Raw genomic sequence first — 113,982 nt, forward strand, 5'->3', positions numbered from 1 at the left:
AGTGGCTACTGCCAACCAACTATACGGTTTACTTGACTCCAGCTAATGGATGGCAGGCCAGAAACCAAACAAGCAGTGTTGATCTCGTGTTCAGATGGCTAGATTGTTGCACTGAGATATTTGTAGTGTACATCAGAGATTCCCAAAGTTTTTCTCTGACTAATGTAAGAGCAGCAACTCAGCGGGTTGGGCGGCATCTCTGCCGAACATGAATAAGTGACATTTCGGGTCAGAATCCTCCTTCAGACGTGAAGCGTCACCTATCCATGTTCTCCAGAAATGCTTCCTGACTGGCTGAGATACACTAACCAGCATGTAAAGTTCCTCTTCATTACCAGAGGATGTGTAGTGGCCACTAACTGCAGCTCAAATCTATAATGATATTGTGGGACTTCATTTGGCTTGTTGTCCTGACAATTACTTTATACTTTTTTGCTGGCTCTTTGTGACAATTAACACATTACTGCTTCACCAATTATTTAAAAATAAACTTGGAAAATTTAGTTGGCCTATATATCAACAATGAGAAGACTGTGTATTCGCAGGCATTTAGTGAGGACAGAATTAGAGTTAGGGATGCATTGAGCCTGTAAATACTTTACCAGGTCTCGTTAATTCTGTGGATGGCGAGTAGGTCAAATTCATAAGGAAGATGAGTGGTTCAGCAAGATAGCTTATTCCCCTCACCAATTTTAAACTTTGGAAAACTTGTGAACTTGTGTCTATCCATAAGAACAGTTTTTTTTTCCCTTTAGTTTAACGCATTGTCCTTGTTCCATGTGGATTGTTTCAGAGAAACCGTCAGTCGTTTTGGAACAATGGAGGCTTTGCATTTGAGTATTAATTTGAGTCGTGTTACCTCACAAACTCCCAGTGGTCCTATGGATCAGAAATTTGACTGCTATGGTTGATTATTTCTTCTGAAATTTTGAAAGTGACCAAAATTTTAATTGTTTTGACTAAGCATTGTTATGTTGGATGTCATTTACCTAAAACCATGGATGTGTTTTCTTCTCCAGAGATGCTGCCTGACCTGACATTTTATATCCTACTGATGGTCTTGCCCAACTACATTTCCCAGGCCACATTATGTCCTGGCCTTCATTTTCTAATTTAAAAAATTCTCTCTCTGACCGCCCTCATTTTCGGTCGCCTCCTCCACGGAGAGGCGACTTTCTCGATGCCGCCTCCCTCGTGGCCTAACGCCAAGGATTGGTGCCAGCCTTTCCCGGGGACGTGGCCCGGAGCCTCAGCGGCGGGCGCAGCGTGGGACTTTTCATCGCGGAGCGGGCGAGCCCTCGCCGGGGGTCAGCAGAGGGGAGTGTTCCGATCGCTGGCCCGCAGACTGTTACATCCTGAAGTCTGCGGAGCCTGGGATCCCTCGTTGGGGATCCAGGAGGAGATGAGCTCCGACCGCCGGCCCGCGGCCAACAGCTTGAAGCCGCGGCGGGGACTTACCATCCGGAGTGGGATCCCTCGTCGGGGATCCCTGGAGAAGAGCTCCGACCACCGGCCTACGTCATGTTCAAGCCGCAGTCTCCGCTAGGGAAACACCGATTCGGGACTTACCTTGCCTGTACATCTGGCCGCCCGCAGTGGTGACTGCGGTTTATGGTCCTGACCACGGGGAATAATGGAGGAGGACTGACTGAACTTGTGCCTTCCACCACAGTGATGAAGGCTGTGGTGGATGTTTTGTGTTTTTTCGTTTTAATTGTGTATTGTGGTTATTTTTTTATTGTACCGCTGCTGGCAAGTTCATTTCACTGCACTTCATTGTATATGTGATGAATAAATCTGACTTTGACTACTACCTTTTTAATAATCTGCTGCTGCGCTTCAATTCAGACTCTTCCCCTATTTTCATCACTGTTGAATTTACTTGCTAAACCTCTCTTGCCTTCATCTTAGAAGATGCACCATACGATGCCACTGTGGATCATTTCTTTTACTGATATCATCTGAATTAAATGCAGACAATGCTGTACTCAACTGATCAGACTATGGATCAATGGAGCGAGTACACTTATATTCTAGGGTAAATCTTCATTAAAAGAGTAACTTGAAACCTGGAATCCTTAGTTTTTACATTTCAATTTTTATGTCAGATTTCTGACCTCAATATATGTTAAAAAAAAATGTTGCTTTCCAAAATATTAAATCCTTTGGTGTCAAATAGTTTGATAACACTGTCATGAAGTTCCTTGTGTTTTATTATGAAAATATGAATTGGCCAGCCAAACATTTATATTGTGCCGTTCATTTTGGTGTGTTTCTATACTGTTAGTACAACAGCATCGGTGTGGTACAAAAAGTGGTGGCGTGGCAAAATCATGTGGTGGGTGAATTTGTCCTGAGGGATAAAGATGGGATGGAAGGATTCCATCCTTCAAATAGTAAGCTGGAACGTACAGAAGGGCTCTCCTTTCAAATATGATTTACTTATCAACACATTCTCCAAAATGTCTCTACAAAGGCTAGGTTTGGTCTGATTGATTGCAGGGGTAGGGAGAAAGAACGCTGAGAGAGGAGGGACAGGACAAGGCATGGCAGATCCTGTTTCTTAGGTTAATTATCCCCACTGTTGATGAGTGGTAGAATCTGGGGAGCTGATGGAATGGGGTTAATGTAGAGTTAAGAGGATGTGGGTGTTTGATGATGGGCAAGCACAGTGGTAGAGTAATGCCCCGTCCCACTTGGGAAACCTCTGAAGACTTTGCGCCCCACCCAAGGTTTCCGTGCGGCTCCCGGAGGTTTTTGTCAGTCTCCCTACCTGCAACCTCTGGGAACTGCACGGAAACCTCGGGTGGGGCGCAAAGTCTCCAGAGGTTTCCGTTCAGGTTTCCTAAGTGGGACAGGGGCATTATTGCCTTACAATGCCAGAGACCTGGGTATGATTTTGACTACGGATGCTGTCTGTTTGTTTGCCCTGTGACCACATGGGTTTTATCTGGGTGCTCATGTTTCCCATCATACTCCAAAGATGTCCAGGTTTGTAGGTTAATTGGCTTCTATAAATTGTGTAGGATAATGCTAGTAGACAGGGTGATCGCTGGTGGGCAGAAGAGCCTGTTGCCATGCTGTTCTCTCTAAAGTATCATAAAGGACATTTCCCACCCCGGACACTCCCTGTTTGAACTGTTGCCGTCAGGCAGACGGTACAGATCTACAAGGACAAGGACGAACAGACTAAAAAACAGTTTTTACCCCACTGCTATAAAAGCACTAAATGTAGCCGCCAAGGAACGCAGGGGCGATACAGACTAAGGGACTGTGGTACACTGTGAAATCGACAGAAGGATGGAGGGTTGGGTGTTTATGCGTGCTATTTTCGTGATATTTATTTTAGTTGTTTATCTTTTAATATTTTACCTTGTATGTATCGTTAGCTTTTAGAAATGTTTGAATGGTGCACTGACTGGCTGACATTTTTAAATTTCGTTGTACATGGTTCATGTTACAATGACAATAAAGAAACTATTCTACTATTCTAACATCTCTGGTGAAGGGTGTGATCTTACAGCCTCAGACTCTGATATAAGAATATTGTGAATTTTGCTGCATCTGATTGTAGTCTGACATTGAGGTCATCCCATTTCATAACTGCGTTATGTTTACACATAACGAGCATAATCCTGAATGCTACCTTTTTTTGCATCAAACATGCTTTTGTATCAGTGCATAAACTACCACTTGCCTTACTGAAGGGCAAGCAGCAATGATGGCACAGCTTTTTGATTTGAGTTTTACACAAGGATGAACAGAAGACTTAATAACATTACAAGGGCAGCTAATGCTTTAGCTCCATTTAACTTTAGCCCTTGAGGCAGACTGCGTGGTTATTTCTTTCTAAGGTTTGATCCTGCTATCCTTTGCTGAGCAAATAGTAGGACATAGATAAAACATTCCTAATTTAAATCCTGTAATGTGATTCCAATTCCAGAAGTAGATTGGACAGATCTTTTCAAAAAGTTGTATTTGAACAAATTATCGCATAGTCTATTTTTAATTTGTAAAATTTATCATAGCAGAGATAAAAACAAGATAAAAACATCTTTTATATTGAAGCAGTGACTGAAGTGGTTAACAACATTGCATTCTAATCACTACAACTATCTTCCCACTTTCTCCTTAAGTTCCACTCTTGCTTAATAATCAAAACTAAATCATTTAGTACTGCCACTTAGCTTAATCTTTCTTCCATTGCATTATTAGCATTGAGAGCCATTGGGGCAAGGCAATAGTTCAAGCCTTGGAAAGTTTTTAAATTTTAACAGGCTCTAGAAAATCTTTTTTGTGTTAACTTTAATCAAAAGTTTAGTATTTTTAATTTCTACTATGCTTCTAGGTAATTAACAGTTAATAAAACGACTTTAAGATCTTGTACATAAAGATGCTGTTTAATGTTAATTACATGCACATCATTAATTACCCAGAAGGTTTAATGAAATGAAGTGGCAAGAAAATAATTAACAAGTATGTAGTAATATAGTCAATCTAAAATTGAGGATCACTTGGAATCCAAGATGCATGAAAATGAGCAGGGTCAGTCACCACTACCAACAGCGCTGTTGCCATTATTTTTTGCAGTGCTTATCCGTTTTCTTATGCTTATGCTTATGTTTTTCTTTATCTTTATGCTGTAAGAATAAAAAGACATGTTTTGTTATACCCTGATCCTTCAGTTTTAGATAACATTCGAGAGCTCCCAGTGCTCCCTCAATTTCCAAAGTTCCTTTTGGTTCATATTGAAACTGCTACTACAGTATACCCATTTATAAGTGGCTTTCCTGGTTTGGAAAATAACTGCTTAACCTTAAATGATTTTGTCATTAGCCCAAGTGTATCGTTGCATTCGATCCAGATCAGTGGAATCAAAAAATCACATCATTCCAATATGCAGAATCTTTTTAAGTACTGACTTCACACAGGGATTTTAAGAGACTAAACCCAACATGCCATTGTATAGTTAATAGTCTAGCATTATTATTATTCCATATTTATTACCACTGCTCAATGGAGTAATAATAGCTGCTTCTCTTGCTCCATTTTAGCATTTATACAAACATACGAGTCCCAAGGCATGAGATTAAGAACCAAATGGGTTTGTTTTGAAAGATAAAAAATATACATCGGCAGATTATTATTCAATGAGATCGAAAAGAGCTGCTGACCTTTTACATGAATTAAGTAATGTGCAGCATGAATGTAGGAAGGCAAGCAGTATGCTGTCCTTTTATTGCAATATAAATGGAATATCCAAATAAAAATATGTCATAGTACAATTACATAGGACCTTGGTAAAGGTCTGGTCTCCCTAGAAGAAGGGTCAACTAGCTGTGTGTTAGATGGCAAACTTGTTACAAAATGAGATTAAGACAATTTTAAAGAGTGGGAACAGATTTAATGAGACCCTGATGGGCAACTTTTTCACTTGCGTGGTGGGAATATGGAATGAGCTGCCAGAGGAGATTGTTAAAGCAGGTACAATAACACTTGGACGGGTGCAAAGACAGGAATGATTTAGAAGGATACTGAGCAAATTTAGATTGGGCATCTTGGTTGGCATGGACAAGTTGGACCATGGGGCGGTTTCCATGCTTCATGACCAGAGTTTCAATGATCAAATCTGAGCCCTACCGTGTGATGCTTCCCTTTCCCTTCATCGGAGCTGCTGCCCGAGCTGCTGGAGCTGCTTGAGCTGCTGGAGCTCGAGTCATCGCTCTGTAAACAAAGTAGATAATTTCGTTATAGTTTCACATAACACATAGGTGAACTAGCTAATTGGGTATACAACAATGGTTTTGCTTGATAGTTTAGAGATACAGCTGAGAAACCCTCCAGTGATACCCGCACATTAACACTATCCAACACTGAAGATCTCGGAGAAAATCCACACGGGTCACGGAGAGAACGTGCAAACTCCGTACAGACAGCACCTGTAGTCGGAATCGAACCCGGGTCTCCAGCTCTGCAAGGCAGCAACTCTACCACTACGCCGCCGTGACTGCCCGTGGTGGTAAAAAAATTCAGACAGAAGTCTGTTTAGCAGTATGCCTCGGGTAAGTGCTTGTCAATTATAATCAACAATTTGGATGAGAATGTACAAGGCAGGGTTAGTAAGTTTGCAGGTGACCTAAAATAAGTGATACTGTGTCGACTTCATACTTCTTCCTTTACTTCCCCTCGTGAGATTTAGTGGCGAAAAAAAATGACAGCAAGATCTTAATCAGCTGGGTACGTTGGCTAAGAAATGGCATAAAGTGTATAGATATATCTGACGTGTTGCATTTTGGAAAGTCAAACCAGGGAGGGACTTTCACAATTAACAGTCGGACCCATGGAAGTGTTGCTGCACTGAGGGACTGAAAATAACAGTCTATCACAGGTGCTATCACAGGTAGTGCTATCACAGGTAAATAAGTGTTATCACAGGTAGATTAGGGTAGCATAGAAGGATTTTACATGCTGGCCGTCATCAGTAAGAATGGTATAGGAGTTGAAATGCCGTGGTCAGTTTTGGTCACCCTGCCATTGGAACGATGTAATTAATCTTGAAAGAGTGCACTAAATATTTGAGGATGTTGCTGGACTAGAGGGACCGAGATAGAAATAGGTCTTTATTTCATTATTTAATGGAGTGTAGGAAAGTGATGGTGATGTTTAGAGGTGTACGAGTCGTGAGGGGCACAGATAGGGTAGATGCGTAGTCTTTTCTGCAGGGCAGGGGGAAATTGAGAACTAGAAGGCATATGGTTTAAGGTGAGACGGAAGATATTTATTTGAAACCAGAGGGGCAACCTTTTCACATAGTACATGAAAAGCTGCCACAGGAAGTGGTTGATGTAACACATTTCAAAGGACATTTGGATATGAATGGTTGAGAAGAAAATGGATCAAATGTGGGCACAAGGAATAAGCCCAAATGGGCAGCGAAGCGTAAATTAGTTGGGCTAAACGCATATGCTTGAGAACAGAGCAGTAGACCCGCTTCAGATGCCAATGCATCACAAGAAGCATTAATCTGATGCGCTGATGGACTGAATGGCAATTTAGGCCAGGGATAGGAATTGTGATGTCACACGCCTGACAATAGTGGAAATCCTCACCATTTCACACTGACTGTTAAAAGGACAAGGGGTCACAGTTTAAGGATAAGGGGGAAATCTTTTAGGACTGAGATGAGAAAAACAATTTTTACACAGAGAGAGTGGAATTCTCTGCCACAGAATGTAATTGAGGCCACAGTTCATTGGCTATATTTAAGAGGGAGTTAGATGTGGCTAAAGGAATCAGGGGGTATGGAGAGAAGGAACAGGATACTGAGTTGGATGATCAGCCATGATCATATTGAATGGCGAATGGTGCAGGTTCGAAAGGCCTACTCCTGCACCTATTTTCTATGTTTCTATGACCTAATGTGGGGCAACCTTTTCCGCAGGCGGGTGTGTGGAACAAGCTGCCAGAGGAGGTGGTTGAGACGGGTACTATAACAAGATTGAAATATGAAGACATATGGACAGGTACATGGATAGGCAAGGTTTGGAGGAATATGGACCACATGCGGGACCAGTGTAGATGGGGCATCTTGGTCAGCATGTATAAGTTGGGCCAAAGGGCCAGTTTCTGTGCTGTATGACCCTATGAATTGAAAGTAAAAGCAGAACAGTAACCATTTGAATTATGCACTCACCTTTTTATCACATGATTTCTTGTCCTTCTTGTGATCCTTCTTATCCTTTTTTGCCTTTTCGCACTTCAATTTCTTCTCTTTGATTTGATTGCAAAAGAAAATAAAAATCAGAATATGGTTGAATTATTCGAAAGTACAGGAGCCAGCTAATTAGGTATGCAGACCAGTCTGAATTGTAACATAACCATATAACAATTACAGGACGGAAACAGGCCATCTCGGCCCTACAAGTCCATGCCGAACAATTTTTTTTTTTTTCCCCTTAGTCCCACCTGCCTGCACTCATACCATAACCCTCCATTCCCTTCTCATCCATATGCCTATCCAATTTATTTTTAAATGATACCAATGAACCTGCCTCCACCACTTCCACTGGGAGCTCATTCCACACCGCCACCACTCTCTGCGTAAAGAAGTTCCCCCTCATATTACCCCTAAACCTCTGTCCCTTAATTCTGAAGTCATGTCCTCTTGTTTGAATCTTCCCTATTCTCAAAGGGAAAAGCTTGTCCACATCAACTCTGTCTATCCCTCTCATCATTTTAAAGACCTCTATCAGGTCCCCCCTTAACCTTCTGCGCTCCAGAGGATAAAGACCTAACTTATTCAACCTATCTCTGTAACTTAGTTGTTGAAACCCAGGCAACATTCTAGTAAATCTCCTCTGTACTCTCTCTATTTTGTTAACATGGCAGGCCGAGGAATTCAAAATTGGTTATTTATACAAATAGCAATCAGGAAGTTAACAGATTCTCCATATTCTAAGACATGGGAGCAGAATTAGACCATTTGATCCACCATACATAAAAAAATATATATACACAAGTACTAGCCTCAAACAGAAGTGACGCTTGAACAGTATCTAATCAGAGTGGGGCAAGTTTCATTTTACGCTGAGCAAGATTTTCTTTCTCGATTTAATTCCAAAAAGACACAGACGCTGGAATTTTGAGCAAAAAAACACAAAAGTGCTCGCATCTGAAGCAAGATCCTAACCCGAAACGTCATCCATTTGTTGTGTCTGTTTATACTGCCTAACCTGCCGAGTTCGTTCAGCACTTTGTGTTTTGCTTTGTAATTCCAATCCTGTTGTGATATCTGTGCAGGTTCCCAAACTGCCACTCCTTCTTGAACTCATGCATTTTTCAGCAGGGTGTGTGTGAATAATTGTGGTCTTTGGATTTTCAAAGAGAGGAGAATGTGACCAGAAAGTGCAACAGGTGCAAGAATATTATCCGAATCCAACTAGTTTGTTGAATCACCTTGCTTCATCACCATTTCTGTTCTGTCGACTATGGGACATCACTCATTATATCCGCCAAATGATTAACCTGCATTCCTGTTTATTCAGAGCACAAAGCCTCAATTGCAACCTTTTTTTTTCCCCCTCGGGTCTTTGCCCGTTTTTACTGCACATTCCCACCCTTCCTCCCACCTACCTCTCTTCTCTCCCACCACTACTCCCATTGGGGAAAACCTGCAGTTTCTTTGCCTCAGTCATCTGGCATTCTCGCGACCTCCTTATCAGCAACAAACCGCCTCCTCCACCCTCGTCAAACCTCACGCCCAGTTTGGTCAGCAGAGTCAACAAGCTTCCCATCGAACTTGGCATTCCCACTATTCCCCCTGCAAGCCACTCTCTGCATTACATAGAAACATAGACATGGAAAATAGGTGCAGGAGGAGGCCATTCGGCCCTTCGAGCCAGCACCACCATTCATTGCGATCATGGCTGATCGTCCCCAATCAATAACCCGTGCCTATAGAAACATAGAATAAACCTACTAACACATATACACATATAGAAACATTTCCCTTTAGACTGTTCCACAACTCAGCAACAAGGCCCCGATCAGTGATGGATACAATGGATGTCACTGCATTTATTGTGGACACAGAACATGTGCCCACTTTGGCTGTGTTCGCTGTCTCAACCATTCGATACCTAAGTGTGCGTCACTCATCTGTCTTCCCCCCCCCCCCCCCCCCCCCTTAACCGTTGTGGGCAATTTGCTCATTCAGTCATTAGAAATTTGTCTCCAATTTCTTGCTAGGATTTCTAACGAGCTTCTCGCTGGCATGGAGCCATCAAGCAGACAAATGGCAAACGCATGGGCAGCTCAACAGTAGAGTTGCTGCCTTACAGCGCTCGAAACCTGGGTTCGATCCTGACTACGGGTGCTTCTCTGTACAGAGTTTGTACATTCTCCCCCAGCAACCTGCGTGCATTTTCTCTGGATGTTCCAGTTTCCTCCCACATTCCAAAGACATACATGTTAGGAGGTTAATTAGTAGGGACACGGCAAACAATTCAAGATGTTCTCAAAATCTCCATGAAATTGGATAGGGTGGTGGGCATGGACATTAATACCAGAATACTTGGGAGTCGGTGAGCCCCAAAGGGGCCGAAGGGCCTGTTTCTGTGCAGTGTCTGCTTATGGCACAGTGTAATATCCTCACCGACCCCAAGTATTCTGGCCCATGGTAATGCAAGTGGATGATGGAGAACTTGGAGGTCATGCATCAAGATACACGCGTAGACTCTACATAACCAGCAGAAGGAACGCACCACTTCACAAACGAGCCTCCCCAAATCAACCATCACCCGCCCCACCTCCGCTACAAAAAGTTGATCTCATCGGCCATCTCAGAACCTGCAGAACCAGAACGGAAACAGGTTTTCTTCATCCCCTCGGGAACTACCAAGTTGGCAACTACGCTTGTTATGGCTTCCAGTTAGCCAAGAATACAAATGGTTAGTCATTAATTTGTTACATGTACCGAGGTGGAGTGAAAAGCTTTCGTTGAGGGCTAACCAGTTAGCAGAAAGACAATGCATGGTTACAATTGAAGACGTGCAGGTATGTAGGTTAATTGGCTTGGTAAATGTAAAAATAAAATATCCCTTAGGACAAAAGTTGTCCCTTAGTGGGTATGGGATATGTTAATGTGCGGGGATCGCTGGTCGGCGTGGGCCAAAAGGGTCTGTTTCCGCGCTGTATCTCTAAACTAAACTAAAAAAACTATCCACAATGTCAAGACGCATGAGAAAGGGAATATCGTTAAAAACATTTAGTGCAAGATAAAGTCATTAATGTTCGATCAAAGTTAAAACAGGGTCTCCAATGAGGAAGATAGTAGTTCAGGTTGTAGGTAGGATGGTTCAGTTAACTGATAACAGCTGGGAAGAAATTGTCCCTGAATCTGGAGGTGTGCTTAGCTGCCCAACCTACAAGACCCCAATGGCAGACCAGAGTTATCTTGAACTCAACGGCTGTGAAGGCTGCAACTAATATATCAGCTCCAATTGTCTTGGTTCCGTTGCCATCGGAATAAGTCGATTGGTTTGTGAAGGACTGTGTGCTTCTTGGAGTGCAACATCAAGTACACATTAAACAAACACCCGCACAGGCATCTTCGTTCTGTGAGCAGCATAGCTGTGTAGCAATGTTCCCATTGTCATCAGCCCGTCCTCCAGTACATGGCTAAGTGTGATCCATTTTACAGCAAAGATACCAATTACTTCTAACCACAAATTACACTGCAAAATAGAGTGGAGCTTTATTTTATAATCTGTCATTAAAATGAAAGGAACAAATAGCAGCTGGATTCATTCCAGATTTGTACTCCCTGTTTAAAAGGTATTTTGAACAAAGTTTTCAACTAGTTATTGGTGGTGAGAAATATTATTATTTTTTAAAACAAGGTGCCTTTGTAGGTTCCTTAATATTTCTTGAAACTAAAACGTAAAATTAATAATGCTTGTTTTGTCAACAAAATATACCAAGGGATAGAACACAAAACAGATCATCACATGAACAGGCCCGTGCCGAACATGATTTCATGTTAAATTAATTCCCTCTGCCTGCACACAATCCATTTCATTCCACTCCCTGCATATCCATGTACCTATCTAAAAAGCCTCTTAAATGCCACTATCACATACATCTGCCTCCACCAATTCCCCACTCTATACTCTAATGACTCTAAAATTCCCAATCACCATCTCATATTGAAGGTCTCTAGTTCCAACCTCAATGTAAAATTTTCTATCAAAGCTGGCATCATTTAAAGGGTTTAAGAAGGAACTGCAGATGCTGGAAAATCGAAGGTGCACAAAAATGCTGGAGAAACTCAGCGGGTGCAGCAGCATCTATGGAGCGAAAGAAATAGGCAATGTTTCGGGCCGAAACCCTTCTTCAGACCGCATTTAAAGGGCATTTATTAGCTAGCCCTCCCCCTCTCATCTTCTTTGCTCAATATAATTCACTGATAGTATTTTAGGACGAGGTCAATTCTACCTCTGGGTAAATAAATGCAGCAGCTATACTCTGCCCTCAGGCACCTCCCCAGCTCTGAATCATTGGCCAACATCAGCTCATTTACAGTTAAGTAAAGTTTTTTCCCCCCAACTTGCGGATCGGAAATAAAAACAGAAATAGCAGGAAACATTCAGCACGTCCGGCAGCATCTGCGGAAAGAGAAACCGCATGCATGCTTTAGATAGAGACCCCCCCCCCCCCCCTCCAATACAGGAAAAGAGGGGGAAATATTATTGTGTAGAAGGTGGGGAGGGATGGGAACATCCTCTGCAGAGAAGGGCTGGGGCATTGCTGAGATTCCTTATGCCACCATTTTAATTCCTCATGCCACCATTTTAATTCACCACCCCACCATTTTAATTCACCACCCCACCATTTTAATTCACCACCCTGCCATTTTAATTCACCACCCCACCATTTTAATTCACCACCCCGCCATTTTAATTCACCACCCCGCCATTTTAATTCACCACCCCGCCATTTTAATTCACCACCCTGCTCCCACTTCAACCTTTCTCTCAGTAGACTCCTGCAATTTTTTAAAAAGCTTTAGAACCTCACCCTCTGTCCAGTACTCTACAACCCTCTAGACACAATATCAAATTCCCCGACTTCCAATAACTTGCTTTCTCTGTCAACATCTGATCCGGAGTGAAAAATAAGACACAGAGTGCTGGAGCGGGCCAGGCAGCATCTCTGGTGGAAATGAATAGGTGACATTTCGGGTCAGGACCCTTCTTCAGACTGATGCACGGAACTGCAGAGGCTGGTTTACAACAAAAACGCTTAAAGTGCTGGAGTAACTCAGTGGGTCAGGCAGCACCTCGACTTGAAACGTCACCTATCCATGTCTTCCAGAGATGCTGCCCGACTCGCTTTAGTTACTCCAGCACTTTGTGTGTGTGTTTTTTTGGAAGCCAGCATCTGCAGTTCCTTGTGTCTATTTCTGATCCAGCCAGTCCTTATAATCCTGTAATGTTATCTCAGTCATTTCCCTCTGCATTACCCTTCATTGTCACCCACTAACTACCACAATAGCATGCAACTTCTCCACAATCCTCACATTCTGGTGAACAGAGGTAATCCTTTTGCTCGAAGCATCCCCCTACCCACCTTGCCGACAACTCTGCCCCCCACCCCCCCAAATTCCCAATCCTGGCCTAGCTCCCTCTCCACAGATAGATAATAGGTGCAGGAGTAGCCCGTTTGGCCCTTTCGATCACTGTGATCATGGCTGATCATCCACAATCAGTACCCCGTTCCTGCCTTCTCCCCATATCCCTTGACTCTCCGCTATCTTAAAGAGCCCTATCTAGTTCTCTCTTGAAAGCATTCAGAGTATCGGCCTCCACTGCCCTCTGAGGCAGAGAATTCCACAGATTCACAACTCTCTGTGTGAAAAAGTGTTTCCTCTTCTACGTTCTAAATGGCCGACCCCTTATTCTTAAACTGTGTGGCCCCTGGTTCTGGACTCTCCCAACATCGGGAACATGTTTCCTGCCTCTAGCGTGTCCAGTCCCTTAATAATCTTATATGTTTCAATAAGATACCCTCTCATCCTTCTAAATTCCAGTGCATACAAGCCCAGTCGCGCCATTCTTTCAACATACGACAGTCCCGCCATCCTGGGAATAAACCTACGCTGCACTCCCTCAATAGCAAGAATGTCCTTCCTCAAATTTGGAGACCAAAACTGCACACAATACTCCAGGTGTGGACTCACCAGGGCCCTGTACAATTGCTGCCTGACCCGCTGTGTTTCCAACATTCAGCTTGTATCTCCCCAAGCCTTACATATCCAAAATCCTGCTCTCTTCTCAATATATCACCATTAAAACAGAGGACAACCCCTAGATGTGTAGGAAGGAACTGCAGGTACACCTGCTCTACACTGAAGATAGACACAAAATGCTGGAGTAACTCAGCGGGGCAGCAGCATCTCTGGAGAGAAGGAATGGGTGAGGTCCAAAAACACAACCCCCAAGACACCGTCCTGCCAGGATCTGGCTAACTTCTCCCTCGCCCCACAACAAGCACCTCTATTCCTCCTGCGAACTGGTCTCACCAACAAGCCCATGGTGGGAATCTATCAACATCAAGAGAGTCCCGAGCTGTTTCTCCCTCCGCATATGCTGCCTGGCTTGCTGAGTTACTCCAGCAGTTTGTGTCTATCTTCTGTGTAAAGGTATATGGGACTAGGGGAGATTATGTGTTCGGCACGGACTAGAAGGGTCGAGATGGCCTGTTTCCGTGCTGTAATTGTTATATGTTATATGTTAAACCAGCATCTGCAGTTCCTTCCTATACATATCTGATCCACCACAAAATCCACTCAATGTATGCCTAGTTTGAGGAAGTTCTCATCCTCTCTCCTACAAGTTCTGCAACACCCTCTCTCACTGCCCCCCCCTCCACCTCGTTTACTTTGATCTCTCGTTTTCACACCCTACCCTTCCACATCTCTCGTTTCCCTCGTCTCCTGACTCAGTCTGAAGCAGGGTCTGGACCCGAAACGTCAACCCATTCCTTCCCTCCAGAGATGCTGCCTGTCCCGCTGAGTTACTCCAGCATTTTTTTGTGTATCTTCGTGTGTTTGCTCGGCTGGTGATACCCCAACACAAAAAAACCCCACGGGCCTGAACTAAATGCTGCAAGAATGCTGATTTACAAACAAAACAAATACTCAAAAGTACTAGAGTAACTCAGCAGGTCAGGCAGCAGCACCTCGACTTGAAACATCACCTATCCATGTCCTCCAGAGATGCTGCCTGACTCAAGAATGCAGTCTTGTCTAAAACACACAGGACAGGTACACCAAGCAAACTCCAACTGTGTGAATCTGTCCCCGCAACATGTGTTGGTTCCTCTTACCTGTGCAGTCCATGTTGCCGCAGGAGAGAGAGCGAAACTGGGGACTGGTCGCTGGAAGTCTCTTTTTAATCTCTTTGAAAGGTTCCTCCCAGTTGCAGCCTCGCCCCCTCCAGGTGACCAGAGGGCGGTGGCCCGGCGTTTCATGTTACCAGCTGCACCTTAAGGTGTGTATCAGTTTAAAGCGTGCAAAGTCCCATTAAAGGACTTTGACGTTAAATCATTCGCGATTTCTTATGAGTCAACTGTGCACTGGCAATAACGATCTTGAATGCATGGGTAGAGTATATGTGTGTATGCGTATATATGCATTTGTGTATGTACATGTGTGTGTGTATACAGTAAGTATATGTTTGTATATGTGTATATATCATTTGAATGCCCTATATATATATGCCATATATATATATATACACACACACACACACACACACACACACACACACATATACACACACACACATACACACACACACACACACACACACACATGACTTCAGAATTAAGGGACAGAAGTTTAGGGGTAATATGAGGGGGAACTTCTTTACTCAGAGAGTGGTGGCGGTGTGGAATGAGCTTCCAGTGGAATTGGTGGAGGCAGGCTCATTGGTATCATTTAAAAATAAATTGGATAGGCATATGGATGAGAAGGGAATGGAGGGTTATGGTATGAGTGCAGGCAGGTGGGACTAAGGGAAAAAAAAGTTGTTCGGCACGGAATTGTAGGGCCGAGATGGTCTGTTTCCGTGCTGTAATTGTTATATTGTTATATGGTTATATGGTTACACACACACACACATATATATACATATATATATATATACAGACACACATATACACACACACACACACACACATACATACATACACACACATAAATATATACACACACACATACACACACACACACACACACACACACACACACACACACACACACACACACACACACACACACACACAAACACACACACAAACAACCACCTCTGCAATTTCTGCCAAATATATCCATTCACTTGGCCTCCACAGCCTTCTGTGGCAATGAATTCCACAGATTCGCCACCCTATTGTAAAGGTAGATATTGTTAGAATGCCTAACAGGCATTGGAGCAGGTACACAGATAGAAATAGTAGGTAGGAACTGCGGATGCTGAATTACACACAAAATGCTGGAGTAACTCAGTGGGACAGGCAGCATCTCTGGGATCATCAAGGAATGGGTGACGTTTCGGGTCGAGACCCTTCTTCAATTGAATGCAACATCTCCAGGTTTGCTGATGACACGAAGCTGGGGGGCAGTGTTAGCTGTGAGGAAGATGCTAGGAGGCTGCAAGGTGACTTGAATAGGCTGGGTGAGTGGGCAAATGCATGGCAGATGCAGTATAATGTGCATAAATGTGAGGTTATCCACTTTGGTGGCAAACATGAAAGTAGACTATTATCTGAATAGTGGCCGATTAGGAGAAGGGGAGATGCAACGAGACCTGGGTGTCATGGTACACCAGTCATTAAAAGTAGGCATGCAGGTGCAGCAGGCAGTGAAGAAAGCGAATGGTATGTTAGCTTTCATAGCAAAAGGATTTGAGTATAGGAGCAGGGAGGTTCTACTGCAGTTGTACAGGGTCTTGGTGAGACCACACCTGGAGTATTGCGTACAGTTTTGGTCTCCTAATCTGAGGAAAGACATTCTTGCCATAGAGGGAGTACAGAGAAGGTTCACCAGACTGATTCCTGGGATGTCAGGACTTTCATATGAAGAAAGACTGGATAGACTCGGCTTGTACTCGCTAGAATTTAGAAGATTGAGGGGCGATCTTATAGAAACTTACAAATTCTTAAGGGGTTGGACAGGCTAGATGCAGGAAGATTGTTCCCGATGTTGGAGAAGTCCAGAACAAGTTTAAGGTCACAGTTTAAGGATAAGGGGGAAATCTTTTAGGACCGAGATGAGGAAAATATTTTTCACACAGAGAGTGGTGAATCTCTGGAATTCACTGCCACAGAAGGTAGTTGAGGCCAGTTCATTGGCTATATTTAAGAGGGAGTTAGATGTGGCCCTTGTGGCTAAAGGGATCGGGGGTATGGAGAGAAGGCAGGTACAGGAAACTGAGTTGGATGATCAGCCATGATCATATTGAATGGCGGTGCAGGCTCGAAGGGGTGAATGGCCTACTCCTGCACCTATTTTCTACGTTTCTATGTTCAGCAGACCAACAAACCTGTACGCCTTTAGAGTGTGGGAGGAAACCAGATCACCCGGAGAAAACCCACGTGGGTCACGGGGAGAACGTGCAAACTGTACACAGACAGCACCCGGAGTCAGGATCGAACCCAGGTCTAGGGCACAAACTCTATACAGACAGCACCCGGAGTCAGGATCGAACCCGGGTCTAGGGCAGCAACTCTACCGCTGCGCCACCGTGCCGCCATTTGATGACATCAACATTCGCTCACGAGCTCCAAGTCCCTGCGCACACAGGTGGTAGAGCTGCTGACTCACAGCACCGGAGACCTGGGTTCAATTCCAACCTCGGTTGCTGTCTATGTGGAGTTTCCTTGGGTTTCCTTCGAGTGCTCTGGTTACCTCCCACATCACAAAGACGTGCGGGTTTGTAGGTTATTTGGCCTCTATAAATATCAACTAGTGTGCAGGGGGGTGTGAAAGTGGGATAACATAGAACTAGAATGATCGTTAGTTGTGGTGGACTCAATGGGCCGAAGGGCCTGTTTCTGTGCTGTAACTAAACTAAACTAAACACTGGTATTCCTTCTCACATGTAATTGTGAACCTCTCACCATCTAATCAACATTGGTAACACAACACAGCTTAGACTTCTGTCATTAAAAGAGAGCTGACTACATTTTAAATTGGACCGAATTTTATTTCACGGCAACGCTAGCATAAATACATTAAAAACCCAGAGCCACAAGGAACTGCAGGTGCTGGTTTACAAACAAAAACCCAAAGTGCTGGAGCGACTCAGCGTGTCAGGCAGCATCTCGGGTGGACAAGGATAGATGATGTTTTGAGTCGGGAGTTGAGAATTTGAAGAAGGGTCTCGACCTGAAACGTTGCCTCTCTCTGTCCTCCAGAGATGCTGCCTGACCCTCTGAGTTACTCCTACACTTTGATTCCATTCAGTAACAACATATAGATATGTACGATCATATTTTGTCAGAATCTATCTCCCAGGGTGGAAATACCAAGTAATAGAGGGGTCAACTTTAAGATGTGATGGGTAACGTTTTTTCTCCACAGAGGTGGTGGGTGCCTGGAACGCACTTGGCAGAGGTGGTGGTGGCAAATACGATAGCGGTGCGTTTAAGAGGCTTTCAGATGGATGTGCAGGGAATGAAGGGATATGGCAGGCAGAGATCAGTTTAGCATGGACATCGTGGGCCGAAGGGCCTGTGCTGTACTGTTCTCTGTACTAAGTGGGGAAGGGAAGGAGAGAGAAGGGTGTAAAGAGGAAGATGTATTTACAAATGACAATAGGATGCCTTAATTACGCTCAAAGGGCAAAATCCCTGCCAGGAGTTTTCTTCGAATGGCTCTCAACATTTGCAGTTCTCCATCTTGGTTTTGTTGCTGTCTCTCACGCCGCCACCTTTCACCTGGTCCGCCTTCCCTTTCTTCATCTTTTTCTTCCTCTCCGCACATCCAGGCTGCGAGGAAGAAGAGTCAGCGAGTGAACGAGAGCCACAACGAGGGCACGCCCAACCGCACCAGTTGCATAAATGCCCCTGAAACTCCACCAGCTCCACCGTCAGAGCGAGGTCTGGTTCAAGCAGGTTGGAGGAACGGCACCTTGTATTTCGCTTGAGCAGCTTTCAACCCAGCGGTATGAACGTTGATCTCTCTCATTTTAAGCAACCCTTGCATTCCTCTCTCTCTCTCTCTCTCCTTCCCTTGCCCAACCCTGGGCTTCCTGCTAGTTCCACTGTTCTACATCGCTGGCTCATCACCTTCATCATCCCCGCTTCCCCAGCCAACAATGGGCCATTAGGATCTGACTAGTACGGGTGTCAGGGGATACAGGGAGAGGGCAGATGAATGCGGTCGAAAGGGAAAGATAGATAGAAACATAGAAATTAGGTGCAGGAGTAGGCCATTCAGCCCTTCGAGCCTGCACCGCCATTCAATATGATCATGGCTGATCATCCAACTCAGTATCCCGTATCTGCCTTCTCTCCATACCCCCTGATCCCTTTAGCCACAAGGGCCACATCGAACTCCCTCTTAAATATAGCCAATGAACTGTGGCCTCAACTACCCTCTGTGGACAGATTCACCACATCTCTGTGTAAAAAATGATCGGTCCTAAAAGACTTCCCTCTTATCCTTAAACTGTGTGACCCCTTGTTCTGGACTTCCCCAACATCGGGAACAATCTTCCTGCATCCAGCCTGTCCAACCCCTTAAGAATTTTGTAAGTTTCTATAAGATCCCCCCTCAATCTTCTAAATTCTAGCGAGTACAAGTCGAGTCTATCCAGTCTTTCTTCATATGAAACTACCTTCTGTGGTAGAGAATTCCACAGATTCACCACTCTCTGTGTGAAAAATGTTTTTCTCATCTCGGTCCTAAAAGATTTCCACCTTATCCTTAAACTGTGACCCCTTGTTCTGGATCCTTAAACTGTGACCCCTTGTTCAGCCATCATTGTTGGCAGAGTGGACTTGATGGGCCGAATGGCCTAATTCTGCCCCAATATCTTAATATGGGCTCCACCTTTTCTTGGTAACCCGAGGCTGACCCTGATTTGTTGTGGCCTTTTCCTACTTCTAGTTCCCCCCCCCCCCCCCTCACCCCTCTACTTTCAGTCTGAAACATAGAAAATAGGAGGAGGCCATTCGGCCCTTTGAGCCAGCACCGCCATTTATTGTGATCATGGCTGAAGAAGTGTCCCGACCCGAAACGTCACCCATCCTCTTTCTCCAGAGATGCTGCCTGACCCTTAGAGTTATCCCAGCACTTTGTGTCCATCAACTCTTGGAGCTCTGGTCCTGAGAACAGCTGAAGGCAGTTCAAATTGCAGAGGCTGGGGCAAAGAGACCTCAGCAATGATGGACAGGATCAGGGTCTCCTACCAGGCATCGTCAGATTGCAGGAGGCCATTTCACCCCAGTCTCTCTCCGTGACATTTCCATCCTGTAACACCCTCCTATCGTCCTATTGGATCTCACTGTCATCACCCAGCCCACAACCAACAATGGACCATTGTGGGCTCCACCTTTCCTTGATCATCGTTACTTTTTTGCACATATCTCCCTATATCTCTCGTCTATATCTCTCGTTTCCCTCTCCCCCAACTCTCTATTCCTTCTCTCCAGAGATGCTGCCTGACTCATAGAAACATAGAAACATAGAAATTAGGTGCAGGAGTAGGCCATTCGGCCCTTCGAGCCTGCACCGCCATTTAATATGATCATGGCTGATCATCCAACTCAGTATCCCGTACCTGCCTTTTCTCCATACCCTCTGATCCCCTTGGCCACAAGGGCCACATCTAACTCCCTCTTAAATATAGCCAATGAACTGGCCTCAACCACCCTCTGTGGCAGAGAGTTCCAGAGACTCACCACTCTCTGTGTGAAAAAAGTTCTCCTCATCTCGGTTTTAAAGGATTTCCCCCTTATCCTTAAGCTGTGACCCCTTGTCCTGGACTTCCCCAACATCGGAAACAATCTTCCTGCATCTAGCCTGTCCAACCCCTTTAGAATTTTGTAAGTTTCTATAAGATCCCCTCTCAATCTCCTAAACTCTAGAGAGTATAAACCAAGTCTATCCAGTCTTTCTTCATAAGACAGTCCTGACATCCCAGGAATCAGTCTGGTGAACCTTCTCTGCACTCCCTCTATGGCAATAATGTCCTTCCTCATATTTGGAGACCAAAACTGCACGCAATACTCCAGGTGTGGTCCCACCAAGACCCTATACAACTGCAGTAGAACCTCCCTGCTCCTATACTCAAATCCTCTTGCTATGAAGGCCAACATGCCATTCGCTTTCTTTACTGCCTGCTGCACCTGCATGCCTACCTTCAATGACTGGTGTACCATGACACCCAGGTCTCGCTGCATCTCCCCGTTTCCCAATCGGCCACCGTTTAGATAATAATCTGCTTTCCCGTTTTTGCCACCAAAATGGATAACCTCACATTTATCCACATTAAACTGCATCTGCCAAACATTTGCCCACTCACCCAGCCTATCCAAGTCACCTTGCAGTCTCCTAGCATCCTCCTCACACCTAACACTGCCCCCCAGCTTAGTGTCATCCGCAAACTTGGAGATATTGCCTTCAATTCCCTCATCCAGATCATTAATATATATTGTAAATAGCTGGGGTCCCAGTACTGAGCTAGGACTCGCTGGGTTACTCCAGCTTTTTGTGTCGACCTTTGGTTTAAACCAGCATCTGCAGTTCCTTCCTACACACCCTCCAGGTGTGGTTTGCACGCAGCGACTGAACCCACGAGCTTCAACCTTTGTGCCAGTAATGTACAATTTTGTTTTCCCGTCTTCACAGGCGATGTTTTGACAAGGTTCACTAAAAAGATCTAAGATATGAAGGGATTGGCTTCTAAGGACAGGTTAAACCTGTTGAGTCTCTATTCATTAGAGTTCAGAAGAATGAGAGGTGGTGTCATTGAAGCATGTAGGATCCATCACAAGTTTGGGAGTATGTTTACGCCGCGGGAGTGAGTGTTTAGGGGTTCAGAGTGAGGTGACTCTCAATTAAGTTGCATTTTTCAGAAGACAATCCAGGGTGAGACTTTCACAGTGGGACCCTAATGCCCCCCTGTCCCACTTAGGAAACCTGAACGGAAACCTCTGGAGACTTTGTGCCCCACACAAGGTTTCCGTGCGGTTCCCGGAGGTTTTTGTCAGTCTCCCTACCTGCTTCCACTACCTGCAACCTCCGGCAACCTCCGGGAACTGCACGGAACCCTTGGGTGGGGCGCAAAGTCTCCAGAGGTTTCCGTTCAGGTTTCCCAAGTGGGACAGGGGCATTAGGGCATTGCAGGACAGGGATCAAGGCCTTCACCAGCGAGGGCTTCGAGCGTCGAAATTGGCACATTATGTTGCAGTTGTACAAGATGTAGGTGAGGCCACACCAGGAGTATTACGTTCAATTTTGGACATCCTGCTATGGGAAAGATGTTCCTAACCCGGAAAGAGCGCAGAAAAGATTTATGAGGATGTTGCCAGGACTGGGCTACAGGAAACAGTTGTGCAGGCTAGTACTTTATTGCTTGGAAAGTAGGAGACGGAGGGATGATCTTATAGTGTTTAAGAAGGAACTGCAGATGCTGGAACAATCGAAGGTAGACAAAAATGCTGGAGAAACTCAGCGGGTGAAGCAGCCTCTATCCAGTTCAGAGATACAGCGCGGAAACAGGCCACTCGGCCCATCGAGTCCGCGCCGTCCAGCGATCCCTGCACACTAACTCTAACCTACATACACACACACACACACTAGGGGACAATTTACAATCTTTACCAGAAGCCAATTAATCTACAAACCCGCCCAGAGTAGGGGAATCGAGGACCAGAGGACACAGGTTCAAGGTGAAGGGGAAAAGATTTAATAGGAATCTGAGGGGTAACTTTTCCACACATGGCTGTATGGAACGAGCTGCCGGAGGAGGTAGTTGAGGCTGGGACTATCCCAACGTTTAAGAAACAGTTGGACAGGTGCATAGATAGGACAGGTTTGGAGGGATATGGGCCAAATTCGCTCTATGGAGCGAAGGAAATGGGCAACGTTTCGGGCCGAGACCGTGCGTTTGACGAAGTTGCCTATTTCCTTCGCTCCATAGATGCTGCCTCACCCGCTGAGTCTCTCCAGCATTTTTGTCTACCGATGATCTTATAGTGGTGTGTTAAATCATGAGGGGGCATAGATAAGGTGAATGCACACAGTCTTTTTCCCAGGGTTGGGAGATCAAGAAGTAGATAGGTTTATGGTGAGACAGGAAAGATTTAAGGTGAAGGGCACACAGTCTTTTTCCACACATAGGGTTGGGAGAATCAAGAAGTAGTTTTAGAGGGAATGGATGCTGAGATCAAAGGTTACACAAAAAAGCTTTAACTCAGCGGGGCAGCAGCATCCTGGAGCGAAGGAAATAGGCAACGTTTTTCCCTTCTCGAGGGTGGCCCGAAACGTTGGTAGATGTGGAACTGAGTTTCTCTTGGACAAAGTGATTGATACAGGTACAATAACAATATTTAGAAGATATTTGGACAGATGCATAGACATGGAAAAGTTTCGAAGCACATTCATAGGTCTAATGTGTTCAAATGGGACTAGTGTACATGTGTATCTTGGTCGGCAGGGATGAGTTAAGATGAAGGGCATGTTTCTATGCTGTGTCACTCTATGAATATTGGCAGAGTGTGGAGGTTATGCTATATTTGGAACTCTGCGTCCAGTTCAGGGCACCACAGGAAGAATAAATCATCTTCCAAGTGCTTTGGGAAATCCTGTGGTAACGAAAAAGAAAATGAAAATGAACTTCAATCTCTCTCGCCCTTTCACAACTTGTTAGGGGTGGGATTATCAATAACCTAATTTGGGCACCCTGGTCAGTGGTCTTGCCTCACAGCTCCAGCGACCCAGTTTCAATCCTAGCTTCCGATGCTGTCTATGTGGAGTTTGCACGATCCCCTCGGGTGTTTCAATTTTCTCCCACATCCATAGTTTAGCTTAGTTTAGAGATACAGCGCGGCAACAGGCCCTTCGGCCCACCTAATCTGCGCTGACTGGTGATCCCCGCACACTAACACGATCCTATACACACACTAGGGATGATTTACAATTTTACCAAGACAATTAGCCTGCAAACGTGAACGTCTTTGGAGTGTGGGAGGAAACCAGAGCACCTGGAGAAAACCCACAGAGGTCGTGGGGGGAGAATGTACTAACTCTGTACAGGCAGTACCCGTGGCCAGGATCGAACCCGGGTCTCTGATGTGCTGAGGCAGCAACTCTACCACTGCTCCACTGAGCCACCATAGGTTATTGGTGTAAATCATGTCTGGTGTAGGTGGAAGGTGAGAAAATCAGAGAGTGCCCTGCACGCAGTCACCGAGGCTAGTAAATAGGTTAAAGTTGCTCTGGTTACCTCCCATATCCCAATGACGTGCAGGTTTGTAGGGTAACTGGCCTCAGTAACTTGCCCCTCGTGTATACAGGGTGGATGTGAAATTGGGATAACATAGAACTAGTGTGGTCGGCCAGGACTCGATGGGCCGAAGGGCCTGTTTCCATGCTTGCTTTCAATTCAATGCTTACCTTGCTCTTGCCTTCGCTGTCCGAGGAGCTGCTGGAGCTGGAGCTGGAACTAGCGTCTACCTAGACGGACAGAGAACAGAAGAGGATCAGTACAGACAACAACAGCCAACGATGCCTGAAATATTCATTCACAGTCATCTCAATCCTGCCCGGAGATGCGAATGTTTCCCGGATCGTATCTCCGGTCACTCTGCAGCCTAACATCCTGGAGCTGGAGGCCTCGTTCCGGTCTGAGCCTCACCGCGAGGCGTGGACTTACCATCGGAGCCCATCCCTTACCTGGGATCGCTCCAACTGCAGCTGCGGACTTTCCCACCGAGAGCTCGCAGTCTCAAGTAGAGACTGTACACGTTGGGAACTCCAACGACACAGAAGGTTCGACAAGCCCCGACCAGGGGTCAGATCGATGGGCATGGGGGAGCTGAGATTCCCCCCGATGCAGGAGCTTGATCGCCCCCACATGGAGGGCTCGAATGCCGGCTATGGGGGTAAGATCGCCCCGTCAATGGAAGGCTCGAGGGCACCGCCCGCAGGAGAACAAAGAAGGGAAGAAATTGAACTTTTTTTCGCCTTCCATCGGGAATGGCAGGGCTGCCTTAATTTCTGAGAGAATAATAATAATAATAATAATTTTATTTATAGAGCACTTTAAATACAAACATAGCTGCAACAAAGTGCTAATCATTGACAAAAAAGTTAATACACACCAAAAATAACAATCAAAAGAAATAGTAGGAAAAGACATGTAAAATAAAGAAACATCAAAAACACCACAAACAGAAGCAAAGCCTCAGGCATGGTCAAAAGCCAGGGAGTACAAATGTGTTTTAACACTGGATTTGAAGATGGACAGTCTGATGTGCAACGGCAGGGTGTTCCAGAGTGCCAGAGCAGCAACAGAGAATGGAGCAGCTGGGCTTGTATACTCTGGAGTTTAGAAGGATGAGAGGGAATCTCATTGAAACATATAAGATTGTTAAGGGCTTGGACACGCTAGAGGCAGGAAACATGTTCCCGATGTTGGGGGAATCCAGAACCAGGGGCCACACACACAGTTTAAGAATAAGGGGTAAGCCATTTAGAACGGAGACAGGTAAACACTTTTTCTCACAGAGAGTGGTGAGTCTGTGGAATTCTCTGCCTCAGAGGGCGGTGGAGGCAGGTTCTCTGGATGCTTTCAAGAGAGAGCTAGATAGGGTTCTTAAAAATAGCGGAGTCGGGAGATATGGGGAGAAGGCAGGAACGGGGTACTGATTGGGGATGATCAGCCATGGTCACATTGAATGGCGGTGCTGGCTCGAAGGGCCGAATGGCCTCCTCCTGCACCTGTTGTCCATCACAGTGAGGAATGTGGAGGAGTCACTGTGGTGGATGTTTATGTAAAAATCTATTTTGTGCGTCCTGATGCTTTTTATTTGTAGGACTGACGGCAAATGAAATTCCTCGTATTTGGCTAATAAAGTATTATTGTGTTGTATTTTCTCCATATAATGAGCACCTACATAATTCCCTCCGACTGTCCTTGTACGTTCAAAGCCCCCAGTAACATAGACATGGTCGTCCCTAGGCCTGGCCTAGCTGGCCATCCGCGAGTCACGACTCCAGACGGAAGAGGGCTCTGCCTGGGTGGTATTAGAGAGGGTCTACGCCAGTGGTTCCCAACCTTTTTTTGGCCATGCCCCACCTAATCACCTCTAAAATCCTGATGCCCCCCGCATGTGGTGATATATAATAATAATAATAATAATAAGTTTATTTATATAGCACATTTATAGTCAATTTTCATTGACCCCAAAATGCTTTACATAATTTAAAAATCAGTTCCATACAAAGCATAAAGATGGGTTAACAAAATAATAAAATGCATAAACAGGACACAACATGTAACATAAACATCCACCATTCTTATCATTTAAAAAGTGAACTCCGTTTCAGCTGAAGAAGCTTAAAACGCCAATACCTTGGTTTAAACAAGCTTCAAAAGAACATGGCATCCATGAAAAAGAAAAATGAAATAAACACAAGATGTTCTGAGCAAGAAATTACTAAAAAATTGTTAAAAAAAAAAAAGAAAAAAACATTAGGTGGTATTAAAATATTAATAATAATAAATATGATCATAAAACACAAAGGGAGAACAAAGAAGGAAGAGACAGAGACTTTAAGATTTTGCCTTCCACCACAGTGAGGAGGCGTTTGGTGAACTCACTGTGGTGGATGTTAAATTTGTGTGTTTTTGTCATTTTTAATGATATGTATGACTGCAGGAAAACAAAATTTCGTTCAGACCGAAAGGTCTGAATGACAATAAACGAATCTAATCTAATCTAATCTAAAAGAGTATTCACAGGTAATAAAGAGAGAAAAATCAAAATCAAAAATTTGGACCCAGACCTCAGTCGCGCTCAATTGCTCCCCTTAAAAATCAAATTGCCCCCCTGTGGGGCGTACACCCCACGCTGGGAACCACTGGTCTACGCGCTGTCCACAGGCACCCTGTGGGATTTCACTGGTGGTGGGTTTAATTTTGATTTGTTTCGTACTTTACATATTGTAAATAGTTGTGAACGGATGATCGGTGAACGGTGTGGACTCAATGGGCCGAATGGCCTGATTCCACGCTAGAATCTCAAAACTAAACTGAAGAAAGTGTCAGTAAACCTTGGCTGGACTGCTGGGGAGAAGCGGAGAGGTTAATATTAAGAGGCAGATCTGTACAGCTTTTACCTTTTTGTGGCCTTTGCCACTCTGGTCTTTGGAATCAGCCTTTTTCTCATCTTCGTTCACTGTGGCATCGCCCGTGTTACCTTGGGCATCCTTGTGGCTGCCCGCGGTGTTACTGGCACTCCCTTCAACCTCTCCGTGGTGTGGCTCCGGGTCCCCGGTGTTGGCTGTGGCATCCTCTTTGGCATCAGGTTCCTTCACCTTGGCTTCCATGGCACCCCCACCGGCATCGCCAGTGCCCTCTTTGGTGTCGTTGGGCACGGGCTTGGCAGAGCCACCCTCCGTCACCTCCAAGCCTTTGGTCGACGTCTTGCTGCACTCTGCTTCCCAACAAAGAGGAGAGTTTAGGACGGGCATGGAATTGTTAGCAGGCATCTGTGGGCTTCACGGCTTTGGCGACCCGCCCGGGAGCAATCCTCACCAACCGGGAGAACATGTGCACCTCTCTCCAAGCGCCAGAGACCCGGGTTCGATCCTGACCTCGGCTGCTGTCATTTTCTGCACGCTCTCCCTGTGAACGCATAAAATCTCCCCTGGGCCCCCTGGTTTCCCACACCCCAAAGGCATATAGAGTTTGCAGGTTAATTGTCCGTCTGTGAATTTCCCCCATTGTGTGGAGTTCCTCCTATTCCCCCTCTCTTTAATTCTCTGTACCCTTGCAACGTATTTAATCCAGAGATGCTGCCCGGCCTGCTGAGTTACTCCAGCACTTTGTGCCTTTTGGTGTAAACCAGCATCTGCAGTTCCTTTTCCCTCTATTTAAAATAGCCCAGCATACAACCATTGAATCTACCAAGGGTCAATTTACACAGGCCTATGAACCCACACATCTTTGAGGTGTGGGAGGAAGCAGGAGCACTGGGGTAACAGCTATGCGTTCACAGGAACTGCGTGCAAATTCCACACAGATTGAACCCGAGGTCAGGATCGAACCAGGGTCTCTCGCTCTGTGAGGCAGCAACTCTACCGCTGCGCCACCATCTCACCAGCTCTCTCTTTAGAGATCTCCAGTCATAGGTGATAGGGGTAGAATCAGGCCATTCAGCCCATCAAGTCTCCAGTTGCAATGTGAAACCCTTTCCCAGCCGATGAAGACCCTGCTGTAATTTCTGTAAACCATCTGCACTCTCTACGATACCACCCACTTTACCATCATCTGCAAACTTGCTAACCAACTTGTTGGACAGTGTGGGCAAGTTGGGCCGAAGGGCTTGTTTCCAAACTGTGTGAATCTGTAATCATGCCTTGTCATAGAACATAGGACTACAGGCCATAGACTAGAGGTCATAGACTAGAGGTCGTAGCCCCAGAATCAAAGGACGTTCCTTTAGGAAGGAGATGAGAACAAATTTCTTTAGTCAAAGGGTGAAGAATCTGTGGAATTCTTTGCCACAGAAGAGTGGTGAATCTCTGGAACTCTCTGCCACAGAGGGTAGTTGAGCCAGTTCATTGGCTATATTTAAGAGGGAGTTAGATGGGGCCCTTGTGGCTAAGGGGATCAGGGGGTATGGAGAGAAGGCAGGTACGGGATACTGAGTTGGATGATCAGCCATGATCATATTGAATGGCGGTGCAGGCTCGAAGGGCCGAATGGCCTACTCCTGCACCTAATTTCTATGTTTCTATGTTTCTATGTTGTGGAGGCCAAGTCAATGGATATTTTTTAAAGCAGAGATAGATAGATCCTTGATTAGTGCGGGTGTCAGGGGTTATTGGGAGAAGGCAGAGAAGGTTGAATGGCGAGTGGACTTGATGGGCCGAATGGCCTAATTCCACTCCTATCACTAATGACCTTGTGAACATAGAACTTGTTTGTTGCCGCCAGGAAACTCAGCAAGTTCCCCAATTTCCTATAGACCTATCTAGATTGATCACCCTTAATAATGACCTTGTAGGGATAGGGAGAACACAGAATGGTAAGGCTCAAAACGGGGGGAAGGGGCAGCATTCTGGAGGAAAGGAAAGAAAGGGGGGTGAAGGTTTCAGGCGAGGAAGTAGGGTTTTGTTCTCGGGAAACCGGGAAAGAAAAAAAAACCCAATCCACCCATGTCCCCTTTCTCTCCCAGGAGTTACATGGCTTGCCTCACTGGCCTTGAGGTTGGGCCCATACCTTGGCACTTACCAGCAATCGGGGCCGAATCCTACCACTGTCACTAATGACTAGTACACTAGACACCATCTTATAGGCGTGGCTGGCCGGCAAACACCGTACCAGGGGTCCACAGCTTCAAAGGGATTAAAGAGGGAAAAATCCTTTAAAACCGAGATGGGAGGAAGAGCTTTTTTTTTCACCCCCCACAGCAATGTAGTTCACACAACATCTCTGCCAAAACAGAGGGGTACTGAAATTATTTGTGGCCCGGCACCCTGCCTGGGCACCTAACCTTGAGGTTTCATGGATCACTCCAGTCCAGTGACATTTCTCCTCACCCTTCCATCCTTATCCACTACAAAAAAGGGGGGGGGACGGGGCATTATTAACAGTTAGGGGGGCGGCAACAAGTGGTGGCCTCAAACAGTTGCAAGGAACCAGGGGTTCGATTTCTTGGGGGGGACTTACGGGGGCTGTCGTATGGGAGGTTGCACGTTTCCTTCCCGGGGGGGGGGAAAACCGCGGTGGGGTTTCTAAGGAGGGAATCTTCGCGTTTTTCCCCCAACCCCCACTCCAAAAAGGGACCATTCCTTACCCACTTACCTACCTGACCACTGTACCCAGCACTTAGCTAACTCCCAGCGCCTACCACTTTCCTAACTCTTCCGAACGAAGAGGGGCTGGATAGTGTAGGAAAGAACTGCAGATGCTGGTTTAAATCGAAGATAGACACAAAGTGCTGGAGTAGCTCAACGGGACAGGCAGCATCTCTGGAGAGAAGGAATGGGTGACGTTTCAGGTCGAGAAGTAGGGTCTCGACCCGAAACATCACCCATTCCTTCTCTCCAGAGATGCTGCCTGTCCCGCTGAGTTGATCAGTGGAGTTACTCCAGCACTTTGTATCATTTTTTGACAATCCTTGTCCTGTCACCCCTTCACAGTTCGGTGGATTGTTTACCACCCAGCAGAACCACTTCATAAATCATTCCAAATCTTTGTCACCACCTCTACTGTTCCACAACATCAGGCGTTAAACTGTTCATGTATTTCTCCAACTAAGCAGCAGTATATGCAGGAAGATTGTTCCCGATGTTGGGGAAGTCCAGGACAAGGGGTCACAGCTTAAGGATAAGAGGGAAATCCTTTAAAACCGAGATGAGAAGAGCTTTTTTCACACAGAGAGTGGTGAATCTCTGGAACTCTCTGCCACAGAGGGTAGTTGAGGCCACAGTTCATTGGCTATATTTAAGAGGGAGTTAGATGTGGCCCTTGTGGCTAAGGGGATCAGGGGGTATGGAGAGAAGGTAGGTACGGGATACTGAGTTGGATGATCAGCCATGATCATATTGAATGGCGGTGCAGGCTCGAAGGGTGGAATGGCCTACTCCTGCACCTAATTTCTATGTTTCTAAGTTGTTATATTACAAAGGGACGGCATATTACATAGGGGCGGCACAGTGGTGCTGCCTCACAGTGCAAGAGACCCGGGTTCGATCCTGACTACGGGCGCTGTCTGTATGGAGTTTGCACGTTCTCCCCGTGACCCGCGTGGGTTTTCTCCGAGATCTTCGGTTTCCCCCCACACTCCAAAGACGTGCAGGTTTGTAGGTTAATTGGCTTGGTGTCGCCTGTATGGTCGTGAGAAGGCGCCCAAAGAGTCGTACTTTTTTCTGGTCCCCGCTGGATTTTCAACGCGTTGAAAATGTTTGGTGACCTGCTGCGACTGTGACGGGTACCGGCAAGTCACCGAAAAAATCGCGTAAGTGGGACAGGCACTTAAGATTCCTATTAAATCTTGCTCCTCTCACCTCAAACCGATGCTCTTTGGTTATTGATTCCCCTACTCTGGATAAAAGACTTTGTGCAATCACCCCATCTATTCCCGTCATGATATTACACATTGCTTGTACAATTCAACATAAACATCGGCAGGGAGTGGCGAGACCTGTCCTGCAGGTTTGTATTAGAGCCAGAGGGGTAAGTGGCTTAAAATAAAATGAATATTTAAATATAATATTCATTCTTGTACTGCTGAAAGCCTCAGCTTAAATCATTCATCAGATAATATTAAAACAGGTTTTCAAGTTACCCTCAAATTCTATTGACGTCATCCACCCAAAATAACAGAATGTAGAAACTGCAGATGTTGGCTTACACCAAATTATACTAAAGTGCTGGAGTAACTCAGCAGGTGAGGCAGCATCTGTGGAGAACATGGATAGGTGACGTTTCACAGAGTGCTGGAGTAACTCAGCGGGTCAGGCAGCATCTGTGGAGAACATGGATAGGTGCCGTTTCACAGAGTGCTGGAGTAACTCAGCGGGTCAGGCAGCATCTGTGGAGAACATGGATAGGTGACGTTTTCACAGAGTGCTGGAGTAACTCAGCGGGTCAGGCAGCATCTGTGGAGAACATGGATAGGTGACGTTTTCACAGAGTGCTGGAGTAACTCAGCGGGTCAGGCAGCATCTGTGGAGAACATGGATAGGTGAGATTTCACAGAGTACTGGAGTAACTCAGCAGGTGAGGCAGTATCTGTGGAGAACATGGATAGGTGACGTTTCACAGAGTGCTGGAGTAACTCAGCGGGTCAGGCAGCATCTGTGGAGAACATGGATAGGTGACGTTTCACAGAGTGCTGGAGTAACTCAGCGGGTCAGGCAGCATCTGTGGAGAACATGGATAGGTGACGTTTCGGTTTGGGTCCCTTCTTCAGAAGTCGGAAAAAGGGTCTTGACCCGAAACATCACCTACCAATGTTCTCCAGAGATGCTGCCTGACCCGCTGAGTTACGCCAACACTGTGTGTCCTCTTTCCTTCTCTTTCCACAGATGCTGCTGGTTTTAACTTTGCAACATTTTTAGGTTTCAGCTTTTAAGGGTGGCACAACGGTAGAGTTACTGCCTTACAGCGCCAGAGACCCGGGTTCGATCCCGACTATGGGTGCTTGTCAGTACAGAGTTTGTACGTTCTCCCTGTGACCTGCGTGGGTATTCTCAGAGATCTTCGGTTTCCTCCCACACTCCAAAGACGTGCAGGTATGTAGGTTAACTGGCTTGGTGTATGTGTAAATTGCCCCAAGTGTGTTTAGGATAGTGTTATTGTGCGGGGATCGCTCGTCGGTACAGACTCGAAGGGCCGAAGGGCCTGTTTCTGCACAGTATCTCTAAACTAAACTGAAGTCTCAACCTGAAACGTCACCTATTCCTTTTCTCATAGATGCTGTCTGACCCGCTGAGTTACTCCAGCCTTTTGTGTCCAATCCCATCCTTTGTACTTTCCCCAAAGACCCATTGCTCTCCCTTCATTTGTTCATCCACTGTTGAACTTTCCACCTCACCTTTAGACCACTTCAAACCTCAGCCACAGCCTCATTCTATATCCTTTCAAAGGTTTGAGAGAGAGTACAGAGGAGAGAGTACAGAGGAGAGAGAGAGTACAGAGGAGATTTACTAGAATGTTGCCTGGGTTTCAACAACTAAGTTACAGAGATAGGTTGAATAAGTTAGGTCTTTATTCTCTGGAGCGCAGAAGGTTAAGGGGGGACCTGATAGAGGTCTTTAAAATGATGAGAGGGATAGACAGAGTTGATGTGGACAAGCTTTTCCCTTTGAGAATAGGGAAGATTCAAACAAGAGGACATGACTTCAGAATTAAGGGACAGAAGTTTAGGGGTAATATGAGGGGGAACTTCTTTACTCAGAGAGTGGTAGCGGTGTGGAATGAGCTTCCAGTGGAAGTGGTGGAGGCAGGTTCATTGGTATCATTTAAAAATAAATTGGATAGGCATATGGATGAGAAGGGAATGGAGGGTTATGGTATGAGTGCATGCAGGTGGGACTAAGGGGAAAAAACATTTGTTCGGCACGGACTTGTAGGGCCGAGATGGCCTGTTTCCGTGCTGTAATTGTTATATGGTTATATGTTATATGGTTTCACCAGAAACTTCAAATTTCCTTTTAAGGCAATTCAAGGGAAGAATTTCCCAATCTTCCAATCCACCTCATTGAGGCTCTTGCGCTTTTTCTATCTGCACTTTCTGTAACATAATATTCTGGACTGCGTTTATTTTCTCTCTTGCACTACCAGGAATACTACCTGGAATAAGTCTGAAGAAGGGTTTCAGCCCGAAATGTTGCCTATTTCCTTCGCTCCATAGAGGCTGCCTCACCCGCTGAGTTTCTCCAGCATTTTTGTCTACCTTCGGTTTTCCAGCATCTGCAGTTCCTTCTTAAAACATTACTCATTTGATTTGCCTGGATCGCATTCAAAATAAAGTTCTGCACTGTATGTCAGTACACGGGACAATAATAAACCAACTCAAACCGGTGGAAGATATCCCAGCTAAAAGCTCAGAGGCTGGGAGTACAACCAGTGTCTAACTGATCACAGCTGACTGTTTACTTAATGGGTTGATGTTGGAAGGATCACCTCAAATGGTGAGTGAGGGGGGAAAAGAAACAAGGAAGGGAATTCCCGGGAGCGGTAAATCCAGGATCATTGACCAAAGGCTGTGAGCATCAAGTTTTATCACCAACCACGAGTTTGAAAATCCAGTCCAGAAATATTCAGAAAAGCTCTTTAAAAACAGAAACATGAGGAACTGCAGATGCAGGGATCTTGAGCAAAACACAAAGTGCTGGAGTAACACAGCAGGACAGTCAACATCTGTGGAGGGTAATGGCAGAAGATGCTTTGGGTCGGGTCCGTTCTTCAGACGATCCATTCCTACCGCAGATGCTGCCTGACCTGCAGAGTTCCTCCAGAACTCTGTGTTTTGCTCTTTAAATACATTTAACACTGAGCCAAGCTTCATTGTCCCAGTTGACAGACCAATGTTTGTTTCATTCCCTGCCTCATGGGGGGGAGGGGGGAGAGGGGGAAGAGGTGTATTTCAATCATAGTATCACTCTCAGTATCACACAGTATACCAGTACACCAAATTATCAGAAAGTATAACTGTATATCTCACTATTACACAGCATAGCTGTACATCCCAATACCACACAGTATAGCTGTAAATCAAATTATCACACAGTATCTGTTATAACCCTGTCCCACGGTGCGAGTTCATTCCAAGAGCTCTCCCGAGTTTTAAAAAAATCAAACTCGTGGTAAACACGGAGAATGAACGTAGCGGGTACGTCGGAGCTCGGGGACGTCTCTCAGCGCTAACGACAGGTACTCGGGAAGACTCACTAACGGCAGGTAAGCACGGCAAGACTGGTGAAGATTTTTCAACATGTGGGAAAATGTCCACGAGAGCCCCGAGTACCGACGAGCGGCCATTACCGTAAATCTCCGAGTTCGAATCAGGGGAAACTCGGGGAGAACTCTTGGAATGAACTCGTACCGTGGGGCAGGGCTTTAAGTCACAGTATCATGCAGTATTAACTATATCTCAATATCACACACTATATTCAGGTAGAAGGTACAGGAGCCTGAAATCTGCAACATCCAGGTTCAGGAATAGCTACTTCCCCACAGCCATCAGGCTATTAAACTCAACTCAGACAAAACTCTGAACATTCATAGCCCATTGCACTTTATCTGCTTATTTATGTGTGTGTATATATATATATTCAATAGTATATGGACACACTGGTCTGTTCTGTATTTATGCCTACTATGTTCTGTTGTGCTGAAGCAAAGCACGAATTTCATTGTCCTATCTGGGACACATGACTAAACCCTCTTGAATCTTGAATATAACTGTATATCAGTCCGCATTAGTAGCACACACAGTGTAACTGTGTGTCTAATATCACAAACAGTATAACCATGTATCTCACGATCATAGTGTAACTGTACACCCTAGTGTAACTAACTGTGTGTCTGTACCACACAAAAAGCTGGTGTAACTCAGCGGGACAGGCTGGATCTCTGGGGAGAAGGAATGGGTGACGTTTCTTCAGACTGATCTCAGGGGAGAAGGGGGCGGGATAGAATGTCTGTGCCACATAATATAAACTGTACAGCCGTATAGCATGCAGTATCTCTTTGTCACACAGTGTAACTATATGTCCATATAACATAATATAATTGTATATCATATTATCACACAGTATATCGATATATCAGCATCACACAGTATAATTGTATCAGTATCAAACAGTGTATTACACAATATATCTATATCACACAAAACAGTATATATCTGTATCACACACTATAACGGTATATCCCAGTATAACTTCATATCCGAGTACACAGAGTATAACTGTATGTAGCTATATCACACAGTATAACGGTATGTATCAGTGTACATGTATATTACAGTATACCAGTATCACACTGTCCAGCTATCTCCCACAAAATCGACCTCGTCTTCTCCCCAGTGTCCGGGCTCCGGCCACATCCACAGCGGCCAGGGTGGTTCCTCGCCCACCTCAGCCCACTGCACACCTCTCTCGCTGCCGGTTCAAAGCCCGGGGACCACCCGAGCCGTCCCCGAGTCCCATTGCATCCCATTCTCACTCTGCACCCTTTAACCCAGGCAAGCATTACAGGTCGGTCCCTGCGCTAAATGCAAACACCCTTCAGCCTTACCTGAAGCCATGGTGTAAGTGAGACCGGGGCCAGCGGTGCGTCGGGTTATTTATATGACAGGGGGCGTGTGCTGTGAATTGGCACTATTTACAGTCCCAAAAACGTGCCACTTTCAATTGCTGATCTATGATCATTGCAAGTACATTTAAATAATATTGCTTCACTTAAATTCATTTACAAATCAAAAATATCCACAATTTCAATTGCAAAATGCACCGCGTTACAAATTGGAAACGTATATATCGCCAGCCCCAAAGACCAGGGTTCGATCCTGACCTCGGGGGCTGTCTGTGTGGAGTTTGCACGTTCTCCCTGTAACAGCGTGGGTTTCCTCCGGGTGCTCCGGTTTCCTCCCACATCCCAAAGACATTGTAGGTTAATTGTCTCCTCTGTAAATTGTCCTGGGCGTGTAGGAAAAGTGGAAAGTAGAAACAGCGTGAAGGGCTGAATGGTCTTTCTTGCTGTAGCTCTAAACATAACAAACGTTCCCTATTTCTTCTCTCCAGAGATGCTGCCTCACCCTCTGAGTTGCTCCAGCATTTTTGCCTACTTTCCTGTGATTACTGCTCAGAACTAAATTGCTACATTTTTTAATTCAGTAAAGATAATCTTTTCCACCACTTGCAATATATATTCGCACCTTTTGTAATGTGGTGCAGCTGATAAGAGCCGCTGTCCACTTGAATCATAGTTCCAGGTTCGACCCTAACCTCGGGCGTGGAGTTTGCATGTTCTACCCTGCCCCCACCCCCCTGCTCAGATTTAATCTCAAATCTCAAAAACGTGCAGGATGGTAGATTAAGTGTGGAAACGAGCTTTGAATTTGATGGGAATGGGGAGAGAATAAGTTGGGAGTGGCGAGATCACATGGAATCCAGGATGAGCTTGCTAAGTGGATAGAGAATTGGCTTGGAGGGAAGCAGAGGGTGGTGGTGGAAGGTTGTTTAACAGACTGTAGGCCTGCAACTAGTGGTGTGGCTCAGGATTAGTAGTGTTGGCCCTTTGCTGTTTGTGGTCTATAGCAACAATTTGGATGAGAATGTACAAGGCATGATTAGTAAGTTTGTGGATGACACGAAAGTGGGTGGCCTCTCAGCTAGTGAAAATGGCTATCAAATGGTAGAGGCCCAACAGCATCTTCTGACCCAGTGCCACAGCCAGGACAATGGGCCTTCACCGCAAAGTTAACACTCAACATCGTTAACCACATTGGTCTTCACTCCGCACACTAGCACACTAATACTACTACACACACACTAGGGACAATTTACAATCTTGCCATAGTCAATTAACCTTCACACATAGTCAATTTCACACAGAGAGTGGTGATTCTCTGGAACTCTCTGCCACAGAGGGTAGTTGAGGCCAGTTCATTGGCTATATTTAAGAGGGAGTTAGATGTGGCCCTTGTGGCTAAGGGGATCAGGGGGTATGGAGAGAAGGCAGGTACAGGATACTGAGTTGGATGATCAGCCATGATCATATTGAGTGGCGGTGCAGGCTCGAATGGCCTACTCCTGCACCTAATTTCTATGTTTCTAACCTACAAACCTGAACATTTTTGGAGTGTCGTAGGAAACCGGGACACCTGGAGAAAACCCACGTGGTCACATAAAATGTACAAACACATACAGGAGCTGTGTACATTCATCACGTCTGATGAATGGGGAAAGCGACTAAGACAAATGTATATGTTCTTATAGCGTTTAGTTGTGTGTCGCAGCGGTAGAGTTGCTGCCTTACAGCACCAGAGACCCAGGGTCGATCCCGACTACGGATGCTGTCTGTACGGAGTTTGTACTGTGATCGGGTGGGTTTTCTCCGGGTGCTCTGGTTTCCTCCCACACTCCAAAGACATACAGGTTTGTAGTATAATTGGCTTAGGTAAAATTGTAAATCGTCCTTAGTATAATGTACTTAGTGTATCAGGCGGATTCAGTGGGCCCAAGAGCCTGTTTCCGTGCTGTATCTCTAATGTCTAAAATAAAATAGAAACACAACACACTATGAGTCTTTCCATTTATTGTTCAACATAGCCAAGAGTTGGCCATTTGTGCTTTTATAAATGCAACAAAACATTTCTTTCGAAATGACAAAAAATAAAATATAAAAATAACTCTAGGATCAGTGGCGTAACTCAGGTAGACCACCAAGTATGTATCTGCCCTGAAGATAAAATGGTTGGATTTCAACTCATGCCATTATTCAAAGAACAACATCCCAAACCATGACTCCTATACAAGTCTCATCCAGTTTACGATGGAGTTGAAGTTCATGACTTTGAGGAGTGGATGTCCTTTTAGCTTTTAAAAAGTTTAAATGACCACCTTCTGATTTTAACTGGAAATAACATTAAATTGAAAGTCCCAAGTTGGGCGTTCAGTGCTCATAAAACTACACACAGTTTTATTATGCGATAGTTACAATCCTCAGAAACCTTGCCCTACTGAAAATCTCTTCATAAAAAGCAGTTGAGTCGTTGGGGAAATGGGGGTGAGAGGCTAGACTATTTCAGACTTCCACAGGATTTTCAAAAGTATAGCTTTTTTTTTAAAAAGCTAAAAGGTTATTTTTTTTACAGCAAGCTAAAAGTAATAAAGGGTGTTTAATAAAATATCAATCTTTGCACAATACAATACAATACAGTACAGTTTTATTCGTCACATGGCACATAAAGTGCAAGTGAAATGAATTTGCCAGTAGCGGTACAATGATAAAGAACACACAATACACAATAAAAATTTAACACAAACAGTGATGAATGATGTGGTGGAAGGCACAAAATTTGGCCAGTCCTCCTCTATTTTCCCCCGTGGTCGGGTCCTCAACCCTCCGCAGCCGTTGCTGCTGCGGGCGTCCAGATGTGCAGACAGGTAAAAGTCCACGTAAGTCCAGAGTCGGCCCTCCTCCATGGAGGCGACCGAAACGGTTTCCCCCTCGCCCCCCCCACCCCACACAAGACACACAAAGAAACATTAAAAACACACGTTAAAACATACTAAAAAAAAAGTTGACAAAAACGAACAAGTTTCAATAGAAGTGATCACATGCCAATTTCAATGGCCATCGGTGGTTTCAAATAGTAGCTGTGTGTTTGTAATGGATAATGGTGTCTGACATCAGGCAGGTTACCCAAGACCATAAGACATGGGAGCAAAATTAGGCCATTCGGCCCATTGAGTATGCTGCACCGTTAGATCATGGAGGATCTATATTTCCCTCTCAACCCCATTCTCCTGCCTTCCCCCCCCCCATAACATTTGAAGCCCTTACTAAAAACCTATCAATCTCTGCCTTAAAAATACCCAATGGTTTGGCCGCCACAGACATCTGCGGCAATGAATGCCAGAGATTCACCACCCCCTTGATAAATAAATTCCTCCTCATCTCCTTTCGAATGGTACATCCTTTTATTCTGAGGCTGTGGCCTCTCACCCTGGATCCTCCCACTACATCCTCTCTACTTCCACGCTATCCAGGATTTTCATTATTCAGTAGGTTTTTATTGAGATCACTTGGAAACACATTTGGCGGCAGGATAGCTTTTCGCTGCTTGCCAATTTCCAAGCGAACTTAAGTCATTCTCTCGTTCCCAATTGAAATGGAATTATCATGAATTAGGCCAGCATAATACAAATAATATTCCCTAATTCGTTGATTGCATTATACCCATTCGCGTGTGGAAACAGGCATTGTCGCTGAACTATGTGTACACAAATGCCTTTTTTCTCTGAATGTATTACATGAACATACGCCTTTAGTGGGAGAGTCTAGATCCAGAGGCCATATAGCCTTAGAATAAATAGACCTACAGTTTTTATCATCATGCTATCAGGCTTCTGAACTCATAAACACATCATATATGTTCATTATTTTATTTATCATTGACTTTTATCTACCAATGTCACTTTTATTTTATCTTTTTTTACCTGAGGTGACCCGTTGTCTTGTCAAACACATTTCATTGTACCGTTGACCCCGTGTTAACCTACATGTGATAAATAAAACTGAACTCAACATTCAGAAAGGAGATGAGAAGGAATCGCTAATCAGAGGGCGGTGAATCTGTGGAATTCATTGCCACAGACGGCTGCGGAGACCAAGTCAATGGATATTTTTCAGGCAGACAGACTTTGATTAAGTATAAGGGTGTCAGGGGCTATGGGGAGAAGGCAGGAGAATGGGGTTGAAAGGGAAAGGTAGATCAGCCGTGATTGAATGGCGGAGTAGATTTGATGGGACAAATGGCCTTATTCTTCTCCTAGGACTAATGAACTGTCGTGTAGGAACCAGGAGATTTGGACTACTGAGTTTATGACCTGTATTCACTTGATTTATGTTTAAACTGTATCAGCCAGGTTCTAATGAGTGGGTTCAAAGCCTTCTGTCCCATCTCCCTGAAGACTTGGGGTAGTTGACAAGGGGTTATCAGAAGTCATTCAGATGCAAGAAGAGATTGCTCCTCTGGAATTGAATCCCAGGGTCTGGCTGCAGTTAAACAAAGGCTTCTTTATGTTGCATCTGCTTGTTATTGGGTTGGCAACAGAAAATAGGAAGTTCCATTCCCAGCACTAACAGACCTCACCCTTAAACATTCTTATTAATACTTCAGCCTCAACATCCTGAAATAGCATCCCGGGAAAACATTTAGAACCAGTTCCAAACATGTTATTTACAGCTTGGTCAGTCCAACAATAACTACACACAGTGAGTGGCTTGTTAGTTCACTTAGCCTCTCCTCAATCCAGTGTTTGTTTCTCTTTACATTAAAGATAGAGGTCCCTTTAATACAGATGCACTATTTACACACCATGCAAATTTCTTCAGGATTTGTGGCTCTCTCTGCTAGAGGAAACTGCCAAGTAGATTCACAGAGAGAGGAAAAAAAAAACTTCCCGCAGTTTGATGATGGGATACACAACCTGGTTATAAAAATGACTCCGAGTGTCAGGCAGTCGAAGAGATTGCCAACTCTCCTGATACAAGGATCATTCTTCGTCCTCTCTCCCACCTCATTGCAACAAATAACGCCTCCATTTTCCATGCTGGTTGGTGTTCCCTTTCTGCTGGTGTTTGTGGAAGCCTGGGCTCCTTCCCCCAGGAAAAATAAATATCCCTTCTCCCAAAGATAGGAAAGAAAATAAACACACACACACACACACACTGCATATTGATCAAAAATAAAGCCCGCCTGCACAGAAATTGGACGCACATGAAATGTTCCAATGCACCCTTTCCCCTGGTTTAGTTCCACACTTTTCTCTACCACATTTTACTAATGATTCAAACACTGATCCCTCTGTGACCGAAGCAGTGTCTCATTAGATCAAATCCAGATTATTGGACTGCATCGTCTGTTTGATTGAGCAAGTTGACAGTGAGATCACACCAGTAGCAGCCAGAAATACAAACTTTGTATAAAAAGACTGGAGCAGCTTAAATCTTTTATCTAGGGGGAGAGAACAGCAGCTATAATAATGTGCCCTAACGCTTGCCTGCAAATTCCACGCATGCAAAATACACATGCAAAATGATCTAAACTGCTCTGCTTCAGCTGAACAGCGAACAGCTGTAACTACGTGTGGCCATTTAAACATTCAACTCAAAGTAAATTAAACAAAGCTTAAAATCAAACCTCAATTCTGCACCAGACAAGCAACAAGTCTGAATTGTGGCCCATTAGGAAAAGGGGAGATGCAACGAGACCTGGGTGTCATGGTACACCAGTCATTGAAAGTAGGCATGCAGGTGCAGCAGGCAGTGAAGAAATCGAATGGTATGTTAGCATTCATAGCAAAAGGATTTGAGTATAGGAGCAGGGAGGTTCTACTGCAGTTGTATAGGGTCTTGGTGAGACCACACCTGGAATATTGGGTACAGTTTTGGTCTCCAAATCTGAGGAAAGACATTCTTGCCATAGAGGGAGTACAGAGAAGGTTCACCAGGCTGATTCCTGGGATGTCAGGACTTTCATATGAAGAAAGACTGGATAGACTCAGCTTGTACTCGCTAGAATTTCGAAGATTGAGGGGGGGGGGGATCTTATAGAAACTTACAAAATTCTTAAGGGGTTGGACAGGCTAGATGCAGGAAGATTGTTCCCGACGTTGGGGAAGTCCAGAACCAGGGGTCACAGTTTAAGGATAAGGGGGAAATCTTTTAGGACCGAGATGAGAAAAACATTTTTCACACAGAGAGTGGTGAATCTGTGGAATTCTCTGCCACAGAAGGTAGTTGAGACCACAGTTCATTGGCTATATTTAAGAGGGAGTTAGATGTGGCCCTTGTGGCTAAAGGAATCAGGGGGTATGGAGAGAAGGCAGGTACGGGATACTGAGTTGGATGATCAGCCATGATCATATTGAATGGTGGTGCAGGCTCGAAGGGCCAAATGGTCTACTCCTGCACCTATTTTCTATGTTTCTAACAAGCACTGCAGGGTGCAGGTATTAAGGGAATTCACTTTGAAACAAAAACCTGCAGCACTATTTTAAAATCTATATAGTATATTTGCATTAAGTTAGATGCTCAATAAGTTTTATTGACATGTCCCACTTACGCGTCTGGTACTTATCTGTTTGGTGGTGAGTAGTCGCCCAAAGAGTCGTACCTTTTTCTGGTCGCTGCTGGATTTTCAACATGTTGAAAATTTACGGCAACCTGCTGAGACTATGACGGGTGCCGGCAAGTTGCCGGGGGAAAAAAAAAAAAAAAAAAAAAAAAAAAAAAAAAAAAAAAAAAAAAAAAAAAAAAAAAAAAAAAAAAAAAAAAAAAAACAAAAAAAAAAAAAAAAAAAACAAAAAAAAAAAAAAAAAAAAAAAAAAAAAACAAAAAAAAAAAAAAAAAAAAAAAACAAAAAAAAAAAAAAAAAAAAAAAAAAAAAAAAAAAACAAAAAAAAAAACAAAAAAAAAAAAAAAAAAAAAAGATAAAAAAAAAAAAAAAAAAAAAAAAAAAAAAAAAAAAAAAAAAAATGGTGGGTAGTTGGGGACAGGCCCTTTAAGATCCCAGCACTGTAAACATTGGCAGCAACAAAAATAATTTTCCTCCACTTATGGAAGGAATCAAAGTCAAAACAATAACAAATACTGAAACTAACTGGTTATACACAATGTACAATGCTGACCCATTCATTATTTCTGCTCTCAATTACAAAACCTACAGCATGGAAACACGCCCTTCAGCCCTCCGAGTCTGTGTCGATCATTAACTATCAATCTGCACTAACCCAACATTATTTCCATTCTTATGCCAGTTGTACAGTACGGAAACAGGCCCTTCGGCCAAACTTGTCCATACCAACCAAGATGCCCCATCTACACTAGTTCCACATCCCTCTAAACCTTTCCTATCCATGTACCTGTCCGAATGTCTTTTGGAGTTGTTATAGTACCAGCCTCAATTACCTCCTCTGGCAGCTTGTTCCATACAAACACCGCACTGTGTGAAAATGTCGCCCCTCAAGATTCCCATTAAATCTTTCCCTCTCACCTCAAACTGATGTCCTCTGGTCCTTGATTCCCCTACTGAGTAAAAGACTCAGTGTACTCACTCTCTATCTATTCAAATTCTCTCACCACAACCTCATCAACAGCATCCTAGGTGGGGATTAAACCTGGGTCACTGGTGCTGACTTGAGCAGCTCAATAGCTGTGCCACCAGAAGTGTATTCATTCAAATGGGATTGAAGGTGCAGGCTTCTGTAACGTTTGATGTTATGCAACACATTGGGGGGGGGGGTGAAAGTGCGGAGTTCACAGGTGACATCACGGCACGGTGACTCAGCAGGAGAGTTCCTGCCTGATAGCACCAGAGATCCGGGTTCCATCCTGACAATGGGTGCTTGTCTATATGGAGTCCCTGCCTCAGAGGGCCGGTGGAGGCAGGTTCTGTGGATGCTTTCAAGAGAGAGCTAGATAGGATTCTATAGCGGAGTCGGGGGATATGGGGAGAAGGCAGGAACGGGGTACTGATTGGGGGTGATCAGCCATGATCACATTGAATGGCGGTGCTGGCTCGAAGGGCTGAATGGCCTACGCCTGCACCTATTGTCTATTGAGTTTGCACGTTCTTCCCGTGACCCGTGTGGTTTTCTCCAGGATGTCGGGTTTCCTCCCACACTCCAGACGTATTGGTGTGTAGGTTAATTGGCTTGGTATAAGTGTAAATTGTCCCTAGTGTGTGTGTAGGATGGTGTTAGTGTGCAGGGGTAGTGTTTACTGGTCGACACTGACTCGGTGGGCCTGTATGTCTAAACTAAATTAATCTGGAATTGCTCAATCATTTCTCTCACAAGTTCAGAAAGAAATGTTGCTGCTTCTCTGCTCAATTATGTATCCAAGGACCATCTGAGGTGTGGATGGGGCATCTTGGTCGGTAGGTTAGTTTGCCAGCTCACTATCTCTAGATGGGGTGTAAGTGGGTGGGTGAATAGAGGGTGTGCAAAAACACCTGTGACTATTTACAAGTTGTTACTCAAGAGGGAACTGCAGATGCTGGAAAATCGAAGGTGGGCAAAAATACTGGAGAAACTCAGCGGGTGCGGCAGCATCTATGGAGCGAAGGAAATAGGCAACGTTTCGGGACGAAACGTTGCCTATTTCCTTCGCTCCATAGATGCTGCCGCACCCGCTGAGTTTCACCAGCATTTTTGTCTACCTACAAGTCGTTACTATTCACCGATACAAGTCCTGACCAGAGCCTGTAGAAAGTGAGGAGATGAACCAGATAAAAAGTTTACAGACAGCTGCACACAAAATAATGAAACAAGCCTGAATTGCATCTCACAGCCATGCAAAATTGAGCTACAATTGCAGATTCTTTCAAAAGCCTTTTACCAAATAGGATTTATTTGATATTCACAAACGTTGTATAGATCTGCTTATAGCACCTTTACAGAGCACAATCGATGTTAACATACACGCACCTTATATAAACGCCCGAAAGCAGCATATACAGATAGAGTTGTGGAATAGGGATAATGGTGACAATCACAGAACCGTTTCAACATTCAGAACATCCAGACCAAACCAGGTCCAATTCAGGCTTTGAAATTCACGTCAAGAAATCGTCACAGAGAGGAACATACAAGTGGGTATGGAAGAGTCGTACTGCCAACTCCACACTAAGTCTCTAGCTAGACAACAAACTTCCTTACAAATCTAATTATGGACAAGCTACAGCTTGTTTGGAAGAAACCAGGCTAATCTCAGCCAAAGCTAACCTACAGATCCCTATAAGGGTCATGCTTACAATTCAAGGCTCGAGCATCAAGACCTGAACCCATCCTATCACAAGTCCTGTTAACTAGTACAGTTCTTTAAAATCTTACGAGATCTGCTTAAAAGTTTCATTACTTTCAAAAGCAGAAAACATCAGGATTTATTTGATATTCACAAACGTTGTATAGATCTGCTTATAGCACCTTTACAGAGCACAATCGATGTTAACATACACGCACCTTATATAAACGCTCGGTAAGCAGCATATACAGATAGAGTTGTGGAATAGGGATAATGGTGACAACCACAGAACCGTTTCAACATTCAGAACATCCAGACCAAACCAGGTCCAATTCAGGCTTTGAAATTCACGTCAAGAAATCGTCACAGAGAGGAACATACAAGTGGGTATGGAAGAGTCGTACTGCCAACTCTACACTAAGTCTCTAGCTAGACAACAAACTTCCTTACAAATCTAATTATGGACAAGCTACAGCTTGTTTGGAAGAAACCAGGCTAATCTCAGCCAAAGCTAACCTACAGATCCCTATAAGGGTCATGCTTACAATTCAAGGCTCGGAGCATCAAGACCTGAACCCATCCTCATCACAAGTCCTGTTGGACAACTAGTACAGTTCTTTAAAATCTTACGAGATCTAAAAAAAAGTATTTAATAATAATTTAAAGCTGTCTTAAACAAAGTGGTGAATAACTTTACATGGCAAAGTTATAGTGACCTTTTTTTTTTGTACAGAAATTCAATTAAAAAATAAACTAAATGTTCACAGGGCGAATTTAACTGGGTTGCAGATCCAAATGGAATATTTGAGGTCCATCACATTGTTATCATTCATGCTGTGTGGCCAGCTATTCAACAACATGGCCAATTTAGCGAGCATGTTTCTGGACTCAACAACAGAGTTCGGTTCTCAGAATCATCGGCAACTCTGATCCTTCCCAACTCAGCGCTGGGTTGGAACATCAAAGCCACCAAAACGACACGCTGGGATTTCTAGGGTGAGTTCAAAAAATAATTTCTCAGCTGTCATTATTTTTTATCCTTCCCCACCCCTCTCACAAGTGCCCTGGAGGATTCCCTATACAGGAAATATTTCAAAATGCCAGTCGGACTGCGAACTTAAGACTCCAGGCACATGATCTTAAACATTGCACGTGTGGCTGCATCTGCAAGAGACACTCTCACACACGATCAAGGCTGCCTCCCTCAGAATCCATTTGGGAGAATTTCAAAATGCACAAAATTCATCGTGATATTGAAAAATACGTGGCACTATGGGGCCCCAATGTAATGCAAGGATGAGCAAAACTATTTATTACAGTTGTTAACTTACTACATATTCTACTCTTCTTCACCCTCAACTCCCGTCCCACCATTTTACACAGTAAGCCAGATTGTGGAATACAAAGGAAGTGCAGATTCTGGTTTATGCCAAAGATAGAAACTAAATGCTGGAGTAACTCAGCCGGTCAGGCAGCATCTCTGGAGAAGCCAGATGACGGGTTGCTTTACAAGGGCACGGCATGTTGTGGCACACACACCATGATGCTGCGGGCTTCGATTAAAGCCACAACGTATAACACGGCTTTAAGAAAAAAAAAACCAATCAGCTCAGTTTTTCCTTTGGGCAAAAATACAGATTGAAAAATGCAAATATATTTAAAGTTTCACGTTAGGAACAACTCAATAGCAAACCATTTAGCTACTTTTTTTAGTGTTAAGATGGAGGAAAGATAACTCCTAACCATTAGTTTTAGAACCACTACTAAAGTGGCTGGCCTTCGTTACTACTATGTCTTAAATTAAGATTTAAAATTATTTTGGTCAGGCAGGGATGTCTTATATCTTACAAATACTCAGCCCGACAACCCTTCTTTATCTGTGTGCAGTTTATTTTACATTGCCCAAGTGTTGATAAAATGGCATTTCGACTGCTTTGTTTAGTTCTAATTTGAGTCTTGTCCTTACCAACAACACCCCCTCTTCCCCTTTGCACGGTGCTGGTGGCATTCCATAGAGTTCAAACAATTTCACAAGGGGAAAAGTCGCAGGTTTAAAATGTCCATTCAATAATGTGATCGGTGAAAGCTTCTAACATAAAATAGCGTTAAAGCTATTGCAAAAGGTCACATCACGAAGAATGTTTTGCACATTCTTTTTTTTCTTCTGCATTTTATAAAAAAGTGTCCAAATGTCAAATCCATTCCATTAGTTTTCAGATTGCAAGGTAATTCAACGTCTGTAACATACTTCCAAGCAATTATTCCATTTTGGAGATCTCAAATTTGGTGTTCATTATTTCCTGAAACAAGAGAGACAAAAGTGTAATTATGTAATAAATTGGAATTTCCTTTATTGTCATTCAAACAGTAGTTTGAACAAAACTGCGTACCTTGCAGTCATGGCAGAAAAAAAGCAACAAAACACACAATGAACACGATTTAACACAAAAATCCATCATGCAATATTTCAATTAATTCCACCTGGTGAAGATTAGAAAAAACCCATAAAACAGCGCAGCGGTAGAGTTGCGGCCTCACAGCGCCAGAGACCCGGGTTCGATCGTGACTATGGATGCTTCTGTACGGAGTTTGTACGTTCTCCCCGTGACCTGCGTGGGTTTTCTCCAGGAGCTCCGGTTTCCTCCCACACTCCAAGGACGTACAGGTTTGTAGGTTAACTGGCTTGCCATAATTGTTCATTATCCCGAGGATAGTGTTGGTGTGCCTTGGTCAGCCCGGACTCAGTGGGCCGTTGGGCCTGTTTCCACGCTGCATCTCAAAAATTAACTCTAAACTAAACTAAATACAGGACATTTGATATATAAACAGAAAATGCTGGCAACACTCAGCAGGCCAGGAAACACAGGAGGCAAGAGAATGTTTCAGGCCAAAGACACTTCATTAGGACTAGGAAAGAATGCAGTGTCACCCAGAGTAGGGGCAATCAGAAACAAGGGGACATGGGTTTAAGGGGAGAGGGGAAAACATTTAATAGGAACTCGAGGGGCACCTTTTTCCACACAGAGGGTGGTGGGTAAATGGAACGAGCTGCCAGAGGAGGTAGTTGAGGCAGGTATTACAACAGCATTTAAAAGACATTTGGACAGATACATGGATAAGAAAGGTTTGGAGGGATGTGGGAAAAAAGAGGGCAGGTGGGAGGAATGTAAATGGGACATCTTGGTCTGCATGGGCAGGTTGGGCCATGGGCCTGATTCTGTCCTGCATGACGATGATACTAAGAAATAAATCTAGTTTTAGTTTGCAGAGAAGATGGTGGCAAGAAGAATGACTAGGATACAGTGTATACATGTGACAGGATGTAGCCAGTTACTGTGGAGATGAACAATCTATTGAAATGGGTCAATGGATGGTTCTTTACCTCTGTGGTGTTGCTAATAGCAGAGCAATGGGCAATGCCCAGCATGCCAGGCAGGGAGAAAATCAGAGCCGCTATTTTTAGTCAGAGGGTGGTGAATCTGTGGAATTCATTGCAACAGAAGGCTGCTGAGGCCAAGTCAAGGGATATTTTTACGACAGAGATAGGTAGATTCTGGATTAGTACGGTGTCAGGGGTTATGGGGAGAAGGCAGGAGAATCAGGTTAGGAGGGAGAGATAGATCAGCCATGATTGAATGGTGGAGTAGACTTGATGGGCCACTTGGCCTCTTCCTTTCTACTTCCCGCCCCCTCCCCCCACCCCCACATCAGTCTGAAGAAGGGTCTTGACCCGAAACATCACCCATTTCCTTTGTTCCATAGATGCGGCCTCACCCGCTGAGTTTCTCCAGCATTTTTGTCTACATCCAATCTGTCTGTGGTTTCTCCAGTGTAAAGGTACTGGCATTAGACTGAATAGAATATTCTAGAACAATGAATAGAATATTCTAGATTGGATTATTCCCTTTACAACTCCCTAGCCTGCTCTTCATTGTTTATTATATCATTGTTTATTATATCATCAACCGAGATGAGAAGAACATTTTTCACACAGAGAGTGATGAATCTCTGGAACTCTCTGCCACAGAGGGTAGTTGAGGCCAGTTCATTGGCTATATTGAAGAGGGAGTTAGATGTGGCCCTTGTGGCTAAGGGGATCAGGGGGTATGGAGAGAAGGCAGGTACGGGATACTGAGTTGGATGATCAGCCATGATCATATTGAATGGCGGTGCAGGCTCGAAGGGCCGAATGGCCTACTCCTGCACCTAATTTCTATGTTTCTATCTATTGAGAACCATGTTTAAAATCCTGTTGTGTTGTTGCAAGTAAGAATTTCATTGTTCTGTTCCGGTAGTACTAGGCCCATCTCGGTCATGACTGACCATGGGTGATGCATCCTGGTCGGGTGGATGCAAGCCTGGGCGATCGCTGTCATATGGAGGACAGGCTGTTGCCCATGCAGCACGCCCCCCCTCTCCACGTCGCTGATCGATCCAAAGGAACAGCAGGGCCGTTACAGTTTGGCACCAGTGCCATCGCAGGAGCTGCCAGAGCGAGGTTGTAGACAACGACAAACTGCCTTAGGGGGTCCAACTCCAGATTTTCTCCAGGAGCCTTTTCCATGACTGGATATGGCCACAAGGCAGTGGAGGTTTTAAATCAGAGTTTTCCCTCTCCTAGATGGACTGCCTTCCCAGGCTGACGAGACCCATCTGCCCGAGACTCGAGGGAGCGGGAGCGTCTACCTTCCCGTGCAGGTCTATAGCACGTGCCCACTGCCCACAGTGTTTCGGTACACGTCTTGGCTCTTGGTCAAAAGTGGACATTGCAGGATATCGACACAGACACAAAGCACCTTTCCAAACTTGCTGAGCTTGAGAGAATATGGCATACAGCTGCTGGACAAGAGCTCCATCTAGAACAATTTACAGCCTAAACGGCGAGTTGTAAAATGTAGTAATATTACCTCGTCTGAATCCAACAGGGTTGGCAGTGCTCTGGAAAAACAATAAACACAATTAAAAAGGAATGTCATTGCATTATAACACTGTGCTTCAAGCAAGGAAGTGCAAGTTATTTAGTTAAAGGTTGCATTCATCAAATTCAAAATTAAATCACATACAACATATATATTTTTTAAAACATTGCCATTGTTTGGATCTTGTGAGCTCTATACAGTAATCGAGAGCTGGTAGCCCGGCCAGTCTAATGGGCATCTCGGTCAGCATGGGCAAGTTGGGCCGAAGGGCCCGCTTCCATACTGTATGAATCTCTGATTCTGAGTACATCAGCCTTGATGTGCTATTGAGATGTTAAATACACAACCTGGCCCAGAGGTGAGAGTGGCGATCCTGAAAGCCATAATGCCTCATACTTTAATAAGATCATTAAAACACTGAAATTGGAAAATCCAAAATATTATAATGCTCCAAAATGGAAGATGTTTAAGAAACAGTTGGACAGGTACATGGATAGGATAAGATTGGAGGGATATGGACCAAACCCACGCAAGTGGGGCTAGTGTAGCTGGGACATTGTTGGCCAGTGTGGGCAAGTTGGGCCGGACGGCCTGCTTCACACTGTATTAATCTATGACTATGCTGCCATTGTTCTGTCAATTTAGAGAAACTTACACATCAGTTAGTGACGATGGGATATTCTCTTCAACCCATTTGAGGTCTTCATCCTGTGGAACAGCAAGCATGCGCATTAAGGCTCAGATATTTAAAAAGGGAGAAGGGTGTAAAAGCAAAGGTGCCAAGAGTTCAGACATAAAGCTTCTCTGTTAGCGCAGGCTTCCATCGTTGCCCCAACACTTCCCACGATCTTTCTCTCCACAATGCTGCCCCTCACCCCAACACACCTCCTGCTGGAGTACAACAGAGGTAAAGTCAAATGGGGAAATGTTTCCCCGTAAACTGCCACCACTCTGGAACGAAGGACACTCCAAGCTCCGTCACCAAGTTGCAGGATTCAGATGATGGAGACACAAGAGGCTGTAGATACTGGAATGATGGGCGACACGCCAAGTGCTGGAGGAACTCAGCTGGTCCAGAGAAAGGTCCCGACAGAGTTTGAAACAAGGACCCAACCAGAAACATTGCCTGTTCACTCCCTCTGCAAATGCTACCAGACCCACTGAGTTCCTCCAGCTCTTTGTGTGTTTTTAGAATTCAGACGCTGCTTGTGTGAGTACACGTCTGGAGAATGAGCGCTAAGTAGACAAAAATTGGTAGACAAAATTGCTGGAGGGTGAGGCAGCATCTATGGAGCAAAGGAATAGGTGACGTTTCGGGTCGAGACCTTTCTTCAGACTTGTAATCATTGACTTGATCAAGAGAATGAGCCTTACACTTAACTACAAAAGGAAGGTCCTCTCTCAACCTGCACTATCACTTGCACTACCTCCACAACTCAGCTCCCTGCTGCACAACAATAACTCCAACAATAACGGTCCATAACAAGTACGTGGAAGACATCTTCTATTTCAGTGCCCTCTCTCAAAGGCAGATAGAGACAAAGGCCTGGATAGCACGGATGTGGAGAGGTTATTTCCACTAGTGGAATAGTCGAGGACCAGAGGCCACAGCCTCAGAATAGAAGGACGTATCTTTAGAAAGGTGACGAGCAGGTATTTCTTTAGTCAGAGGGTGGTGAATCTGTGGGATTCTTTGCCACAGAAGGCTGTGGAGGCCGTCAATGGATATTGTTTACGGTAGAGATAGATAGATTCTTGATTAGTACGGGTGTCAGGGGTTACGGGGAGAAGGCAGGAGAATGGGGTTGAGAGGGAAAGATAGATCAGCCATGAGTAGACTTGATGGGCCGAACGGCCTAATTCTGCTCCTATAAAGTAACATTGCAGAAGATCGCCATCACCTATTGCGCATTTAGACAGCCTTTGCAATTTGAGGAGATGACTGAATATCAAGTGCATACTCAATCTGCCCAGCTCGCATTCTTTGTATATTTCAGAGTGATAGTATATGTACAGATCACCTAAAAGCACTGTAAACGTAGCACCAGCATTGCCTCTGCAAAATCTTCCAAATCCACTGGCAGTATAAGTGAATCCATGTCAGCAATCATTCCCATGCCAACACCCCTGACTTTGAGGCTCTGATTTCACTCAGTTGGCTCCAACAGGCAGACCACATTCTTGGCATTCCTGACACGAGACTTCCGAAACCCCAAAAAAATAAGCCACACTAAGAGCTGAAGTTAATTCAACATACATAGCCAATGTAATGAAAATCAAAGGTTAGCAACCAAAACTCAAAAGCTAAATACAGTACAACTCAAATAATCTAGCGTGGTTGTGATTTTGGTAGAAGCAGTCTAACATAGGCTTACATTTACTGGATAATATTCCTATTAATATGTTATATAGTTAGATAATATCAAAATAAATTATCTTGACTATTTTAAGTCATTTTTAATTTTCTAAGAAATTGGCATTTGCATCACGTTTGATGAGCTTATACATGTTATAACAACAAATATTTGCTTGTTTTTTTTAGATATTATGCAGTTTTATGATATATTACACAATGATCCAAGTAAGTTTAAAGTTTTGCCCCGAACTTTGCCTATTTCCTTTCCTTTGCTCCATGGATGCTGCCTCACCTGCTGAGTTTCTCCAGCAATTTTGTCTACCTTCGATTTTCCAGCATCTGCAGTTCCTTCTTGAACAAGTTTAAAGGGAGGGTGGGAAATCGGACCCTGACCACCTGTGCAGGAAGCAGTGACCAACAAGTTGACATGGAATGTGTAGGAAGGAACTGCAGATGCTGGTTTAAACTGAAGATAGACACAAAATGCTGGAGTAACTCAGCGGGACAGGCGGCATCTCCGGATAGAATGAATGGGAGATGTTTCGGGTCAAGACCCTTCTTCAGACTGAAGGGTCTCGACCCGAAACGTCACCCATTCCTTCTATCCGGAGATGCTGCCTATCCCGCTGAGTTACTCCAACATTTTGGGTCTATCTTCAAGTTGACAGGGAAATATGGGAACCACGGAATCACAGCACGTGGAATGGAATCTCGGCAAACGTTACCTGGTGAGCCAGATGTCAAACCATAGAGGCTTCTGAATAGTGGATTATCAGAGTTTTACTGGAATTAGTAAACAGTCTGCATGATAATAGTGAAAACCAAACCTGCGTGTATGAACACTCACCATTCTGTTGGATTTGACTGTGCCATTAGACTCGGATTTTATTGTTCTGATCTTCATTCCCTCTGCAGAAAGTATATTAATATCAGTGGCCTTAGAGAATTTGAGGTACACAGCTCAGAGAATAAAACTGCATTCCCATTGCATAAATGCATTACCTAATACTTCTACTTTTTTTTTTAAAGCTACCCGAGTTGAATAACTGTTTATAAGAAAATAATGTCACTATGCATTTGTACTTTGCACGCGTGAATAACTCTCCAGTAATAATAGACCAATAGACCAATCATCCCAAGCACATAATCTGACAATATTGTTAGTTTTTTTTAATGCATCTATTAATTATTTTATTTAGTGCAGTAATTGTTTCATGAATATAAATGTACAATAAAGAGGGTTTTACACTATTACATCAACTTTCAGTTTTAATACTTTATTTTTTCACACAGAGAGTGGTGAATCTCTGGAACTCTCTGCCACAGAGGGTAGTTGAGGCCACAGTTCATTGGCTATATTTAAGAGGGAGTTAGATGTGGCCCTTGTGGCTAAGGGGATCAGAGGGTATGGAGAGAAGGCAGGTACGGGATACTGAGTTGGATGATCAGCCATGATCATATTGAATGGCGGTGCAGGCTCGAAGGGCCGAATGGCCTACTCCTGCACCTAATTTCTATGTTTCTATGTTTATAAGTGTCAACACCATTATAGCATAGAAAACATGACAGCCAATGTACCCAGAGCAAAGGTGCTACAGATGGCAATTGAATAATGACCAAGTAATCTATACTGGTTGAGGATCAAACATTGACACTTTAACTAAATTATTATTCCTTGCTAATGATGTGACCACTGCCACTCCAATGATGTCAGCAGTACAGCTGCTGCCTCACAGTCAAGACCCCGATTTGATCCAGACTACAGGTGCGATCGGTTCGTTCTCTCTGCGATGGTGTGGGTTTCCTCCGGGTGCTCCGGTTTCCTCACATGTCAGTTAATTGGCTTCTTTAAATTGGCCCAAGGATGTGAAAGTGGGATAACATAGAACTAGTGTACGGATCGGCGGCCAGCATGGACATGACGGGCCAAAGGGCCTGCTTCCACGATGCATCGCTAAAACTTAAAACTAAACTCAGCTGTTTCAAGTATTCTTGATGGGCACAAAATATAAATTTCATATTTCTATCTCAGCAATAGACTTTGACAAACATCGGGGGGGCATTTTCTCTGCTTCAGGTTCAGTAAATAACAATTTGAAACTGTCATTAAGAGTGGGAAGGGGAAATATACACACATGAAGCTTTGTCACTAAGAATATGTAATGACATCAATGTCACCCAGATGGACAAAGGGCCCATGGGCAGTATCCAAGTCACGGGTTTTGTTGTGGTAACAAGGAACTGCAGATGCTGGTTTACACGAAAGAGCACAACATTCCACAGTAACAGCAGGTCAGGCAGCATCTCTGAAGAACGTGGATAGGTGAGAGAGTGGAGCAGCTGGGCTTGTACACTCTGTGGAGTTTAGAAGGATGAGAGGGTATCTCATTGAAACATATAAGATTGTTAAGGGTTTGGACACGCTAGAGGCAGGAACATGTTCCCGATGTTGGGGGAAGTCCAGAACCAGGGGCCACAGTTTAAGAATAAGGGGTAAGCCATTTAGAGTGGAGATGAGGAAACACTTTTTCTCACAGAGGGTGGTGAGTCTGTGGAATTCTCTACCTCGGAGGGCGGTGGAGGCAGGATCTCCGGAACCTTTCAAGAATGAGCTAGATAGGGCTCTTAAAAACATAGGAGTCAGGGAATATGGGGAGAAGGCAGGAACGGGGTACTGATTGGGGATGATCAGCCATGATCACATTGAATGACGGTGCTGGCTCGATGGGCCGAATGGCCTACTACTGCACCTATTGTCTATTGTGACGTGACCTATGATCTCCAGAGATGTTGCCTGACCCGCAGAGTTACTCCAGCACTTTGTGTCCTTTCATGAGTTTTGATATTTAATGTAGCAAATGCAAACTAGGGTAGTGACTTAAATGCAAAGTCATTGAGAGCTTCAATGGTTAATGCAATGTCTGTATATTTTTAAATAACCAAGTATTAATAATTAGGCATGCAGGTGCAGCAGGCAGTGAATAGGCATGCAGTGTGCAGCAGGCAGTGAAGAAAGCGAATGGTATGTTAGCTTTCATAGCAAAAAGGATTTGAGTATAGGAGCAGGGAGGTTCTACTGCAGTTGTACAGGGTCTTGGTGAGACCACACCTGGAGTATTGCGTACAGTTTTGGTCTCCAAATCTGAGGAAGGACATTATTGCCATAGAGGGAGTACAGAGAAGGTTCACCAGACTGATTCCTGGGATGTCAGGACTGTCTTATGAAGAAAGACTGGATAGACTTGGTTTATACTCTCTAGAATTTAGGAGAGTATGAGAGGGGATCTTATAGAAACTTACAAAATTCTTAAGGGGTTGGACAGGCTAGATGCAGGAAGATTGCTCCCGATGTTGGGGAAGTCCAGGACAAGGGGTCACAGCTTAAGGATAAGGGGGAAATCCTCTAAAACCGAGATGAGAAGAACTTTTTTCACACAGAGAGTGGTGAGTCTCTGGAACTCTCTGCCGCAGAGGGTAGTCGAGGCCAGTTCATTGGCTATATTTAAGAGGGAGTTAGATGTGGCCCTTGTGGCTAAGGGGATCAGAGGGTATGGAGAGAAGGCAGGTACGGGATACTGAGTTGGATGATCAGCCATGATCATATTGAATGGCGGTGCAGGCTCGAAGGGGCGAATAGAAACATAGAAATTAGGTGCAATAGAAACAATAGAAACATATTATTAACATATAGGCCGAATAGAAACAATAGAAACATAGAAACATAGAAATTAGGTGCAGGAGTAGGCCATGAATGGCCTACTCCTGCACCTAATTTCTATGTTTCTATGTAAACTTTAGTTTGAGTAATTGCTCTGTCTGCTACATCAGTTGACTCCTTAGAGGTAGAGGGACAACACACTATTGCCAGCTTCACACCACTGCAATCTGAGCAACAATGCCTTACACCTGCACAAAAACGACTTATGAGGCGCTTTGCAATACTCTGAGTCGAGTAAATAAGAGAATATTTTTTAATGCATGTCACAAGAACCATCCAAACTCACCAAAAGCTTCACTGATCAATTGTTCCTCTTCTTCTTCCTCATCAATGTCATCTACCAAAGGAGAGTAAGCATATCTGAAAAATAGAGGACAGTGACCAGTCACCGTGAAGCACAGAATAACTAACGAGCAACTTCTAGGTAACACTCATTAAAAACAAATATTCATATAAAAATGGAAATGCCCGAAGGCAGGGAATGGAACCATTGAAATCGCCGGCCCATACCAGCTCACTAAAGAGCTTCTCAACATTTTCCCCCCATGCTGTTTCTCAAAGTTCTGTAAATTATTCCTTTTGATATACTCAATTACCTGTTGAACGTTCTTACTACATTTAGTTCTGTGCAGTGTTTCATGCTGCCTTTAGGCAAATAAATTCACATCTCCCTTCTGATTATTTTGTTGAATGTATCACAAATCTGTCCTCTCTGGTTACCAACCTTCCTGCTGGCAGAAACTCTTACTTCTTATTTATTCTATCAAAAGCCTGTGATAATGAACACCTACATTAAATGACTTCTAAAACCTGGAAGAAGGAACTGCAGGTGCTGCATTAAATCGAAGATAGACACAAAACGATGGAGTAACTCAGGTGAAGTTTAATGTGGATAAATGTGATCTTATTGAAACATATAAGATTGTTAAGGGCTTGGACACGCCAGAGGCAGGAAACATGTTCCCGATGTTGGGGGAGTCCAGAACCAGGGGCCACACAGTTTAAGAATAAGGAGTAAGCCATTTAGAACGGAGACGAGGAAACACTTTTTCTCACAGTGAGTTGCGAGTGTGGAGTTCTCTGCCTCAGAGGGCTGTGGAGGCAGGTTCTCTGGATGCTTTCAAGAGAGAGCTAAATAGGGCTCTTAAAGATAGCGGAGTCAGGGGATATGGGGAGAAGGGGGTACTGATTGGGGATGATCAGCCATGATCACATTGAATGGCGGTGCTGGTTCGAAGGGCTGAATGGCCTCCTCCTGCACCTATTGTCTATTGTCAAATATGCATCAACAGTGAAAGTAGTACCATTTTCACTGAGCTGCTCCGAGTACCAGTTCAAGTAATGACAAATGATTCCAACGTGCGTGCACTTGAGCTGTGATTCCACTCGACTAATTTCGAGAGCGTTACGTGGAACTTGGGTGGAGTGGAGAACCAATGGAAACCAACTTGAGGAAATAATTTTGAAGGCACACAAAGCTTTTATACAGCAGGTGGAATGGAAATGTGTGTTTTTCCCTGACAGTAATGCTGGTAACATGGATATCACCAACAACACAAAACTTACCTCTGGTTATTTGCAGAGGGTCTCCACAAGAACATTATGACAAGCAGCAAAATCGAGAAAAGGAACCGCCAAAATGCGTCTTCTATCCACAGCTCCCGCCAGTCCTGGTGCAACGAAAAGAAATGTATTTACATAGTAAGTAAGTGCGTTTATTATTGGCCAAGTATTCACATACAAGGAATTTGCCTTGGTGCTCCGCCCACAAGTAACAACATGACATAGTGACAGTTACGAATGACTCAGAAAACACTAAACATTAATAATAATAATAATACATTCATGATAAAACACCATTGATCAAGCATGTGAACCAACAAAATACCAGATCAAAGCACATTGTGAGTCTCAAAACATGAAAAAACATTTGGCAATTATTAGGGAGCTGCGTTGTATACAACAAGCAACAATGGATGTCACCGTGATGAATGACCAGCTACTTGATATTTTTCATAGTCTGGGTTCGGAAGAACAGCAGCCACCACTACAACAACAATGTCCCTCTTCCATCACCACTGTTACAGTTTTATTTACAGACTGAGCATGGAAATAGGCCCTTCGGCCCATACCACCGATTATCTGTTCACATCAGTTCTATGCTATCCCACTTTCTCCTCCTCTCCCTACACATTAGGGACCATTTTACAGAGGGCCAGGGGACAACCCGCTCGGTCAAAAAACGTGCAAACTCCACACAGATGATAAGTTTGTTGATCAACTAATCATATCTATATTGAGCTGGAGGATTTCTTTAGACATGGGTTAAAGGAATGTGGAAGAATTAAGGCAAAAGGTAAAGACACAGATTATCCATGATCTAAACAAGTTAAGAAACAGGAGGGAGGACATCCTTGTGATTGAGGCAGTGCAGCGTAGGTTCACGAGTTTGATCCCTAGGATGGCGGGACTGTCATACGAGGAAAGATTGAAAAGACTAGGCTTGTATTCACTGGAGTTTAGAAGGATGAGGGTAGGGATCTTATAGAAACATATAAAATTATAAAAGGACTGGACAAGCCAGATGCAGGAAAAATGTTCCCGATGTTGGGCGAGTCCAGAACCAGGGGCCACACAGTCTTAGAATAACGGGGAGGCCATTTAAGACTGAGATGAGAAAGAGTTGTGAATTTGTGGAATTCCTTGGATGGATTTAAGAGAGTTAGATAGAAGTCTAGGGGTTAGTGGAATCAAGGGATATGGGGAGAAGGCAGAATACCTCTTGGATAGGAAAGTACTAGCCATAAGGAGGGATTGGTCAAACCTGGACTTTTTTTTCTCAGGAGTAATGGAGGACGATGGGCAACTTGACCGAAGCAGATGCAATTATAAGGCAGAGCCATTTCCCCCAGTGGTAATTTCAAGTACAAATAGGCAGGGGGATACGTACAAGTGAGAGGGAAAATGTTGAAAGGAGTTTTTCTTGTATACAGAGCGGTAGGTGCCTGGAACATGCTACCAGGAGGGATAGAAGTAGATACAATACCAATGTTTAAGACACATTTCAACAGACATACCAACATACAGGGTGACCAGTAGAGAGATACACACTATTGCAGGCGGGAGGAATTAGTTAATCTGGCATCATAGCACAGACATGATGGGTTGAATGGCCTGTTCTTGTGCTGTACTGTTCGACCTTCTATAATACATCAACCTAAGGGGACTAGCAGGCAAGGACATTGTTTTCAAACTTGAAGCGCTGAACAGAATTAAGGCCTCTTGATTGGAATGGGTTGAGCATAGAGCAAGCATGCAAGATAAACAGAATTATCACACAACCAGTCAAAATGAAAGAAATCATCCTGAAACAGATTCTTTGCTGAAGCTGGGTGCGACGGCCTGCATTCCTGGTGCTGTTTGGACGTGTCACTCGAGCAAACTTAACTTAAGGAAAAAAGCTTCCAAATGGGTTGGCTAGCATTGATCAGACAAATGATCAGAAGCGCCAGGGAAACGGAGGCAGGGCTGCAAACCATTTGCCGTTTGCAGAGTTTACTCACCGACTGACAGGATACAAGTCTGAACGTCATGGTCACCCAGATGACAAAGATCACTGAAGCTGAGGAAAGAACACAAACACTTGGTCAAGAAACTCTTCACTCTGCAATAAAGCAGGACAAAAAGTGAAACATTGTTAGATTGACATCAAATAACTGAACTTCTCTGGAGACATTAAAGAATTTTAAAAACAAATTCTGTCTCTCCAACTACCCTATTCTGATTTTCACCTTTCTACTTGATCATAACACACCATCCTTATTCAGTGGGAATGAAGGCTACCCATAACCAACCCTCTATGAACAGCCTGTTATCTAATTGACTTGGAGAACATAAAACATGAGACTTCATTTTCTTCCTCCAACAGAAATGTAACAACCAAGATGGGTGCCCCAAAAGAATGAATGGGCTGGACTTGTATTCACTGGAATTTAGAAGGATGAGAGGATATCTTATAGAAACATATAAAATTAAGGGATTGGACAAGCTAGATGCTGGAAACATGTTCCCGATGTTGGGAGAGTCCAAAACCGTGGACCACAGTTTAATAATTTGGGATAGGCCATTTAGAACGGAGATGAGGAAAAGCTTTTTCACCCAGAGAGTTGTGAATTTGTGGAATTCTCTGCCTCAGAAGGCAGTGGAGGCCGATTCACTGGATGCATTCAAAAGAGTGTTAGATAGAGCTCAAGGGATATGGGGAGAAGGCAGGAACGGGGTACTGATTGCGGATGATCAGCCATGATCACATTTCGATGGCGGTGCTGGCTCAAAGGGCTGAATGGTCTACTCCTGCACCTATTTTCTATATTTCTAAAAAGGTTAGATGTGCATTTTTAATCGCAGACCCACGCAGGGATAATTGGTTGGGTCAGCATCCAGATTTTGATGTGCCCCTGCTGATCCAAATACTTAGCACTGCGCCTGAAGAAGGGTTTCGGCCCGAAACGTTGCCTATTTCCTTCGCTCCATAGATGCTGCTGCACCCGCTGAGTTTCTCCAGCTTTTTTGTGTAACCTTCGATTCTCCAGCATCTGCAGTTCCTTCTTAAACACTTAGCACTGAGTGACCAGTTGATAGATCTGTGACTAATCTAAATATAATCCAGAATGGATCTTTGAACCTAGACAGTTATTGCCTGAAAATGCAGCACAGCTGTTTAATGCTGAGCACATAACTGCTGGGATGGATTATAAAATAGAATCAATGGATAAAGCTCCTCCTCTGCCTGAGAGAAAGAACAAATACTTTTCACTTGGCATCTTTCCCCATTCATCAGATCCAAGGAGTGCACGTGACTGCATTTTATGTTTGGACTTCACCCTGTGACCTCATGGGTTTGCTCCCACCTCCCAAAGACGTGCAGATCCGTAGGTTAATTGCCCATAGTGTGTAGATAACGGACTTGGGATAACATAGAGCAAGGGTTCCCAACCTGGGGTAGATTTACCCCCCAGGGAGTAAATGTCGCCTACCCAGGGGGTAAATTTGTTGATTCTGGATTTGTAGCTATTTTTTCTCATTGACTGACTGTGTCTGGTTCTGGTATACCGGTATCTGTTCATCATTAGTTGTTCATAAATAAGTGAAGTAACATTGTTTATGTGCTATTAAAGTTGCCTGGGGTAAACGGGACAAAAAAAGTTGGAAACCCCTGACATGGAGCTCGTGTGCATGAGTGAGCAATAGTTGGCGAGGACTAGGTGGGCTGAAGGGCCATTTCCATGCAATATCTCTAAACCAATGTGTGTTAATTTCCAGCAACCCTTTTGCTGTCTTTGTGATTCCATCATGCTTGTGCTGGCAACAGTTCTGTGGTCGTAGTTGATTTCAGACCATCTTGAAAATGCTGGTTGTAATCTTAATTGTAAAGCATAATTTGTTTTTGGAAAGGGGTAATAAAGTAATTATTTCAGTTGGTACAAAACTGATGGCCAAACTGACACCCGACATGGAACAAGAACAAAGAAAGGTACATCAGCCCAGGGTTTGAGTGAAGTAAAATGAGGCAGGGTTTAGACTCCTGAGCTAAATATAGCAGCTCCCACTGTGGGCACTGGCTCAGGCTGAGCACTGAACATCAAACCACAATTAAAACATTTAAATGCAAGTGATTTTATGAAATAAAAGGATTAAAATCGAAATAGTGTACAGGAATGCCCGGAGAAAACCCACGCGGTCACAGGGTGAACATGCCAACTCCACAAAGACAGCATCCGAGGTCAGGATCGAACCCAGGTCTCGGGCGTTGCGAGGCTGCAACTCGGCCGTTGTGCCATTCTGCTTTCCCTCCCAAACAGCTCCCAATTAATTTACTATAAGACTCACCAAAAACAGCAAATATTAACGTGTTGGTAAAATGCCGGTACAGCGAAAGTTTCACCAGAGTTCTTCGGAGTTTCAGCTGCTTCATTGTCTGGGATAGGCTTACGAAGATGTACAAGGAGTCAAGGAAACTATTTGTGTGTGTCAAAAAGCAATTGAGATTTCCTGGCTGGAAAATCCCCTCATTCACATTACAGGTACAGATTAATGACCACAATATAAGCAGCTCTTAACTAACATTTTGGGACCAACCCTTAACTGAACATAGCAGTGTACCCTTAACTGAACATAGCACATATAGCAGGAAAAAAAAAAATTGTTAATTGGGGTACAGAGAACTAGAAAATTCAGAATGGAAAATTGAAACAGTTAAGCGTTTATAAGCGCACACCTCCAGATTCAGGTAGTTTCTTCCCAGCTCTTGTCAGGTTGCCGAACCATTCTACCTACAACTACAGAGCCGTCCCGAGTAGACAAGTCCACTTCATTGAAGACGCTCGGACTATATATGATCAGGCTTTACTGGACTTTGTTAGTCACGTTATTCCCTTTCTCATGTATCTGAACACTGTGGATGGCTTGATTGTAATCCTATATGGTCTTTCCGCTGACTGGTTAGCACGCAACAAGCGCTTTTCACTGTACCTCACTACATGTGACAATAAATTAAACTCAAACTGTTTTCTGCTTAAACAGCACATCAGATTTGTGTGTCGAGGTGCTTGATGAGGCTAATATAGTCCACTAAAACTCTGTGAAGGGTAATGTTTGACTGGATGTGCAACTGGGTAGTTGGGGATGTAGGTGGTACAATTCCTCCCCAATTTGCATCTTGCTTCTCTTCCAATGAAGAGTCTCCCAATTGCTCTCCCTCTCCATGTTAGTTGAGTGTGGGGCGTCACTTCCTATCAACCAGCTGGTGACAGAAACATAGAAAATAGGTGCAGGAGGAGGCCATTCGGCCCTTCAATACAGCACTGTCATTCATCGTGATCATGGCTGATCATCACCAATCAATAACCCGTGCCTGCCTTCTCCCCATATCCCTTGATTCCACTAGCCCCTAGAGCTCTATCTAACTCTCCCTTAAATCCATCCAGTGATTTGGCCTCCACTGCCCTCTGTGGCAGGGAATTCCACAAATTCACAACTCACTGGGTGGAAAAGTTTTTTCTCAACTCAGTCTTAAATGGCCTCCCCTTTATTCTAAGACTGGTTCTGGATTCACCCAACATGGGGAACATTTTTCCTGCATCTAGCTTGTCCAGTCCTTTTATAATGTTATATGTTTCTATAAGATTCCCCCTCATCCTTCTAAACCTGTGAATACAAGCGTAGTCTTTTCAATCTTTTCTCATATGACAGTCCCGCCATCCCAGGGATCAATCTCGTGAACCTACGCTGCACTGCCTCAATCACAAGGATGTCCTTCCTCAAATTAGGAGACCAAAACTGTACACAATACTCCAGATGTGGTCTCACCAGAGCCCTCTACAACTGCAGAAGAACCTATTTACTCCTACACTGAAATCTAGACGATGTTATATCTTTTCCAAGGAGGTGTGGAAAACATTGTTGATATATATCCTCTACCCTCTTGGTATGCCACAGTGTTTAATACAAAAAAAAAGTGATCTTTCCATGCACACTGAATGCAAACTAGCCAAGCGTCAGTAGGATATCCACCAGTAGAGTGAAGAGTCTAGTATAGCAAGAGGAATGGCAGCCAGGAGGACTATATCATCCTGATTCTACGAAACAGAAAGACAGAGAATATACAAGAGTAGAGCAAGGAAATAGCATCGCATACAAACACAAGCATACAGCGTGCAGCAATTTAATCTCTATCAATTAGCTATCAAGATATAATTGTTTAAGAAAGAACTGCAGGTGCTGGAAAATTGAAGGTAGACAAAATGCTGGAGTAACACAGCGAGTGAAGCAGCATCTATGGAGAGAAGGAATTGGTGATGTTTCTGAAGAAGGGTCTCAACCTGAAACTTCATCAATGCCTTCTCCCCATAAATGCTGCCTCACCCTCTGCGTTACTCCAGCATTTTTGTGTCTACCCTCAAGATATAATTATTGCATCTGAGCAGTCAGTTTTCACTTGATGAAAGATCATCCACCTGAAAATTCACATCAATTATCAAATGTTCTATCGGTTATCCATCTAGCTTGACAGTCCTTCCATAAGCTAAGGTATCGTCCGACCCATCTCTACCCCTTTGCCGACATTAAGTTTTGCCAATGGACTAGTGTGCTGTTACTAAGAACTATATTCTGCATCTTCCTTATTGCTCTACCGATTGTAGTAGAGTTTAACTTCATTGTATTGATTGGTGAATAGTATGATCTGATCATTGGATAGGATGCAAAACAAAGTTTTTTTACTGTACCTTGGTACATGTGACAATTATAAACATAAACCTCAATGTTAACTGCGTTTTGCTATCTCTGCAGATGCTGCCTGACCTGCTGAGTGTCTCCAGCATTTGTTTTTTTTTAAATTTCAGATTTTCCCCTTTTCCTTGTCCAAAACCCAGTATTTAGATTAGACTTTCATCCATAGATGCATAGATGCTAAATGCATTTCGTTGTCTCTGTACTGTACACTGACAATGACAATTAAAATTGAATCTGAATCTGAGATAGAAGGGAAAAACTGACACGTCATCATTCCAATTCTAGCTAATACTTAGCATGTTTTTATTTTCTGTTTCATGCAAATTTACGTGACATTTTCAATCTGAATTATTAATTGTAGCGAATTTTTAGCAGACAGAATTGAGGGGGAGAATCTAACTTTCCCCCATTTAAATGCTGGAGTAACTGTTTAGTTTCTTGGGCATAGGTTTGACAAGCCATAGCGAACCAGACAAGCTGCATCATGAGTAGAACAAGCATTAACACAAAGCTTCGGAAAGTTGTGTAGAAAATAACTCATGAGGGGGGGGGGGAGGGGGGAGTGAGTGAAATAAAAGGATATCCACCAAACAATGCAGGAGTCTATTAGCGCAAGAGAAATCTCACAGATGGTCATGGCTGCCATGGAACGATCCTGAAGAGGGACATCAGAGTTAGTTTGCAACCAGTAGAGACTAACCCAAGGGATGCTTTATACACCCTAAAAAGTTTTTACCTGCTGCCCAAAGGAATGGCATTACTGCATCACGACAGTTATGTCGACTGAAGATAAGACACAAAAAGCTGGAGTAACTCAGAGGGACAGGCAGCATCTCTGGAGAGAAAGGATAGGTGACGTTGCAGGTCGAGACCCTCCTTCGGACCCTGGTCGACTGTCATGACTCTCAATCTTGTTAACCGAGTTGGTCTTGGGATCTCTTTTGTTTAAGAAGGAACTGCAGATGCTTGAAAATCGAAGGTAGACAAAAGTGCTGGAGAAACTCAGTGGGTGCGGCAGCATCTATGGAGTGAAGGAAATAGGCAGCGTTTCGGGCCGAAACCCTTCTTCAGACTGATGTAAGGTGGGGTACGGGAAGAAGAAAGGAAGAAAGGAACATTGACTTCTGCAATTTCCGGTAGCTCTTATTGTCTCCTCCCCTTCTCAGCTCTCTGGCTCCTCCTCTTCCTTTCTTCTACCTGCCCCCCCACCCTACATCAGTCTGAAGAAGGGTTTTGGCCCGAAACGTTGCCCATTTCCTTTGCTCCATAGATGCTGCCTCACCCGCTGAGTTTCTCCAGCACTTATGTCTACCTTGGGATCTCTTCTGTTGCCTTGACTCCAGGTTTTAGTTTAGTTTAGAGATGCAGCGTGGAAACAGACCCTTTGGCCCACCGAGTCCGCGCCGACCAGCGATCCCCGCACACTTACACTATCCTACACACACTAGGGTCAATTTCCAATTATACCAAGCCAAATTCACCTACAAACCTGTACGCCTTTGGAGTGTGGTAGGAAACAGGAGAAAACCCACAAGGCAAACCTCTGGATTCTTTCTGCATGGAGAGAAAGCAGCCCAGAGATGGGGAACTTGTCTGATGCACTGGGTTTGGGAAGTCGGTATAAATGACCCAGTATTCCTCTGGGTAGATCAAATGAGAATGTATATCCACTTTCACTGCAGGCAGTTTATAATCACACTACAACTTAGGGGACACATTGCTCAGTCGCCATAAAATAGTCAATTTTCGGCGATCATATTTTTGCTAGCCTGAATTTGCAATTTTGCATTAAAAAGTGTTCAACTGATCCAACAAATAACTTAGTCAAATTAGAGAGACATTAGAGTCATACAATCATTTATGGATTGACGTTGAGAGTTGACTGCATTTATTACGCATTCTTTATTGCTCTTGAGGAAGTGACAATAAATTACCTTTCTGAACCACAGCAATGAAGATGAACCAGGGGCTATTACAAGATTCTGATCCTGAAATGATGGAATGTTAAATCATGCACAAGTCAGGACTGCATGAGATTTTGAAGTTACTTTAGTGGCGATTCCATGCATCTTAATGTCATGTGTTTGCGAGTTACAGAGGAAAACTTGGCAGGCTTCTGTAACGAGGCCATGCAGGACACTTAACCCTGTGAAGGGGTCCCATTTATCCCGTCAACCCTCCAGTAATTCACTGGTAGCCCCACAAAATGGAAACCTCGAATTAACTGGCAAATTATAATAACAATAAATGTCGAGCAGGAAAAAGCATCAAAACCAATCTCAAATCTGTTCTTAGAAACATAGAAACATAGAAATTAGGTGCAGGAGTAGGCCATTCGGCCCTTCGAGCCTGCACCGCCATTCAATATGATCATGGCTGATCATCCAACTCAGTATCCCGTACCTGTCTTCTCTCCATACCCCCTGATCCCCTTAGCCACAAGGGCCACATCTAACTCCCTCTTAAATATAGCCAATGAACTGGCCTCAACTACCCTCTGTGGCAGAGAGTTCCAGAGATTCACCACTCTCTGTGTGAAAAAAGTTCTTCTCTCTCGGTTTTAAAGGATTTCCCCCTAATCCTTAAGCTGTGACCCCTTGTCCTGGACTTCCCTAACATCGGGAACAATCTTCCTGCATCTAGCCTGTCCAACCCCTTAAGAATTTTGTAAGTTTCTATAAGATCCCCTCTCAATCTCCTAAATTCTAGAGAGTATAAACCAAGTCTATCCAGTCTTTCTTCATAAGACAGTCCTGACATCCCAGGAATCAGTCTGGTGAACCTTCTCTGCACTCCCTCTATGGCAGTGCATTCTTGTTCCATGTTCACTTTTCAGTCATGAATCAGAGATATTTCTGGGCGATTCACATATTTCCTCATGAGGTTGTGGTACAGCACTGGGCTGTAAAGTTAAAAGTTAACACACTGACCCGACACAACTGTCCAATTTAACTTTGCTAACCTAGACACCTTAGTACAGCACTGCATTTTATTCAATGCATTAAGGAAATTCTTTATTTCTTTTTTGAAAATACTATAATCTTAGGGTTGTGCCTCCACACCTCACTCTGCACGTTAAGTTTGTGCAGGTGGCAGTTTTACTCGGCACTCTCACGAAAGCCCTAGGGGACAGTTCAACAGCAGCATGGTCACAGAACTGGTGAATCAACTTTGAGAGTTGGAGGATGATTGAGATCATAAGGCTGACTGGACTCGGGGAGCAATAAGGAAAATAAATGACCCAGTCGACAATTAAGGACAGAACAAATATTCAACTGGGCTCCTATAACTCAACACTGATCCAGAATCAAATCTGGCATGTTTCTTTAACAGGTCACATTCAATTTCATTGCACACTTGTGTGTGAAAGATCTTGGTTTTGTTAAGACAAAAATACAAATTGCTTGTAGCTCAGCAGGTCAGGCAGCATTCCTGGAGAATGTGGATAGATAATGCTTTGGTTGGGACACTCCTTCAGACTGACTGACAAGGGATGGGGGAGAGATAAGAGAAATCTAGAAGAGATTCTTAAAAAACTCTTACAAATAGCGGAGTCAGGGGATATGGGGAGAAGGCAGGAACTGGGTACTGATTTGGGGGATGATCAGCCATGATCACATTGAATGGCGGTGCTGGCTCGAAGGGCCAAATGGCCTACTCCTGCACCTGTTGTCTATTGTCTAAGAGAGGGGAGGGTCAGGCCTAAGCATGGCAGTAATATGCAAAGATCTTTGGTCATATGTGAACAGAGGTGAGGGGAGAGGAGGGGTGGGTCCTGAGCCGCTGAGTTACTCGAGCAGTGTGTGTCCTTTTTTGTAAACTACCATCTGTAGTTCCTCGTTTCTACTTCTTGGTTATGTTAAATGAAGAAATAGACAGTCTCTGCAGAATCTCACACCCAACAGATCATTTACAGCTGTGTTTCCAGCTTGGGCCGTGCAGATACGCTACGTGTATTTAAAGTTACGATAGTTAAATCTGGATCACAAAAAAAGATTGTTTTAATTTAACAAACAGCTGGTTTAAAAAAAAAATAACCTTAAGCAACAAGCACTGCCATTAACTCTGTAATTATCATCCTCTTGCTGAATCTTATTGAAAATTCCAAGTTAGCTCTAGTTTCTTACCACAGATACTCTTAGGACTCCCTCTACTGATGAAAACAGCAAGTACAGCAGACCGATGCCCACTACTTGATATGATGTGGTTCCCAGCCGAGGCCTGTTTAAATGGCAAAGAATATTTAATTACACACACTATCTAACATCCACTTCCACAAATGACCTTGTGATGAAGAAAAGCCTAACACAGAACAACATTCCGCCAGAGTGGAGCACTGGGTCGGAAGGAACCACAGGCTTTTTCCTCCGAGGTCGGTGAGGTTAAAAAAAAAGAGGGTATGGATTTAAAATTTGGACAGTGGAAATTTGCTTTTTGTTCTTTTCATTGCTTGTAAATATTGATTGTAATGTCCAATTGTTTGATAATTTCGATTTTGTTACTATGTCTTTAATGTCTTTACTTGTTCGGAATAAATAAAATAAATAAATAAATAAAATGGGAGGGGAAAGATTTAAAGAGGATCAGAGGTTCCGATTTTTCACATGAAGGGTGATGCTTATAAGTAGCGAGTTGCCAAAAGAAGAGGGAGAGGTGGGAACATTTAAGACATTTGGACAGGTGCCTGGACAGGTGACAGGACGACTAGGAAAGGCTGAGAGGGGAGAGGGCCAAATGAATGCAAATGGGGCTAGCTCAAGTAGGCACATTGGTCGGCATGGATAGTTTGGGAAGAGCCCATTTCCGTGCAGAATGACTAATAACACCCCTTGCTCTACCAACACATCAATCTAGCAAAGATGGAGATTGAAAGTCTTATTTTCATAATATCATATCTTTTCTCATATTCCTTGATGACTTAGCTGGTGGTCATTTGGCCCACAGAGTCTATGCTAGCTCAAAGAGCAATCCTATCAGAGCAATCTATTCTCATTCACGTGCCCTTCAACTCCAACATGGCCCCACTATTATGCACCTAACCAGGAGCAATTTACAGTAAACACTTACACTTGCGGGCAGCCCTTCTTAGGGATGTGTGGAAACTGGACCACTGGAGAAAACAGAGGCACTCGTAGGGAGAATGTACAATGCGCACACCACAAGGACCAGAATGAATTCACAAGGTCATAGTAGAAATAGGCCATTCGGCCCATCAAGTCTACTCAACCATTTAATCATGGCTGATCTATCTCTCCCTCCTAATCCCATTCTCCTGCCTTCTCCCCATAACCTCTGACACCTGTACTAATCAAGCATCTATTTCTGCCTTACAAATATCCACTGACTTGGCCTCTACAGCCTTCTGTGGCAACGAATTCCACTGCTTAAGCTTTAAGACAGCAGCAACACATGCGGCATCATTTAAGTATCCCACAGGCATCTCCGAGGCTGCTTGGCTCAGTTCTGCAGTGCATGCCAGCTTTAAGAGCACGGCAAAACTCAAGAGAAACTCAGGAAAACACCTTACTTGACTATTCCGTAGCCAAGTGCAGCGATAATGACCAGGATCCGAGCAAGGGTGCGTTTCACGGCTGACAGCAGCTCTGCAAAGACCACTGCCCCATGAACTGCAAATGAAAAGCAGGCTTTAATTCACAATATTTCAGCACACAATATTTACTAGTCAAGTCGCATTTATTTATACAGCACATTTAAAAAACAACTCTCGTTGGCCAAAGTGCTTTACATTTGTTATAAGAATAGTATAAACAAGCAGAACTACATACATATATACATATAGCCCTCGCTCAGTGGACGTCAGGAAAGGCTTGGGAGTATAGATAAGATTTTTGTCTCGACTTAAAGGAGTCGATGGAGGGGGCAGTTCTGATAGGAAGGGGGATGCTGTTCCACAGTCTAGGAGGTGCAACCGCAAAGGCACGGTCGCCCCTGAGCTTATACCCAGACCCGGGGATATTCAGCTGCCCCAAGTCAGCCGATCTGAGGGACCTGGAGGTGGAGTGGTGGGCGAGAAGACTTTTAATGTAGGAGGGGGCAAGCCCATTGAGGGCTTTGTAGACATAGACGAGGGTCTTGAAATGTATACGGAACCACACAGGGAGCCAGTGGAGAGAGGCCAGGATCGGGGTTAATGTGGTCACTTTTCCGGGTGCCTGTCAGGAGTCTCGCTGCGGCGTTTTGGACCAGTTGCAGGCGGGACAGGGAAGATTGGCTGATGCAAGTGTAAAGAGAGTTGCAGCAATCTAGGCGGGATTACTTACTAAACAACTCTCTTGCCCCAATCCACCATGCTAGCTCACATCATTTTAAAAAAAATCCAGCAATAAAAAAATACATATGGTGTAAAATCAAAGACATTTTTAAAGTTAATTTTTAACCCGTGCTCCTGAGCCATTATGGATTTGTGATGGTGGCTGGACCTGGAGCACTTATTCAACCCCTAATTGTCGGACTTGTCCATCGAACCACATCTGAAACCTTGCAGCTTTCAGCAAAGCACCCAAGAATGAGCGGCTATCTGGTTTCATCTTTTCTTGGTCACTGAGGTCCAAAGACAAATCCATTTTTGTCAAGATCAAGAAATGGGACATATAGGGATGTTGGTTGTTTAAGAAGGAACTGCAGCAGATGCTGGAAAATCGAAGGTAGACAAAAATGCTGGAGAAACTCAGCGGGTGCAGCAGCATCTATGGAGCGAAGGAAATAGGCAACATTTCGGGTTGGAACCCTTCTTCAGACAAAGTGTATACAAACAAGGGTTTCGACCCCAAACCAGACCCATTTCCTTCGCTCCATAGATGCTGCCTCACCCGCTGAGTTTCTCCAGCATTTGTGTACACCTAGGGATGAGAGTTATCACCTGATACACAACATTGTAGTCAAGACAATGAGTGGGAGCCCTGGTTGCTTAACATCCACCCACTCCACTTCTGAACCCATCAACAAAATTAACACGTGTTCAAGAAGGAACTGCTGATGCTGGAAAATCGAAGGTACACAAAAATGCTGGAGAAACTCAGCAGGTGCAGCAGCATCTATGGAGCGAAGGAAATAGGCAACGTTTTGGTCCAAAACGTTACCCATTTCCTTCGTTCCATAGATGCTGCTGCACCCGCTGAGTTTCTCCAGCATTTTTGTGTACCAACGAAATTAACACTGCGGATTTGCTCGGAAAAGATATATACCTGATACACCCAGCCGTGAGATACTTTGGAATTCTGCATAGAAGACGGCTTTTTCCAGCATTCCAAGCAAGATGATCCCTCCAATCCAGAACTGTATCCTCAGCAAATCCTTCCAGTAGCAGGCTAAAAGGAGGAGCCAAACCAGACTGTAGAGCACGTAGATGATACACATCACCATGTAAAACTGCAGGAAGATAAACAGCAAGTCAGGCTGTATGATCCAGCCTATGTAACACTTAGGACAAATAACACCAGGCACACAACATAAGCTGCACGGAAACAAAATGGAGTAGGAAATATCTCAGGATTGTGTTTTAACGTCTGTTGTATTCAGCTTTGAATTCCTTATTGAATTTATTGGTGGCCATCTTGTAATTCCTTCAGGTCACCGCCTATTTCTGCCTCCATTTGCAAATGTGTGCACAGAAAATCTGACTGCCCTGATGATAGATTATGTGTTCGGTTGGATTTTTGCAAGCAAATCGTTTCATTACTGTTTGGCTTTTAATTACTGTCCGGCTGTGATTATAGAATAGAATAGAATAGTTTCTTTATTGTCACTGTAACATGAACCACGTACAACGAAATTTAAAATGTCAGCCAGTCAGTGCAGCATTCAAACATTTCTAAAAGCTAACGATACATACAAGGTAAAATATTAAAGATAAACAACTAAATAAATATCACGGACAAAGCACTCATACACACCCAACCCTCCATCCTTCTGTCGATTCCACAGTTACCACAGTCCCTTAGTCTGTATCGCCCCTGCGTTCCTTGGCGGCTACATTTAGTGCTTTTATAGCAGTGGGGTAAAAACTGTTTTTTAGTCTATTTGTCCTTGTCCTTGTAGATCTGTACCGTCTGCCTGACGGCAACAGTTCAAACAGGGAGTGTCCGGGGTGGGAAATGTCCTTTATGATATTCTGGGATTTTTTGATGCAGCGGGAACTGTGTAAGTCCTCCAAGGTAAGGAGAGGGCAGCCGACAATCCTCTGGGCGTTGTCAATGGCCCTCTGGAGCGCTTTCCCCTGAGCCGCTGTGCAGCTAGTGTACCACACGCATACACAGTATGTTAGTATGCTCTCAATGGAGCACCGATAAAAGGACAGCAGCAGTCTCTGAGTGATGTTATTCTTCCTGAGCACCCTCAGGAAGTGCAGTCTCTGCTTCAATTTTGAATTCAGTGAATTCAATTTTGAATTCACTGAAATAACCAGATGGGATTAATTATCCTTTAAAACAATGTTGGCAAACTGCTGCCCATGAGGCTTGTGCTAAACTTACGATCATTAGTGGCCATTGCGAGGCAGAGATGTATCCATAGGGTCCTACCATTTCCACTTCTACTGCAAAGAGATAAATGATAGCAATCAATACAGAGGCCAGGGTATGAAATAGGCTTATACAAACATGCATATATTGAGGCCACGTACTCATTCACACATTGAACATCCCCTTCATTATTTGCATTGGAAAGATTTATGCAAACATTATTGATCTGGGCAGGACATTACCTCTCATCAAGAATCTATATCAACAGGTGGGATCCGTAGCAAAATTTAGTTATAACATCTGAACAAAATAAGCCACAGTGATGGGAGGAACAAGGACACCAGCCAGTGGGAAAATAAAATGCTGCCACACAGTCTTACGCAAAGACTATCTACTACATAGCCAAAACGTGGGACTCAAAATGCAGGCCTTTGATGAGCTGCGATCACCATTTCATAATGTGCACTCTCTACACCATATCTGGTTGGAGCAATGATACAAATATCATTTCATGTAGAAACAAGGAAACGTCGATGCTAGGTTACAAAAAAAAGTGCCGGAGTAACTCAGCAGCTGCGGCAGCATCTCTGGTGAAGATGGATAGATGATTCAGGTTGGGACCCTATTAGGTAATTTAAACCACCCCTCCCTCTCAAAACCCCCCCCCCCCCCCTCCTTTCTTCTATCTACCTGCTTCTCTCTCCAGTGCCATACCCGGACTTGCACCCATTTCTTCCCTCCCCCTCTCTTTCCACCCAAATTCCTTTCTCTAGCTTCACAACTCGACAATCCTTTTGTCTCACACATTCATCTTTTTATTTCTGCAATCACCTTCTTATCAAAAACGTAAATCTGAGGAAGGACATTATTGCCATAGAGGGAGTGCAGAGACGGTTCACCAGACTGATTCCTGGGATGTCAGGACTGTCTTATGAAGAAAGACTGGATAGACTTGGTTTATACTCTCTAGAATTCAGGAGATTGAGAGGGGATCTTATAGAAACTTACAAAATTCTTAAGGGGTTGGACAGGCTAGATGCAGGAAGATTGTTCCCGATGTTAGGGAAGTCCAGGACAAGGGGTCGCAGCTTAAGGATAAGGGGGAAATCCTTTAAAACCGAGATGAGAAGAACTTTTTTCACACAGAGAGTGGTGAATCTCTGGAACTCTCTGCCACAGAGGGTAGTTGAGGCCAGTTCATTGGCTATATTTAAGAGGGAGTTAGATGTGGCCCTTGTGGCTAAGGGATCAGGGGGTATGGAGAGAAGGCAGGTACGGGATACTGAGTTGGATGATCAGCCATGATCATATTGAATGGCGGTGCAGGCTCGAAGGGCCGAATGGCCTACTCCTGCACCTAATTTCTATGTTTCCATGTACCTCACCGACGTCCACCTATCACTTGCCAAGTTTTGTTCTGTTCCTTCTTCCTTCCAGCTTCTACCCTCCCTCCCCCCACACAATCAGTCTGATGAAGGGTCCTGACCCAAAACGTCACTCACTCAAGATCTCCAGAGATGCTGCCTGCCCCACCGAATCAGTCCAGCATTGAGCCACTCCAGTTATTCATGCTTCCCAGATTTAGTCCCAGTGGTCGTTCACAAGCAAAATAATACATTATACCAACCACTTTATCACAAAGCCATGTGTAAATTTAAATAGCCAAAAAACAAAATGGTACTGAAAGCCTGCCACCACCTTAATAATACTTCTCATCTTGCCTCATCTACTAGCAATGTTACAAAATTTTGAGATTTTACAAATCAAGTCTGCAAGTTATCCCATCAGATAAAGCATAAAAAGAAGTTTAATTTGACACCTAATTCACTTTCATATCTCAAGTATTTAAAAAATGTTATGGCCATTTTCATACTCGGAAATTAGCATCTTGTTCCCTATTGATTTTCTATGGACATAACAAAATAGCTGTGATCGTGGACAGTCAAAAGCCCATAACCTTCTTAAAAATTAAGAGAACTGAATGAAATTTTCAGTTATCATAGATTTTCAGTTATCATAGATAGATTCTGAAACAAATATAAAATAATCTTACTTGGATGACCTGAAATTAAAGCATATAATTAGTTAGTTACCCAATTGTAGCTAATTTCAAACTTCAATTACTAGATCTAAACATCTATCCATTTCTTAATAAATGATTAACATTTTTAAATAGCCTAAGTGTCCAAATAATATTCACAAATAATTCACAATAAAACATGATTTTTAAATCTCATTTGCATTAATTTATAGGCCAAATGGAAGGAATTTAGTGTTCAATTGCTGTAAATTAAAGTCCATTTTAAATCAGCTTTCTAGTGGGATCCTGTGAACGCGCTGGTTTAGAACGTTCACATTGCGGTAGATTTGTGCCCTCAAATGCCCAGAAAAATACTGCGGGATATAATGGGGCCACAATTAGCTACTCGCAATATTAAACTTTGTATAAAGGGATCTTAAGAAGCCCTTTTTAATGTAAAAATAAACAGCCTACCTTCTGTTGCCCACTGTATGAGATCCGACTGGTTGCCGGCGGTCGGGGGTTTAGAGGTTAATTTTTAAACTACTATAACAATTAGATAAAGCTCTTAAAAGTAATAATGGCTAAAGCGACGGAACGTTCCAGCGATTTTTCGTTAATAATTAACTAGGCTGAACATCCTCGATTTGAACAGCCTAGGGAAAATCGTGTTTTAAACCCGCCCCCCTCTAAACGGCGCCAAAATTGCGCACACGGGCTGGGACAGATTTTCAGCGACGCTTCAGGTATGCTTTGCAACATACCTACATTTACCCATTCCTCTATTCCAAGCTGTAAAGATCTTTGAAAAAATGTCCCCCCAATTTTTGCAATCAATTGATTATGTCCCATTCTGCTTTCCCAGTTTTCATCTTCACAAAATATAAAGATTGGGGGCCCAGGCACAATTGTTGCTCTTGGTTACAAGAGACAGTGGTTGTGGACTGTAACGGTAAAATGATTTCTTCAATCAGACCCATTCCTCTGCAGCCCACTTCTACCTTGTTTGAGATAACAATGTAGTGCATTACTTTACTGTTCTACTGGGAACCTACAATTTAAATGCCAATTTCTGTTTCCAGGGGAGTCAATTAATGGCTTTTTGATTTCAATGATGAAAAGGTATGGAGCATCCTCCCAGGTCTTTGCCACGGAGTCCCGTAAAACCTGTCAACAAAAAGGAATTTAAAACAAAATCAATTCACTGTCAGCAGACTTGAACAATTTAGAATTCATCTTTAGCTTGTTTTAGAGATACAGTGTGGAAACAGGCCTTTCAGCCCACCAGCTATCCCCACAGATTAACACAAAGCTGGGTGGCAGTGTGAGCTGCGAGGAGGTTGCTATAAGGCTGCAGGTCGACTTGGATAGGTTGGGTGAGTGGGCAGATGCAGTATAATGTGGATAAATGTGAGGATATCCACTTTGGTGGCAAGAACAGGAAGGCAGATTATTATCTGAATGATAGGAAAAGGGGAGGTGCAACAAGACCTGGAGTGCTTGTACACCAGTCACTGAAAGTAAGCATGCAGGTACAGTGGGCAGCAAAGAAAGCTAATAGCATGTTGGCCTTCATTGTGAGAGGACTTGAGTATAGGAACAAGGAGGTCCTACTGCAGCTGTACAGGGCCCTGATGAGACCGCACCTGGAGTAGTGTGTGCAATTTTGGTCTCCTAATTTGAGGAAAGACATTATTGCTCTTGATTCAAGAGGGTTAGATTTAGCTCTAAAGGCTAAAGGAATCAAGGGATAGAGGGAGAAAGCAGGAACAGGGTACTGATTTTTGATGATCAGGCATGATCATATCGAATGGCGGTGCTGGCTTGAAGGGCCGAATGGCCTACTCCTGCACCTATTTTTTGTTCTTATGTTTCTACCAAAGACTTAAAGACGTGTGCTCTTCAATGGTTGATAACAAGAAAGTAGAAAAACGTACTGGATGTTTGATTACTCTGCTGGTCCTATTTATCTTTCGATCTTCATTCACCGATTGTTTGTTAGCTTTCTGAAAAAAAAGACAAAGATTATTGTTTGTCGGTATTTGCCCATGTTTCTTGACAACTTGAAGAAGCCACTTTACTGTACCTCAAAGACTTCTCATCTAAACCACCCTTAGAGGAAATGGCCCAGCAAGTCTTGTGTTGCATATACCGAGGACCCACTGAGTACTATAACGAAAAAAACCAAAAAAAAAACCCTAACAGCTAGAGACAGACACAAGGAATTGCAGATGAATGAATGAATGAAATGAATGAATGAAAACGTTATTGTCATTCAGATATACAGTGCACCTTGAACGAAATTTTGTTGCATTTTACCCTCCAAAATCAGGTAATAGTTAAAAGTGCTAGGTGCGTCCATAAAAATGCCTCATGTGCATGGTTCTGTAAAATAAATATATATAAAAAGTTTTTCAAAAGTGTCGATATTTAAAAAGTTCTAGCCTCGGTTTTGTTGATTGTTCAGTAATCTTGTGGCCTGGGGGATGAAGCTGTTGCAGAACCTGGTTGTCCCGCTCTTCATGCTGCGGTACCTCCTCCCAGAGTTAAGCAGTATAAACAGTCCAAATTGTGGGTGTGTGGGGGCTCTGGTAATGCCCTTAGCTCTAATCTATCGGACGATACCTTAGATGCTGGTTTACAAAGAAATACACAAAGTGCCGGAGTAACTCAGCAGGTCAGGTAGCGTTTCTGGAGAACATGTATAGACGACGTTTCTTCTACGGAAAGGTTACCCACCCATGTTCTCCAGAGACATTGCCTGACCTGCTGAGTTACTCCGGCACTTTGTGTATTTCTTTGTAAACCAGCATCTGCAATTCCTGTATTTATACTATATTTGTTATTTATTGAACATTTTCTTTTTTTCCCGTTATATACAATGTTTACATATTCACATATTCTGTTGCACTGCAGCAAGTAAGAATTTCATTGTCCCGTCTGGGACTCTGGGACTCTTGACAAGTTACAATGCGAGTCGTTGTTTTGGATACCCAAGGTATAATAATAATAATAATAATAATTTTATTTATAGAGCACTTTAAAAACAAACATAGCTGCAACAAAGTGCTGTACATCACTAATCATTGACAAAAAAAGTTAATACACACCAAAAATAACAATCAAAGGAACTAGTAGGAAAAGACAAATAAAAAAAAGAAAAATCAAAAACACCACAAAAAGAAGCAAGAAACAGGGAGTACAAAAACACCAAAGGGGGAGATGCAGCGAACAGAAGCATTGAAGGCATGCAGGTGTAGCAGGCAGTAAAGAAAGCGAATGGTATGTTTAGCCTCAGGCATGGTCACCACACCTGGAGTATTGCGACAGTTTTGGTCTCCACATCTGGAGTATTATTGCCTACAGGGAGTGCAGAGACGGGTAAAGGGAGTACAAATGTGCCATTTTAACACTGGATTTGAAGATCGACTAGAGAGGGGGCCTGTCTTAAGGGGATGTGCAACGGCAGGGTGTTCCCGATGTTAGGGAAGTCCAGGACAAGGGGTCACAGCTTAAGGATAAAGGGGAAATCCTTTAAAACCGAGATGAGAAGAACTTTTTTTTCACACAGAGAGTGGTGAACCTCTGGAACTCTCTGCCACAGAGCCAGTTCAGCTATATTTAAGAGGGAGTTAGATGTGGCCCTTGTGGCTAAGGGGAACAGAGAGAAGGCAGGTACTCTGATCAGCCCCTGAATGGCGGTGCAGGCTCGAAGGGCTGAGCCTCCGACTGGACAGACCTTGGTACCAGGTTGTTCCAGAGTGCCGGAGCAGCTGACCATCCCCTCTGACCTGAGACCTTGGACCGAGCAGGCAGCTGTACCTGGGTGTAGGAGCGTAAAGAGTAAAGACCACTTAAAGGGTGCTGACAAAGCTAGAAAATATTCCATTTAGGTTCAACTTCATTGGAAGTTTCAATCCCAACTAATCAAGGTACAAGTGAGCAGCAATCAAAATCAGAATCAGATTTTATTCGTCAAGTATGTTTTGCAACATACGAGGAATTTCACTCTGTAAAAAGATAATTTCAGAAGTGTGAAGGATAAAACATAAATATAATGGGGTCAATAACCTGGAGGAAGATAAATAAGAAAATAAGTAACAACGATTGTGGAAGATGTCGGGACTTCGTCCGATAGATTCTGTCAATACATCTGCGCCAAATGATGAACTATTTTCCCCCACAGATTAACTTCCAATACCAAATAAAATCTTCACATTTTCACTTTAAGTTATTAAACAGATCTAATTCATTTTTGAATTGATAATCAATATTAAAAATCATTTTTATAAAGATTCATAAAAAAAGATCTTGCTGAAAAGATACCCTAAATATCCATGACAGCATCTTTAGACAGTAAAGACATCTTTTCACACAGAGAGTGGTGAATCTCTGGAATTCTCTGCCACAGAAGGCAGTTTATTGGCTACATTTAAGAGGGAGTTAGATGTGGCCCTTGTGGCTAAAGGGATCAGGGGGTATGTAGAGAAGGCAGGTACAGGATATTGAGTTGGATGATCACCCATGATCATATTGAATGGCGGCGCAGGCTCGAGGGGCCGAATGGCCTACTCCTGCACCTATTGTCTATGTTTCTATGTTTCTAGTACTCACACCCATGGACCGATGATATCGGAAAACATATTCCAGAGGAGATCTCGGCTTAATATTTGCTCTGGCCCATGATTATACTGCATAATAATGCTAAATAAATACCTGATATTATCTATAAATACATCATGCACACTAGTCATACCTTCCTGCTGACTGCTTCCCTTTTGGACATTGGTTTGGGATTGGGTTCGGGTTCAGGTTGAATGTCCTGCAAAAAAATCATTTAAACAACATTTAGTGGAAGAATTGCTGCATACAAAAGGTCACATGGCACAAATGACAATTTGATCAGGCAGTGAGGAGACGAGCTATTTAAACCGCAGTTCAGTTTCCAATTTATACAGATGTCAACTGGCATAGTAAGAAGGGTAAAGCAGATAGATTAGTCAATTTTGTATTTGAGCTTTTACATGTATAGCTTTGAAGCATTGTAGTGGCACAGACATTGGCATCCGGGCGGCACGGTGGCGTAGCGGTAGAGTTGCTGCCTTACAGCGAATGCAGCGCCGGAAACCTGGGTTCAATCTTGACTACGGGTGCTTTCTGTACGGAGTTCGTATGTCCTCCCCATGACCTGCGTGGGTTTCGCCAAGATCTTTGGTTTCCTCCCACACTCCAAAGACCTACAGGTATGTAGGTTAATTGACTTGGTAAATGTAAATATTGTCCCTAGTGGGTGTAGGATAGTGTTAAAGCTCGGGGATCGCAGGTCGGCGAGGACCCAGTGGGCCACAAGTGCCTGTTTCCGCGCTGTATCTCTAAACTAAACATCCATCATGGAGCCTAAAATGGAACATCAGTACCAACATCCCTGGGACAGCTAGCTCCACATTTCATTGGATTTTGTAGGTGATTCATAAAAAGATGCTTTTATTCCATTGAACAACAGACATTTTCCAGAACTAGACACATGAGAAGAACAGATTTCAAAAAGGTTACAACATTAATAGAACTTAGCAGAGGTTAAATCACTAGCATAATGACATAAATTGGAGAACTCAGCAACTTATTAAAAACTTTTTATTACCGGAGTCTCTTTTTTCAATAGCTCTGGTTGGTCAAATAATTTTACTTGTAGCTGCAAAAGAATTCAAACAGATGGATTCAGAATTGTATAAAACATGCTTGCATACACAGTGCCCTCCATAATGTTTGGCACAAAGACCCTTCATTTATTTATTTGCCTCTGTACTCCACAATTTGAGATTTGTAATAGAAAAAAAAAAAACCACATGTGGTTAAAGTGCACATTGTCAGATTATATTCAAGTATTATTTTGATACATTTTGATTTCACCATGTAGAAATTACAGCTGGAGTTCAAATTCACTGCAACCGCAACGTTCCAATCGATCGCGTTCCACAAAAACCCACTCGCAAGATGATTAAAATGTCCCTGAATTTACGGGAATTAAGCATTAAATTCCGTCCATTTGGCCTATAAATTCATGACAATGAGATTTTAAAATCATGTTATATTGTGAATTCTTGTGTGAATGTTATTTGGACACTTAGGCTATTTTTAAAAATGTTAACCTTTTCTTAAGAAATGGAATAGATGTTTCAATCTAGTAATTGAATTTTGTAATTAGCTACAATTAGGTAACTAACTAATTATATGCTTTAATTTCAGGTCATCCAAGTAAGATTGTTTCGTATTTGTTTCAGAATGCTTCAATCTATAATAACTGAAAATTTCATTCAGTTCTCTTCATTTTTAAGAAATTTACGGGCTTTTAACGGTCCTCGATCACAGCTTTTGAGTTAAGTCAATGGAAAAGCAATAGGGAACAAGATGCTAATTTCAGAGTATGAAAATGGCCATAACTTCTTTAATACTGAAGATATGAGAGTGAATTAGGTGTCAAATTAAACTTCTTTTTATGCTTTATCTGATGGGATAAATTGCAGACTTGATTTTTAAAATCTCAACATTTTGTGACATTGCTACATTAAGAAGAAACAGAGTGCTGCTGAGCTTACTAATTACAAAGGGCCAAGGAAGACCTCCACAGCTGATGACAGAAGAATTCTTTCTATAATAAAGAAAAGTCCCCACACACCTGTCCGATAGATCAGAAACACTCTTCAGGAGTCGTGTGTGGATTTGTCAATGACCACTGTCCGCTGAAGACTTCATTAACAAAAAATACAAAGGCTACACTGCAAGATGCAAACCAATGGTTAGCTGCAAAAATAGGATGGCCAGGTTACAGTTAGTCTCATCTGTCCACGAAACCTTTTTTCCAGAACTGTGGTTGCTCTTTTCAGTGCTTTTTGGCAAACTGTTAGCTGGCCATCCTATTTTTGCAGTTAACCATGTGGTAAAGTTGGACGAAGGGTTGGGGTGACGTTATTAAACTGAAGAGCAGACATGCCAATGATAATGTTACCCACCTGTCCAAAAGTTTTGTTATTTCGACATACAAAGGAGCTGTATCGATGAAGTATGTAATAACCACTTCCAGCATTTTCCTGCACAATCACAGAGCCAAAGTATTTTGTTGCCATTTCATCCTATGTAGGGAAAAAAACAAGAATTATTACTGAGAACCAGCAAAGAATACGACGAACTTAAAAAATACTATGAAATATTCATATACAGTTGCTTGCATTTTGTCAGCTACAACATGGCTTAATCATACGGAGATAGATCATAGAACAGTGGTTCTTAACCTGGGCGTCGTTTGGGTCTTTGCCGGGGACATGAAGGGGTCATAAATAACATATCCATTTGTTGAGCCCATGTTTAGGAACTAACAAAGCACACTAACAAAACTACATACCACATACAGTGTTTTGTTCACGTATATGCATACATATGCCAAAAAGGTTAAGAACCGCTGTCATAGAACAACACAGCTCAGGAACAGTTCCTGCAGCCCGCAATGATGCCAAGTTAAAGTAAGCTCATCGGCCCGCACATGATCCATATCCCTCCGGTTTCTGCATATCCATGTGCCTTCCGAAAAGCCACTTAAATACCACTAGGATATTTGTCTCCACCTGGCACCTACCCTTCACCTCTTTAAACATTGCCACAATCGCCTTAAAGTCACGCCGCTAGATTCTAAACATTTCCACCCTGAGAAAGAAAGGCTCCAACTGTCTTTCCCCATCTATGACTCTCACAATTTTATCAGGTGTCCCCTCAACTTCCGACAATCCGGAGAAAACAATGCAAGTTTGTCTAATGTCTACTTGTAGGTAACACTCTCTAAGCCAGGAGCTTTCTGGTAAACCCTCTTCTGCGCCTTCACCAAAACCTCAACATTCTTCCTAGAATGCGACAAACAGAACTGAACACAATACTCCAAATACACCCTAACCAAAGTCTTAAAGCCAGCAACATCCAGTGTGATCAACGAAGACAAGCATACCATAAGCCTTCTTTACCTCTCCACCTACTTGTGTTGCCGCTGTCAGTGAGCTCTGGACTCGGACACAAAGATCCGTCTGCACGTCAAAGCTCCTTTCCCAGCAACCCTTAGGAAGTTGTTTATTTAAAATAGAATGCTGGAAGACCGCCTGGGTCAAGACGAGATGGAGAGACCAGTGGATATCAGCAGAACCATCTAGGCTACACCATTACATCGATGACCCCATGGACATTGATTGCCAGGACCTGCCCCGAAAGCAGTGGACAACCCTCAACCGCTTGAGGACGGGCGTCGGACACTATGGAGTAGCAAAGAAGAGGTGGGGCCTCGTGGACAGCGACTCCTGGAGTGTGGGGACCCAACACAGACAGTGGAGCACATAATCATCAGTTGCCCCAAACACCGGCCATGGAATGGTGAACGAGGTCTGATTGACCTGGACGATGACACGTTGGCCTGGCTCGCCTCAACGGAGCTGCAGGTCTAAAGGACACACGACAGAAGAAGAATAATGCTGGGAAACTACCATCCAGAATAGATATTCCCCAAGGCATGAGGTTGATGACATTCTGCAATATAGGCTTTTAACCACAAAATGGCACTCCACATGTTTAGAGATTATCACCAGCTGTTTGAGTACAAAAAACAACCACTTTATTCTCAGCAACCGAAATGTTAAAATTTCAAAACATGAGCTGTAAATTGATATTCATAAATCCTTCTCCCACTGATCACAGAAAGCACTTTGACGCATGGCTTATTTGACCCATTATAGGCACAATGATGTTCACAGCAGGCAGCGTTTACAAAAAATTGCTTTAGTTCTTTCATTGCCTTGTGAGGCTTTGAAGTAGATTTTTCTTTTTCTCTAGTTATAGCTTCTTTTTAACAGTAAAATCTTAGGCAGTGACTGTTCCAGAGGTTGTGCAATGAGTGTTTACATAACGGTTGTGGGCAAACCACATTGACGCAACAGCCAAGGAGCAATAAGCAACACTGACACCACTACTTCTTCTAGAGACTGAGGAAATTTGGCATATCTCCAGTAACTCTTACAAACTTTTACAGATGCACCATAGAAAACATGATGCTGCTTTGCATCACAGCTTGATTAGGGAACAGTTCTGCCAAGACCGCAATAAATTGAAGAGAGTTGTAGATGTCAGCTGGGTTCATCGCTCATTCTAGACACTGTACCATTGACACCATCTATACGTCACGCTGCCTCGGAATAGCAGCCATCATTTGGGCAGATGGTACAGAGAGTTAAAAACATGCACCACCACTCTCGGGAACAGCTTCTTCCCCGCTGTAAGGCTTTTGAATAGTCCTTCCATGACCTAGGGTACTGTCCGGTGCACATGTACCTATTGGGCTTTCTATGGAACCGATATTCTAAAATGCTGAGAATTACATTCTGCATCTTCCCCTTTGCTCTATCTATTGTACTCAAGTTTGACTTGATTGTCTTTGTGTAGAGTATCTGATCAGATAGCATGCAAAACAATGCTTTTCACTGTACCTCCACACCTCTGACAATAAATATAATAAACCTAAAATAAAATTGCACAAAGAAAAGATGCAATAAAATGAAATAAGGTGAAATAAAATGAAAGAAAGCGACACAGTATAATGGGCTTGGTTCCAATCACAACTCTTTTTCAACAGCAAATTTATAAAATAAGTAGTGGGAATTGGTTCTGGAATGGCCAGTGGCTCAAATACCAAGGGGGTTTGCACATTGCATTCAAAGAAGAGGGCCATATTTTAACATTTCATATGAAAAGGGGCCTCTTTGGAGTAATTGTAAGGGACAAGGAGGCACTCATTCAAACCCATAACCAGAAAATGAAAAATTAACTCAGGGAGTTCAACATAGGAAAATGAAGCTGTTTTAGAAAAATATCAGGGACTTCAACATAGAAAGGTGGAGTTGTAATGGACCAGCCTCACCTACACAACTTTTTTGGCGACTGCCGGCACCCGATATAGGTCGGTACAGGTGCAGACAAAAATGTTCAACGTGTTGAAAATCCAGCGGCGACCAGAATAAGGTACGACTACTCACGACCATACAGGCTTCACCTCACGGCATGTCGCCAGGGTGTCACCTGTATGGTTGTGATTAGTCTCCTTGGTCGCCCAAAGAGTCGTACGTAGCGCCTTAGTCGGCCCATTAGTCTTGGAAGAGGAGGTAGATAAGATCTGATCTGTGATTACCTTGCAGTAGTTACATATAATAAATAACAAGTTTCTCCTCAACTCTGAGACCATAAATGTTGGAGATGCACAGAGGTCCACAAACTGAGCTAACAAATTAGATGCAAACTACATTCCAATGATTTGAAATGCTAACCATTTCACATCAATATTTACACTATTAATGTCTTTTATTTAAATTCCGGTCAAATATCACTTACATTCACTGAAAAGAATTCATCATAACAATGGGAACTCCTCAAATACCACGCAACGCTCAGATTAACTGGAGAGTCGCAGTTCACATTTGTCCCTGAAAAGCAAGAGAATGGCAACGGTTAACTTCTAGGTGGCTATCACAGTTAAATATTGAATCAGAGCTGTGCAATAAACGAGTCTCCTGATCTGGCTGTTAATGGCACAGAATCCAGGCAGCATTTAAAGAACAGGAGTCAGCGCAATGGGTGTTTCCATTACGGCACATTCAAAGACTCCATTTATAATCCCATCAGTACCACTCCACCTCAGAAAAGCAGCCAAGGTAATCAAAGATTTATCCCACCCATCACTGTCAAGATATAGAAGCTTGAAAGTGTGCACCACCAAACTCAGGGACAGCTTCTTCCCCTCTGTTCATTTGGCTTCTGAACAGACTTTGCATACGTTAGGTAGACAAAAATTCTGGAGAAACTCAGCGGGTGAGGCAGCATCTATGGAGCGAAGGAAATAGGTGACGTTTCGGGTCAAGACCCTTCTTCAGACTTTAGGGTACTGCATACATTCTGCAAAGTGCATACGTTAGGGTACTGTCCGATTCACCTCTACCCCATTGAGGACAATGGGGTATTGCTTGACTCTGTAGTCTAGTGTGGTGTTACACCAGGGATTAAAGAAATAAACTCCAATCTATTCCACCCTCAATGCACAATGTAGAGTTAAAGCCCGGCTACTCACATTTGAGTTTAATGTAAGAATTGTTAAACAAAGTCTTTCGCAGTGGAAATCGTGTCTGTGACTGGCTCTGCAAAGAGATGAAAACAAGAGAAAGTTATACTAACACTAATTTTGCCCTTTGATTTTTTCTTAAAGCTATACAGCATGGAAACAGGTCCTTCGGACCAACTCATCCGTGCCAAACAAATTGCTTAACTGACCAGTTCCACTTACCTGGACTATACCCCTCCAAATCTTTCCAACCATATCCCACATCATAAACTGGTCACGAGCTTAATATTGAGTTAGAATGCTACCAGTGATCTATCAGTGAATGTTTAAGAAGGAACTGCAGATGCTGGAAAATCGAAGGTACACATAAATGCTGGAGAAACTCAGCGGGTGCAGCAGCATCTATGGAGCGAAGGAAATAGGCAATGTTTAATAGGCAATGTTTCGGGCCGAAACCCTTCTTCAGACAGTGAATGTTCCTTGGATGAGACCTGGTGTTGCATCAGCAGGGTATTCAAACTTCAAAGTGGACAGATGGAGGCTGGTGTAAAATGTCCAATTCTGATCCACCCTTGCATTGCATATTCAGGACCTAATGATAATTTCAGACAAAGATGGAGTTGAAACTGGGCTAAGTTTTGCCCTTTGTCGAGAGCGGTGATTGCAGTGGCTTCACGCATCAGATAACAGATAGGTGGAACTGTAGATCTGTTAGCTTTGGTATTACTCAGTAATTTATGGTATTAATGGTTAATTCATTGATTGATTGTTCCTATATATCTGGAGTAACAAATTTGGAGGACTGATTAGACTGGTATAGATTACAGTCATTGAAATAGAGAAGAATGAGAAGTGATCTTACTGAAACACAAGATTCTTAACTGGGAGAGCCCAGGATCAGAGGGCATTTATTATTAGGATGAGGAGAAATTTATTTTAGGGTTTGAGCCTTTGGGACGCAATGCTAAGAGCATTGCAATCTGATTTCTTGTGCATACTTAAGGCTGAGATCAATAGAATTATAAATGGTAAGGGAATCATTTTAAATATCCCTCGATGTTCTTGTAGTGGCCATTTGGCCTGTTTTGCATGTCATTGATGATGGCATGTGCCTTTAAATTTTAGACTGCCCGTTATATCGTCGGTGGGATTTATGACGTGTTTTTGGGCATGTTTGGAGCTAAGATGCTTGCGCAGAAGTTTAGTTTGTAGTGTAGTTTGGAGCGAGTGGGGAGAAGGGTAACCCTTCGAACATGAGCCACAAAGGAGATAATGCGAGGTCTAAAGGAGATCATGCCAGAGTTACGGAGACACGAGGAGATTTCTAATGTTTGAAGTAATAAGCTGGAGTTCGATGAAGATTGTAGTAACGAGTTGGAAGAAATTTGGATGGATCTTACTGTTTTCTATCAACAATAAAGCATTTATTCATCAAAAGACTTTTTAAGCCATATCTGTGAAGAAGCTCTAAAGGTCTCTGTGAGCCAGCTCGCATGCGTATCGAAGATATTCCCCTTATCCATGCTCATCCAAAAGGTGGCTAGGGAGTTCATTTCTCGAAAGATGTGCAAATCTGCCACTATCGTTGTTCTTTCAAGGTAATGATTCTTGCTGGTTACAGCTCCTTCATAAGTCTGGTTTCCAAACAAGCAGTTATTCTTTGCACAAGCTCAGGCTACAGATAACTTAACTGAATTTCATGAATGTTAGGTTACATAGGAATTCACTACTCCTCAGACTCATCAGCTACAGTAACCATACATCTCAGTTTTAAATGATCAGAGACTAATTTTTTAACTATGTCTTTTTATTAGTGACTTTCCCCAGATGAAAATATGTCAACATCTCGCTCTCATTCCTCCTTGGGAACTTGTATGTTTGAATGTCACCCATTTTCTTCCAAATCCAAGGAATCTCTCTAGAATTTAGGAGATTGAGAGGGGATCTTATAGAAACTTACAAAATTCTTAAGGGGTTGGACAGGCTAGATGCAGGAAGATTGTTCCCGACATTGGGGAAGTCCAGGACAAGGGGTCACAGTTTAAGGATAAGGGGGAAATCCTTTAAAACCGAGATGAGAAGAACTTTTTTTACACAGAGAGTGGTGAATCTCTGGAACTCTCTGCCACAGAGGGTAGTTGAGGCTAGTTCATTGGCTATATTTAAGAGGGAGTTAGATGTGGCCCTTCTGGCTAAGGGGATCAGGGGGTATGGAGAGAAGGCAGGTACGGGATACTGAGTTGGATGATCAGCCATGATCATATTGAATGGCGGTGCAGGCTCGAAGGGCCAAATGGCCTACTCCTGCACCTAATTTCTATGTTTCTATGAATGCAGAACTACACTGTTACAGGGACACTGTACAAACTCAGCACCACAGCCAGGTCCTAAGAGTTGTGAGGCAGCAGCTCCAATTGTTGTTTCTCCATTGTGCCATCACACCGACAGTTGGCAGGAACACAAAGGTTGTTGGTGTTGAGGTGAGGAAAGGGAGATTCTTCCTCCAGGTGGGAAGGGGGGAGAGAAAGAGCAGAACTACAGGAAATAGGGCAGATGATGTCAAGAGGCTATCAATTGCAGTGGAGGGAAATTACTGCCTGGTATTCCCAAATGAACACAGAGTGTATAATAAGCCAAGCAGATGGTTTGCTGCCTGGCGATTTACTGTGCAGAGATTGCCTATCACTGTCACTTACAGGCACAATGTGACCTGATATAGAGGGAATAATCTAAGCACTTTCTTTCATTCCAATATTTCAAGCCTCTTGAGATTGGTGGGCCAAGCAGATCAGAGAGGAAGCAGGTGCTTGGGGATGCTCAGTAACCAGAAACACAGAAAAATACAGCACAGGAACAACCCACAGACTGTGCCAAGCATAAACTAACCTCCTCTATCTGCACATGATCTATATCCCTCCATATCCACAAGTCTTTCTAAATGCTTCTCATACACCACTATTGTACCTGCTTCCACCATCACCTCTGGCAGCACATTCCACCCTCTCAGTAGAAAACATGCCCACACTTTGACCCTCTCAACTTAAAAGATATACCCTGTAGCCATTGACATTTCCATCCTGTTATTGCCCACACCGACCAAGATGCCCAACTGCACATCCCATGTGCCCTAATTTGTCCCCATATCCTTCTAAACCTTTCCTATCCACCCTGTCCTCAAGGGCTAATTCTCGCTTCACAGAACAGTACAGCAGCCATTCTTCTGAAGTGTTTTATCTCACAACTCCAGGGACTTGGCTTTGAAACTGAATTTGCACACACTCCCTGCAACTGTGGTTCTGTATTGTTTGGATTCGGAAGAATGATGGATGACATTATTCAAACATACAAGAGGGAGATGCTGAGATGTTTCCATTCTTCTTCTTCTTCTTAGTCCCACAGCTCTCATCTTATTCCCACCGCTGGTCGGCACAAGGCACCGGCCCGCCCTGAGCTGAGCTGTCGTGACACTGCCGGGGGTGGGGAGCAGCGGACAGGGGGCGACCAGCCTCAGCCCCCAGGCCCAGTGATGCCTGGCGTCTCCAGGCACTGTCACTAACGCCAATTCCCCCCTCCCTCCCTCCCTCCCTCTCCCTCTTGGCTTCCTACCCCGGTTACGCTGATGCTCCATTTGCCCGGCTCCGACACGGCCCCGGTGAAGTCGAGGCCGCAGCACAACACCGTGAACAACCACAAACAGAGCGAACTCCAGGCCCGCCGCCTCCTCGCCACCATCTTGTTTACACTCTGACCGGAAGTCCCCGGTCACTCGGGGCCAGCGACGTCAACACGCACAGGCCAGCGTGCCGCTTTGTGACGTCAGCACGCCACCCCCCCCCCTCACTCGGGGCCAGCGACGTCAACACGCACAGACCAGCGTGCCGCTTTGTGACGTCAGCACGCCACCCCCCCCTCACTCGGGGCCAAACGACGTCAACACGCACAGACCAGCGTGCCGCTTTGTGACGTCAGCACGCCACCCCCCCCCTCACTCGGGGCCAGCGACGTCAACACGCACAGACCAGCGTGCCTCTTTGTGACGTCAGCACGCCACCCCCCCCCCTCACTCGGGGCCAAATGACGTCAACACGCACAGACCAGCGTGCCGCTTTGTGACGTCAGCACGCCACCCCCCTCCCTCACTCGGGGCCAAACGACGTCAACACGCACAGACCGGCGTGCCGCTTTGTGACGTCAGCACGCCACCCCCCACCCCCCCCCCTCCGGCCGACTGCGCAGACTCAGTGCCGCCCAAAGATCTTTGGTGCCGCCGCCGCCGCCGGGTGATGTGACGTCATGACGAGATGCCAATCACGCGGAGGTCCCGCCCCCAATGGCACTCTTCACCAACAGGCCCTTCAGCCCCACTCGGCCATACTGACCAACATGCTTCATCTAAAATAATCCTATTTACCCGCGTTTTGTCAAGTCAAGATGACTTGGAACCCTCTCCAAGACAGACGTGAAGTTCACCGTTTGACCTGTTTTTACAAAATGTTAGGTTACACAGAAAAGCTGGAGAAACTCAGCGGGTGCAGCAGCATCTATGGAGCGAAGGAAATAGGCAACGTTTCGGGCCGAAACCCTTCTACAAAATGTTAAATGGTCAGCTCGACATAGACTACAAGACCGACACCAAACCCAAACCAATTAAGAGCAGACGAGGGCATTCGATCCAATTTGTGATCCCAGCTACAAAGTCAGATGTGTACAGCAATTCGTTCTTCCCCCGCACAATTAAAGCATGGAATAATCTCCACCCAACTATAGTTACCCAACCAGATGCAACTACATTCTAGTAGCTCTTTCTTCCCAATAACCCTTTCTGGCTTAATTCCTCCCTTCACCACCTCCAGTTTAAATTCCATTTGGAATATTTTTGAGGACCAAGAAACCAAGAAGAAGATAGTCAAGAGTGTTTTATTGACAGGACAATGAAATTATTACTTGCTGCAGCAGAACAGAATATGTGAATATTCCTTCTCCCTCTCAACCTTTCCTATCTGTATACCTGTCTTTTAGTTTGTTTGTAGAGACAGCATGGAGACAAGCCCTTCGGCCCAACACGTCCATACTTACCAAGATGCCCAATCTAAGATAGTCATATTTAGTCGTGTTTTGTTCATATCACACAAAACCTATACTATACTAAACTAAACACCACCATCATATCTGCCTCAACCACCCTAGAACCATATTCCTTACGCATGCACGCATGCACGCACACACACACACACACACACACACACGCACACACACTCACATTCACACGAAAAAGACACAAATTGCTGGAGTAATTTATCCAACCAGTGTATCAAATCATGAGAGGAATAGACCGGGTAGATGCACAGATTCTCTTGCCCAGAGTAGGGGAATCGAGGACACAGGTTCAGGGTGAAGGGGAAAAGATTTAATAGGAATCTGAGGGTTAACATTTTCACATGAAGAGTGGTGGGTGTATGGAACAATCTGCCTGAGGAGGTAGTTGAGGCTGGGACTAGTGGACAGGTACAAAGAAACAGTTGGACAGGTATGAATAGGACAGGTTTGGAGGGTTATGGACCAAACGCAGGCAGGTGAGACTAGTGTAGCTGAGACATGTTGGCCGATGTGGGCAAGTTGGGCCAAAGGGCCTGTTTCCACACTGTATCACTCTGTGACTGTGAATCTATCTGCCTATCAAAATCCCCCCACACCTGTTCCTTGAACTTTGTCCCCTTTGATCTCTCATTTTCACACCTTACCTTTCCATATCTCTCGTTTCCCTCTCCCCTGACTCTCAGACTGAAGAAGGGTCTCGACCCGAAACATCACCCATTCTTTCTCTCCAGAGATGCTGCCTGACCCGCTGAGTTACTCCAGCATTTTGTGTCTATCTTCGATGTAAACCAGCACCTGCAGTTCCTGCCGACACATCTATCTATCACTTGCCAGGCTTTGATCTGCCCTTCTCTTTTCCAGCTTTCTTTCCCCCCACACAATCAGACTGAAGAAGGGTCCCACCCTCACATCAATCTGAAGAAGGGCCTTGACCCGAAACATTGCCTATTTCCTTCGCTCCCTCACCCACTGCCTCACCCACTGAGTTTCTCCAGCATTTTTGTCTACTGCTGACCCGAAACGTCACCTACCCATGTTCTCCTGAGATGTTGCCTGACCCGCTGAGTTAATTCAGCGATTGTATCTTTTTTTGTAACAAGTAAGAATTTCACTGTTCCGTTCCTGCTGCTTATGACAATTAAACACTCTTGATGGTGGATTTGTGAAGGTTTGTGTGACAGTCACTCTGAATAAGTTAAACAAAGCTCCACAAATGAGTAATCACCATGCAGGTGCGCCCAAACCACCCATAGGCACATTCCACAAGGCTGATTCATTGTTAATAAAGAACTCCTCCTGGTTCATTGCACACAAATACTTAATCTCAGTGTTAAAGATCCCTAACAGCATAGAAGCCATTCAACCCATCATTCCTTACCAGCTCAGTGTAAGAGCAATCCTGCACCGATCTCTCTACTCACAGTCCTTCTGGTTTCATTTATTTTAGTTTAGAGATATAGCATGGAAACAGGCCCTTCGGCCCACCAAGTCTACGTTGACTTTCGATTACCCATTCACACTAGTTACTTTACAGTGGGCATTGACTATTGACGTACAAACTTGCATGTGTTTGGGATGTGGTAGGAAACCAGAGCACACACATGGTCAGAGGGAGAACATGCTAACTCCATAATGACAGCACCCGTGGTCAGGATCAAACCCGGGTGTCTGGCACCGTAAGGCAGCAGCTCTACCCGTGGCACTTATTTTATCCTTTTACTTTTCCAGAAAATTGTTAGCCCAGAAATATTTAGAACCTGCTCCCATCTTAGTGCAGAAGAGTTGTACCTCGAAATGGTGTCCAAGAGCAAATAGCCTGAGATGCATGCTATGAATTTCATCCAACGACACCTCAACAAGATACAAACCAGTGCATTGTTAATGAGTTAGTGCCTTAAAGATCACATTGGGTCAAGTACTTCAGTGTGAATGTGTTCAGCGCCATCACAGTCATGTAGGGCATTCATGAGACAGTGCAAGTATGAATATGGTGTAATCGCTGGTTAAATGGTGGAAGAATAACTTGAGACTGTGCTTCTAATTCTGGAGTTAACATAGCTTTATGTAAACAGTGAACAACAGGTGGTAGAGCCACTGCCTAAAAGCATGTGTGCATACTTCTGTCTGGCAGTGCATAGAGTCATACAGCATGGAAACAGGCCCTTTGGTCTAACTCTAACTCATCCATGTCGAACAAGATGCCTCTTCTCAGCTTGTCACATTTGCCCACATTCCAAACCTTTCCTATCCTTGTACCTGTCCAAGGGTCTTTTAAATGCTGTTAGAGTAATTGCCTCAACTAGTTTCTCCAGCAACTTGTTCGACCTTCTGCGTGTGAAGGGGTTGGTTAGCAAGGGGACAGAAGAAAAAAAACTCAAGACTAGGGCGGCACAGTGAAGCAGCTGCTAGAGTCACTGCCTCACAGCGCGAGACTTGACCCTGACCTCATGTGATGTGTGTTTGGAGTTTGTACGTTCTCCAAGACCTCGTGGGTTCCCTCCGATGCTCCGGTTTCCTCCCGCATCCTAAAGACGTGCGGGTTTGTGGCATAATGGGGCTCTGTAAATTGCCCCGAGTGTGTAGGGAGTGGATGCGAAAGTGGCATAACAAACTCGTGTGAATAGGTAGCCAAAAATACTGGAGAAACTCAGCGGGTGAGGCAGCATCCATGGATGGGTGATCCATAGTCGACATGGACCCCATGGGCTGAAACATCTGTTTTTGTGCTGTATCTCTAAACTCTGAACAGTGGTCCAAGCTCTGATCTCTGTGAAACACTATTTCCTACTTTTTCCAAATCTGTACATAAAACTCCAATAATCTGGCATACTTGGGACTTGGTCCTGGAGAGACAGATTTTCCAGACAATTCAATGTTACTCCTCATATAATACCCTAAGTAATATCTCTCTGAATATCTGTCCTGATCCCAGCACACTGATGCAATCATAAAGAAAGTGCCTCTACTTCCTTAGAAGATTGAGAAGATTCTGTAAGTTGATGAATGTTCTCTTGAACTTCCACACGTGCTCAGTAGAGAGCATGTTGACTGGTTGGTAGACAAAAATGCTGGAGAAACTCAGCGGGTGAGGCAGCATCTATGGTGGGAAGGAAATAGGCAACGTTTCAGGCCAAAACCCTTCTTCAGACTGATGCAGGGTGGGGAGGGAAGAAGAAAGGATGAGGAGGAGGCAGAGGGAAGAGGGAGAGCTGAGAATGGGGGAGACAGAAAGGTCTACCGGAAATTGGAGGTCAATGTTCAGGCCACTGGGGTGTAGTGGTTGCATCATAGCCTGGTTGGTAACTCGAATGACCAGGAATGAAGAAGATTGCAAATGGAGGTGAACACTGCCCAGTGCATCACTAGCACTGACCTCCCCTCCATCAAAAGGATCTACAAGAGTCACTGCCTCAAAAAGGCAGCCAGCATCACCAGGGACCCACACTGCCCTGACCACTCTCTCATTTCATTCCTGCCATCAGGAAGAGGGTAAAAGAGCCTGAAATCTGTAACGTCCAGGTTCAGGAACAGCTTCTTCCCAACAAAGATCAGGCTATTAAATACAACAACCTCCAATTTAGCTCTGAAGAAGGGTTTCGGCCCAAAACGTTGCCTATTTCCTTCGCTCCACAGATGCTGCTGCACCCACTGAGTTTCTCCAGCACTTTTGTCTACCTCTGCATTACATAAACTTGGAATTACATAAACTTGGGGATGGGGGGGGATTGTTTTTTCCTTTGTATTATTAATATTATTATTATTATTATTATTATTATTATTATTATTAGTGTTTTTATATACTGAACTTTTTTTGCTTTTCATTGTGGTGTTTACAGAGTATCAAGTTTACATATCTGTTGCGCTGGCTGCGAGTAAGAATTTAATTACTTATTTTCGGGACATAACGACAATAAAACAACCTTAACATTTACTTTGCTTAACATTGCATCCTTTTTGAGCACAAAATAGGCGTGCGATAGGACCCAGTGGCGGTTTTGTGCGTGGATCGTCAATGGGTGGGGACAAGGAACTGGGAACTGACAGCTTTTAGGCACAAATCCGGTCGGTGAGCTGCGCCATTTGCAACAAGCTGGGTCTATAGTTGGTGAGAATGTTTTCGGCTGCTGTTTTTTTTTGACGATCATATGTACATTATTTCAATCAGTGTTGGTTGGCAGTGGTCGAGGTTGTTGCGGGACGCTGAGACACATTGTATCCACCAGGAGAGACATTGTATCTGGCAGTGGGAACGTTGTATACAGCGGTAGAAACATTGTATCTGGTAGCGGGAACGTTGTATCAAGCGGCGGAAATCTTGTAGCTTGCGGCTGAAATTGACGCGGATCGGCCTGCCTGGGGTTCCACTGAAATTAACCTCGTCTCTCTCTGTCTCTCTCGCAGCTGCAGTTAGTTCCCATTCGCTTCATTCCCCCCAACTTCATCATGTTCCAAATCGGCAAGCTTCTGGGCGGAGGTGGTAGCGGCCTGGCCGGACAACTCTTGCAAGGCCTGGCAGGCGTGATTGGGTGAGTTGTTTTTTGTCAAGTCCCCCCAACCCCATGTTGGATTTTGATTTAAGTACTGTTTATATATATATTTTTAAACTCACTGCATTCTTCTGAACGGGTTGTGTATTAGAGCGGGTAGAGAGAGAGGGAGGGGAGGAGGAGGGGGGGGGGAGACAGCTCGGCCATTCGGCCCAATGTGGCCATGCTAGCTCAAAATAGCCCGACCCAGCGTAATCTGGAGAAACTCAGCGGGTGCAGCAGCATCTATGGAGCGAAGGAAATAGGCAACGTTTAACGTTGCCTATTTCCTTCCCTCCATAGATGCTGCTGCACCCGCTGACTTTCTCCAGCTTTCTTCGATTTTCCAGCATCTGCAGTTCCCCCTTAAACAAAACACCCAGCCTAATCTCACTGGTCAGCACTTTGGGTCTGTAAGAATGTTAATTGTCTCACCCGCCCTTTTAATTTAAAAATACAACGATATTGCAACATTTAGATTTTAAAATCAGAAAGTTTGCTTTTTAATGACTTCGGAGGTATGCGCGTTAGTATGCAATATCGCCTGCGGGTTGTTGCAATTTACTGGATCCACATTTCATTCTGGAACTTTTGATTGTGGAGCGGGCGTGGTTCACTGGCTCTGGCGGAGTAGCGCAAAGCCGTTGTCAAACCGGTTTGTTCGATGTGCATAGTCCACCCTCGACCCGTCACTGGTTTCCGAACCAAGTTTCCAACATCGAATGGACCGGGAGTTGGGGGAGGGGGTTCTCTCCTGAAAAATGAGCTTTAAAGCCAGCCGCGGTATTTTTATAGTTAGCCTATTTCATTCCACCATTTACGACGAGCATTTTGGACCCACCCTGTTTGTACAGTATCTATACTGACGCCAGCCACTCCCAGACATTCATGTCAAATTGTATTTAATTTGCCCTGTGCAAACTACACCATGCTACGATTCTATTGGTAATATTAATCAATATTTATCTACACCTTCCGGCTAGCTCGGAATATTGAATTACAGTGAGGTTATCAGAGCTACATTTCAACTCGAAATTTCCTCCTGAGACGATTCCTTCACCCAAGAAGAAGTGGACCTTTAATGAAATGACATTCTTGCCATAGAGGGAGTACAGAGAAGGTTCACCAAACTGATTCCTGGGATGGCAGGACTTTCATATGAAGAAAGACTGGATAGACTCGGCTTGTACTCGCTAGAATTTAGAAGATTGAGGGGGGATCTTATAGAAACTTACAAAATTCTTAAGGGGTTGGACAGATGCAGGAAGATTATTCCCGATGTTGGGGAAGTCCAGGACAAGGGGTCGCAGTTTAAGGATAAGGGGGGAATTCTTTTAGGACCGAGATGAGAAAAACTTTTTCACACATAGTGGTGAATCTGTGGAATTCTCTGCCACAGAAGGTAGTTGAGGCCAGTTCATTGGCTATATTTTAGAGGGAGTTAGATGTGGCCCTTGTGGCTAAAGGGATCAGGGGGTATGGAGAGAAGGAAGGTACAGGATACTGAGTTGGATGATCAGCTATGATCGTATTGAATGGCGGTGCAGGCTCGAAGGGCCGAATGGCCTACTCCTGCACCTATTTTCTATGTTTCTATGAAATGTTCACCACTTAATTAACCTTTATGCAATAACAAGGGACTGCAGATGAAATGTGTAGAAAGGAACTGCAGATGCTGGTTTAAACCAAAGATAGACACAAAAAGCTGAAGTAACTCAGTGGGACAGGCAGCATCTCTGGGGAGAAGGAATGGGTGACTTTTCAGGTCGAGACCCTTGTTCAGGTGCTGCAGATACTAAAGATAGACACAAAATGCTGGAGTAACTCAGTGGGCCTGGCAGCATCTCTGGAGAAAATGGGTAGGTGACGTTTTGGGTCGGGACCCTTCCACAACCAAACGGTTGTTACCTGAAATGTCGCCTATCCTTTTGTGTGAGTTTTGTGTGTATCTAGTAAATGTTTATGCCACCTTCCTAAGCCAAACATTCTTAAGGAATCAGATGCAAACTAAGTGGGTGGATACACCTCACTAGGCAGGTAGGTGTGGTGACACTAGCCTGCTGCACAGTTGTAGCAAAATCCATTTCCTGGTTCCCACCCCCTCATAGTAATGGCATTGCTAATCCAGTATTTTCAAGCCCTTTGTTAAAAAGATCAGTTTGAAGAAGGGACTTGACCAGAAACGTCACCCATTCCTTCTCTGCTTGTCCCGCTGAGTTACTCCAGCATTTTGTGTCTACCTTTGATTTATAGACAGTAAACGATAGGTGCAGGAGTAGGCCATTTGGCCCTTCGAGCCAGCAACGCCATTCAATGTGATCATGGCTGATCATCCCCAATCAGTACCCCGTTCCTGACTTCTCTCCATATCCCCTGACTCTGCTATCTTTAAGAGCCCTAGTCAGCTCTCTCTCTTGAAAGTATCCAGAGAACCTGCCTCCACCGCCCTCTGAGCCAGCATCCGCAGTACTTTTTAGTTTAGTTCAGAGATAGCGTGGAAACAGACCCTTTCAACCCGTCGACCAGCGATCCCCGCACATCACCACTATCCTACATGCCCTAGGGACAATGTTTACATTTACCAAGCCAATTAAGCTACATAGACAAATGTGCTGGAGAAACTCATCGGGTGCAGCAGCATCTATGGAGTGAAGGATATAGGCAACGTTTTGGGCTGAAACCCTTCTTCAGACTGGATGCGCTGAGTTTCTCCAGCACTTTTGTCTACCTTCGATTTTCCAGCACCTGCAGTTCCTTCATGAGCAATTAACCTACAGACCTGTATGTCTTTGGACTGTGGGAGGAAACCGAAGATTTCGGCGAAAACTCACGCAGGTCACGGGGAGAACGTGCAAAGTCCGTACAGGCAGCATCTATAGTCAGGATCGAACCCGGGTCTCCATTCGCAGCAACTCTACCGCTGTGCCACCCTGGTGCCCGTCTTTCCTACATAATTTAGTAAAGGTGCCCTGTCTGCCAAATGCGTGCAGGATATCCTGGTTGCTAACTATTTTCTCAGTTCTTCCTTGTTCCCTTAACTGACCTTTCTATCCCTTGTCCTTGTCCATTGCAAGAATGAGGCCACACGCAAACTGGATGAACAGCACCGCATATGCTCCTTGGGTAGTTTACAACCTAACAGTATGAACATTGAATTCTGCAATTTCAAGTATTAACCCTCCCCACCCTTTTCTATGGAACCACCCCCCCCCCCCCAGTAGGCACTGAGTTCTCCCAACCCACAGCCATTTTGTTCCATCCCTCCCTCCATGTACTCCTCTCCCATAGCTTTTATCCCTCCTTTTTGCCCTTGGTCTCGCCTGACTGGCACTGATCACTTCAGCCCAGCGCGCCTCTGGTCCGTGAGGTGATCTGTCCTTGGGTGCAGTGGGAAGCGGAGGTTGGTGTTGAGGGGGAAGCTCCGTTATGGGTTCTTTGTCACCCACTCTACCAAATCCCTGCGTTCACTGGAAATACACTTGTGATACTGGGATATGCCAGTGGTGGTTACCTCGGGAAGCCACCGGATAATGGTAGAAGCAAGGAATTGCCGGTGCTGGTGTACAAAAGAGGTACGGAGTGGGTCAGGCAGCATCTCGGGAGAATGTGGATAGGTGACAATAGACAATAGGTGCAGGAGTAGGCCATTTGGTCCTTCGAGCCAGCACCGCCATTCAATGTGGTCTTGGCTGATCAGCCCCAATCAGTGCCCCGTTCCTGCCTTCTCCCCATATCCCGTGACCCTGCTATTTTTAAGAGCCCTATCTAGCTCCCTTTTGAAAGCATCCAGAGAGCCTGCAGAGAGGCAGAGAATTCCACAGACTCACCACTCTCTGTGAGAAAAAGTGTTTCCTCGTCTCCGCTCTAAATGGCTCACTCCTTATTCTTAAACTGTGTGGCCCCTGGTTCTGAACTTCCCCAACATTGGGAACATGTTTCCTGCCTCTAGTGTGTCCAAGCCCTTAACAATCTTATATGTTTCAATGAGATGGCCTCTCATCCTTCTAATCCCCAGAGTGTACAAGCCCAGCTGCTCCAATCTCTCAGCAAATGACAGTCCTGCCATCCCACAATCTGTGACTTCAACAGATGAATGGTAGTTATTTGTTTAAGAAAGAACTGCAGATGCTGGAAAATCGAAGGTAGACAGAAAATGCTGGAGAAACTCGGTGGGCGAGGCCCAAAACGTCGCCTATTCCTTCTCACCATAGATGCTGCCTCGCCCGCTGAGTTTCTCCAGCATTTTTTGTCTACCAATGGTAGTTATTTGGATTGAGGGTGGAGCTGAAACACGAGGGAGGTTTTCTAGGTTGCAAGTATCACCTTTGACACCTATTGCTCAAGGAATCCTGAAACTCCTGTTTCTCTGAATTGTAAAGGTGTGTGTACACTGCTAATTAAACCACTCAATGATAGTTCCTGTGGAATCCCAGTAGGAGTAACTTTAATACTCTAATTGCGTTTGGGACGTTAGCCCTTCCCTTGGGCACCTGATGAAGAACAAGTCTTGGCAGCTTTGTCACATGGAGTTTACTGATGCCATTGTGAAATTTCTCATCCAGCTTCACGACGTCGAGAGCTTTATCCTGTTCTGCATAAGTTGATTCAATGATATTTAATTAAATAACTCAACCATACTTAATTGTCACAGGTACCTAGGTACAGTGAGATGTTTTGCATACAACCTGGTGAAATCATACAGCGGACCTCACCTGGGCAGTAGACAAGAGGCGCCACATTTCTCGTGCCAAAAAAATTATAAAAGTTCACTGAACAGTCCATCTTCTGCCTGCTGCTGAATGTGGCAGAAGGGTGGCTGGGACCCTCCCCTTCATTCTGAGTCCCCCCCCCCCCCCCCCCCCCCCCCATCATTGGGTTCCCTCCCTCTTCATTCTGAATGTTCCCCTCCCCCTTCATTCTGGGTGGTCTCCCCACCTTTGCCAGTCCCCCCCCCCCCCCCCCCCCCCCCCCCCCCCCATTGTTCTGGGCATTCCCCCTGCCGGGTCCCCCATTGGTTCTCAACACCCCCCCCCCCCCCCCCCCCCCTGTTCTCAGCGGTCAGTCAATTTCCTTGCCTCTATGGATGCAGCCTGATGTTGCCTCCAACATGCAGCAGTTGCTTCCATTCTGCATTCGGCCCATCTGATGGGATAGCACAAGAAGCCTTAAATGTGGTTCGAGCTTCACCTGCCTATTAAATGGTGGGCCAATACATTTATGATGCACATCAGATATCACCCCTGCAATGTGTGTAATGTGGCCGAACTTCCTCTCCACCTTCTCTTAGAAACATAGAAACATAGAAATTAGGTGCAGGAGTAGGCCATTCGGCCCTTCGAGCCTGCACCGCCATTCAATATGATCATGGCTGATCATCCAACTCAGTATCTCGTACCTGCCTTCTCTCCATACCCTCTGATCCCCTTGGCCACAAGGGCCACATCTAACTCCCTCTTAAATATAGCCAATGAACTGGCCTCAACTACCCTCTGTGGCAGAGAGTTCCAGAGATTCACCACTCTCTGTGTGAAAAAAGTTCTCCTCATCTCGGTTTTAAAGGATTTCCCCCTTATCCTTAAGCTGTGACCCCTTGTCCTGGACTTCCCCAACATTGGGAACAATCTTCCTGCATCTAGCCTGTCCAACCCCTTAAGAATTTTGTAAGTTTCTATAAGATCCCCTCTCAATCTTCTAAATTCTTGGCCTTTGCTTATCAAGAAGGTCTTCAGGCATGCAGTGGTATTTGATGGGGTTTATCTTGAGAGCTCCCTGCTAAAATGGCTCCCCCCTCGGGCGCCTACCAAGTCAAATGGCAACTGTTGCCGGAGACTATCAGCTTGGTGAATGGTGCACATTGGCCTGCACAAGACATGGAACAGTACAGCACAAGAACTGGCACTTCGGTCCACAATGTCTCTGCTGAATACGATGCTTCTGTCTCATGTCTTGAGTGATGCCAAACCTGATGCCAAGATCATCTCTCATCTAGCTGCATCTTATCCATATCCCTCCATTCCCTGCATATCCATACACCTGGACGAGTTGACCTTCCAGTGCAGGGAGATGTCGGTAATCAAATGCCATTGGAGCTCAGCTCTGGGAGTTGGAAACATAGAAACATAGAAATTAGGGGATAGGGGGAGCCTGCACCGCCATTCAATAGGATCATGGCTGATCATCCAACTCTGGTCTTCCATAACTTAGCCAAGATAGATACAAAATGAACTGTGGAATAATGTCAGAGAGCGGATCACTGTGTGAAACAGCATCTCTCGGTTTTAAAGCATTTCCCCCTTATCCTTAAAGGACTTCCCCAACATCGGGAACAATGGGTCATAATTTGGGTTTCATGACCCAATACGTCACCCATTCCAGTCTTTTTCTCCAGACGTGCTGAGTTACTCCAGCTTCTTGTGTCTAACCGTGAAGGTTTTTGTTGGGAATGACCACACAGCCTAGCCTATGTCCTTCCTCAAATTTCCTGCCAATACTCCAGGTCTGGACATCGAGAGGCAGTAGAACCTCCTGCTGTATACTACCTCTTGAAAGCCAAAACCATTTGCTTTCCTGTACCTGAATGCCTACCTTTTAAAGAGTAACCCATGTGACCCCCTTTCCCAATGCCACCATTTGATAATACGCTTTCTTATATGCCATCAAAATTCAATATCCCTTCTCTAACAACCACTCACCTAGAGAAAGACCTTGCAGTGGGTAGTCACAAAAATGCTGGAGGAAACTCAGCGGGTGAGATAGCAAAAAGCATACTATGGAGCAGAAGGAAATAGGAATGGGATCATTTTGGGTCACCTATTCACCCTTCCTCGCTCCCATAGATACTCCAGCTTCTTCGTCCCGCTGAGTTTTTTCTGACCCAGCCTAGTCTTTTGTCTGCCATCGATTTTTCCAGCTTAAAATCTGCAGTTCTTTCTAACAACAAATAGAGAGATGTGGGTGTGTATCAATTAATCTATTAAAATTTGGGAGGGGGAGGGGGAGAGTTGGAGGAGGGGGGGGGGGGGGGGGGGAGAGGAGTTAAAATTAATATTTTCATTTAACTACTTTTGCAAATGAACACTGCCAGCAAGTAAATACAGCCTGAAATGAGCAGAATATGTAGTATAAATGTTAGAGTTGCTATATTTAAGATGGAGTTAGATGTGGCCATTGTGGCTAAGGGGATCGGGGGGGGTATGGAGAGAAGGCAGGTACAGGATACTGAGTTGGATGATCAGCCATGATCATATTGAATGGCGGTGCAGGCTTGAAGGGCCGAATGGCCTACTCCTGCACCTATTTTCTATGTTTCTATGTTAGCCACCAATGCAGTTTATATTGATTTTACAAATTTAGCTTTGTCTTTTAAAAAAAAAAACCCCAATCAAAATACCCGATTGCAGATAATATCTCCTCATAAGTCAATTCCTTTCAGCATCCAGATCTTTCTCTTTAGAAAATATTAGGTATTTGATTTGGGCCGCAGCCAAAAACTTGCATGAAGCCTCCTATCTGGAACCTTCAGCTAACAACTCTGATTGAATTGGCTTTGATGACACTTCCCATTTTGACTTTAAAGGGGTCACTGTTTCACACTCAGTGGATCACAATACATGGTGGACTGTGTGGCTAATGTGACAAAAGCCTGGCCGCTAACCTCTAATCAGCATTTCCATGGGAGATACATGGATATGACAAGTTTGGAGGTGTATGGACCAAACGCGGGCAGGTGGGACTAGTGTTGATGGGACTGTGTGGGCAAGTTGGGCTGAGGGGCCTGTTTCCACACTCTATCACTCTACGACTGAGAGAATTTAGTGGCTATTGATTTACATCTAATACGATGGTGCCAAATGTGTCCTCACTCTAGATGTAGTTATCTTCTTGGTTGGGTATTGTCCTTTCTTGAGTTGGGTGCACAGATTAAAACTTTGTCTGTAGCCTCAGAGTGGTGAGCAGTTGTGATGTGGCAGTGTGGCATCTCGACAAAGAATCGGGCCGTGTGGGCTTAGACTTGGCCTCGGGCATGTATGCGATCGGGAGGGTGATGGATATCTATACTGGGGCTGAATGGGTGGGGTCCGTTCTGGCTGGGTGTTGGAGGTTTATGGGTTGGACACAATGAGGCGTTTGACTGTGTGTGGAACTTGTTCACTTTCTGATGCTTAATAACCATAGAGTCATAGAGCGTGGAAACGGGTCCTTCAGCCCAATCTGCCCACACCAACCAACACTACACTAATCTGTCTCCACTCGCACCTGCCTGCCCGTGGCCCATATCCCTCTAAACCTATCCATGTACCTGTCTAAATGCTTTTTAAATGTTGAAATTGTACTGGCTCTACATCCTCCTCTGGCAGCTTGTTCCATGTACCTCCCACCCTTTGTGTAAGAAATGAAAGAGAAAAAAGAAGTTGCCCCTTGAATTACTATTAAATCCACCACCCCCCTCAACTTAAATCTATTCAGATTCAAAATTTATTGCCATTGTGCAGTGTACAGTACAGAGACAACGAAATGCAGTTAGCATCTCCCTAGAAGAGCGACATAGAATATGAGCAATAAATAAATATATTTACGTGCATATAGAAACATAGAAATTAGGTGCAGGAGTAGGCCATTCGGCCCTTCGAGCCTGCACCATTCGCCATTCAATATGATCATGGCTGGTCATCCAACTCAGTATCCCGTACCTGCCTTCTCTCCATACCCCCTGATCCCCTTAGCCACAAGGGCCACATCTAACTCCCTCTTAAATATAGCCAATGAACTGTGGCCTCAACTACCCTCTGTGGCAGAGAGTTCCAGAGATTCGCCACTCTCTGTGTGAAAAAAGTTCTTCTCATCTCGGTTTTAAAGGATTTCCCCCTTATCCTTAATATAGTCATTGTAGTGCAAATTTTTTTTTTCCTGGTGGAAGGAGTGTCCGGGGGGGGGGGGGGGGGGGGGGTGATTGGCAATTATCGAGGTACAGTGTTGAGTATTGTAACAGCCGCAGGGGAGAAGCAGTTCCTGGACCCTCTGGTATTTAATTCCACTGATCTGGGAAAAGGGATGTTGGTTTATACATGAGGGAAGGAATCTTGCAGGCAGCGTGTGTGCTGTATGGATCTTCTTGTGTATGGCATGAACAGCCTAAAGTTGCCGGACAACTTGTTCTATTTGATTGTGCACTCCGGGTTGATTGCATTTGTCGAAACAGGGCGGACCATGTGAAGGTTGCAATCTCACACCCCACTGTATGCATGGAGCTATCCCTGACATGGTGCACTGTTGAAGGGCTGAAGATGTCCTGGTTGGGTTGCTCCTGGGCCTGGCCAAGCTGACCATCCGCGAGTCACGGCGCCAGACGGCGGAGGGCTCTACCCGAGCCAGCTGCCTGCCCCTTTTCCGGGGTTACGTCCATGCCCGGGTGGGATTAGAAAGGGAATACACCCTGTCTGTGGGCACCCTGAGGGAGTTCCAGGACCGCTGGGCTCCGCAGGGTGTTGAATGTATCCCCAATAAGGATTGTATCATAGTTGTATAATAGTTTATTATGGATATATGTTTGTATTGTATTTATGGTGGTGGGTTCTGGCTTGTTTTATTGTAGTGTAAATATTATTTTTTAATAATTGAATAAATATTTTGTTAAAAAAATTAAGAATAATAAAAAAAAAAAAAAAATGTTGCACTGTTAACATGCATATTGAAAATCTAAGATGTGTGGAAGTTTTAACATTTTTTCTCTCTCTCCTTCCCTCTCTCCTTTGCCATCTTATAGCCAAATGTCTACTGGACCGGTGAGTATATCCAACCTGCCTTTGTCGTTGAAGCCAGTCGGGATTAATACTTGGTTTAAGTTTAGAGTGTTCACACTTGCGCTATGCGTCATGTTCTAACTGTAGACTGATCTTCGATAGTCTGGGGCAGCGGTGGGGAGTGATCTATCCTGAACATAACATTATAAAAGAACTGGACAAGCTAGCCTGCTAAACGGACTTTGCCCCCTGCCAAAGTATCGCGCACCAACCACCAACCCGGACACACTGCGGCAGAGCCACTGTCGTGCCGCTGCCGATCGGAACGCCTGTTGAATGTTTAGTAGAGTGTTCAATTTGTTCATGATATATGTATTTTTATTTCTATTTATTTTTAATGGACACTGGTTGAGCAACGTTTTTTTGTTTCCTCTGGGTATGTGAATACTCAGGAAATGACAATAAAGATATACAATACAATACAATAGATGCAGGAAAAATGTGCCCAATGTTGGGCGAGTCCAGAACCAGGGGCCACACTCTTAGAATACAGGGGAGGTCATTTAACACTGAGGTGAGAAAAAAACTTTTTCACCCAGAGAGTTGTGAATTTGTGGAATTCCCTGCCACAGAGGGCAGTGGAGGCCAAATCACTGGATGGATTTAAGAGAGAGTCAGATAGAGCTCTAGGGGCTAGTGGAGTCGAGGGATATGGGAAGAAGGCAGGCACGGGTTATTGATTGGGGACGATCAGCCATGATCACAATGAATGGCGGTGCTGGGCTGAATGGCCTCCTCCTGCACCTATTTTCTATGTTTCTATGACCCTTGTGCTCCTGGGAAGTAGCACTGTTGCCTGAAACCATTGGCTTGCATTCTGATCGTTTGGCCTTGAACAATCATTCCTGGATAGTTACTGGAGGATAATTTGACATATTTTTGTTTGTTGAAGAGTTGGGCTCACTAGGTGGGGAGGATTCATGGATTAATCAAATTTGGAATACTTCATAGACACAAAATGCTGGAGTAAATCAGTAGGTCAGTAACTGAGCCGGTATAAACCAGCAGTCACAGTTCCGATTCAGATTCAATTTTAATTGTCATTGTCAGTGTACAGTACAGAGACAACAAAATGCATTTAGCATCTCCCTTGAAGAGCGACATAGCAAATGATTTGAATAAATAATAATAAGTGTCCGGGGGGGGGTGGTGATTGGCAGTCACCGAGGTACGTTGTTGAGTAGAGTGACAGCCGCCGGGAAGAAGCTGTTCCTCGACCTGCTGGTTCGGCAACGGAGAGACCTGTAGCGCCTCCCGGATGGTAGGAGGGTAAACAGTCCATGGTTGGGGTGAGAGCAGTCCTTGGCGATGCTGAGCGCCCTCCGCAGACAGCGCTTGTTTTGGACAGACTCAATGGAGGGGAGCGAGGAACCGGTGATGCGTTGGGCAATTTTCACCACCCTCTGCAATGCCTTCCGGTCGGAGACAGAGCAGTTGCCGTACCATACTGTGATGCAGTTGGTAAGGATGCTCTCGATGGTGCAGCGGTAGAAGTTCACCAGGATCTGAGGAGACAGATGGACCTTCTTCAGTCTCCTCAGGAAGAAGAGACGCTGATGAGCCTTCTTGATCAGAGTTGAGGTATTGTGGGTCCAAGAGAGGTCATCGGAGATGTTGACTCCCAGGAACCTGAAGCTGGAAACACGTTCCACCTCCGTCCCGTTAATGTGGTTGGGGGTGTGCGTGCCGCCTCTGGACTTCCTGAAGTCTACATTACATTCCATTACTGAAACACTTTGTTACTGCCTATGATGACGGGATGTTTACAACTGTGGATCCTTGGATGTTAGGAAGTGAAGAGCTCGAGGAATGGAAAGGGGCAAGTGTGGTCTTCCCTGCAGTGGCACGTGATGGGCTGTGGTTACCGCAATCGGTTGTTTATTGGGGTCATTATCTTGGGGGGGGGGGAAGATCAAAGGAGGACCTGGTATGGGGAAACTACTGTGGGGGAGGGGAAGAGGGGGACCTCTTTTTGTGGGGGGGGGGGAAGGGAAACCAAGGAGAACCCGGTGATGGGGAGGGGGGTCGAATAAGGAGGACTTGATATGGGATACTTTGTAACCTTGTCTGCGCCCTTTATGTGGTGACTCTTTGCATACCTTGGGTCTGCAAAACAATGGATCTCACTGTCTCGTCGCATGTGACAGTTAAGGGCCTGTCCCACTTACGCCACTTTTTCGGTGACTGCCGGCACCTGTCAAAGGTCGTCGCAGGTCGCCGAAAATGTTCAACATGTTGAAAATCCAGCGGCGATTAGAACGACGCTACGACTCTTTGGGCGACTGAGGAGACGACTCACGGCCGTACAGGCGACACCCTGGCAATATGTCGCGGGGTGAAGCCTGTATGGTTGTGAGTAGTCGCACAAAGAGTCGTACCTTATTCTGGTCACCGCTGCATTTTCAACATGTTGAACATTTCCGCTGACCTGTGACGACCTATGACGGGTGCCGGCAGTCGCCAAAAAAGTTGTGTAAGTGGGACAGGCCCATTAATGTAATTGCTTGCAAGAATTCTTTTATTTGTTTTTAAATCATTGAATGGCCTCGCTCCGCCTTACCTTTCTGAGCTGCTCCACCTATATGCTCCTACCCGGTACCTCAGGTCAGCGGATCAGCTGCTCCTTGAGTTACCAAGGTCTAAGCGGAAGCTCAGAGGGGATAGAGCCTTTTCTGTTGCTGCCCCGGCACTCTGGAACACCTTGCCGCTGCAGATCAGACAGGCCCCTTCACTGTCCATCTTTAAATCCTCCCTAAAAACTCACTTTTATTCACTGGCTTTCGACACTGGCTGAGACTTTGTTCCTGTTTTAGTGCTTTTAATGTCTTTTAATTTTTACTGTTTTTATAGTCCTGACGTCTTAATGGTTTTAGTAGTTTGTAATAACTTTTTGTTGACTTCACGTGTACAGCACTTTGTGGTAACTGATGTTGTCTAAAAGCGCTTTATAAATAAAGTTATTATTATTATTAATATGTGCAGTCAGAATTGCCAATGCAACCAATATCCTGGAGCAGGCTGGCTCCTTGAACTAACGTTATCAACTTTTAAGGGTTGGGGAAAGTTGTGGGCGTTGATTGTGGCCAAAATGATTTTTTTAATCTCGAGCTCATTAACACAAGATTATGATCACATTTTGTAGTAGGGCTGTCCGTTGGGCTTCCACGACTTCTGCCGACTTTTTGACTCTTGCTTCCTAGGCCGAACAGCCCCGCCATGTTTCACAGATCGAGTCCTCTGAGAACGAAGAGGAGAGAAAGTTCCGGCAAATCTTCAAACGGCTGGCTGGAGATGTAAGTATGAAATGTGCACGCAACTGACCTCTCCCTCGTTCGAAACTCTTCGGCCCCCATGCAAGGTCTGCAGGCTTGTCCCATATTAAGTTGGATACTGCTCTTGGGGCTAACGGAATCGAGGGATGTGGGGAGAGAGAAAGCAGGAATGGGACACTAATTCTAATTGATCAGCCACGATCATATTGAATGGTGGTGCTGGCTCGAAGAGCTGAATGGCCCACTCCTGCACCTATTTTCTATGTTTTTATGCAAGTGCCCATGGATCTGGGACAGAGGAAGAGATGAAACCTGGGGCAGATCAGCCTTGATCGTGTTGAATGCTGGTGCATTTTCTAGGGTGTTATGTAGCTGATTACTGCTCCTATTGCATGGGGGCAGGGGGGGTGAAAGGAAAGTGAATGATCGTATCCTGTAACATTAGGGAACTTGATGTAGACCAGTGGTTCCCAACTTTTTTAGCTCATGGCCCCCTTGGGATCTTTTAATTTTTCTGTGCCCCCCCCCCCCCCCCCATGACATTATTAGCGGAAAAAAAGTACTTCAATATTATCAAAGGTCAAAAGTCAAAAACTTTATTTGCCATTTGTGCTTACGCACATAGGAACTCTTGTGCGGTTGTTCAGAGAGTCAAGTCAAGTTAAAAAGACACACAGAAGACACATAATCTATAAAAACATATCAGATTCAGATTCAATTTAATTGTCATTGTCAGTGTACAGTACAGAGACAACGAAATGCATTAAATATACTTCTATGTATACTTCTCTAGAACTAAAAAAGAAAGAAAATGCCTTAAACCCTATATAAGGGGGAAAGTGAGAGCATTGTAAATTACACAAACCCTATATAAAAAGTGTCGATTGCATTGTAAATTGCACAGGCCCAGGAGACAATATAATATAATATAATATAATATGATATGCTATGAGGTAGGTCAGGACATCAGTTCGTTTTGTTTTGGCCAAGAGTCTCACTGTGGCAGGGAAGAAGCTCTTAAAAAAGCGGGTTCTGTTTGTGACGATGCTGTCCGCTCGTCTGTGCCTGAGGTTGTATGTGCAGTTTTTGTGTATACCTTATAATACCTTCCATAAAAATATCAGTCTATTAATTGCACATATTATTTTATTCTATTCCACAAACATCAAAAATATTTCAACTATATCGATTAACATTTGTTAGAACTGAAATTTGGGAGGCAACAGGGTGTTAGCTCTGTGGCCCCCTTCATTGAACCTGTGGCCCCCTAGATCCCAACATTTTTCTGTGCCCCCCCCCTGAAATTTTCCATATGGGCCCAGGTTGTGAATCAGTGATGTAGATGTTGCTGCTGAGATTTTTGTACGGTGTGTGTGTGCGTGTGTGTGTGTGTCACCACACCTACCCTTAATTAGCTTTCGACCCAACCTTTAATATGTAACTGCTGGTGGCGGTGAGCGGGAGAAACCTGCCTTGGGTGATTCCTCCCCTCCCCTCCCCCTCCCTCCCTCTTTTGGGAAACACCAGACATAAACTATTGTGGGAGGCACAGTGGTGCTGCTGGTAGAGCTGCTACCTTGAAGCTCCAACAACCTGGCTTCAATCCTGATCTCTGGTCCTGTCTTTGTGGAGTTTGCATGCTCTCACTGTGACCACGTGGGTTTCCTCTGGGTGCTCCGGTTTCCACACACATTCCATAGACGCGAGGATTCAACGGGCTAATTGGCGGCTGTAAATAATCAAGAATGTTTTTAAAAATGGTCCGATGCACTGGGAACAGAACAATGCAATTCTTGTTTGGGAATGAACTGCAGATGATGGTTTAAACTGAAGATAGACACAAAATGCTGAAGTGACTTAGAGGGACAGGCAGCATGTCTGGAGAAAAGGAATGGGTTTCGGGGCAAGAACCGAGAAATAAATTCTTGTTGCAGCTTTACAGGTGCATCAATGCCACAAATAATTAATTGTATTATTGCTTCTAGTATATTTATCAATTATTCTAGGTATATATTAAAAAAAAAGTTCAGGGACTGAAAAAGGTAGATTGGACTATCAGGAAATCATCCTTGGCTCACAAGAGGTCTGGTCAAGGTTTGATAACAGTGGAAACATTGAAACATAGAAAACAGGTGCAGGAGTAGGCCATTCGGCCCTTCGAGCCTGCACTGCCATTCAATATGATCATGGCTGATCATCCAACTCAGTATCCTGTCCCTGCCTTCTCTCCATACCCCCTGATCCCTTTAGCCACAAGGGCCACATCTAACTCCCTCTTAAATATAGCCAGTGAACTGGCCTCGACTACCTTCTGTGGCCGAGAATTCCAGAGATTCACCACTCTCGGTGTAAAAAATGTTTTTCTCATCTCGGGCCGAAAAGATTTCCCCTTTATCCTTAAACTGTGACCCCTTGTTCTGGACTTTCCCAACATCGGGAACAATCTTCCTGCATCTAGCCTGTCCAACCCCTTACGAATTTTTTAAGTTTCTATAAGATCCCCCCCCCCCTCAATCTTCTAAATTCTAGCGAGTACAAGCCGAGTCTATCCAGTCTTTCTTCATATGAAAGTCCTGACATCCCAGGAATCAGTCTGGGGAACCTTCTCTGTACTCCCTCTATGGCAAGAATGTCCTTCCTCAGATTAGGAGATGAAGATATTTTTGAAAGTGGTTGTGGGTTTCCTTGTGTTCTTCCTGCAGTTGGTGCCTGAATAGTCACTTTGAATTAATGCCAAGTATTGTAGACTAAAGGACCTTTATTTTGCAGGACATGGAGGTTAGTCCCACAGAACTGATGAACATGCTCAACCAGATTATATGCAGACGTAAGTAGGGTTTTTATATTTTGTGCCCTTGAATCTACGTAGCTCTGATTTCTATATGAAGTTTTGTATGTTTAAGTGTCAAGCATGGCACAGTTTCAAACACAAGTTTCCAACTCGGGAATCTGACCATTGTTTGCTAACATCACAGTTATGAGAGGGTGTAGGTCTGACAGGAAGTTTTTTTTGGATACTTTAAACTTGCAAATTCCCAGTTGGTTTTCTATTCAATGTAAGTTCCTCTACTTGCACCAGTTGGATTGGATTTTGTTTTTCTTGATTAGCTGCAGGGTTCAGCCACAGGCCACATTTTATGTGAAGGTTTGTTAGAAAATTGACAGTGGGAAACCTTAGCTAAATAAATTATTTATGGGTAAACTCGTCCTCACTTCATTTGTACCATTGCAAACAAAAAAATGCACCAAAGTGGCTTTAGTTGGTAAAGCTGCTGCCTCACAGCCCCAGAGGCTTGTGTACGATCCTGACCTTGGGTGCTGTCTGTGTGAAGTTTGCAGGTACTCCCTGTGACCGTATGAGATTGCTCTGGTTTCCTCTCGCTGGTTAATTGGTGTCTATAAAATGTCTCTAGTGTGTAGGGAGTGATGGGAAAGTGAGATACTAGTGGGGTCAGCATGGACTTGTTGGGCCGAAGGGCCTGTTTCTGTGCTATATCTTTCAGTCAAGTGTTTCTAGTCAAAGGGTTAATATAAATATACTAGGGAGCTATGAGGGTATTGGGAATATGATAAAGTTGCCATATACTAATAATAATAATAATATCTTGTCATTGAACATAAGCTCAACGAGATTTGGTATGCAACTTCCATCCGATGTCATAACTTAAATAACGAATAAAATTTAGATTTAGATACCCCGAGAACATGGATTAAATGTTATTTGAGTTTGTGATCTTTGCTTCATTTCTCAGTGGAGCTTTATTAGATGAGGAAAGGTACACACATTAGTCTTTGATTTATTCCCACGGTGAATTGGGTGCATATTCATTTCTAAGTGAAGTAAATCTGATGTGTACTGATATCCTTGCCGTCGCTCAGCTGAGCAATAGCCAACCCTAACCGTGGCATAGCTTGAGACTGAACTAACTAAAGGGTCTACTTTCTTTATCAAAGAAATGTTGGATTTGTTTACAACAGAATTCATTTGCGTTGATCACTTATTTTGTGAAAGTTAAATGTACTGACTTCATTTGCCACTTTACACTTCATTGGGGCACAGAATAACATTCTAACATTGGTCTAAAAATGGCAGTCACAGTGGCACAGCGGTAGAGTTGCTGCCTTACAGCAAAATGCAGCGCCAGAGACCCAGGTTCGATCCCGACTACGGATACCGTCTGCATGGAGTTTGTACATTCTCCCCATGATCTGCGCGGATTTTCTCCGAGATCTTCGGTTTCCTCCCACATTCCAAAGACGTACAGGTTATTGGCTTGTTAATTGGCTTGATAAAAATGTTAAATTGTCCAAGTTGGCGATATAGAAACATAGAAACATAGAAATTAGGTGCAGGAGTAGGCCATTTGGCCCTTCGAGCCTGCACCGCCATTCAATATGATCATGGCTGATCATCCAACTCAGTATCCCGTACCTGCCTTCTCTCCATACCCCCTGATCTCCTTAGCCACAAGGGCCACATCTAACTCCCTCTTAAATATAGCCAATGAACTGGCCTCAACTATCCTCTGTGGCAGAGAGTTCCAGAGATTCACTACTCTCTGTGTGACAATATGCAGAGTACTACAAAATTCAGGATTCATTATTCAAAATTTAAAATTATTTTAGAAACAACAAACTTCAGATGCTGGCTTACAAAATAAAGACACGTTGCTGGAGTAACTCAGTGTGTCAAGCAGAATCTCTGGAGAAGGTGGATCGATCATATGTGTTAGTAGAATTAGGCCATTTGGCCCATCAAGTCTACTCCCCCATTCAATCATGGCTGAACTATCGTAGACACAAAAAGCTGGAGTAACTCAACGGGACAGGCAGCATCTCTGGAGAGAAGTAATGGGTGACGTTTCCGTTTGAGACCCTTCTTCAGTCAGTTACACCAGCATTTTGTGTCCACCTTCGATTTAAGCCGGCACTTCCTACACATGGCTGATGTGTATGATTCGATTTAAAAACAGCATTTCCTACACTCCCTTTTAACCCCATTCTCCTGCCTTCTCCCCAGAACTTCTGACACCCATGCTAATCGAGAATCTATCTCTCTCTCTCTGCCTTAAATATATCCACTGACTTTGCCTCCACAGCCTTCTGTGGCAAATAAAGAGATTACAACAAAAAAAAAAAATTCCTTTTGGACTGGACATGGCATAACGGTGATGGTGTCCAGAGCCTTTTCTTTTAAGTTTGTTGTTTTAGTGATGATTTGCCTCAAAATGGGCACCTGGTTGTTCTTTGATCATTGTGGAGCAGCCCTTGGTGGTTTAAAGTGGCAGTGGGCGTTTCATCTACACTGGTCATTGGAGCCATTCATTTGCACTAGAAAGTGGGATTGGTATAGAGGAGAACATGAGTGGCTTCGACTTCATTGCCGTGTGAGATTTGAGGACAATGCGGAAATACAGTACGGCCTGTCCCACTTGGCTTTTAAAAAAACTTTTTTTTGGGGGGGGCGACTGCCAGTGTCATATCAGAGTTGCCAAAAGATTTTGAACATTTCAAAATCCAGTGCAACAAAAGAAATGTCACGACACTTGAAAAACTGCCGCTCGCCATATACGCCA

The 113,982-nt window shown here is 44.2% G+C and overlaps 4 protein-coding genes across 6 annotated transcripts in view; 1 reads left to right on the plus strand and 3 right to left on the minus strand.

Moving 5' to 3' along the window:
• Positions 1-4,002: 4,002 nt before the first annotated feature.
• Positions 4,003-15,009, minus strand: LOC129714191 (ADP-ribosylation factor-like protein 6-interacting protein 4). Its single transcript, XM_055663708.1, has 4 exons — positions 14,887-15,009; positions 7,694-7,770; positions 5,641-5,724; positions 4,003-4,640 (listed from the first exon to the last, which is right to left on the minus strand). Exons 1-4 carry the CDS (start codon positions 14,897-14,899, stop codon positions 4,578-4,580), a joined length of 237 nt encoding a protein of 78 aa, XP_055519683.1. The 5' UTR covers positions 14,900-15,009; the 3' UTR covers positions 4,003-4,577.
• Positions 15,010-17,744: 2,735 nt separating this feature from the next.
• Positions 17,745-35,670, minus strand: LOC129714190 (uncharacterized). Of its 2 annotated transcripts, none has more exons than XM_055663707.1 (4): positions 35,550-35,670; positions 26,912-27,228; positions 24,185-24,244; positions 17,745-18,549 (listed from the first exon to the last, which is right to left on the minus strand). In XM_055663707.1, the coding sequence occupies exons 1-4, from the start codon at positions 35,557-35,559 to the stop codon at positions 18,439-18,441; spliced, it is 498 nt and encodes a 165-aa protein (XP_055519682.1). In that variant the 5' UTR covers positions 35,560-35,670; the 3' UTR covers positions 17,745-18,438. The 2 variants fall into 2 exon arrangements, with proteins under 2 accessions (XP_055519682.1, XP_055519681.1); XM_055663706.1 differs by lacking the exon at positions 35,550-35,670 and adding an exon at positions 35,285-35,486.
• Positions 35,671-46,658: 10,988 nt separating this feature from the next.
• zgc:162698 (Transmembrane protein 87A-like) lies at positions 46,659-89,481 on the minus strand. 2 transcript variants are annotated; one of them, XM_055663710.1, is made up of 21 exons: positions 89,318-89,481; positions 85,721-85,787; positions 84,988-85,079; positions 81,585-81,704; positions 80,216-80,266; positions 79,331-79,396; positions 76,512-76,580; positions 75,630-75,741; positions 72,567-72,628; positions 71,280-71,463; positions 69,602-69,701; positions 68,202-68,295; positions 63,349-63,419; positions 61,672-61,778; positions 59,346-59,404; positions 57,349-57,452; positions 56,069-56,142; positions 52,912-52,973; positions 50,364-50,416; positions 49,697-49,727; positions 46,659-47,089 (listed from the first exon to the last, which is right to left on the minus strand). In XM_055663710.1, the coding sequence occupies exons 1-21, from the start codon at positions 89,441-89,443 to the stop codon at positions 47,048-47,050; spliced, it is 1,746 nt and encodes a 581-aa protein (XP_055519685.1). In that variant the 5' UTR covers positions 89,444-89,481; the 3' UTR covers positions 46,659-47,047. The 2 variants fall into 2 exon arrangements, with proteins under 2 accessions (XP_055519685.1, XP_055519684.1); XM_055663709.1 differs by lacking the exon at positions 63,349-63,419 and adding an exon at positions 64,656-64,729 and having other exon boundaries at positions 89,318-89,480.
• A 5,314-nt stretch (positions 89,482-94,795) lies between these two features.
• LOC129714198 (calpain small subunit 1-like) overlaps positions 94,796-113,982 on the plus strand; it is a 28,826-nt gene continuing 9,639 nt past the window's right edge. Inside the window, exons 1-5 of the mRNA XM_055663719.1 lie at positions 94,796-94,913; positions 95,210-95,334; positions 105,098-105,116; positions 108,335-108,427; positions 111,176-111,233. Coding sequence (XP_055519694.1) covers positions 95,252-95,334; positions 105,098-105,116; positions 108,335-108,427; positions 111,176-111,233 — 253 coding nt within the window. The 5' untranslated portion in view covers positions 94,796-94,913; positions 95,210-95,251. The remainder of the gene's footprint in view (positions 94,914-95,209; positions 95,335-105,097; positions 105,117-108,334; positions 108,428-111,175; positions 111,234-113,982) is intronic.

This window comes from Leucoraja erinacea, chromosome 38 (assembly GCF_028641065.1).
Source record: "Leucoraja erinacea ecotype New England chromosome 38, Leri_hhj_1, whole genome shotgun sequence".
NCBI lineage: Eukaryota > Metazoa > Chordata > Chondrichthyes > Rajiformes > Rajidae > Leucoraja > Leucoraja erinaceus.

Coding starts and splice junctions, on each gene's coding strand:
- LOC129714191 (XM_055663708.1), bottom strand. Junction 5,725..7,693: donor AGAAATCATGTGATAAAAAG/GTGAGTGCATAA, acceptor CTTTGTTTACAG/AGCGATGACTCGAGCTCCAG. Junction 4,641..5,640: donor GGAAAGGGAAGCATCACACG/GTAGGGCTCAGA, acceptor TTATTCTTACAG/CATAAAGATAAAGAAAAACA.
- LOC129714190 (XM_055663706.1), bottom strand. CDS start 35,471: ATGGGATGCAATGGGACTCGGGGACGGCTCGGGTGGTCCCCGGGCTTT. Junction 27,229..35,284: donor AGCTGGACAGTGTGATACTG/GTATACTGTAAT, acceptor GTTGGGAAGCAG/AGTGCAGCAAGACGTCGACC. Junction 24,245..26,911: donor GTGGCAAAGGCCACAAAAAG/GTAAAAGCTGTA, acceptor CTGTCCGTCTAG/GTAGACGCTAGTTCCAGCTC.
- zgc:162698 (XM_055663709.1), bottom strand. CDS start 89,443: ATGGTGGCGAGGAGGCGGCGGGCCTGGAGTTCGCTCTGTTTGTGGTTG. Junction 85,080..85,720: donor TTCTTACATTAAACTCAAAT/GTGAGTAGCCGG, acceptor CTTGCTTTTCAG/GGACAAATGTGAACTGCGAC. Junction 56,143..57,348: donor CCCTCTGCAAATAACCAGAG/GTAAGTTTTGTG, acceptor TCTATTTTTCAG/ATATGCTTACTCTCCTTTGG.